At 31.5% G+C, this 119,301-nt stretch overlaps 1 protein-coding gene across 1 annotated transcript; it reads left to right on the top strand.

Moving 5' to 3' along the window:
• The first annotated feature begins 2,999 nt into the window (after positions 1-2,999).
• On the top strand, positions 3,000-104,506 carry LOC142330674 (WD repeat-containing protein on Y chromosome-like). The gene is given in 20 exon segments (XM_075376120.1): positions 3,000-3,040; positions 7,044-7,164; positions 18,011-18,124; positions 20,449-20,655; positions 37,161-37,275; positions 43,611-43,750; positions 45,377-45,568; positions 52,746-52,956; positions 54,836-55,041; positions 58,632-58,838; positions 63,388-63,632; positions 65,226-65,480; positions 70,037-70,159; positions 76,782-76,984; positions 81,019-81,243; positions 87,648-87,876; positions 92,475-92,649; positions 95,154-95,363; positions 98,094-98,191; positions 104,392-104,506. Coding segments are annotated over 20 exon segments (3,432 nt in total).
• Positions 104,507-119,301: the final 14,795 nt, after the last annotated feature.

The raw sequence follows: 119,301 nt of genomic DNA, 5'->3' as shown, positions 1-119,301 counted from the left end.
GTATTGCATCCTCAGTACCCTTTCCAGGATGTAACTTGTACTGATTATCCATTAGTAAACCACATGAGGTTAACCTCTCATTTTATATGAAGGTACAGGACCTTTTTAAAGACGTTACCAATAATCAACAGTAACGTCAGATGTCTAACAGCGGGATCCTTGTCACCACTCTTAAACAATTTCACAATCCCCTTCTTCCAACACACCGGGAAGTATCCTCCAAACAAGAATTTATTGAAAACCCTGGTGATAATTCTGACATTTACCCCTACCAAGTGAACAAGGATCTCCACTATTATCCCATCAAAGGCAGGTAGAGCCTTACCTCTACCTAGGCTACAGATAGCTCCCGATGAAACTAATAGTTTATTCGCATTTGATATGGCGTTCAATCAATGATTAAAAATATATCAATACAGTTTCTATAACGACCCATATTTTTATCAGAATCTGTATAACTAGAAAACCATACTAACTCTTGTTCCATATGTGGTTGCATAAAGTTGTAAAAATCATCAAACAACATGTCGACACCCACATGTTCTTTGTAAATTTAATTCGTATTTTCTGAGTAAAATTAGAAAATTACAGTTCTTTTGATATTTTAGAGTATGGTTTGCACCAAATAAAAACAAATGATATTGTTCTGGCAACACCTTACAAAATATTCACCAATACAGCCTTGTTTTTCTTTGATATGTCATCAAAAACCATTATTGACTGCAGATGGGCCTCTTCCAGGCAGAACTTCGTTTTCAGTATATTCATAATAAAGTACTGGATTTAACATCAGTTTTGAAAACGTTCTAAATAGTGGTTGATGTAATGATTTTGAAAGAATGTACAAATTTTTAAAGCTTAATCCATTTTGTTGAATTAAAGGTTAAAAACTATGTTCATCATACTGCTCTGAGTTTGTGAGATATAAGTTGCAAATAAGAAATATCTCATTGCTGATTGGAGACTAGCAAAATGAATTAAACATATCTTTTTTTATAATGAAATAAGGTATGCCTGAATAATTCTCGGGACAATTCCCCTGGAAATTATAATAATCAAGTATGTTATCACATCTCCCAGATAGTGCACTATGACATCTTTTGAATATTTATAACAGGGTATTTTCTGACCAGGTGTTTCCAGATTCTTGTTTAGAAGCAATGATTAATCCCATACTGAAACCTGATAAGTTATTGCCCTATCTGCTTAATCGGTACGCTGTACAAGGTGATGGAACGAATGGTAAACCATTGTCTAGTGTAGTACATTGAGAGAAACAACCTAATTGCCCCAGAACAGTGCAGTTTCCACCAGGATGGATCACCTATTGATCACATAGTTATGCTGGAAGCTGCTATTCAAAATGCTTTTTTATGTCGCCAACACCTGGTTACAGTATTTTTCGATTTACAAGGCATATGACACGGAATGAATCTCCTCGCATTTATCAGGGGTTTTCTCAGTAGTTTGAGTTGAAACAACACAATCTTAAAATTTCACACTGAAAAACGAATTACCCCAAGGAAGTGTCCTTAGTGTTATAAGGAAGTGTTATAGTGTTATGTCCTTTTGGTTGCTGTAGCCATAAATAGTATACAAATAAACTGCATGCGAAAACCAGTTGCGTTTTTTATTTGTAGATGATTTTTCTAATTACGTAGCATGTAAAACATTGGCTGCTTCAAAACACAATAACCCACTTAGGATCCTGGTGTAAATCTACTGGTTTCTTGTTTTCCCCAGAAAAAGCAAATACACTTTACTTTTCCCGGTTGAGGGGACATGTTAGCCGTTAACTATATTTACAGGTGAACCAGTTGAGGCATGCATGCAGTTTAGATTTCTAGGAATATGATTAGACCAATGACTAACATGGGTAACATATTTGAAGGAGCTGAAGGTAAAATGTCCAAAAATGATAGGCTTGCTGAGGGTTCTATCTGATACTGGTTGGGAAACAGATCGTATATGCATGTTCCGCTTCTGCCAAGCTCTAATCCGTTACTTTTATAAGGGGTTTGAATACTCGATTGTGGATACTGCTGCTGTTTGGTGGTTTGCTTTCAGTTAACCACATACATCTCGGGAACAGTCAACTCAAGACTGCACTTCATTTACATTCATGCATATCATCCTCAGTCATTCTCTGGAGTAACACCTTATGATGGTTCTAGAGGCTAAGCAATCGAAGCCAGTCCTGGTCTTCAACCAATGTGGTTTGAATGTGATATGTTTTGTATTGTGATAGTTCATGATGCTTAATCCTGTGCCTGATGAGCACTGCGCAGTACTTCCATGTGCTCTACTATCAGGATTAAAAAGAAATTAGTTTCTGTTCAGGCAAGATGACTTATTACCAAATGGTGGTTCTGGAGGCTAAAAAAAAAATATTTTTAAAACAACACGGGCAGCTGGAACACGAGTCTAAATTTATAAAACAATTTAAAAATTTTATTAATTCTCTTTTTTTTTAATTTTGTTTTTTGTGTAATTTTAATTTCATTACTTTTAAGCCAAACAAAAATATTTAATAATTGACAAACTACAATAGAAGGGGGAGAAAGAAGAACACTCAGATGATATGAAATAAAATTTTAGGTTAAACTGATATTTTGATTTTTATGTATATATGTATACGTTATCTTTTTTATTTATTATTATTTTGTTAAGGGTTATTGCCTGACTTTTTTATTTTGCATTTATTCTATGCAAATAAACATTTTTCAGATTATCCTGAAAAAAGTTTAGTTAATGAATTAATCAGGTTAAATGAACCATATTTTTTATTAAAATTTTTTAAGTTAAATTTAATCAATGTTATTTATTGGTTCATTCATAGTAAACTTTAAATTTAATTAATTTAGTTTTAATGTAATTTTGCATTTATTGTTAAATATAAATATATCACACATTTATATTTAATGCACTATTAAATCAAGAGGTGAAGTTGAATTTTCAAGTTGTAATTCTTGCCACAAATCAAATTATAAAGTATCAAAATGTATAGTGAACGTGATTCAACTGATGCTAGTGCTTTTAAGTGAGTCTTATAACTTGTTATTTTTATTAAGATAATTTATGTAAAATTATTATTTCATATTAATCGAATTAATAATTTTAAATAAATCAGTTCAACTAGTTGTAATTAATCCTGAAAAGTATTATGAACCTTTTTTGTTTAATTAATATTTGAAAAAATTTAACAAGTTCAAATTTTATAATAAAATTGTTGTAAACTTTTCTGGATTTTTTTTGTGCTTTTATAACTTAGAAAACTATATAAAAATTTAATTTACAATCAACTGATACATAATTTTATACCTAAATTTATTACAAAATGTAGGACATTTTTTTCTTTTTCTGTTTAGCCTCCAGAACCATTGTGTACCACTATAAATACTACTTAAGAAGATGAGTAAGGATGATATGTATGAATGTTAATGAAGTGTAGATTTGTACAGTCTCAGGTCAATTATTCCTGAGATGTGTGGTTAATTGAAACCCAACTACCAAAGAACACCGGTTTCCACAATCTAGTATTCAAATGCATATAAAATAATTGCTTTCACTAGGATTTGAACCTTAGAACTCTCGACTTCAAAATCAGTTGATCTACGATAACAAGTTAACCACTAGACCCACTAAGTGGGTACGCCTAAGTACCTGTGATTAAGATGCTGTACTAATAAGTCCTGATATGCAGCATTCCAAAAAAAAATAAAATTAGTTTGTAAATGACAAACTAAATTTGTTTTTTTCTGAATTATACCATCCTGATCTGCATGTTACGCCTGCAAAACCCAGCTCCCAAGGTTGACCCCCTCATTTGTTACACCTTAAGGTAATTCAGATCAGGAAGCCAAAATTACTAATACAATTTTTAGATTTAGTCATTAAAGTAAAAGTATAATTAATTTCATTAACAATTTTTAAAATTGTTTTTATATTTAATGTATGTAATGGCACAAAAAATTACCTTCATGAGCAGGAGTTTGATTATTCAACACTAGCTATATTTTAGTACCCACCGGGTTGGTCTGGTGGTGAACACGTCTTCCCAAATCAGGTGACTTGGAAGTCAAGAGTTCCAGCGTTCAATTCCTAGTAAAGTCAGTTATTTTTACATGGATTTGAATACTAGATTGTGGATATCTGTGTTCTTTGGTGATTAGATTTCAATTAACCACACATCTCAGGAATTGTTGAACTGAGTCTGTACAAGACTACAGTCATATATATCATCCTCTGAAGAATCTAAAAGGTAATTACAGAAGGCTAAAAAGGAAAATCAAAAAAGCTATATTTTAGTGGTGTTGTTCAATGATACATTCCTGATTACTAGTATGATACTGGTCTCATTAAAAACCCATCCTTGTCTGGTAATTAACCCATATGTAGCTGATGTTACTATAAAGCAGCATAATTTGTTTTGCTTTATTATTACATGAAATAATATTTTGCTGTTTTTAAGTAGCCTGTTTTAATAACAATTTTGCATATTATTAAATAATAGAAAAAACGTTTTTGTTGATAGTGTTATTGTTCACTAAATTTAATAATTTTTGCTTCTTCTGACCTATAAATAATTTATATAAGAAAACACTGTTGTAAAATATTAATTAACTGATAATTATGAAACTTCAGCAGCAATTAATATACATAAGGAAAGCCATGAGCTGCCAGCAGTGTAGAGATATAAAAAGAAATTTACAACTGGCTGACGATATGTTAATACTACAAATAAGTTCTCTAAAGTGCAGCCTTACATTGATCTTCTGAATTAAAACTTAGGCATGTACAGTCTTTTTGTAGATCAACCCGTAGGTCTAGTGGTTGGACAGATAACATACTTTGGTCATTCTTGTAAAATATTTATGAAAGGAAAACCTGTGCGCTTTGGCTACAAGGTGTGGTGTGTATTTTATGTTCTTCACAAGGATACCTTTTCAACTTTTCTCTTTATCGTGGAAAAGAAACAGATTCTAGTCTTGCATTAGTGCTTCAGTTGTCCAAAATTTATAGTGCAATGTAGACAATCCTGGAAAGCACAGCATTTATTTTGATAGATTTTTTAGCTCATATAAATTGTTAAATGTTCTGAAGAAGGAAGGCTATTACGCAACTGGAACAGTTAATGAAAATACAATTTAAAACTTTCCTTTGGAAGATTCACCTTCTTTGTGTAAGGAGCCTGTTGTGACACAATTATCAGTTAGATACCACCAATTCAATTTTTATTACAAATTGGAATGACAACTCTCTCGTTAGTGTAATTACAAATTTAATTCTCGTTAGTGTAATTACAAATATAATTCTCGTTAGTGTAATGTAAAAAAGATGAAAATTTCAATCCAACACAACAGCCAGATCTTGTCAAGTAATACAATTGCTATATGGGTGGGGTTTATTCAGTGGATAATGGTATCAGAAACTATCGAATAACAATTAAAGGAAAATAATGGTGGTTGCCTTTGTTTACAAATTTTCTTGATGTAGCTTTAGTAAATTTGTGGAAAAAACACGGAAGAAATTGCTATTCCACAAATGCAGAGACTTGGACAACCAACAGTGTTTTCAACTTGGCAACACTCAGTTGACTAGCATCTTCCTGAAAAAAAATGTAAATAATAGAAGAATCTGCTGCCAACATTGTAAAAGTACAATGCTATTTTCATGTAAAAAGTGTAAAGTTGAACTTAAGGCAAAAATTTTTATTGATTCCCATAAAACTTTATATAAATAAACATGATATATCATTAAGTGTTTTATATTTTAGTATTGTATACTGAAATAAAATGTAAACATTTCATTTATTTTGTATCCTAATTTCTGTTGTGTAATTTAGATTCGTAAAAATATTAAGCTGAATCAGTTTTTTTTTGTGTTAATTTAGACACCCTTTCCTGTTGAAGTTGCATTTTCACAGCAATTCATAAATTTGTAATTAAACATACCTGAGGGTCAAAAATCATATATATATATATATATATATAGGATTGAGAAGCATCAATAAACCTAATCATTTTATGACCAGTGCAGAAAAATATGGTTAAGAAATGTAACAGCTGCTTATACATCTCAACTCAAGATATCTGTCTATTAATTTAACACAGAATATGAAAATACAATTAACTTTATAGTATCTTGCTCTTCTTTACTACTTGGCTTCTAATTTATATACTCTGTTAAGTCAATAAGTTTTTTCAATTAAGAGTGTAAATTTATTTGGATTATTTCAGAATTTCTGCGAACAAATTTGTTTGGTGCAACAAATTATTTCAAATTTGTTTGGTGCAATATCTACATCGATTGCAATTATTGATGCTACAACAAAGTTTATTTTTGAAGTACTGTGATTGTCAATATTTTGCCTGATCATTGGCCCATCAATCAGGAAAAATATCAACTGGGTTCAGTTACTGTTTTACTGCAATTTAAGATACTGTTTCTTTGTTTGATGATGTTTCAGATCATAATATTTTATTTACTCGTTCAGAATTTTAATGTTATCAGTGATGTCAGTTTATTTTATATTTTTGATACAAAGATTTTTTATGTTTTTCATCAGAAATGAATAATACTACTTTCCAGTACCTTCTTAACACTGTATATGATAGTGAGAACATTATATTTTTCAATCTTAATTTCAAATATGTAACTTCATGTACACAAGTTTACATTATTTGTTAAGCAATATGACAGAAATGAAAACATTTTAAAAATCATTAAAATTTATCAGTGACTTGCTTCAAATTACATAAAATTATTCTTCTAAATTATCATAGCTGATTAAAAGACATATATCAATACCTGCGACATTTTGGATCATTTTAAGACAGGTACGTTAATAACAGTGGAACCAGTAATATCACAGAAAAAGATATTGCCAATCGGCAAGAAAAGGTCCTTTTGAAAAGCAAGTTTCATTTAAAAACAAGTCATTCATTTATAATAACTTGTGACTTACTGATTTTAACTTAAGTATTAAGTATTGTTTCTTGTTATTATATTTTATCATTTTTGCTTATATTTTTCCTGTTCAGTTTACAAGCCCGTTTGGAAGACATATTTGAGAATGAAGAAAAAATTTATTCTGAAAAGCCTACTAAACTTAGTCAGATATTAAATTTAGAAAATATAAGATATTGTGAAGAAAAATTCATGGTTAGTAAATTAATATTAGAGAAAGTATTCTAATCGTATCAAATTTTGCATATTGCAGATCTTGGAAGTTGCATGACCCCCTCTGACCAAAAATTACAATTTTAGCATTGAAAAATTCTGGAAGTATGTATGTTGACATTGGGTTTTGCTTGATATCTCCATACTTGAGTGAAATTTGGAACGATGAATGAGATAGCAATGATAATTGGTTTATAATTACAAATGTTCTTTGTTCCCTCCTTTGAAAATTGATATATCTGATGTTTTCAAAATTTGTGTTAATTTACTACCTCCCAACAAGCTCATATTTTATAGATATATCAGTATAACAACAAAATTGCTTATGCCTTTTATTATTTTTATTCCTACATTATCTATTCCCACAGTTCTTATTTTTCATAAATCAACTTTCTTTTATTTTAGATGATTAATCTGAATTTAAAATTCTTGTAATAATTTTTAAGTTTTATATTGTTTGATTGCATCTTCATTTTCTTATGCAGTATATCTCCTTTTAATTAGTAGAATTAGGAAATTGTAGGAATCTTACCGTCACCCATGGTTTTTTTGTAGGGGCATATTCACACTTAATTAGTAACAAATTCTTTTGCCAGATCCATATTTTTTATCAGAACATTAACAAAAGAATGAAAAGTTTTCTCAACATCTGATATTTGAAAAATATTATCCAGACTTAGATCATGAAGTTGTGCTTTAATTTTATTTTTATCAACATGTGAGCTCCGTGATTCTATTTTAGTCTTATCATTGAAAAGAAAATTATTTAGTGTTTAGTTAATTCGGATTATCTTTATACCATGTACTTTTAAATTTTATGTGGTCTGTACACAAACTGGAAGATTATCTAGGGCAGTCTGCCCAACCTTTTTAAGCATCTGAATGATCGCAAAGGTTGCATGGGCGCCAGGATTCATTTCAACTATCTCCACACCACTACTGCTACTAACAAAATCAATAGTAATTATAAATTATAATAATGATGAAAACATTTGAATCAAAAATAATTATATTTATTCACCACATAATTAATGTGAAATTTTACACTGCATGCTCGCTGCAAGTTGAGGAAGATCTGGTGTGTAGTTGGAACAAGCTGCTCTTAATACATCATCAATGTGCGAATTTGTCAGGCAGGATTGATATTTGCTTTTGGTGATGTTTATTGATGAAACTGCAACTTCATAAATATATGTAGAACCAAAGCATGAATGCATTTTCAGTACATCACTAAGAAAAATGGGGTATTTTTCTCCACCAGAGTCCATATATTGCTACACGTTGCATGTGAGGATTTCAAAGAAAGGTCTTAACGAAAATTAAAAATTTCCATTTCCAATTTTTACACTTTCCTAATATTTTACACACCCTATTTCCAAGTTCACTAACATCAAAGGAAGCAAATGGATTATTGACAAATATTATCACTGGTTCAAGTACTGAAAACTAGCTAAATTTATTGTCAATTTCAATCACAAGAGTTTAAAGATGCTTGGCATAAGAGAAAAGATCAGACTTCAGACTTCCTGTCATTTACTGTTTCTAGAATTGATTTGAAATTTGAAGAGTGTGAAAGGGAATTTCTGTATAAATCTGTAATCCATAACTTCATTTTCATTCAAATGCATTTATAACAATTATCATATCCAAAATATTATGATATTTCCCTTGTAATTCAAGATTTAACTCATTTAATTTTGAGGTGATATCTGCCAGGAAATAAACCCTAGTAGTCATAATATATCATCAAGTTCGTGGTAATATGGTCTAGAAGATGATTTCAAAAGATCTCTTTATTTCATCTAGCAGACAGCAGAATCGTACTTGTCTTTTGCTCCTACTAAGCCACCTTACATCTGCATGAAGAATTACACTATCATACTTAGTATCTGATATATTCAAGATATTTCAAAACAATAGATTACGTGTACAATAGATTACCACACAAGTTACAACTTTCATGACATGATCAAACTTTAAAACTTTTGCGCATAAAGCTTCCTGGTGGATATTTGGTTAGTTGGCATCTCTCCCACCACCACTCCATTCGGTCGCCCTAGAGGACAGACCAAATGTCCGTGCCAAGAAACGGCTACTGTGCCTCTAAAGAACGTTATAGCGACCTTGATCCTATATGCTCCTAATGAGCTACCTAACTGCATGAGCGGATTAAGCAGGGTGCCGTACAGCACCCGCTTAAGTGTCTCAACTGCTCACTTGTCAGCAATTTAAGCTGCCACGCCTCAGTCGCTGTATGCCAGCCAGTACCTGTCCACCATTAACAGCGCTTGGAGGTTATTTGGCTGGTGGCCAGCCATTGTCTCAAGAAAGGTTTCCCACAGCAGAGCTATAGGAGTCCGTATTATGTTACACTAACCCTTAAAGTTACCGATGACGGTTGAACATAGCAACCTCACAGTCCGACAATGCGGCTCTCGCCACACTGACTCACCGTTTGTGAGCGGCCAAGTTTCCCCCTGACCTCTAAGTTCCACGGTGGCTCGAACATCATATGCAAGTTCGACTGGACCTCTCCGCAGACAAACTTATCAGCCGCTAGGCGAAACCGAAACAGATATTGGTTCAGACTTACATGGTTGGTGAGCACCTGGGCACCCGACGCCCTTAAGAACGAACTCGAAGCATACCATCCCCCCAGATCCTGTATAAACCTATACAAGGATCTTCCCTTAGCCGTGGTGTGCCATTCAAGCTGCCATGCCTCCATCGCGAGGCTCCATAGCCTCTTCCGCAGACGGGAGACAGGCAACTGTACGAAATTTAGTTCCGGTGCATTGTGATCACCGTTCCGCTCCAGTTCTGGCCCGGCTCGAAACCGCATCCTAAATGCTTCGGCCTCCCGACCTCTTCGCAACTTCCACATGACTGCTCGAACTTTCACCACTAAATCGATTGGGAGAGCCTTTCCCAATACGGTAGTAGCCTCTTAGGAGGTTGTTTTAAAAACACCAGTGCATACTATCATGGCATGGCTCTGCGCTGGGCACTCCTTAAATTTTGAAGCAGTGCTCTATTTCTTTCCAACCTATGCGTCCAAACTGGCGCCGCGTATGCGATCATACTCTCGAAGACGCCTCTATATACCAAGTACATTTGGCGGCCCGACAACCCGTAATCCTTCCGAGCAATCCTTCTAAGCTTGTGCATCACAGAGGCAGCGTCCGCCGCAACTTGCTTAACGTGATTACTAAAAAGCAACTTATCATCAAACAAAACACCTAGGTACTTATGAATCCTTACTCGGCTGATTACACAGCCTTTATATTTAATATGGGGGTTTCGACTGCTTGATAATTTGTCTGCGCCCTTCAGAAGCATAAACTTCGTCTTGGGCACAGAAATCTTTAAATTTTGCATGTCCATCCAGCCCTCGGCGGTTGACAAAGACGCCTGCGCTCTACTTTCTAGCTGCGGTCGTGAATTGCCAAGAACTAAAAAGGAGACAATCATCGGCGAAAGCCTGGGCCGTGACTCCTTCTGGGAATGTCAACCCCAGAAATCCGTCGAACACCAGGTTCCACAGCAGGGGACCGAGCACGGAACCCTGCGGGCTTTCCCTGGTGAAGGACTTTCCCTGGTGACGGACTTTTCCACAACTAGGTGCGCATCCTTAAACAGAGCCGTAAAGTTAGACAAATAGTCTCTTACCACGGCCTACAGGGCTTCGGGAACATTGCGGCGTTCCAAAGCATAGAGGACAGAACTCCAACACAAGGAAGGAAATGATGCCTCTATACCAATAAAAATAGCCAAAACATATTTACAGTTGCGCTTTCCACCTCGGCAAGAGCATTTAACATGCAAACCTCGGTGCCAACCCCTTTCGTGAAGCCATATTGGCCTCGATTTAGAAAACAGTTCATATCAATGATTTCCCAGAGCTGTTCCGCAACCAGCTTTTCAAGAAGCTTGCCGAGAACCGGCAAGAGGCTGATTGCTCGATAACTGCCGACCTCACCAGGATCCTTTCCAGGTTTCAGGAGCACCTTCACCAAAGCCACCTTCCAGCAAGCCGGAAAGCAGCCCCAACTTAGGCATCCCGTGAACAGTCTGCCAAGCGGCTCTCTTATGACAGGCAGTAGATGGTGAGAAATATCCGGGTCAAGTTGGTCAATCCCCGGTGCCTTCTTCAATGTCATTCAAGAAACCACTCTGTCTATATCTTCGGTTTCCACGGTCCGAACGCCAGGGAATGGTGTTTCACCCGCCCTAACGCCGATTTCCGCTTCACCCTCCGGAGCATCTAGAAACAGAGTATCCAGGAACGCCCGGTAAGTCGCCACAGATGTTAATGTGTGGTCACGACCACCTAACCCGCACCAAACACTGGACAACACGTGCAATGGCTTCGACCTGTAACAAGTCTTTGCGAGCTGCCAAGGATCGCACTGCAACTGGAGCATGGAGTCCTTCCAAAACTTGAGTTTGGCTTCCTTGATGGCGTGAACATATTCATTACGGGCACGCCGGTAGATCCGAAGACGCTCAGCGCGCACGTGGTTGACGATGGTCCCCGTCAAGGGGCAGCGCTGGTACCTTATCCTCGCGGATCTCACTCTTGCGCGCAGCACACTAAGGTCAGAGGACCACCATTTCTTGCCGGGCTTCCGTCTGCGTTCCACAGACGCTCCCCCGGAAAATGGGGTCATGACGGCTCCAGGCACTCTAAGGTCAGCGGACTGGCTGTTTATGACGGGTCCGTCCATTGGCCTAGGCCGCGTAGGACCTCATCACAGCCAGTATTGATGGCCCGGCCGATTAGCTCCGCCATCAGTTCCACCTCCTCCCTACTCACCATGTGCCACTGCAATCCTTGTAAGGCAGCATCGCATACACGCCTCAGCCTGTGTCGATCCAGGCCCCTTAGGTTGTAGCGACCTGGATTTGGTGCCCTTAGACCGCCTCCGTAAGCAATATCATAGGTTATAAGCCTATGATCGCTCACACTGGCCTCTGGCCAGACAGTCCAACTACCTGTCTTCCGAAGCAAGTCGCCCGTCACCAAGGTGACGTCTATGTTACTCTCCCCCAGTTCATTGGAGAAAGTTGGCGGCTGCTCCGCCTCATTAATCAGGTAGAGGTTTCTGGCTTCTGCGAACTGTTCGAGACCAGCGCCTCTGGGGTCTGTGAGTGGTAACCCCAGACGGTATACTTGGCGTTTGCGTCCAGAGCAACCAACACTCTGGTGCCCGGAAGACCGTCCAGAATCCTACCCAACTTCGCCAGCAAGTTGTCGATACTCCATCCAAGCTGGAAGTATCCCGACACCAGTACGACATCGAGCGTACCCCTCCTGATCCGCACGACGGTGAATTGTTCGTCACTGGGGCATCCAGAATACACCCAAGAGTCGGAGCTTACCACGACCGCAGAGAGCGGCCGTCCCCCATGAGAATGAATAACTTTCACCCCTTGGACCACCCTATCCGCGACCGTGTACGGCTCCTGGACCAAGAGGACCTCGAGGTCGTATTCCTCAAGGAGCCTCATGGCCTCGCTCGTGGCTGCCCTGGAATGATGCAGATTTATCTGTCCCAGGCGCAGGCGTCCGAGTGGGCGGAGGTCGTCCTCAAAGGCTTCCTGCCGTTCAGGCGTCGCCATAAGCTGTGTTCTTAACAGCTTTAGCCCGAGCTATCTCGTATGCCCTACATTATGCCTGCTCCCGACCCGGTGTCCAGCATTGCTGCCTTTCACCTGGGCACAACAGGCGGCACACTTCGCGGGAGATGATTTGTGAGGGCAGTTGGCTGCCCCGAAGCGGCACAATGGCCACACATCTCCTTCTGCACCCGGCATCGGATAGCGGTGTGTCCAAAGCCCTGACACTCTTAAAACATTGGGCTACTTCTATATGGTCGACTACCCTACAGGCAGTCCACCCGAAAAACAACCTTCCACCAGCTACTAAGACCTGCCGGATCTTAGGCGAGGTCTCGAGAACCCAGTGACGTCTCGAGGTATCCTTCCTCCCCAGCTGCCGGACAACCTTGGCTTCCCTAAGGAAGTCCTCGACAGCCATATCTAATACTGGATTTTGGCTGTGAATCGCCTTGAGGATTTCGGGCTCCTCTACCCTCGTTGCCCTCGGCATATTGTAGACCAATATCTGCGGTCTACGCTAGGCTAGCAGCTGAGCCTTCAGCCCGTTCTTAGTAAGAACTGCGGCCTCCAGCAGTTGTTTAGCCTGCTGCTCGTTGATCACCTCCAGGACCACTCCATGATCCCTTGTTTTGGTGACCCGGGAAATCTGGAACTTTTCTTTCCTCGGGTCCAGGATCTTTTTGAGGGTTAGCTCCGTCATTACTGATGAAGCCCCCTGATCAGGCTTTATTGATACCACCTTAACAGTGGCCCGCTTAATTTTGTTTGCCGGCGCCTGGGCTGGCGGCAACTCTGAACGCGCCTGCCCCTAAGCGAGTTGGACCAACTCGCCTAGGCGCAGGCGCGGCCGTTACTGAGGCGAAGGAGATAGGCTTCTTAACCTTCTCCTCCACCCTGTTAATTTACTTTTGGAGTTCACCCAAAGCCTGACCGTTTACCGGTTTAAAGCTTCAGACTCCCTCCACCACCTGATCCACCTTGCCAGATAGTCGAGTGACAACCGAGTCTAATGCAAGGTTAGCGCCCTGGAGGCCCTCACATTTTATCGCCAGGTTCGATACCAGTAAGCCACACTCGCTTAAATACGAGTCCACGAGCTGCCTCAACTCGAGATCAACTCTCGACTCCTTCTTTGAGGAAATTTTGGCCCATTCAGCCCTCATTTCCTCAATTCGTCTCGCCTTCCGCTTCAGAGGTCACCTGCCCTAGAACAGGCTTTCTTTCCCCTAGAAGCATCCCGCACAGGAACCGAATCAGCGCTGCTGTTTTCCGCCTTTCCTGACTTCGAAGCGAGGCGTTCTTCAGACTTGGCGCCCCCTCCTGTATCGTGACCTCGCTGCACGGATCCGGCTTTCGCTTTCTCCGCACCGATCGAAACAGAGGTATCCCTCAGGATTTTTGTGCAAGCCGCATTACTCGGGTGCTCCACTACCCGAGGGGCTTCCGCGACTTCCTTATCGAAAGACCGAGGCCGCGGCGGCTACCTAACGATTGACCTCTTCGGCAAGAAGAGGTCACCGGAAACCAGGTCCTTGGCCAAACTGACCAAGTCCTCCAAACAACCTCCCCTGGGTTGCTCCATCGCTGGACAAATAGCACTACACCAGCTGTGTTGCCAGGCACTACAATCACAGCCTGTAAGAATCTAGCATCTGACACAAGACTAGGTGAGTGTTCAACTCTTTATCCTCGACCGGACCGTTTGTTCAGCAGCCCACTCAAGGAGTCAAAAAGCTAAAAGCTCCTTCCACCGGCTATGTCGGAGCGAAAATCGCTTCTCGAACCTGTCAGAGGATCTAAAAGTTTTTAGGCCTCACCAACTACGAACGGGGACATGATATTTCCAAGGAAACGTCCTTATTTTAGCCGACAGCGGCACTACTGCAACACACTACGTCGCCGCTTCGCTAGCACTCCACAGCAACGCAGGTTGACTAACCGCTGCTGATCGTTGTCAACCCCGAACACTAGAACGTAGAACGCTGAACTTGCTGAATTAAATTTAATAGCTCCAGTAGCAAAAACACAAGTTTTTCATCACGGGGCCAGAGGCCGAGAAGCGATCTTCCTGGTGGATAATTGAATGATAAACAAATTTTGGAAAGGATTCATCCTTAGCACAAAGAGATATCAGCCATAGAAGGCACTCCATCTCCCCATCTGTTGTTATAGCAACAAGCTTTGAAAGTGGAAAGTTACCATCTCTGACAAATTTAAGAAACTTATTAAATATGTCTACTCCCCTAGTTTATCCTTGAAGTGGCAACAGTTTGAAAAACTCTTTAGTGTGAAATCATAGAAAACAATTCTAATAAATACATACAACCTGGCAGTATCAGACGTGTCAGTACTTTCATCAAACTGGAGTGAAAAATATTCACATAATTGCAAATCCTGATGTAATTGAGATTCCAAATTATTAGAAATCAGTATCTAATTATCTTAGTGACCTTTGAGCAGAGCTTCAGCAGTACTGATTATTGCTTCTTTTACTACTTCCCCATCATTATGACTTTTTCCTTTTAGCTAGTACGTAACATGTTTTGTAAGAAGCTTCTGTCAAGTTACTGGTGTCCTGAACAAGTTTTGTAAACACAGATTGTTGCAATTGTAATTTAGATTTAAAGGTTCTTCACTTTGTGTTTTCTCAGTTCAGAATTCACAAAAAATTCATTATTAAACTGTTTGTGATTAGTCAAAAAATGTTGCTCTACATTACTTCTTTTACAAACGGACAAGCTAGTATTACACAATAAACAACAGGTTTTCCCCTATACTCAGTAAAACAATCAATACTGGTTCTCTCATTCACTGTTAAAGCTGTAAGTTTTTTGCCGTTTAGCCTTGTTAAGACTGCACGAGATATTATATTAAAATAATATCTAATAATTTAAAGATTTTCACTTTTAAAAACAGTGATAACATTTGACATGTATAACATGACAACATAATAAATTTACCAGCAGAATGTAGGCAGGCCTACTTCATTTCATTACTCCCAAGTTATACTGAAGTTAAAATACAAAAAGAATGGGATGGCACTCAAAAAAAATCAGAATTGTTAAAATGTGTCAAATTCATCTCCTTATTGGCTGAAGACTTAATTGAAAAGCAGAGCTCATTGGTTTTTCTAAATAACAGAAAATTCACTGGCCACACTCGCACACAAATTAATTCATAAACTTTCTCTCATGAGAAACATCTGTTTCTATTTTAGGAATGTCACGTTAAAATTTATTAAAATTGATGTTAGGAATTACAAATAAGTAAAGGAACTCAGTTTTACCAAAGAATAAAAAATTCACTGTCTTTTAAAACCGTAAGGTTTAAATCTATCAACAACTAACTGACCAGAAATGACCCTCATTAGTAAATTATGTATAGTTACATTATTCTTCAAAATATCTACATTTATATCAGCATAAATTGAACTGATGTAATCATCTGATTCATTATTGCTTAAGAATTATCAAGTACTTGTATATGAGGATAAATATTCTTTGAATACAAATTTTAATCTATAAATGCACATGTACCTATTACAATAAATACACAGTCATTTTTACGTTTTACTCTCTTACACTAATTATATTTCACAGTTTATACTAAATTCTTTCCCATAAATTATATCCACTACATCAAATTATATATTTTTTTTTTTATCTTCACAGATCTTAAGTAAATTAGATTAATTTACTTAAATCAGTTATTTGTTCACGTGTGATGATTGACTGACCTTCAGATTTCCTAACTTAAACTTTACCATAACTTATCCATACATATTTATATCCCTATTAAAGAACCTGGTTTTATAAAAAAACAAATGTGCAATTACATCTTAATAGTTAAAAAGTGCCAAGATAAAATTTACAATAATGTTATAAGTACCACTGAAGAAACTAATATAACAATTTTTTTAAATATTTTTTTATTGATTACTGTTTTTACAAAGTATTATTTAAAACTGAAGATCTAAATTGAAATATTAAAAAGTAAAGAGTTCATAAAAAACAAAAGTGAGAAATTGAAAAAGTTTTACAATAAAAATTGTATCAATGTTAGTAAAAGTTATAGTATTGAAATAAAACATAATTATCCAGTTTAAATGTTATAATCCATTTCACCATTTATCAGATTTATATAATACTGTTTATCTGAATTTTTTTACGTACAGCAGCATTTTCTCTAAATCAGTTAACTTTGCTGCAGATATACCTGAAGTAAAAATACTCAAAATTGTCTTGCCTTTTTTAAGAACGTTGCAGAATTTCCATATTTCAAATTCTTTCCTGTCAAACTTTTTTCCCCATGTAATTTCCTGAATGCTACTTCTGCTGCAGTTTGAGCTTGTATAATTGTGTAAACAAGGTTGCTATTCAATCAAATAAGTTTAATATTACTCTCTACATTATCTATCATTTTATTATGTATGTGTTATAACATTGTAATAAATTTATTATTAAACAAGTAGACATTGACAAACTATGAGGAAAAAAGTAAAAAAAAAAAGAAATTTAAAGAAAATGTAAAATGTTTATTTGCTGCAAAAACAACTCGTTACAAACAACAAAAAGTGGAACATATCACTTTACAGCAGAATATGATTGTCGCTAATGATTTACATATTGTATCATGTCAGTTGGTGCTGACTCATACATTTACATTTGTTTTTCTTTAAAATATCTTGTTACTTCATATTTCAATTGTTCCACTATCAGAACATTTGAGTAGGCACCCAACCTTATAGATTTACAGTAATTATGTAAATGATTTTCTTTCAAGATATAATGTAAGGATAAATAGTAAAACCAAGAAGGTTTTTGATAAAAAAAAATAATTTGAATATTAGTTATATGACCACCATTTCTGTTGCGACTTAAATTTTCACCTATTGAAGGCAATATTTCATGAACTACTTGATTAGCATGATGTATAATTTTAAAAATAAAAAAAATTATACATATATAAATTAAGTAGTAAATTAAATTAAGGTTATATACAAGAAAATATATATATTTTTTTTATATTTATATACATTTTTATAAATATGTTAAAATAAGTTAAAATAAAGTGAAGATCAATCGAAAAATGAACAAACTAGTAGTAGTGGTGGTTGTATAATCAATAAGACTCCAATCATTTAATTTTTTATTTGTCTATATAATTTATGTTTTTCATCAGTATTTTTTTATTTTCTAACCTTTAGAATGCCTTTGAAAGAACACTTACAAAAGCTGAATTTTTTAGACTTTTAGGGGATGTTGACTGCGAAAATTATATTTATTCTTCTGCTGAGGATTTTGAGACACTATTTAGAAAGGTAAATATAGAGATTTTTTTGTTTTTCATTAGCTAATATGACTTAAGTTCATTAATTAATTTTTGTTTGCTCTTGTAGTTTTATAAATTTCTAAAAGCTAATGTAGTTAAAAAGATTTACTTATCTTTCTTTCATAACTTGTGAGATGTTGAAATACAGTATGATCATTTAAATATTATGAACATTTTTTCTGAAAGAATTAAAACTAAAATTAGGTACGGCATGCCTACTGTTGTTAGGCTACCTGTAATAATATTGTAACATAATAGTAATAGATCATGTGTTATTTAAAACATGTAGAAATCTTGTTTTATTTAGATACTATTCCTGTAAATTGATTTCTAAAAAAATATGAATTTTTAATGCAATTTTTTAACATTGCTTGTTAGTTATTCATGGCCAGCCAGTATTGTATTATTCTTATAAAAAATATTTGTACCAGCTTTGTAGCTATTAGAGAGCTATTAGATTCACTTTTTATTTGATTTATTTAAATATATATATTATACAGAGTGGTCAGTCTATTTAAAATTCACAATTCACTTGAGAGTGATTGATTAACCTGTAAGAATTATTCTACTGTTTTCTGCTTCCATGAATTATATATGAGGTGGATTTAAAAAATAACGAGCATCTTTGATTTCTATGTTCTACCTCATTTTGACTTGGTTGTCTCCCAAGCAATGCCAGGCACTGCCAAGCACTGCCTATGATGTATATTTTCAGTGATATTAGACACTTAGTTAAAGTTTGGCTGTCAAGTAATTAGAATGTGTCTTTTTACAATGTTTTAAAATGTCAGAACAAAGGATTTGCATTAAAAATGGAATAAAATTCAGTGAATTGGTGAAGATGTTATGTTAACATAAGGACTTATATATAGTACTTACAATTTCAAGAAGGCTGTGAAGATGTTGAAGACAATGGAAAGTTGGACATCCTAACCTATTAACAACTGATGAAAATACTGACAAAATGAAGTTGCTGAACAGGTAGAAATCTATGATTAGTGAAACAATTTTGACTGACATTTTGCTTATGAAATAAATAGCAGTAAAGGTTGAATTTTCAACAGACGCAACATCACACAATAATTTCAATGCTGCCCCCCCCCCCCGAACTTCAAAAAGCTTTAAAATCTTTCAAAAAAAAAAAGAATTACAAAAGAACTACTTTAACCAGAAAAATGACTATAATTGAATAAAGACACTAATATTAATTAAGATTTACGGAAAATTGTTTTATTGAAAAACAAAATTTATATTTTTAACCCGCTAACAACAGTGAACTTAGAAATTAAAACTAGTGACTACTATTTTCAGAGATAATTTAAATATAATTTTAAAACTAATGATATTCTTGTACTAATAAATAGTCAACAATATTATTTTCTAGATTCAACTAATCAAAATATATTTCTGTGGGTTGTGTTTATTTTTTGCTCTAGTTCAGAGGGTTTTGCCACTCCTAAGTTTTGCCACCGTAGGCAGTCGCCTACCTTGCCCACCGCCTAGGGCCAGCCTTGTAGGTGATGAAATGTAGGTGTACAGTTATGATAATGAATATCCAGTCAACCCCGATGGAAACTTACTTAAAAACAAAGACCAATAAAAGCATGTCGAATTTACTTCTTTTTTTTTACTGTTTTCTATAATTATAATGGTATCACCTATTATAATAGGTGAGGTTCTTATAATAGGTGAGGTTATAAGATGAACAAGCAATTATGATCAACAAACAATATATTACTTAGCATTTTACATCGTATATGAGGCAATGCGAACAAAACCATCACAATTCTTGGATTTTGCAAGATAATAATGCCCCTGTTCCCACTAACTATTAATTTGTGATTATTTAGTAGAAAATAATACCATACCAATACCACAGATTTTGCATTCTCCAGACATGTGACTTTTTCTTGTTACTTCTGAGGACATTTAAAGGATAACAGTTTGCAACGATAGATGAAACAAAGAAAAAATCATTAAATGAGTTTAAGACAACAAAAAATTATTTTCACAAATGTTTTAAGGATGGAAGAAATACTGGCGTAAGTAGGTCACATCTCTGGGGAATTACTTTGAAAGGGACAATATCAGTAGAGAAGTATAAGTAAATTTTTTATATAAAAACTAAAATCATTTTTTTTAATCACACCTCATTTTAGATTTTAATAAATACAACAATAAAGTAATGGTTGTATAACAAAAAAAAAAAAAAATTAATTCATACACATTTATATGAGTATATTTAGATACACAACAATTAAATATTTTATGTAATTATGTACTGTTTATGTAATACTTTTATACATTTCACAGGTGGATGCCAATAAAGATAATAAAATTGAGTGGGATGAATTTATATCGTATTTATTGTTAGAATTTCATGAACAAGATATTTCATCTGATGGTTTTACTGCTGCAAAACAATTTTTGGAACTTCCCATTAGCACTCCAGTTAAATTAATAAGGTGTAATTATCATCATTCTATTGTACGAATCACATATTTTCCTGTTCTTAATAAAGTATGTATATATAACTCTTATGTATATATAACTCTTATGTATATATAACTCTTATATATATAACTCTAATTATTCTGCTTGCAAAATATTTTTAAGTAGTTTGTAGCAAGATTTATGCATTTTAAAGTTTTGTGATCCTTGTAATCTTGCGATCTGAGATTCTATGTAGACAGTTATGAGAAGTTTGGATTGTCCAAACTTCTCAAATTTTATTTCAAATTTTTACATATTTTATTTAGTTATGTATCAGAACGTGATAGTATTTTTCATTTATTATGTGTTACCTACCTGCTTGAGCTTTTTACAAAACCCTTGTGTATGCAATTTTCCTAGTGAAAAAGTAACTTTCTGTAATTTATTTGAAAATCTGAATTTAGTTTATTTCACAGATTCATTTTTTCTTTATAATATGATGGTTAAATATAATTCTACAGTTAATAATAAATATATCTGTAACATTTCTGTAAGATGCGTTAAGCAAGTGCAATACATAATATTCAGTCATTTTATTTATGCTATTATAAAAAAAATTATTATAAAAACACCTGATTAAATACATAGTTGTAAAAACAAATTATGCAAAAATGAGTATTATTAGCACCTTACCAAGTAAAGTAAATTTAGTTCAGCCTTAATGCCACAATTTAAGTTCAGTCTTTTGTTATCTCAAGAGTATATTCAATTAATAATATAATAAAAACCAAAAATAATAAACATTTATTATTTTTATATATCTTTAATTCGATAAAATACAAGTTACTAATTTTAGCTTTACTAAAAGATTTTTAAACTAAAACTAAGTAGTTTTTATCAGTATTAATAACATATTTTCAACATTTAAAACATTTATACAAAAAAGTGTAAAACATCTAGAACTAATACAGTCTCTAACAATGTTTTTTTAATCATTTAAAGAAATTGTATTTGATAAAATTTCTACATCTAAATAAGACAAACCAATAACACAAAAACATAAAAGTAGTAGTAATACTAGTTTTGTAAAAATGTATACGGTAAAATCAAAATTACTTCATTCATTTTAAAAGTATTTTTCAATTTAAAATATTAATAGAAATAATTATAAAATTGCCAGAATTAATAATATAATTTCGAGACATTAAAACTCATGTAAAATAATAAAATAAAACGAATTCAAATAATATGTCTTTAACCAAATAAATAAAATAAAATTTAATAAGTTATTAGTTTTATGTATTGAAAATCAAAATTATCTTATTAAAAAATCTGATGTGGACACAAATTATATATGGACATTTTTTTAAAACGAAAAACAAAAAATTTTATTTCACTAATAACTTCTGATTATTTCCATATATATATTTTTTTATTGTAATTATTGAAATATTATTTATAGTAATTTTTTTTTATAATTGGATATGAATAATTACACTTATAAACAAAAAAACGTTTTAATGTTTCTCAAAGTGCGACACCATTTCTTGAATTGCTTTTTTGCGTACATTACAGATCTGTAAATGCAATTTTTTATCACCCTTAGTTTTAAATAAATTGTGCTTAAAAAAAATTTAAGGGAAAATATATCTTATTTATTCGAGTAACCCCCGGTCACGTATAAGCCACGCACTTCGATCTAGTATGTACCAGTATTTTAGAGTGCAACAGATAAGATAAAAAAATACGTAAATATTCAGAAAGTAAAACATTTAATTCGTTCATTTAAATAACAATTAATATCACATTATAATTAATTACCGTACGTACTAGATTACTTCAGAATTAGCAGGCCAGTAAAACGAGAAGTACCATGTTGAAAAGGATCATTTGAATACAATTTTTAATATGGGATATTTTTTTAATTAATCACTGTCACTGTCAATGTCTGTAGAAGAGTTACCGGTAGTGTCCCACGTCGCTCTGCAAAAATTGACCATCTTCACTACCATCAAGTTCATTAGATATTCCGCATTTTTTAAAACTATTCCTTACTAAATCCGTATAAATACCACCAAGAGGCTTCCCATCATCATGTTAATTAAATACGTAGTTTTTCTGTTATGTTAATCTGAATACGAAATCAATAGTCTATTACATTACTCGTACGATTAACATCCAAATTAAAATAAAAGTAACTGAACGTACAGATTGAGTCTCACACTAAGTAGGATGGTTAAGAGTTTTTGATTAATGTCTAAAAGTAATGGAAGAAGCACCCACCACGTGACGACGACACTACCGTGACCATCGTTACTCTCGCCCCCGCTGTAGTCAGCGGTCGCCAAACAATAATAGATAGTTTATAATAACGATCTGAAGTATTTTAATATCTGGAAGTAAAAGACGATAGTATTGTTTTACTAATAATACACTAATCCCTAAGTAATTTTTTGCTCCGGTCTCATAGTGTGTAAAAATCAACCATCGAGAGGCATTCCATCATCATGTTAAATAATACGTAGTTTTTCTGTTAATTTAATCTGAATACGAAATCAGTAGTCTGTTACATTGCTCGTACGATTAACGTCTAAATTAAAATAAAAAAAACTGAACATAGAAATGAAGTCTCACACTAACAGGGCTGGTTAAGAGTTTCTGATTCTAGTGTAAATGTTATGATTAGCGACCAAACATAAATATATTATTTTTAATAAGGACGTTTTTATTTGTAGTATTATTTTAATGCCTGGAAGTAAATATGATAGTACTGGTTAATTAAATATAGATATAATTCCTAAGTAATCATTTCGTCCTGTCTCACAGTGGGTAAAAATCATTATCCAATAAGTGACCTAATCATGTTAAATAATACGAAGTTTTTCTGTTAAATTAATCTGAATATGAAATCAGTAGTCTGTTAAATTACTCGTACAATTAATGTCTAAATTAAAATAAATTAACTTAACAAATAGATAGTCTCACACTTACTACGCTGGTCGCCAAACATAAATAAATAGTTTATAATATAACGTTAAATTATTTGAAGTGAAGTAAGGAAGATTTACTTCCTGACAATTATTAATTGTCAGGAAGTAAAAACCTTAATATTGTTTTCATAATTATACACTAATTCCGAAGTAATCTTTTGGTTCTGTCTCGTAGTGGGTTAAAATATTATTCCACCTAAATAATACGTAGTTCTGTAAATCTGAAATCAGAATCAAGATTGTGTTAGAATACTCGTATAAAAGAATAAATTAAAATAAAAGTATTTTAATATACAGATTAAGTCTCACACTAACTAGGCTGGTTAAGAGTTTTTGAGTCATGTGTAAAAGTAATGGAAGAAGCACCCCACAAGTGACGATGACACTACTGTGTCTCCATCGTCACTCTCACCCCCGCTGTTTTCAGCGGTCGCCAAACAGAAATAGAGAATATTTAATTAAGACATATTTTATTTGAAATATTATTGTAATGCCTGAAAGTAAAGCCGATATTATTGTTCTACCAAATATACACCAGAGGCCTCGCAACAACATGTAATATAAATACGTAGTTTTTCTGATATATTAATCTGAATACGAAATCAATAGTCTGTTAGATTACTCGAACGATTAACGTCTAAATGAAAATAAAAGTAACTGAACATATAGATTAAATAATCTCACACTAGCTATACTGGTTAAGAATTTTATAATCATGTATAAAACTGATCGAAGAAACACCCACCACGTGACAATGACACTACCGTGTCCATCGTCACTCTCACCCCCGCTCCGTGGGGCGGTCGCCAAACATAAATAGATAGTTTATAATATAGTCTTAAGTATTATTTAATTTTCAAGAAGTAAAAACCATAATATTGTTTTCATAATTATACACTAATTCCTAAGTAATATTTGGTTCTGTTTCGGTTTGGGTTAATATATTTTCCCACCAAAAAAAATACGTCGTTTTTCTGAAAATCCGAAATCTGAAACAATATTGTGTTAAAACACTCGTATAAATGACTAAATTAACATAAAAGTATTTTAATATACAGAATAAGTCTCGCACTAACTAGGCTGGTTAAGGGTTTTTGATTCACGTGTAAAAGAAACTGAAGAAACACCCACCACGTGACAACGACACTACCGTGTCCATCGTCACTCTCACCCCCGCTGCATTCAGCGGTCGCCAAACGATAATCGATAGTTTATAATAACGACTTAGTTTAACTAAAGTTATATTCTTATATCTCGAAGTAAAAGACGGTAGTATTGTTTTACTAATTATACACTAATCCAAATAAACTTTGCTCCCGTCTCATATTGGAAAAATCATTATCAATCAAGCGGCCTCCCATCATCATGTTAAATAACACGTTTAAATTCAAATCAACCTAACTAAACATACAGTTTGTCTCTCTAACTAGGCTGGTTAAGAGTTTTTGAGTCATGCGTAAAAGTAATGGTAGAAGCACCCCGCACGTGACGATGACACTACGAAGAAACACCCACCACGTGACAATGACAGTACCGTGTCCATCGTCACTCTCACCCCCGCTGCTTTCAGCGGTCGCCAAACAAACAGATACTTAATAATAATGGTATAGTTTATTTGAAGTGTTGTTTTAATCTCTGGAAATTAATACGATAGCATTGTTTTTCTAATTATGCACTAATAAGTAATATATTGGTCCTGACCCATAGTGGGTGAAAATCATTAACCACCAAGAGGCCTCCCATCAACATGTTATATAAACGGGTACTTTTTCTGTTAAATTCATCTAAATATGAAATCGATATTCTGTTAGATTACTCGTATAAATAACGTCTAAATTAAACAAAAGTAACTGAACATATAGGTTTAGTCTCACACTAACTGGGCTGGTTAAGAGTTTTTGATTCATGTGTAAAAGTATTGGATAAAGCACCCAGCACGTGACGATGAAACTACTGTGGCTCTATCGTCACTCTCACCCCCGGTGCTTAGAGCGGTCGTCAAACATAAATAGATAGTTTATAATAACGAGACAAGTGTCCTCCATTCATCATGCTAAATAATAAGTAGTGTTACTGGTAAATTAACCTGAATTCGTAATAGGTCTGTTACATTGCTCGTGCGATTAATGTCTAAATTAAAAAAAAGTATCTGAACATAGAAATTTAGTCTTACACTAACTAGGCTGGTTAAGAGTTTTTGATTCATTTGTAAAAGTGACGGATGAAGCACCCACCACGTGACAATGACACTACCGTGTCCATCGTCACTCTCACCCCCGCTGCTTTCAGCGGTCGCCAAACATATATAGATAGATTATAAGGACGACTTTTTTATTTGTAATAATATTTTAATGCCTGAAACTAAATAGGAGAGTATTGTGTACTTAATTTATACTAAATCCTAAGTAATCTATTCTTCTTGTCTCATAGTGGGTAAAAATATTTATCCACCAAGAGGCCTCCTATCAACATCTTTAAAAAATACGTAGTGTTTCTTTTATATTAAACTTCAAAATTTCTTTTAAATTCGAAATCAATTTTCTTTTAGATAACTCGTATAAATAACGACTAAATTAAAATAAAAGTATTTTAATATACAGATTAAGTCTCGCACTAACTAGGCTGGTTAAGGGTTTTTGATTCACGTGTAAAAGGAACCGAAGAAACACCCACCACGTGACAATGACACTACCGTGTGTCCATCGTCACTCACCCCCGCTGCTTAGAGTGGTCGCCAAACATAAATAAATAATATTGATTTCATAATTATACACTAATTCCTAAGTAATCTTTTGGTTCTGTTTCGATTTGGGTTAAAATATTTTTCCACCAAAAAAAATACGTAGTTTTTCTGTAAATCCGAAATCTGAATCAATATTGTGTTAAAATACCCGTATAAATGACTAAATAATCATAAAAGTATTTTAATATACCGATTAAGTCTCGCACTAACTAGGCTGGTTAAGGGTTTTTGATTCACGTGTAAAAGAAACCGAAGAAACACCCACCACGTGACAACGACACTACCGTGTCCATCGTCACTCTCACCCCCGCTGCATTCAGCGGTCGCCAAACGATAATCGATAGTTTATAATAACGACTTAGTTTAACTAAAGTTATATTCTTATATCTCGAAGTAAAAGACGGTAGTATTGTTTTACTAATTATACACTAATCCAAATAAACTTTTGCTCCCGTCTCATATTGGAAAAATCATTATCAATCAAGCGGCCTCCCATCATCATGTTAAATAACACGTTTAAATTGAAATCAACCTAACTAAACATACAGTTTAAGTCTCTCTAACTAGGCTGGTTCAGAGTTTTTGAGTCATGCATAAAAGTAATGGAAGAAGCACCCCGCACGTGACCATGACACTACTGTGTCTCCATCGTCACTCTCACCCCCACTGTTTTCAGCGGTCGCCAAACAGAAATAGAGGATATTTAATTAACACGTAATTTATTCGAATTATTGTTGTTATGCCTGAAAGTAAAGACGATATTATTGTTGTACCAAATATAAACTACATGCACCCAAGAACATGTAATATAAATACGTAGTTTTTCTGATATATTAATCTGAATACGAAATCAATAGTCTATTAGATTACTCGAACGATTAACGTCTAAATGAAAATAAAAGTAACTGAACATATAGATTAAATAATCTCACACTAGCTATACCGGTTAAGAATTTTATAATCATGTGTAAAAATCGATGAATCACCCACCACGTGACAATGACACTACCGTGTCCATCGTCACTCTCACCCCCGCTGCTTTCAGCGGTCGCCAAACATAAATAGATAGATTATAAGGACGACTTTTTTATTTGTATTAATATTTTAATGCCTGGAAGTAAATAGGAGAGTATTGTTGTACTTAATTTATACTAACTCCTAAGTAATCTATTCTTCCTGTCTCGTAGTGGGTAAAAATCATTATCGACGAAGAAGCCTGACTGTCATGTTAATTAAATATGTGTAGTTTTGCTGCTATAAATCTAACTATTATAAATCTAACTCTAAATAAGCTAGTTTTTGATTCATTTTTAAATTTGACGGATGAACCACTCACCACGTGACGATGACAATACCGTGTCCATCGTCACTCTCACCCCCGCTGATTAGAGCGGTCGCCAAACATTAATAGATAGTTTATAATAAAAACGTTTTTATTTGAAGTATCGTGTTATTATGTCGTATAAATCATTTTAATATATGTTGAATAATTCTGAATACGTATTCATTATTCGGTTAGATTACTCGTACGATCAACGTCGAAATTAAAAGAAATATTATTGGGAATACATTTTTAAGTCCCACACTTGTTAGTCTGAGTTCGTGTAATGGATTCATCTTTATATGAATTTCTGATAACACTACAGTGTCCATCGACACTCTCACCCCCGCTGTTTTCAACGGTCGCCAATCATAAATAGATAGTTAATAATGATTAAATTTATTTTAATATTCGTTTATTATCTTCGAAGCATAAACTATAGTAACGTTTGTATTAATTATACACTAATCCCTAAGTAATTTTTTTTATATCCGGCCACATGGTGGTTAAAAATCCTCGTCAACCATGAGGCCATCTTGTCATCGTTGTATTATGTAGATTAAATAAGTAGATTATCTGTTAAATAAATCTGAATACGAAATCTTTTGTCGCTTAGCTTACTTGTACGATTAACCTCGAAATTAGAAAAAAATAGTAACTGTATATACAGTCTCACACTTGTTAGGCTGTTGATTCATGTTAGGAGGTTGATTCATGTGTCATAGAATTTGAACAAGCGCCCACCACGTGATGATGACACTACCATGTCTATCGTCACTCTCACTTCCGGTGCTTTCAGCGGTCACCAAACTTAAAAAGATAGTTTTTAATAAGAATTTTATTACATTCAATTATTTGTCGTTTATTTATTTTCATTTTTTCCTTGCCATTTTCAATTGCTGAATTTATATTTTAAAAGTGATTTTAGTTTAAAAACATAATATTACATGCTTCGTGTTTCGATGGTTATTTATCAACAGCAATTGTTGTACTGATGAGGGTAGTGTAGGATCGGTGGATTGATTTTTGTGTTATGTTTTTTTTTGTTCAAATTATACACAAATACCTATAAAGTAATAATTACTAATCATCATCCACAAAGACACCTTCATATCATCGTGTTATTATGTCGTATAAATAGATTTATTATCTGTTGAATAATTCTGAATACGTATTCATTATTCGGTTAGATTACTCGTACGATTAACGTCGAAATTAAAATACAGTTTTTGAGAATACGGTTTTTAGTCTCACACTCTTTAGGCTGTATTTCATGTAATGGATACATGTGTATATGAATTTGTAGAAGCGCCCACCACGTGACGATGACACTACCGTGTCCGTTAAATAGATAGTTTATAATAAGGATTTAATTTTTTTAAATTAATATTTGTTTAATGTCTTCGAAATATAAACGATAGTAACGTTATACTAATTAAGCATTAATCCCTAATTAATTTTTTTTGATCCGGCCACATGGTGGGTAAAAATCATCTACCACCAAGAGGCCACCATCCCATCATCGTGGGATTATGTCGATTAAATAAGTAGATTGTATGTTAAGTAAACCTGAATACGAATTCTTTAGTCGGTTATATTACTCGTACGATTAACGTCGAAATTAGAAATAACAGTAACTGAATGTACAGTTTTAAGTCTTAATAGTCTCAGTATATTTTTTCTAATTATACACAAATACGTAGGAAGTAATTCCTTTTGATCCGGCTACATTGTGGGTGAAAATCGTCATCCACCAAGACACCATCTTATCGTGTTATGTGTTATAAATAAGTTTATTATCTATTGAATAATTCTGAACACGAATTCTTTATTGGGTTAGATTACTCGTACGATTAAAGTCGGAAATAGAAATAACAAATACTGAATATACAGTTTTATTTTTTTTTCGTGAGCCATGTTCATTTGTTGAAGTTATATTACAAAAGTGATAATATACTTCGTGTGTCCATGGTTATATATCCACAGTAATTCTTATGATGAGAGTAGTGTAGGATCGCAGCATTCATTTTTGTGTTAAGTATTGTTGTCCTTATTTTACATAAATACATGGAATGTAACTCTTTGGATCCGGCCACATGGTTGGTGAAAATCGTCATCCACCAAGTGTCCATCCCATCATCGTGTTATTTTGTCAATTAATCTAAGTAGATAATCTGTTGAATAATTCTGAATACGTATTCTTTAATCGATTAGATTACTAGTGCGATTAACGTCGATATTAGAAAGAACAGTTATTGAAATTCAGTTTATCGTCTCGGACTTCTTAGCCTGAGTTACGAGTAATGGATACGTGTATAGAATTGTTCGAAGAAGTTCCCACCACGTGACGATTACACTGCTATGTACATCGCTACTCTCACCCTTGCTGTTTGCAGCAGTATGATATTGCAGAAGGTTATTCACTTTAATGCATTCACATAAACAACCTAACTTTTCTATTTTAAAATTAGTAAAACATTTTTTGCAATTTATTGAGAAATATATAATATTTACAGTATAAGTGACCACCAGTTAACAAAGTGCTAATATGAGTAAATGTTTGCGTTTGTTGTGCTATATACACTGCAGAAACAATGTATATCTTTTTGAAAGTTCAACCAACCACAAGGAGAATTGGTAAAATAAGCAATAAATTTAAATAAAATATTATGCTCGCCTACACTTATTTACTAATCATTTTATCCTTGCAATTTCTCTATCAGAATTTTATTAATCACAAAAATTGCTAATTCAATATAAAAAAAATCAAAATGATTAAAAACTTTTTACAATACATATAATTTAAAATTACAGTGTGATACAATTTTGGGGTAAATAGGTAAAGTAGTAACGTATATGGTAAGCAGCACATTGTTATAAGACTAAGGAGAGGATTAATTACTAAAATAATTGTAAATAAGTATTAAGTATTACTAAATAAAGTAAATAAGTATTTTATAAATAAGAATTTTCTTTAATGTCCTTGAAACACCTTAGTCAGAGAAATTTTATCAAATATTTCTCTCAAATTTTGTAGTATTTAGCATATTGACTTACATAAAATATTTTGTAAATATATCTCAATAAATAAGCATATTTACCTGCTCTACTTACTGTGATATACTTAAACTTTTAACAAAATTTTTGGTTTACCTTGAAGTTCAAAATGGAACATTTGTTACCTCCCCCTATTCAAGTTTAATCCCTATGGAGGTATTCTGCCTACAAGATCTGTTTTTTAAGATTTTTTACAAAATTAAAATAGAATGGTAATCTTGGATCTTTCATAATTTGGGAGATTGATGTATGTAGGCTTTGGTTTTGTTGAGTTGTGATGTTCTGTTGAAACTGAAAACATAATTCTTCTTTTACTACTTGTAAAATAAACCCGGTGAAGTTCAACAGAACTTCATCTGTTGAACTGCTTATTATTCTTTCCCTTTTTTACTGTCCCTATTCTAGTTTAATCCCTGTGGAGTTTTTCTGCCTACGAAGTCTTGATTTTCTAGATGTTTTACAAAATTATAAAAGAATGGTAATCTGGGATCTATTTAATAATTTGGGAGAGTGGTGTAGTCTTCGGTTTTCTTGAGATGTGATGTTCTGTTGAACCTGAAAATATAACTACTACTACTACTGCTACTAGTAAAATAACTACTACTAAAACTTTTACTACTACTCTAACTACTACTCTACTTTTACTACTTGTAAAATAAAACATTTTGCACTCACCATTAGCTGACTTCTATTAACCCTCCTTACATTTGATTCTGATTTTCTAGATGTGATCTGATTTTCTAGATGTTTTACAAAATTAGAAAACAATGGTAATCTGGGATCTATTTAATAATTTGGGAGAGTGGTGTAGTCTTCGATTTTGTAGAGATGTGATGTTCTGTTGAACCTGAAAATATAACTACTACTTGTAAAATAACTATTACAAAATTAGAAAAGAATGGTAATCTGGGATCTATTTAATAATTTGGGAGAGTGGTGTAGTCTTCGATTTTGTAGAGATGTGATGTTCTGTTGAACCTGAAAATATAACTACTACTTGTAAAATAACTACTACTAAACCTTTTACTACTACTCTACTTACTACTCTACTTATACTACTTGTAAAATAAACCATTTTGCACTCACCATCAGCTGACTTCTATTAACCCTCCATACATTTCATTCTGGAAGTAGCAACTGAAGAGTCTGACAACTGTTGATGAGTGATGTCTCTTATTTCTGATGCAAATAAAACGCTGGCTTCTGGATAATCAGAGTTTTCTATTGAGAATTACTTTGCAAATTTATTTATTTTTTTAACACATTTATATGCAACCACACACCACAAATTAAATTAATATTTTAAAATCCATAGTAATGCATTTTGGCTCCTGTAATGATATATTTGTACAACATGTACTATGCACTTATGGTCTTCCTTATTAACACATTCATATCCAATTACGCACTGCAAATTAGAGTTATTTTAACACAAACAATTTATAACACTCATGCTAATGTATTTCTATTCCTGTAATGATGTATTTGTATCGTCATATACTGTGCACCTTGTATAACTTCTTCTCATGTAAATAACTGACAAAGGATTATAATATTGACAGCATCCTGGTCAGTGGATCATTACAAATTATATAAAATAATTAGCAGTAAAATAAAAATTTTGTTTGTAGCTCAGACAGTTAGTGCATATACTAGACCATTTTTTATATACCGTACCATGAAACAAAATTAAAATAATTACTGTTAAACCGAACACGATTTATATTTTTAATTTAGTTTAATTTCTTTTTCCCAACCAAAATTTGTTTCCATGGTTTCTAAATTTTGTCCGTTAGTGTTAATATACAAAATTTTTTTTTTTAATACAAATTTAAAATAATAAATATTTTCTACCCTGTTATAATGAATTTGCTATTATAACAAAATATGATTAAACCATGAGTCATATTATATGATTTTGTATAATGAACTAGGAAATATATTTCATGTTTTACTTTTTATTTTATCTTTGTAAATATTTTTTTATGAATTTACAGTTCTTATAATTTTTGTTAAACTTATATTTGAAGTGTCTGATTAATTAATATACTTTTTAAGACTTTGGAGGCTGGCATCTTCACAGCCCTAGCCTCTGCAGCCTTTCTTCTTACTACACCCAGAGCTGCAGAACACTTTACACTGTACACATACATTACACCAAGAACACTACACAAATTACAACATATATCCTTACACAACTGCACAACAACATCCTCCTACATTTTCTTCTTACATTTACTTTCAATGGTGTTGCAACAGCTTACGAAACGCAACCACAACTCAAGGTGGAAAGCGATTGGTGAGTGGTTCTACATAATGAGTCTCGAACAATGTACTCTGGGTGAATCCAGTTGTATTTAGCTCTAGCTCCAGTACATGTGTGCCCTGCTGGAGTGGTCTATTACATCGCCAGCACTCGTGGAACCAAAATTTCAAATCTACAAATAAATCCTCTGATGGTTGGGAGTCCATCTGAAAAAGCACCAATTTTAGCTTAGTGAAAAGGCCTTGGTCCCCGCTTTGTCTGACGAGAATAATATTACTGCAGAAGAGAGTATATTGAATTCTAAAGAAGCAAATCTAAAATATAAGAATATTCGTTTTGTGGTTCTTCAAAATAATCAAGAGCGTGGCTCCCTCCAAAAGGTTTCGTCTTTCCTGATTAACAAATGTGTAACTGGTTCTACTGGTTCTCCAGAAAACATCAAAAAATTATGAGACGGAACTCTGAGAAACTTTTAATGATGAGCAGAGTCACTCCCTGATATGTCTCAACAATATGGATGGCGTAAACATAAGTACAATATGCCACAAGACAAAAATACCAGCTAGGGAGTAATTTTTTACCGCAACCGCCTGAAGGGATATAAATGAAATTGCTGATGAACTTTGTAACCAAGAAGTTGTGAAGCTGAAAAGAATAAAGAAACAACAGAACAGTGGAAGAACCTACACCTTCCCTTACATTAACTTTTAATCTTCCGGTACCACCAGTGAAGATTAAGGTGAGTTGCCTTTCAGTTCAGGTGCGACCTTTCATCCCCAACCCACGACGATGTTTCCAATGCCAAGGGTACAGCCATACTATAACTACTTGTTCCAAGACTGCAATTTGTGCTTGATGTGCAAAAGAAGGTCACACTGACACCAACTGCCAGGAAGAAGAAAGAAGTGCTAACTGTGGTGGAATACATTCAGCTCAATCTCAAGATTGCCAAACTTTTAAAGAAGAGAAGGTAATCCTAAAAATCTGTACCGAGCAAAAGATTTCTTTCCCAGCTGCTTGAGGAGAATATAAAAAGATACTTAGCTCTCGAAACCTTGTTATATCAGATGTCTCTTTCACCGCTTCAACATCAAATAAAGCTCCTGTAAATGAAGGCAACCAACAGTGCAGATCCTGCAGTGAGCTGAAAAAGCTTATTCAGGTGTTATCTGATTACATTACTTCAATTACTGCAACTATTTCTTAGTTAACGAAGATGAATAAGAAGTTATTAGTTAAAGCTAGTGAAACTAGTGGGATACCTCTGAAAGTTCCTGTCCCTAACGTTTTACCTTTACGGACAGGAGTAATTACAACTGGTGGTAAGCCACCAAATAAGCTCCTTGTTAAGTGAGTCCACACATTATACATTAATCCCTTAGTAATTTTTTATTCCGGCGACATGGTGGGTAAAAGTCAACCACTAAGAGGCCATTACACCATCTTAGAATTATGTCGACTAAATACGAAGATTATCTGTTAAATATATCTGAATACGAAATCTTTGTCGGTAAGATTACTGGTACGATTAACGTCGAAATTAGAAATCACAGTAACTGAATATACAGTTTTTAATCTCACACATGCTTGGCTGTGTTATGAGTTGTTGATTCATGTGTAAAATAATTCAAAGAAGCCCCAACCACGTGACGATGGCACTACCGTGTCCATAGTCACACTCACCCACACTGCATACAGAGGTCGCCAAAAATAAGTAGATAGTACTAATATTCTTTTATTGCCACGAAGTAAATACGATAGAAACTTTGTACTGATTATACACTAATCCCAATCAATTTTTTTCTTCCGATCACATGGTGGGTAAAAATCATCATCCACTAAGAGACTTTCCCATCGTCGTAGTATTATGTCGAATTAATAAGTAGATTAACTGTTAAAAATATCTGAATACGAAATCTTTAGTCGGATAGATTACTCCTACAATTAACGTCGAAATTAGAAATAACAGTAACTGAATATACAGTTTTAAGTCTCACACATGCTTGGCTGTGTTAAGTGTTGTTGATTCATATATAAAAGAATTTGAAGAAGCGCCCAATACGTGAAAATGACACTACGGTGACCATCGTCAATCTCACCCTCGCTGCTTCCAGCGGTCGCCAAACATATATTTATTTTATTTATTTACATAAATAGATAGTTTATAATAAGGATTTAATTAATTTGAAATAATATTCGTTTATTGCCTCGAAATAATACGATAGAAATTTTGTAATAATTATGTAATAATCCCTTTGTAATTTTATTTTTCCGATCACATGGTGGGTAAAAATCATCAACCACTAAGAGGCCTTTCCATCATCGTAGTATTATGTCGACTATATATCTGAATACGAAATCTTTTGTCGGTAAAATTACACGTACGATTAATGTCGAAACTAGAAATCAGAGTAACTGAATATACAGTTTTTAATCTCACAATGCTTGGCTGTGTTATGAGTTGTTGACTCATGTGTAAAATATTTCGAAGAAGCCCCAATCATGTCACGATGGCACTACCGTGTCCATCGTCAATCTCCCCCTCACTGCTTTCAGCGGTCGCCAAAAATAAATAGATAGTACTAATATTCATTTATTGTCACGAAGTAAACACGAAAGTAACGTTGTACTTATTATACACTAATCCCTAAATAACCTTTTTGTTCCGATCTCTTAGTGGGTAAAATCATCATCCTCCAATTCATTTTTGTATTACTTATTTTTGTTCTAATTATACACAAATACTTAGAAGGTAATTCTTTTTTAACCGGCTACATTGTAAGTGAAAATCATCATCCACCAATACACGAAATTAGAAATAACAGTAACTGAATATGCAGTTTTAAGTCTTACACAACTAGGCTGTGTTAAGAGTTGTTAATTTATTTTGAAAACGCTCAGTTTTTCATTTACTGTAAAAAAAACAGGTAGACTTCGTCCTTTTGTACTCATTTTAATGACGTAATTAAAATAAATAACCGTATTAAACTTTACAAAATGAAGTACACAGATAAAATGCACATAACCGTCCACATGTACAAACAGTTCAATGACTATCGCGAATAGACGACCATCGTCGTCTTGTCAACTGGTACTGTACAATTAACTGATACTGTAATTGTAGTGTCATTAGAACCGGATGCAGCCTATACAGAATGAATCAGTTTTATAAAATTAACGTAATTTCGTTCCTATCGATAATATTAACATGATGTATTCGGTATAAGATAAACCGGTATTGATAAACGAAAGCCTAAAGTAAATATATTTATGTGATTGAATTTAGGTACTTCTAAGAAAACGTTTACTTTACATAAATTATCCTGGCTAAAGGCTATGTTTCAAGTAAGCCGCGCACCCTTATTTTTTCTCTTCAATTCCAAGGAAAAACGTGTGGGGGGTATTGGAATAAATACGGTAGTTAAAATCTGTAAAATTTATCTTTTTGCATGCCATACCTGTGTTAAAATTATAAATTCGATGATGCTTTTCTTTTATAAATAGCCTCAGGCACATCCCGAATGAATGTCCAACAATAATTGGCTAGCATGTTCGTATTCCATTTCCCTTTATAGCGGCTTTCCATCACCGAAGTGTCTTTGTGGAAATGTTCACAGTGTTAGTCACTTACATCACCAAGATTGTCCAGGAAAAACTACAGATGTAAGTGGAGAAAATGAGTGAAGTAAGAAGTTGATTAACAAGATCGTGGTAATTGTCAGATTTTTGTTTGTCGAGAAAATGTTTGCAAATGTATTTCAATGAAGCACAAGTTGCACATTATTTAGCATTGAATTAAATACATCATCTTTGATCAACTCTCTTGTTTGAGGACCAACAAATATTCCTTCTTTAAATTTTCCTTCACTTACATTCGGAAATTTCTGCCTGATGTACAAAAATCTGGGACTGTTTTTCTTCAATGTGTTTACAAAATCTTTCATTAGTCCTAGCTTGATATGGTGAGGGGGTAAAAATATTTTTTTGGGTTCAACTTATATTTTTTTGGGTTCAAGAGCTCATGAATGATATTTTTTCCCACTTGGAGTTGTCTCGTGTCTTCCCCTCTTTGGTAACATAATGTTTATCCCTAGCTCTGAGTTTAAATATTTTTATTTAAAAAAAAAAAAAGAATAAAACTGAATTATTAGAAAAAGTAGAAGTTGTTTAATGCACATTTAGAATGTTTAAATTCATTATTTTATCTTTTTGGATTAGGAACGTAAAATTAATTACCATTGCGGTAAATATATAACTGCAAGTAAAGATGGCATAATTAATTATTGGTCAACAGATATGGTTCTAGAAAAAACTGTGATTTCAAAAATATGTAAGTCTTATAATATAATATTATTATTAGTTACATATAATATAATATTATAATAATAAATCCTTTTAAATATAATACAAATTACAACGTTTTAAAACGTCTTAAAACATCCTGTTTATAATAAATTTGAGTGAACATGATTAATATAAAATTAAAAGGAATTAATGGAAAATTATTAAAGGATTAAAGGAAATTACAAAAAGACTTTGAATTATTGAATCTGAATAGTGGTACATAAAACATAAAACTGTAGTTAATGTTTGATTAGTTTTTATTTTGAAAAAACTTAAAAATTACAATATACTCACTTTCAAATAATTTAATTGTGATATCTATATGATATACTTTCTACTGTGTAATTTTTGTGATATCTTGTTTTGTCATGCTCTTCAGTGGAAAAGATTAGAAATAAAATTGTCTAATAAAGAAATAAAGAAAATAAATTTGTCCAATTACCAGTATGCTTAAGCTGCATATTTTGTTAGGGATGTGATGTGCAGTACAAAACCAAAAACTTACCTTAACTTTAAATTTCTCAGAAATGTTTTACTGTATATACTTCTTCAAAGGCTCAATTAAAAATTATTATAACACTTAATTCTAATTCAGAAAATAAAATAATTAATGAATTTAAACTAAAATTTATCAGTCAGACTATGAAATCATTTTAAAAGTTAATAGTGTAACTTTATGTTAGTGTCTTTTACGCTCAGTCATTTCATTTTATTTTCAAACAGCTTATTAATGTAGTAGTTATAGGCTCATTCACCTTACCCTTATTAAAAATATTCTGAAGGCTAGACCTTTTGAACTAGAATTACATTTTTATCATGAAGCACCTAACAAAAATTTGTTTCACCTTTGTAAAAATCCAACCAATTGCTAATATCAAGTGTTACTATTTTTAAATGGTGAACTAATTTACAGTATCTAATTGTTTACCAATTATCCTGCCTGATAAGAGAAGTGGAATTAGACTTGGTTAGTGTATTTCCACAAATTATCACCTATGGAAATAATATATATTCATGTATACATTTTCCTACGGTTTTCTTTCAAATCCTGGACCACCAACTACCATTCCTGAAATGATCTATTTATTAATTATGTTCTTATTTGAATAAAGTAATTTATGTATTTATTTTTAACATTTAACAAAAAATTAATTTTTCAATTTAAACCGACAATATAATCCGGTTAAGTACTAGTATTTTTTGTATTTATATATTAGAAAAAAAAAAAAATATATATATATATATATATATATATATATATATATATATATATATATATATATATATCTTTTAATTTCAGTTAAAAAATCAGAGCAAATATATATTTTTTTAAATTAAGCATTCAAAGAATTTTTTACATAAATATTAATTATTTTTTATAATCATTTTTACTTTACTTAGTATAAGTTATACTGTACAGCTAGCTGTATAGTATAATATATTTAGGAAACTACGCTAATAGGATCAGATTTTGGATATCAGAACTCTTATTTTCTGCACTTTATTTTGGATATTAATGCTCTTGGCATTTCATGATCTTCTCTAACAAAAAAGCGCACAATTTTAACACTGAGAAATTCTGGAAGGATGTATATACATATATATGTTGATCTGACATTTTTCTGGATGAACCAATTTGGATGAAATTTTGCACAATGATTTCATTGATGCCAAGTAGTTGTCAATGGGTCCTGTATCTTAAAATTTTACTCAAAGGATAGGAAACTTGTTTTAGCATAATTTAAAGCCTGTTAGATAGCTAAGATACTTTCAGATGATTTTTGGTCTTATTCAAACTCCTCCCATAAAGGGGTTAGAGCTTTCTTATTTTTTGTTGTTTTGGACTCAAAAGTACATGAGTGGTAATTTAAGCATTTTTTTTTTCATCAGTCATTGTTTTGCTTGACATCTTCATACTGGATTTACATATTTTTATGAAATTTTGTAGGATGAATTCTAAATATTTTGGTTACAATTGGTCAAAGGACGTGAGGAGATACAATCATTATGAGTCCAATAAAATTTTACTTAAAGAGTAGAATAAATATTTTATATAATTTAATAATACCTCTTAGGAGATTTCAGTATAGATAGTAAATAAAGTACTACTCTTACTATTTCAGAGAATCATGAGATCTTAATAGAATAAATAGGGAATGTTATGAAACTCTTTGCTGGCTTTTTAAAATTGTTATGATACGTAGGTATTTCAAATCATTTTTTAGTTATTTTTCTGTTGCATTAATGACAGGTCAGCAAAAAAAAAAAAAATAATAATTTGGAACTGAGATAAAAGTAGGTGAATTTGAATGCATTTTTATGCTGAATCTTAAAATGAAATTAGTTTTTCTTCATCACCCTCAGATTTTTAGTTATGATCCTTTAAAATAATGAGAAACTTCTTAAATAATACAATACAAAAATAATAATTACAATTAAAATTCCTACCTTTATTTTGTAGAGATTTAAGTTTACCTTAATTTCTTTTTTCTCATTTCCCTTTTGTGTTCAATGAAGTCTTCTTTATTTATCATGCAACAGTAGTCACTCATCATAGATTCATCCCATCTGCCTTGTCAACATTGTTCCATCTGCAGTATACCTTGGTGGAACCTTTCTCCTTATTTGTCACTGGTGTCACCCAAGTTTAAAGGGAAAAAGTCCAAATGAGAATGTAAAAAGTGAATTTTCAATGACATTCTGCAGCCTAAATTTTTGTAGTTCGTAAGAGTTCATTTATGTGCTGATCATGATTTTCAGCTTTTTTGTTTTCGGGAATACCGGTAACGACATTTTTGAATGACTTCCATGCTGTTAGTTCTTTAGGATTCAGTTTAGTGTCAAATATATTTTCACAAATTAATTTTCCTATTTGTAGCCCAGAGAATATTCCCTCTTTTAATTTGGCTTCATTTAATTGTGAAAAAACCTCAGCTAAATATTTAAAGCAATTTCCATCTGTATCTAATGCTTTTACAAAATCCTTCTTTAGGCCTAGTTTTATGTGTAGAGGTGGTGAAATAATACGATCTGCTTCAACTAAGGGAATATTGCCAACATTTTCGTTACCTGGAGTAGACTGATTTTTTTATGATCAGTCTTTAACTGTGTAGTGTTTATCTGTAGCCTGACTCCCACAAACACAAGAAACACATATATTTTGTAATGCCATTCTAGAGATCGAGAAGAAGCCCAATAATTTTGAGGTCAGCAATGATTCGCCATGAGTGTGTTCATCATACTTAATAGAGTTTAAAATTTTTGACATACTTTCATTTGTTTCTTTCATTCCTACAGCATGTGCTGCTGGTATTCAAGAAATCTTATTCGAGTTATGCAACAACACTGCCTTAAGCTTCTTTTTAATGAATCTATAAATAAATGCTGATCATGAATAACACATTCAATGTCTCTAGTTCAGACATTAGCCCCCTAACATCGTAGCAGGGACAAATTAAACCATATATCTAAAATATTTCAGTAAATTTTAATTTTGATTTCTATACACTGAAATTTTAGTATACTTGTTTAATAAACTCCATTCTTTAAGAAGTGAACTAAGGAGTTCTGCATGTTGCTTCAACAAATACAAGACACAAATCAAGTCGTTCAGTTCTGTTTGTGTAATGAGGTGAGGTTCAGTATTTGATTCTTCTGGAATGTAATTAATATCTATTAAAGTTGAGGATTCACTGGTTGAGCTTTCTGGGGAATCAAAAATTTATTTCCAAGAAGTTGGAGCGATCAGAACTGGTAATTCAGCACCATGAAGTACTTACTTGTTTTATAGCTGACTGAACATTTGGGTATGCATTATACTTTTATTGTTTGAATTGAAACCAGTAAAATTTTTTAAGCAAAAATAACAGTTATCATAATGATTAGTAGGCTCTTACCAAATCATAGGTACGCCAAAAGGGAAATACTCTTTTTTTCAATTTAACCACTGGGTTAGTTCAACATAGCAGTTAGTGCATGATACATGTAGAGTCCAGGATCTATCTTATCTCCCAAGGGACAGTCAAAATAATGTTTGTAAGCAGTTTTCAGCAGATTCGATACTGGTTTTCATTGACTTTTCTTGATGGATTCTCCATAAATGTAACAAAAAATATTTGGAGAATTTTTACAAACCTAAGTTTTATTCATTGTAAGATTCAAAATGTTTTAATGAATGAAAGTAAACTGAAATATTACAGAAATACTTAGTTAATTATAAAAATAATTAAGTTTTAATTTATAAATACTTAATAAAATTGTTTCACCATGGAGTGTAATAAAACACAGCATGAAATAACACACATACGCACATGCATGCACACAACTTAACAGATCTTAATGTTCAAATAAAGTAATACCAGAAGTTGTTCTGTCATAAAAATCATTCGCTAAATTTATGGCATCACTTATGAAACAATCGTTATAATATACCACTACCACAACTAAAGAACACAGCAAGTCATACCAAGAGCTGAACTCATACTGAAGAAAATTTCATTACATTGAATTACTCATTACTTGACTCACTGACATGTCTATACATGTCTGGCTTGACATGAAATGCGCCATCACTTGACTGTTATGTATCAAATATAGGTCTACAGCATGCATCACAATATGTATCAGATGTGAATAAGCAACAATACATATACGCTAACTTATTTGTATTGTTTGTTCCACGAATGATGGAACAAATACATTTAAGGGGTTGTAACTTAAAAACAGTGTGATGAGTTGTTTCAGAATACATATTCAGATTCAGCATAAAAAATATTAAATAGAACACCTACTCCCTTTTCAGTTCCAAATTTTATAACCAGTGTGATTGATGTTTCTAATGTAATATTTTATCAAAATAATATGTAGAATTTAAAATTCAAAATTTTATGCATAGTATTCTTCATATTAAAAATAATACTGTCCAATTAACGCCCTATAAAATATTTGTACAAGCAGAAAGACATCATCAATATTTTAGATCACCTACAATTGTGAATGAACTGAGTTAAAAGAAAAGTATAACAACATAAAAAATATTAAATTTGTTATTTATAACAGAATTTAAGTATGGGAACCAATCATGTTCCACTATATGAGGAATGATCCACTATAATTGAGAAAAAACATGATTGGTTCCCATATTTAAATTCTGTTATAAATAATAAATTTAATATTTTTTATGTTGTTATACATTTCTTTTAACTCAGTTAATTCACAATTGCAAGCGATCTAAAATATTTATGATGTCTTTCTGCTTGTACAAATATTTTATAGGGCGTTAATTGGACAGTATTATTTTTAATATGAAGAATACTATGCATAAAATTTTTAATTTTACATTCCTTTACAAAATCATAAGATTTTTAAATGAGCTATGTATAGAAGAAATTTATACAACTGCTTACATAATATTAGTGTGTTTAGAGGGGTACAGTCAGTATATTACTAAAACTTCCCACTTTCTGCCAGGGTTATAAAAACAGCCTACAATGAGCAATTGACAGATATAAGCAGCATCTTGGTTAACAATTCTTCCACTAAACAAATAGAAATAATAATTTACATGGAGTAAAATATAAGTTTTTTATAAAAATAAGTTTTTTTTTTCTTAGCATATTAATACTTTCATGCTTTTGAAAGTGTATTTCCATCAACTCTGTTTTTGTGTGACAGGGACAGGCTGCTCTTATTGTTCAGCCTGTTAATTACTGAAGACTCAAATAAAAGTATAATAATAATAATTTTATCAAACACGGCCCCATTGGTATATGATTATACAATAACTAATTAAATTATAAAACCCACTTACCAACAATCTTTAATGCGTCCTAGCGCTTTCAGAAACAAATTCTATTTTCAGGAACTAAAACTCTGTCATCATGAGTAGAATTATTATGTAAAATGTGTAAAGGTGGTCGTCATGTGTTAAAATTGCGTCGATTTAATGTCCTGTCATAATGAATGTCTCCATTGTTATTACCATAATGGTACCAAAAAAAATGACAGGATGTTAAGTCAATGTAATTTTAACACATGATGACCACCTTTATTACATTTTACACACGTTACATAACAATTCTACTCATGACAAGAAAGTTTTAGTTAATAAAAAAAAAAATATTTTTTAAGCTCCTGAAGATGGAATTCGTTTCCAAAAATTATAGGACACATTAAAAGATTGTTGGTAAGTGGGTCTTATATTTTAATTATTTAAAAATATAATAATTGCAATAAAATTCCTTTATAAATTTTAAATACATAATTTAAGTGTTTTAAATCTTTTTTCTTAGTATTAATACATTATTCTTAATACTTACACAGCTGACAACTTAAAATACAGTAAAACATTGATCACAGATATTACATGCTTGCCAGATATTTGTATACTGTGTGTTAGTAATAATGAAGGACAACTTAGATTTTATGATACTGCAGCAATGAAGTTTGAGTTACGATTACAAGTAAGTTTTGTAATAACAGAAAAATTAGCATTTTTAATGTATACTATTATTATTATTACACATTTAATGTTTAAATAATTTAAAAAAAAATTTATTTTTATTTTTTAGTTATGAATATAGTAGTAAATTATGTATCTAAGTAAGTATTGCCATAGAAAAAGAATGACCTCAACCAAATATTAATTAAAAAATTCTCTATCTGTGTATAGGTGCGCATGCACGCGCGTGTACATGTAATTTTTTTTTTTGTTGTGTAGAAACAATCATCATACATTCAGAATTTTAATATGTATTATAGGGATTAATTATATTAAATTTGAAAAGATTGTTTAAGAAGTACAATATTTTGAAGAGATCAGAATTTATGGAAAACTCTCCTTGTATGTGTTTAGTTATTTAAAAAATAATATATCAGAAATATTATTGAAGATTATAAAAAAATTTACAAAAACTATAAAAACACTCCATTCAAGAAAGTGATTTCGTACAATTTTTGTAACAACTTTTTATTATTACAGATTATTGATTTCATCAAATCTTAAGATTATTTTCTTAAAAACGAGTCATTTTCAGAGTGGCACATTTTTTCAACTCTTTTACACTTCTTGGTTTTTTTTTAGAGTTGAAAAAAGAAGCTCTAAATCATTGATATGTTCACAGATTGCTATTAAAAAATAATTTTAAAATATGTATTTTTACTAAGAAAATATAATTTTTTTTTCTGGTTGAAGCAAAGAGAAAAATTGGCATAGAATTATTGCTTCAGATATCTACAATAACTTTATTGTTCGAAGTCGTATTAAAATAAATTTGAAATCATTCTATTAACAATAAAATATTCAAAACTTTATCTAAGGAACCATATTTATAGAGAGTAATGATATAAAAAATTGGCATAACTGCCATTTTGATATTTTAAAACACAAGTCACAGATACAGAGTCACAAGACACAAGTTACAGATATTATATCCCCTACTAAGTAGAGGCAGTGTGCACTTTTTTAGCTTTTAAATTAGGTTTCAGTTCTAATCTTAATAAAAATGTGTTTTTTATTATTTATATGCTTCTTATATATTATATGCATATTACTATTTACCTTTCTTCTGTATTTGCATTTGAGCAAATTGTTTCAAAGAGTAAAAATTAAATACTTTTTAACAATACTTTTAAATACTTTTAAAAATTAAAAACTTGAAAATACTTTTTAACTAAAATTGAGCACAGTGGTGGAATATTGGCTCCTCCCCTTTGACTAAACTGAAATCCATGATTTTATTTATTTTTTTTTTTTTTACAAAAGAGTTTTTTAAATTGAAGGATGGAATTTATATATTACTGCTTATTCCATCATAATTTCATTGAAGTATCCATTCTTGTAGGTAAAAATTAGCCATCTCAGGTAAAGAATAACAGGTGTTCAAAAGCCTTATAGATTAATTTCCTAAGGATTAAATTCATTCCTTCATAAATTGTAAATCAAAAGAGGTCATCCCTACTGAAAGAGCTAACTTGAAAGGAATTTAACCCATTCAAAAATCACTCTTATTATAATCATTAAAATAAAAATGAATTATCATTAATTATGACAATTTTTAAATGTATTTTAACTTTTGAATTTGAAACAGATTGTAAATTTTGCATATCCTATTTACTGCATGAGTTACTACTTCTGTAGAGATATAGAAGAAGATTCAAAATTGTTATTGGGTGATATGGGTGGGAATGTTCTTGTGATGTTAATTACTAACAGTTCCTTTGGTGGTCCTTTCAGTCCAAAAGCAGGAGTTGATATTTACTGTTATGATTTTGTTTTAAAGGTAAGTTTAGTATTTGAGCATTAGTTATAAAAAATATATTATTATGTAATAAATTATAATTTATTATTATAAATTATATTTTATTTTATAATAAATTTATTATGTAATTGTATAATTTACCTTTAATATGTGAATAAATAAAAATTAATTTAATTAGTATTTATTAATACTAAATAAATACTAAAATGTAAAAGAATGTAATTATATTTTTATTCCATTAATGTTTCCCGAGAGAGTATAAACAGACATCTTTCGTATACATAATATTATCAGAAATAATTCTCTTAACAGCCTTGCTTGATTTCACCAAGGTGTTTGATAAATAATAAACCTCTTTTTTTTATAAGTTATCAAAGAGACTGAGAGGTGTCTACTAGAACAAATGACTTTCTTTCTTATATTTTGTTTAAGCTCTAGAATGTTACCAGGCAGTAATTTAGCACATTATGTGCTGTAACCAGTTTTGGTCATAGGAGACCTAACCCTCATGTCATTCTCAAAAATGAAATAGCTGTTCTTAAGAATTACAAACTCCAGGCTTATGAGATAAAATAAGAACTATCCCTTCCTTACTAAACTGTACCGTATACTAGAAGAGTTATTGCTATCTTATTATTTATGATAATTGGCCAGTGTATTCTAAAATTGTTTTACAGGATAAAATTCTGGGTCAGGTGATCCAATTTAAATAATTGCGTTTAAACTTATTGTTTTCTGAAGATCAGGATATATAGAATAAATTAAATAAATTTAGTATGTTGTGAGGGACTATCAAATAAGAATAACTATAACAAAAAAGAGATGAGTTACGATTTTTAGTCTCATCTACTTCTCTAAGACCCTCTTTTAACATGAGTAAGCAAGGTATGATAACAAATAGAGAGGACTAGTCTCAAACTCAAGCAGCTAAAATGCACTTTTTTAAGACTTTTGAAGGAATTTTCTAGGAAAAACCATGTTGGAAATCGAAGTTATCCGGGTAAAACTAGATATAGATATCTGTCCTATTAAGACACCATCAAACAATGATTGAACATCTTTCATGAATTTTTCCATATTGTGTACCACAGACTTTTTATTATGCACCAAGAGGAAGAGGAGATGTAGGTCAAATGAGGAAAACCAGATGGTGGAACAGGCCAGCCTGGCCTAACGCATGACAAAATGTGTTATTTATAATCTATATTTGACATTAATGCTGATATTAGATTTTTCAAAATATTGATATTTATTGATGTTAAATTATTACAAATTAAATATAACTATAAACTATAAAGAATCTAAACTATAAAGAGATTGACATGACTGTCTATAATTAGAAAAATAAACATGAAGTTTAATAAGCCAATCTTACAGTTTTGGATGATGTATTGACAATAGTACCCGCTGACTGCTACTGTGGGTTTTTATACCAGCTGGCATGATCGTTACTTTTCTATAACGAAGCACTTATCCACTAGTAGATAATGGCTACCGTTTAATATACGTATTCTGTTTTCAAATTTCATCTTAACATTCCACATAAGTAACCATATCACATCATCATTATCTTGGTATCCATTATAATTGAATTTTATATCGGTGTTATCACCAACATAGCGTATCAACTCGCTCGGTGGAGGTGTTTCCAGTCCTGTCGAAATAATCAACTTTATAGCCGTATTTCTCATAACAGACCCAGTGAGTACCAGATCCTTTGGCAACGTTTAAGTTTACTGTAGCTACTTAATTTTTCCACGGCCTTTTCGGCAATCTGTCTCGCATAAAAATGTCTCGTGAGTGATTTTTAGTTTTTTAGCATAGTCTACAAACTCACAATTGTACAGCGATCGTATTAATATGGAATCTAGATTTTTTTTATTCACACAAACGCTACCACGTTTCAATTTCAATCGACTGCCTTTCATTAGTTGTAGTCGTCCACCCGATTTCTTCGTAGTAATAAGAAGAGAAGCCTCTTCTTCTTTTTGATTTAATTCGACCGTTCACCTTAATCTTCAGTTTTACCGCGTTAGTTATTGCCAACGCAAACTCTTTAAACTCGAGTCTGAAGCTGTTGATAGCCTAGTTTAAAACGACGCCGGATACGTTAGCCAATGAAAATATAATACCAGGACCAATTTTTCCTATTCTTCTTCACCTTTGCCATCTCTCAATACACAATAGGACAAATAACATCAATAGTCTATACAGTTACTGGGCTGAAGATTTTAATGCTCTAATTTCTCCTTTCAGTTTGTTTTTATCATGTTAACGAATTATTGGATTATAATTCATTATTGTTAAAATAAAATGTGTGTGTGTGTATATATATATATATATATATATATATATATATATATATATATATATATATATATATATACATTTTATTGTGTTTCATGAAATGTTTAATGTTATTTTATACGTATGTTGTAAGAGTAGCTTGCATGAGATCTTGGGTGACTTTTGTCACCCAAGACTTAAACGTAGCATGTTTTTTCTTATTCTTATCAGTTACTCGCGCTCAAGCTGGCCATGTATTCGGTAAATATATTTTTCACTCACAAGAAATTGATAGTATCATTCTCTTCTTTAGCATCAGCTGCAGTACACAATCATTTTCCTTTGATATCGTAATGACCGTTTGTGAGTTTAATGCAAACTCTTCTCCTGGTTGTCTTCGGCCACATTTTGAACGCTTTCGAGAATTACCACGTTGTCTACATAAGAAAAAACTAACATATCAAATCAATTAGTCATTGACGTTCGTCTTTGTTATCTATCGCAATGCGTCATATATTTGACGGACTGCATACCTTTCGTAAAAAAAAGTATTAGTCAAAGAAGCTGTTCGAACAGTGAAATGTTAGCGCTAACAGTCATCGATGTCGGTTACAAACGTGTCGAAACCAATCCGATACCGGCCTGTATTGAGTTCCCTTTCTTTCGATGACAAAAAAACCGTACGATCTATTCCACGCCTTTACATATGTTATTGAAATCGTCGAATGACATATTCTTTCTGACGTTATCGTTGTAAATGTGTCGCACATCTTTACCTGACTGTTCGATTAATATCAGAAAGTTACAATTGTTTGATCAATCGTCTCGGCGTTGCAAAATACGACAGCGTCATATAAAAACAATATACATATTTGTGTCTGCCCGTATTTCAATATGGGCAGACACTCAGACTTTTTTCACTCAATTATATCTTGATCCTGTCTAATAACATCACCGAATGTGGTCTAGCCTTTTGCGGTGTGATAACCAAATCGTTATCGGCATATCCAAGATAACCTCTCTACGGCACTTTTTTCATTAATTTTCCCACCAATATATATTCAACTGGTAAAACGATTTCGAGTATAGGTATAAGTTTTTATATCGTAACCCGTTAGCACCGAATAATAAACTAAACACAGCGTTAGTTTTACCGCAACTTGAACTGCCGCATACGAAAATCGTATTGTGTTATTTGACAACAACAAAGCTCCATGTCTATCCTTTTTCTTGTCGATACCAAAACGAACATTAAACGTATCTAAGTTTGGTATGTTTATCTTTTGGCTTTCGTTACTTCGTGTACATTTCCAGCCTACTATATATTCATAACCTAAGATTTGTCAATCCGTGAGTTATACGAGTCGTTCATACCTAGCTTCTTTCTATTTCCTGTTTAGCCTCAGGGAATTACCGTGTTCAGGTATTACTTCAGAGGATGATATGTATGAGTGTAAATGAAGTGTAGTCTTGTACAGTCTCATTTCGACCATTTCTGAGATGTGTGGTTAATTGAAACCCAACCACCAAAGAATACCGGTATCCACGATCTAGTATTCAAATCCGTATAAAAGTAACTGCCTTTACTAGGACTTGAACGCTGGAACTCTCGACTTCAAAATCAGCTGATATGGGAAGACGCGTTCACCACTAGACTAACCCGGATGGTTGTTCACACCTAGCTATTTGACACGTTATTACCCATGCGGTGTACACTCTTACTATCAGATTTTTGTCCAAGAATGTAGTCTTTGTTAATTCATGTTCATAAAACCTGCCCAATATTTGTTTACCCGATTAATCGATAAGATTATATATGACCGGCTGGTTATCTGTGTGTACAGCGTGTATTCTGAATATTTGAATGATCAAATTGGGTAAATATCTTTATCAAACACATGTTTATACTTCCTTATGCGCACGTGATTGTGCATAATTCATTATATCCATTTTCCAAAATCACCCTTTTCCTTGAGTTCAGCTTTTAGTTTGTTTATTCTGTTTCGATGTCGACTTTCCAATTCAAAATATTTACTTTTTAACACTCGCTCTCGTCGTTTTAATTCTAATTTTAACATTTTTATTTCATTGTTAAATTTTTATTTTCAGATCCCATATTATGAATTAACATTTGTACTACATTAGCATCCTTTAGCAGACATTGCAGTATTTTCCTTCGTACTATTGTTTGTTAGACCCGATAGCTGTTTGCAAATAGAGTGAATAATCTAAGAATTTTAAATCTATTATATTAGTTTAGTGGAAAAGGATAAAATCTTGTAGATTACTTTTCTTGATTTGAGGCAAAAAATCTAAAATTTATACAAATATGTATGAATATATCATAGAATGGAATAGTAAAAAAAATAATTAAAAATACAAATTCTATTTAAATTATTTTTTATTGTTATTTACATTTTTTATAATTTAATTTTTTTTAAATTGTATTCTGTTGGTTGTAATTTCAGTATTGTTGTTAGCTTCTCTAACTTCATATTTCTTTTTTGTACTTTATATCTGTTTACAGATTGTGTTGTTCTAATATTTCTAGTGCTGCCGTATGGGTCGCTAGTGTGGTATTTAATTTTCTAAAAGATTTGAAACCAGCACGTCCACTTATCGTGATCAAAATTTTCTTGTTTGTCGTAGCAATCATCGTTGAAGAATTGTTTTCAATTTCTTCTTTTTGATAGCCGTCTACCGAACAGTACTGAATAGTAATTATATGATTTATAGCGGCCATAATCTAAACAATAGGAATTTCCAATTCCATATAGGACGACACTATGCCAGCAGATCTATATTTTTTGGCCTCGCAAATCTTTTTCACTGCGGATTTAAACAACACTTTTCGTATCAATACTTTTTTCGTCTCTGAACAGTGGCAATATATAATTATATATTTTAAAATGGTGGCTGTAACTTATTTCGCATGTAGATAGCATCAAGTCTAATTGGACCAAAATCCTTAATACGTTTTGACGTATTGAATTCATTCATAATTTTACGTCCCCCTTAGTGATTTTAACTACTCAGTACGTTTTGCGACATCCCATCATATGCTACCCTCTAGCAAGGTTCTGGTAAACTATTTGACATTTTACTGCTTTTACCTGCATAGAGAATGAAACAAAGAATATTTTGCCCTATTTTTTTTCCGTATGCCAGTTATTATACCCGGTGGGGTATAATATATGGGGTATAAATATGATCGGTATTTTCATATTCAGGTGGCGTGACGACCGAATTGTCACACTGATTTCTACTTACCATAATATTGGAATGAAACAGCAAAATCAAATAAAACAATAATAAAGCCCTCAATAGTATTGCATTATAATACAAATATGGGAGGTTTGGGCCTACGTGACCAAATGCTCCAGTTACACAATAGAAAGAAACCGTGAGACCAAATGGAACATAAGTTTTTTAAAAGGTTAATAAACATAGCTGTGGTATATAATTTGTATATAATTTGGAAGCAAGCACATCCAAAAGTTGATCATTTGTCATTTAGATTAAACTAGTGAGTGAACTAATTCACAAGTTTAAAACTGAGGGCAGCAAACCAGTATACGTGTTATATACAAATTGCATGACAGATAAATAAATTTCTCTGTAGTATTATGAAAACAATAATAATATTAGTAAATTTCATTAACAAAATATTAATTATAAATTATAAAAATGTATAATAATAATAATAATAATAAACAAAACAATGTTGAAAAAAGTCATGCAGGCGCAAATAGTGAGTGATATGAATTATGTAGAATATGTGATACATTGAAGGGATAATCAACGCAAGATTTCTTTCTCATTTATATAGTTTACAAATATGTTGCTGAAAAGAACATTGTATGCAGTGCAGCTCACACCAGATTAGAACCAAATGCGGGTCAATTGAATTCTTCCAGTAGCGGTGTTATACATGTTAGGTACATATGTACTCAGCTAAATATTTATAAAAATTTATAAATTGTTGATTTTTAAAATTCCCTTCATTGTTGTCAATTTCTTTGGGAAGTTTTTTGACGATTTATAAATTTAGAGTATACTAGTAGGTCTAGGACAATCATGACTGTTTTTAAATGTTAACTATGATTTTTAAACTTTGACTTTAATGTCTTAATTTTTACTCCTGACGATGGCTTCCAAGTAAGCTGAAAGATCTAGAGAACATATCAACGTGCTGGTAAGGTGGATTATATTAGTTATTAATATATATATATATATATATATATATATATATATATTATTTTTTTGTATTCTTTGCTATAGGACTTTTAAAGCTAATCTAACTTTAAGGTTTAATGAAGAATTCAAAGAAATACATAATACTGATTGACTTACATAAAATGCTAATTTTTAAGAAGAAAATAGTCAAATTGAATTCCATAAAATTTAAAGTAAAATTTTGATATAGGCTTAATTCAAGCTATAATCAATATTTAAACAATTTAAAAAAGGGTTCTCAATTTTTTTTTTAAATATTGATTTGTTTTAATGTTTGTTAAAACATTACTCTTACTAATGAACTGATTTCAACAAATCTTTTTATATTCTGAGGAGAAAATTTCTTTTGAGGTACATAATAAGTTTCCAAATAACTTAAGTAAAAAGGTTTTAAATAAATAATTTCATGCTGTACATAGACAATTTGAAGATATATTTTCTTAGTATTAAATTGATATAGTTTAATGATACCTATAGAATGAAATCGTTTTTTACATGCAAGATATTTTAATATAAAACTTCAAGAAAATAAGTAAAAAAATAACACTATTTTAATCATAAATACTATTTTAAATATTTTGATAATTTATTTTTATCTGTTGTTACTAATATCAAACAATTAAGAGTTATAAATAATGTTTTTATTTATATGTCTAGCAAGTTTTTTTTTATTCAGGGAAGTGCACCTGGTTTAAAAATGGTTCCATTTTGTAATGTTCATCAAGATTGGGTTCTTCAAGTTGATTACTATCCAACTTTAAAATCATTCGTATCTTGTTCTGCAGTTTCTAAGGTTTCTATGATTATATGTGATATCGGGCAGACAAGATCACCTTATGTATTTAATGTTTCACCTTTTGGTATTACATGTTTTACTTTTGATGAAGGTAAATTTGGAATAGTTAAATACCATTCAGAAATAGTGTTAAGAACAAGTAAAGCCTCATTAAAGATTTACCTCTTTTAAGTTTCAATAGGTTGAAAAACATTGATTTTTAAAGAAATCTTATCAACCTCTGAAACAAAATTTTTCAAAGAATTATATTGATTGATATTTTCTGAGAATTACCCTAAATATATTTATAAATTTCACTTTTAGAAATTTAGAATGAGAGAGGCAAAAGATACCAATTCAGAAACATATTTTGTCTTTTAAACATTTTCACTGTTGATTACTAATAATAATTTAAAATAATGAAAAAATTGTTAAATTAATAATTTGGTAATAATATTTAATTTTAAAATAAAATAAAAGTACAAGAAAACTGAAAAAAAGAAAGAAAACAGTTTGTATTTGATTACTTTTGTATAAAGACATATAACTTTTTCTATTTTCAATTCCTTTTTTTGCATTACTATTATTTTAATATTATTTCTACAATAATAATTTAAAGTTCCTTTTATTTTTTAATTTAAATTATCCCTAGGAATCAAAAAGACCAAAAGACATCTTTCAGTAGGTGAGTTTTGTTTTACTTTGATACTCTTCATATGTTTGAAATCTTGATTTTTTTTTTTTACATGTAAAATTTGCATTTTATGTTTAATGCCAGTGTGCATGTCCTGTTCAATGAGCTGATGTGAAAAATTGTGTATATTGGTTATATGTGTTCTTTTCATCCAAATACAAAAAACATATACAGGCAGTGGTAATACACAAAATGAAATCATATTATGCAGATCATTTCTTAGAAATAGAATAATACATATACAAAAATGTTAATTACAATATTGAAATTTTACTGAAATAAGAATAATTCTACCAACATGTTATGAACAAATATATGAATATGTATGAACATACATTTTTATAATAGAAGATGTATCTTTCAAGTAGTTTACAACTTTTATAAATACATAAAATGTAATCACAATTAGTTATGTTAAAATTGTTTAAAGTTACATGAAAATTGTTAAAATGTAGCTGTCAGAGAAACAGAAATAATGATATTTAAAAAAAAAAATCACTTTGGTGATGTTTACACTTGAAAGGCACAGAAATTTAGTTATATTTAAATGCTACATAATACCAATCCCATATTTCTCCTATAAATTAAGATAGCTATTTTTAAAAAATGTTTCATTTAATAAAAAAAAAAATCATATATTCTAAGTACAGATCTTATTTATAAAAAAAAAGAAGATAAAGAAGATACATATAAGCAGCGTGTGCGTTTAAGTTAGTTTATTGAGATATTCCACTATTACTAAAACAGAACCCCAAGCTCTTTCTGTTTGGTGCCATCAGATTTCACTTTTTTTCAAGTTTCACAGTAGTAAAAAATGTTTTCAGACACAACAAATTTTGAAATAATATTAGTTTTCTACAGTGAACACTAAATAGATATAAAATGTCAGGTAAGAATGAAGTCTGAAGGCAGATACTATAGATTCCAATGAAAATGGAAAACTAGATATGAACAAAAATCTAGCTGATGTTTCCTGAAGTCATCATTCTTAACTGCTATACACACACATTCATCCACATGTGCATTCTTGAACAATCATCCATTTACCAAAACTTCTACACACATGCACGCATACAGATATGCATTTGGTTTTCAATTTTTATTGAATACTGTGAATTTATGTAGTTCAGTGATTCAAAGATTCCAAAAAAATGAAGATTTTTATGACAAAAGAATCTAATAAAAATAATTATTGGTTCACAGATGTAAATGCATGGTTTACAAAAGCTAAATTTCTTATAACAAAGTGTCACTGAGAGTGTTTTAAACTATTTACAATCTATATTTTTGTAAATAGGGTTACACGTGATTGTCACTGGTGGAATAGACTGGTTAGTTCGTATATGGAACCCTTTTGTACCTTCTAAAGAAATTGGTATATGCAGAGGTCATCATGCTCCCATTTCTTCAGTCATTATTCAAAAAGAAAATTATATGTTATATTCTGTGTCTAAAGATATGTGTATTAAAGTGTGGCATATTAATACCCATAGTTGTATACAGGTAGGTTAAACTTTTTTTTTTCTTATTAAGAATACATTACATTTTCATTATAGTTGCTTGATAATAAGAATTTTACACATCTTTAAATGCTTGAATAGCAAATTAATTCATTTCAAAAACTACAACTACTTTGAAAGTAAAGATTATTTTATCATAAATAGTTTTAATATTAAAGTATTATAATCAAACATTTTTTCCTAAAAAGAATGTTTGATTTTTAAGTGATACCAGTCGCTTAAACTATTGTGTAAATAATGATAACAGAATCTGTTAATGGAATCAACATTACAAAAAAAAAAAATAATAATATAATACTATTTTGGAAAAAACTTCTTACTTAATTTTATATTTTACTATTACAATTATGTTTTCTGTTCTTTATTATTATGAGGGTAAGCCAAAGAGTAAAGGGAAATTTTGATTCCCTCCCAATCACATGTATGGCAGCAATGATTGTTTGGCTATAACTCAACCTCTATCAGCTGTCATTGAAAGTGTCTTTTCATTGTTAGCAATTTGTGATTGTGTTTAACCATCTGTTTATAATGAGTGCTCCTTTGTCTGATTGCACCAAGGAAGAAATGCAAGCAGTGATAAGTTTCCTCAGTTCAGAAGGGGTGAGATTATTCGTCAAATGCAGCACATTATAAACCACTAGAGATTATTCGTCAAATGCAGCAGCAATATGGAGAGAGTTGTTTGAGTGGAATCAAGATCTACGAATGGATGGATCACTTTAAAAATGATAGGATTTCTCTCTGTGATTAACAGCAGCAAAGTAGGCCTTGCACTTCAAAGACTAACAACAATATTGAAGCAGTTAAACCAATGATTCTCGGTAATCGACAAATTAAAGCTGATGACATTGCAAGTGAGTTGAATATAAGCCATGGCTCAGCATTTTCAATCATCACTGATTCTTTAAACTTTTGAAAAGTCTGTGCTCACTGGGTTTCATGTCAATTGACCAGCATCCACAAAGAGAATCATTTGAAATTTCCCAGAAGCTTTTAAAACGTTATGAAGATGAAGGAGACTCATTTCTTAAGTAAATAATAACCGTTGATGAGACATGGGTCCATCACTTTGAACCTGAGAGTAAGCTACAAACTTTAGTGTGGAAGCATCCTTCACTTAAAAAATAATTTCGCCTGTTTATCAAAAACATGTCCTTGTGATTTATTTAAGGTTTGGCCTGCCAATAGTTTAAATAGCCGCAGTATCCCACAGCAAAAAAGTTCAGAACTCAGATGACTGGAGGAAAGGTAATGATGATATTCTGGGATATGGATGGTTCACGTTTGGTTTACTTCACAGCTGAAGGTTAATTAGTAAACAGTGATACTGTGAGCTACTGCATTTACTGAAGCAAAAAATCAAATCCAAAAGACATGGTAAACTTTCTAAAGGGGTGATTTTGCTTCAGGATAATGCTCGACCTCATACGGCCTGTATGAGGCAAAGGACTCATACAGTCCTTTGCCTTCAAGATATCGGTTTTGAGCTTCCAGACCACCCTCCATACAGTCCAGACCTGGCTCGAAGTAATTTTCATCTTTTTGACACATTAAAAGAAGAGTTACAAGATAATCATTCATTATCGATCTGATGAATAGGCCATAGAAGTGATGAAACATTTTCACAAGGGACCAATAACTTTCTTCCAGGAAGGAATTTAAAAGCTCGTTAAAAGATGGACTAAGCGCTTAGAAGTAGGAGGGGATTATGTTGAAAAATAATGCTTGTATCATTTATGTAAGTACAAATAAATATACTGATTTTTTTTAATTTCATTTTACTTTTTGACTTCCCCTCATACAATTATACTTTCTGTTTGAATATAAAAAGAATTTTGTACAGTTAGCCAAATAGTTATTCCTTTGTTGTAGGTAAATACTGTTGACTGACCAATAAGTGTGCGAGCGCGCGCGCGCACACACACACACGCGCGCGCACGCACACACACACACATACATAATGTAGCACGAAGCCGGAACTTTCATAACCTATTCTACTCGTGGGAATAAGTTCATATATGGAAAAAGTTCATATATAAACATGTTCTAAAATTCTTCGTTTGCGAGTTACGGTTAGTGATGAAAGACTTCGCTCGGATTTCAACTACCCCAACGAAATGAGGTCGTACTGAAATTTTTAGGACGTTAATTAAGGGGAAAAATTAATCATTTTTTATAGGTTTTGATCTGAAAAATCGAATAAAATAGTTTCTCGAACCACATCTGCAGTAGTTTTTGAGAAATCAAGAGTGAAACCAATAAATTGGGGTAAAAACGCTGTTTGACGTAACTTTGATAAATGAGCAATAAACACATAAAATCTCTAAAACAAACTTACAGAGATTTTAATTCTTATCAAAATTGTGAAAGATAAGTTAATAAAACAAAAAAAATACAAAAATTCAAATTTTAGGAACAGTAACTAGACCAAACTGCATTATAAACTGGTACGTATACACGTACTAGTTTGTAGTAAATGTTCAAAAGTGAGCCCGCCATTTTCAACACATTTCTTGGCACGCTTCTGTACTGCTTTTGTAGCTTTTTAATTGTTCAGAGCTGCCCTTAAATTGCTCCATAATTAAGTTACATCCATAATTAGGACAATTAATTTTTCAGGAAAATGTATTTTTGTTTTTTATACAATATTTTTCAACCATCCCCAAACGGAAAAATCAAAGTTATTAGATCAGACGATATTGGCACGACCGATTCATTTTTTCTAGGAATGATTTTAATGAGTGAAAACGACCCAAGAGAAGTAGGGAGACGCGCCATCGTGCTGGAAGTTTTCTTTGCATCTCAGCACTAGAGGAACATCTTCAAGCAGGTGCGGCAATTCTTCTTGAAGAAAGTGCAAGTAAACCTCGGCATTTAAGCGGCCAGGTAATATGAACGGTCCAGACAACTGACAGTGAGGAAGGCCGCACAATACATTGACGAGAAATCGGTGATGAAAATTGCCTTCAAACCGTTTCATGAGAATTTACTTCTGCCCATATAAGCTCATTGCGTAAATTGTTGACGCCATCGTCAAGTGAAATTTGCCTCGTCGGTATATAAAACATACTTATATGGTTGTCGATTTTTATTTTACCAATTGCATAACTCCAAGTGAAGCGGACGGTCTCCTTGGTATAGATGTTGAACTGATTGTTTATGATAAGGATAAAACTTGTTTTGTTTTATCCTTTATGAAGTGTCCTCCAAACCAGCGAATACAAAACTCCGATCCGCTTAGAAAGACGTGTACTTACACCTGGACTGAGCTGAACTGCATCAATAATAATTTCATCAATAACAGCGTCGTGTAGGACAGATCGTCGTGCGCGCGTGCGTGCGTGCGTGCGTGCGTGCGTGCGTGTGTGTGTGTGTGTGTGTGTGTGTGTGTGTGTGTGTGTGTGTGTGTGTGTGTGTGTGTGTGTGTGCAGATTGCCTCACAAAGTTATATACTTATCTTTTTCTAATTATCTTATTATCTTTTCTAATACAGAAAACTTTATGCTCTTATAGATTTGTGTGTGGTAGTATTAAGGGAAGTTTTTTCTTGGGTAATTATTTGGTTTTTTTCAGACCTTCTCAGGTGTAAGCAGCATTCTATCACCACTTCACAATTTTCCTCTTAAAACGTTTTATAATCCAGAAGCACATACTTTAATGATTGCAAACAAAAATGTTGCAATAGTTATTTGTGATAAAATTATCTCAGACACCGTTACTGATGGCTATACTCATATAAAAGCTGTTACCAAATCAATATATAATCCTCTTTATAAGTGTGTAAGTATTTTTTTTAAATAATTTTATAAAATTTTAAGCACGTTTCTCTACAGAAACTCTTTTATAGAACTATTCCTTTTAAGCTTATTTTTTATTTCTTCCTCTTAATCTCTTCCATCTATCTACTCGTATTTATTTTTACCACACAAAACTAAGAGTATTATCCATTTAATTTTTACAATTTTCAAGATTTTTTTACAGAATTGTATTATATATAATTAATTTTATAAATTTTTATTCTCAGTCTATCTATTGAATTATTTTCAACCCAGTTTTCACAAGAAATTTTGTACCATTAATGAATGGTCTTAGTAGAATATTAGCTAAGCCTCAATCAAAATAATGTAATTATTTAAACGTTTTATTTTACCATATTATTTAATACCTATCATCCATTATTATTGACATAATTATTAGCCCCTTATTATTATTTTTTATTTTTGTAGTTTTAGAGGTATCGACTACTGTGGTCTTTCCTCTCATTGCTGTTGTTAGCCTCTTTCCACAACAAACAAAAAAAAGAAAAGACAGGAGAAATCTCTCTTTTCCTAATGAAAAATACAAGTGACTTAATCAAAAGAAGACTTGTCAACTAGGTTATTCTGTAAAAAAACTATTCAAAGGATATTAAAACTTTGAAAGAAAACACAAGATGACAAGGGTGTGAAGGGCCCTTGCCACTTAAAAAACATAAAGCATTTCAAATAAAATGTTATCATATCTATCAAAGCAACTACAAAGTCATATACGAGTAATTATTTTCTATTGGCTTTGGATTATTTTATCGTAATGGTTAACTCAGTTTTTCGTTGATTATATGTTCGACCCTAATAGACAGAGTTGGTGGCAGTTGAGAATTAAGTCATCTTGTTTAAAAGGAGCTGCTGGAGCTGGAGCAACCTGTGTATAGGATTTTTTTTTTTAATTCATCAATTTCTGTGGCGTAACCTAACCTTTGGCGTTCTGCTATGCACAATTTTTCTCGCTTCAAAGTAGCTGACCTGAGGTAGTCTTTATCTCCTGTATCGCTACTTCTTTCCTATATTTCGGAAGTTTAGTGATATTGCACAGTGATGTCCATTACAATTAACATAAATCGGCAGGTCCCTACACGGATCATCCGGGTGCAACGGAGCGCCACAAAATAATTTGTTTTCTCGAGCATCTCGCTGCTGTATATCCGAATTTCTGACATCCAAAACATTACAGTGGTCTCGAAATGAACGGACGAACATATAGCCAACGAAATCCAGCCTTTATGGTTTTAGGACACTTAGGTTTCTTAAACGTCAAGACATGCAACGCAAAGGGTACAACTTCTCCATTTCGTGGTGTATTCAGTCACTGGCATGCAACAACTACCTGCCCATAGAGTTCTTCTACAGTTTCATCTTATGTAGTTCAACTAACTCCTGCATACAACTACTACTTTACAACTAATTAGAGTACTATGTCCAACGTCGACGTCGATGAGTACTAATCTTCTTCGCTTTGCGTAACCGAGACGGCTGTATGTCATCGACGGTTTCAACGAGCAATTCCATTGCAGTCTTCCTTGTTTCCTTAACAGGTCCTCCTGCAGCTTCTGTGAACTTTCGACCGATCATAAAAGAACTGATTTCGGAAAATCCCCTTCAGTTTTCTTAATCGTCAAATATTTTGGTATCGCTTCATTACGTTTTGGTCAAAATTTAGTGCGATCTTTCTTCTGTATGCCACTAAACTCCACGCTCTTTCTCCTATTCGCTTGCGAAGATAAATGCCCTCCAGGACGAGTGTTTTTACTTGGACTCTGTGGCACGGAAGTTGTAGAAGTAGAATGTTCCACATTCTATAATTTCGCCAGTCAATGTGTCGTAAGGTAAGCGCGAAGAGACGGTTGGGTAAGCCCCGGATCATCGATCCTGCCTGGGTTCCCTCATTCAGTCGTTTCCCACATATTTAACCCGGGCCGGGAAGTCAGGTACTGCCTGAATCACGATATCAACATCCCAGAGCTCGCGCGTAGCAGTAAAGTCTCCGATACCCATACTCATGAGACAATCTCTGCCAAGGGCTAAAGTGAACAAGCTCACAGCAACCCACCCTCAATCCGCCTCCAGCAAGAGGGATGTGGACTCCCCATCTGCACTCCGCCCAGCCTCGGCAAAAACAAATCACGGTCATTCCTCCTGCCCCCGCCGTAAACGGCGAAACCGAGAAACACAACCGCAACGAGCTCGGGAACGCCAATTACGTACTTCACAGGGAACTCCCAAGCAAAACCATTACCCCATTGGCTGACATAAGTGAAGGTACCTCGAAAAAAAAATTAAATCATTAATTTTAAATTAACCTCTTCACAAATTAAATGGGTTCTTTAGGTACCATGTCGTTTCCCGCCCCGAACGTGTGCGTAGATGTTATTGCACGAACATGGTGTTGGATTTGTCCGGGACATAATTATATAAATCAATTTCTATGGCAGAGTTGCTGCACTTCTACCTTTAAATTGCAGGGTTTAGGTTCGATTCCTGGAAAGACATTTTTTTCATACTACAAAATCTATTGTTCTCCATCATTAACTGTAATTGGATTGTTGCTGTATAAATAAATTATTGTGTCTTGTACTACAATTTGGATAAGTGTTTAACATTTTTGTACAACAGGCCAAGTTTTTTCTGTGAATTTAATAAGAAATAAAAGTTGACAGACTCGCTGTAACTCCAAGCTCCTATTTCTGTTCACAAGTTTTAACAAACTATCAAATATGTTTGATCGGTAACATGAATTAAAAACAGCAAACACAAGTGGCTTTTGAATGCAGAGTATATTAATATAAGCTAATGTGTATGGATGGCTTTACCCAAAACTCTTAAAACATGTTATAAAGTAATATTTCCTGTAAAGCAGCTCCTATTGTATTTTATTCTTATTTATTCATGCTATTTTCATAAAAATTAGATTACTGTAGTGACTCTTATTTAGCTACTAAAATTGGTCTATTCAGGGAATACACTAATTTTACTCATATTAATAATGTCATTAGTATTTTATATTCTCTCATTGTTTGATAAATTTGTATACACCATTATTTAATTATCAATATTTTTATTTTATTTTTAATTATTTTATTGATCATATTAAATTACAACTAATATTATTTTGTAATTTTATTATAAGTATGGAATTTCTTTTTTTCATTTTACTGATAATTTTTTTGTGTTCTTATATTTAGCCCAAATTTTATTATATTAATTTTTTTTAATTTAAATTTTAGATACCTTTTCGGAATCAGACAGCCAGTTGTTTTTAACTTAATACTTGTAAAATAGCTTGTTCTTGAATGCTTAATTAAGAATGGTTATAATTATAAATTATAAATATAATCCAACCAAACTTAACCTTCTTCTTCTTTTTCCTGTTTAACCTCCGGTAACTACCGTTTAGATAATACTTCAGAGGATGAATGAAGATGATATGTATGAGTGTAAATGAAGTGTAGTCTTGTACATTCTCAGTTCGACCATTCCTGAGATGTGTGGTTAATTGAAACCCAACCACCAAAGAACACCGGTATCCACGATCTAGTATTCAACTCCGTGTAAAAATAGCTGGCTTTACTAGGACTTGAACGCTGGAACTCTCGACTTCCAAATCAGTTGATTTGGGAAGACGCGTTCACCACTAGACCAACCCGGTGGGTTAACCAAACTTAACCTAAGCTCGCTAACTTTGACTTTGACTTTGAGCTTAGGTTAAGTTTGGTTAGCCTATAAGTTCTCTGCAAATGGTAAAATTTTTTAAAAGCTTAAAAAATGAAAATTACGTAAACATACTTTTAAAAAATTGAAATAAGTGGCTGCAGGATTCTGAAAAAGAACAAAATGTTATTATATTTATCCAAAATTAAATTGTAATTTTGTAAAATGGAGTTAAATATTTTAATGTTAAGTAGCCTAATAAATGTTAACTTTTTTCTTTTTTTTTTATCAAAATATGAATATAAAATGAAAATTGGACATGCTTCTGGTTTAAAATAATTTCAAAATATGCTTGAAAGAAGACCATACGCATTACATATTATCACGAGTTTTTTCTGAAAAAAGAAAATGAAAATAAACAGGAAATTTCTTATCCATAATTATTTTTAAGTATAATGGGTGAATTCTATTAAAAACAATCATCTGATCTGAACAAATGTATCTTGAATAATTGCCTGAAAATGTTAATGTCAATATGTTTCGTCAGGTACCTAGAATCTTCTCATTTTACCTCTGCTCTAACGTTTAATTTTTTTTATTGAATTTATAAAAAACCTAACACACTTCTCCATGTCTCACAAGCTGTACTAGTATCAAATCTCTAAAAATATGTATATAATAAATAAATAAAAAAACAAAATGGGAAAGTATAAAAATTATAGTGAGATTTAGCAGATCCACGTAAAACATAATTGAGTAATGATCTTATTCCAGATTTTATGAGTTACAATCATTTTGTACATTTACATTATATTATAGATAACAGCATTACAAAGTTCATTATTTGCATTTGTATTGTGTTTCAGCTTGTTACGGTTGGAATGGACTCTTGTATAATGACTTGGGATCCTTGGTCAGGAAAACGTATCTGTCTGGTGAAAGATGCTCATACACATGTAAAATATGGAGAGAGAGAAGTAGTAGAAATTACTGCTGGAACATTTGATCCTACATACATATTTTTAATAACTGGAGCAAGAGATGGAAGTATGAAAATATGGAACTTTATGAATGGAGATTGTATACGAAATCTGTCAATAGAAAGGAACTGGTATGTTAAGGAATTTTTGTAGTTTTGCTTAACTTAATTACACCAAATAATGACCCAGATGTTTGAACAAAATAAATATGCATGCTGTTGAAACATCATTCATTAACCAAATTTTTTCCTCAATAGATGTATTGCGGGTATATAACAAAATAATTCATTTTATTTCAATAGCTTAGCAAACAAGTATTTATATAAATATTTTTAAATTTTAATAAGTTTTTAGTAATAACAATAAAAATTTCAAAGAAGCAGAAATTTCTGTTAAAATGCTCAATGTAGACTATAGCAATAAAAAAAGAATAGAAAAAGCAAAGTAGAAAATCAGTTTTAAAAAAATAATTTAATAGAACATATGTCAGTACTGGAGCAAAGCTGTGCTTTAAACATCATTAAATACTGGGCTTATTTCAGAGATAAAAATGAAATGCTCTTTTCCATTTCCTAAATATCTATTTTCTAAAGATAAAAAATAAAAAACCCTTAATATGTATTAGACAAAAAATAAACCAAAATATTAAAAAACAGTTAGTTAAAATATGGCCAAACCCTTAAAATATATTATTTCACAATATAATTGTAATATAATCACCAGAAAATGTTATTTTAAGGAAATTATAATAAATGTACAGAATAAATACATTAAAAAGTATGTCTCATTAAGTAATTTCATGATAGTTGTATGTGTAAGAATAATTTAAAATGTAAACATAATTCCTTAACTTAACATACCAGTAATGCTTTGTGTTACATCTAACAAATAATTCCATCCTTACTTATTACAATTGTAAAATGAGAGGGTATACTGAATATTTTTGAACACAAATTATAGAGCAAAATTGGAACATGTTTTTAACCTGAAAATGTTTTTAATGGGTCCCAGAATGATATCTCTAATGATATGCTAATAAACAAGTAAATGTTACAGTGAAATTAATTCTGAGAAAATTTATGTAAGTGGGTAACTGAAAATAACTAAGAGAATTAAATCCTGGTTGTAAGGAATTTTAGTGATAGTAAACCCATCTAGCAAACACAGCTAACAAATAAATTATATTACAGAAGTGTTATTATAATGGATTAGCTAGCTATTTAAAGATTTTAAATTATGAAAAGATAAAATTTACTTTTCGAGATATCTACTTTCATGATTGATTATTTGCTTGTAATCTAAACCATGTTGTGTGTCTATGTCATGGAACAAGTATTCTTAAAAAAATAAAACAAAATCCTTATGAAAGCAAACACAAAGTCTTGAGACAATATCTTAAAGCAGCACTTATCTGATTCTCTTCCAACAGAAATAACTATTTAATTCATAAATTTAAAATTTATGTTGCAAGTAAATTGCAATTAAGTATTTGGTAAAGACAGAAAAAAACATTGCAATTTCAACATGTTTACATTTTCAAATTGTGTTGTATAAATATTTTTTTCTAAAAAAAAAAAATTATATAACACATATATTTTTTTTAATACAGATTCAAAATTTTTCACTTGCAATCTTGCTTTATAAATTTTCTTGCATTAATAATTTTACTCCGTTTATAAATAATTAAAATTAAAAATTATTAAAAACTATATAATTTTTTTTAGCCGGGTTTCTGAAATTATATGGTTACCAGAACGTGTATTAGCTGTAGGTTGGAATCGTCATGTTACTGAATTTGCTGTTAATGAGAAAGCATGGACTGAAAAATTTTGGGAATTAAGGCATAATGAAGATGTTACAGCTTGTTGTGTGTCATCCGAAGCACTGGTTACTGGATCATACAGCGGTGAATTAATATTTTGGAAACTTTTTACAGGACGCCCATATAAAAAGTGCCTGGTTTCTGATCCAGATAAAAAGTAAGTTGCAAAAAAGAAAAAAAAATGGTAATGTAAAAAATAATTAAACTGTTAATTTAGTTATAACTTCTATTTTTGCTGAAGAGAAATATTTTAATACTTGACACATAGGTGTAAAAATTTCTGTTTTTAAGTGGATAACTTGTGTGATCTGAAGGAACAATAGAATAATAATATATGCTTTTATTTCATTATTTTAAATAAAGTATTAAGTTTTGTAAATCTTTTACAACCTCCTTATGATCTCACTTCTGGAACAGGATGGCTAGTGGATGCGACAACGACAGCAGCTATTGGTTTTCCGGTGTCTGGGATCCCTATAATTAGCAGTGGCAGCAGTGACGGCTTTATATGGGCCGACCTCGGTGAAATCGTAGTATTTTCTTGCTACAATTCTCCAAATGCGGGAATAGATAATTTTGTAGTATTCCTAGAAAATCTTGCAGGAGAGGTTATGAGGCATAGAGGTCGTAAAGTCTTAATCGCTGGAGACTTTAACGCCAAAAGTCCCGAATTTGCGGGAACTGTAAACAGTCTAAGAGGGCGTCACCTGAGTGAGTATGTTAATACACTAGGGCTGACTTGTATAAACGGTGAAGATATGACGTTCCGTAGACGAATGTCGTGTTCGGCAATAGATTTAGCCTTTACAAGGAGTACTGATATTAACGACTTCTTTGATTGGAGGATTATTAATAAAGAGAGTTTATCGGACCATCTATTTATAGCATTCGAGTCCCGATCCAGGGAAATTCGTGTAATGTCGGGAAGGCTGATCGTCTCCAAAAAAGGATGCTTACGGTTTAGGGACAGAATAATCCTAAGACTTGCTGGCGATATGTCCCCCGAAGACTTTGTGGAACAAATTCAAGAGGAATGCGGAAAAGCGGGGGTCTTAGTTTATCCCCGGAGGCAGCAACATGCTTACTGGTGGTCGCCTGATTTGGAACAACTACGGAAGGCAGCATGGAAAGCAAGAAGAGCCTACCAAAGATCGGGTAGGCAGAATGCTAGATTAAGGGATGCTGCGCGTGAGGTATACGTGGAAGCAAGGAATGCATATAATGCATCAATTAAAAGGGCTAAAGCCAGTTGCTGGAAGCGACTGTGTCAAGATATAGATGCTGATCCATGGGGCAGGGGTTTTAAAATTGTTACCAACAAGTTAGAGAAGAGATTACCTGCCTTAACAGACGGTAAGATCCATCGTGTTGTTAAGGAATTATTTCCTCAGCAAGCGGATCCTGTTCGGGAAGAGATTGTGGATAATAGCTTTGAACTTCTTGACGCTAGTGAGCTATTAATGGCGGTGAAAAGACTGAAGCTACATAAGGGACTCGGGCCAGATGGCATTCCAGCCGAGATAATCAGAATATTAGCAGAGAGGATGCCTGCAGAGCTTCTTAATATCATGAATAAGATCCTGAGAGATGGTTGTATTCCAATGCAATGGAAAGAGTCCAGGTTGGCCCTTATCAAGAAACCGGGGACCGATGACTTACAAGTAGCATATAGACCTATATGCATGATTAATAACATCTGCAAACTCCTAGAGAGATTGTTGGAATTGCGGCTGAAAAATGCGATTGAAGAACATGGTGGCCTTTCTAACGCACAATTTGGTTTCCGTAAGGGGCGTTCTACGGTGGGTGCTGTTAAGACAGTTATGCGTCTGGTGGACGAAGCGGCATCGGGTACTTGGCGCACCAGGAAGATACCAATTGTGATATTGCTTGATGTGAGCAATGCTTTTAATTCGCTGAAATGGGATGCGATCCTACAAGCGTTGAGAGATAAGGATATTCCTGGATACCTAAGGAGAATTATCCAGAATTACCTGCAGGATAGGTTTGTTGTTTGTCACCAGGGTAGATCCTGCTTCCGCTTCAAAGTGACGTGTGGAGTGCCTCAAGGCTCTGTCTTGGGGCCACTCCTTTGGAATCTGGTCTATGACGGAATTCTAGGGCTGAGTTATCCTCTGGGTGTTTTCCCAGTGGCTTTTGCTGACGACCTGGCCTTGGTTGTTACTGGAAAAACTGAAGTAGAGGTATCGGAGAAGGCAAACGCAGCGATACGAATGGCAGAAGTCTGGATGTCTACTAAAGGCTTAAAACTTTCGCATGGTAAAACAAAATACGTAGTCATGACAGGTCGTAGGAGAATATCTGACATCCTAATTCGAGTAGGGGGTAATCTTGTCCAGCAACAGACTTCAGCCAAATATTTAGGGATCTGGCTTGACAAGAGGAGGAGTTTTACGGCACACGTGAATGAAGTACGTAAATGAGCTGAATGCACGGTCAAAAATCTTAGCAGATTACTCGGTAATATGACAGGATCCAGAACTGCGAAGCGTAAGATTTACGCTCACGTAGTTAATTCCATCTTACTTTACGGTATACAAGTCTGGGAAAGAGCTCTGCGTGCCGACAAGAACAGAAGAGCCCTTGAAGGAATTCAACGGCGCATGGGCTTAAGAGTGATATGCGCATATTCTTCAGTCTCCACCGAGGCAGTACTCGTAATTGCAGGAGTTCCTCCGCTTAAACAACTGGCGGAGATGCGAGTGAGTATAGCACGTGGACAACCTTCTAAAGAAGCATATGAAGAGATGCTGCGTAATTGGCAACATCGTTGGGATGTAGCCAACACGGGACGATGGACACATCGTTTGATACCTTTGATCCGACCATGGATAGAAAGGAAGTTCGGGGACATAAATTACTGGATAGCGCAATTTTTTACAGGGCATGGGTCGTTCAGGTCCTATTTATGTGCGAGACTAAGGGTAGATAACAACAACTGTCCTTACTGTGGAGCTTATGATTCCCCTGAACATGTAGTATTTGAATGTAACCGTTGGACTGAAAGCAGGCAATCCTGTGTAAGACGTATAGGGCCATTATCTGCGGAGAATGTGGTGGATAAAATGCTACTTAACGAGGATAACTTTAATGTGATCTCGTCGTTTATAACCGCAGTTATAAAGAAGAAAGATGAGGAAGCTCGTCAAGAAGAAACCGCTCGCTGATGACGGCTTGTCGTAGGTGGAATTTCCACCTACGAAATAAAAGAGCTAACCGGTGAACTGACCTGCCGCGTGCCGGACATACAGCCGACGGGCGGGGAGGCGAGCTAGAGTAAAGGACACTCCTCTGGCGCGAGTCAAACTTGATTGTAGATCCGTTCCAGAGGAGTAGGTGGAATAAAAAAAAAAAAAAAAGTGGATAACTTGTGTGATCTGAAGGAACAATAGAATAATATATGCTTTTATTTCATTATTTTAAATAAAGTATTAAGTTTTGTAAATCTTATTCTGATGTTGGCATGAAAAGCACTGATGTTTGTTACTATTCAATGACTAAGAGCAGTCCTAATGAAACAAATTCTGTATTTAGTACTGATCAAGGGGCAGAAAAGTTTTGGATGAGGTCACTATCAAGCTAATGATAAGTTTCCATTGTTTGGATAGTTGTTTTAACCTTGCTAGTTTATGTACAACTCTCTCTCTCTCTCTCTATATATATATATATATATATACTCGTGTGTGTGGTGTTTGTGTGTGTGTGTGTTAATTTCTTTAGATAACATTTTTTTTATAGTCCATTTTTTCTTTCTTTTTCCTCTGTATATTAAATATTTATATATAATATTTTTTCAGCCGTCGCAAAGTACAGAATTAGAGAACACTCTTACCTTTACTTTTTCATGTTCAAAATGTTTTCAGGCCCTAAGCCCATCTTCAATGATGTTTTTTTTTAATAATTATTATTTTTTTACATTTACACATTAAATTATAGCTTTTTACTTTTATTTTGTAAAAATTATTAATGTGCAGAAATAGGTCTTTTAAAATATCTTTTCAGGAATTAATTATAATTCTGCTGTTTCAATAAATCATTGTTGTAAATATGGCTGTCATAAAAATATCAGGAAATCCCATTAATGTGCATAATCAAATATATATTTAATATATTTTCATTTATTAAATGAAAATATAATTTTTGTAAAATTTAATGTGTTCATTAATTTCTCAAATTTTAACATGTTAAGATGTTTGCACGTATGTAATTTTGCATGTAGTGGTTAATTTCCTTACATATATGACTGACTGGTTTCTATGAAGAGACAATACCAAAGGTTGAATCTGATGTATCTTGTGCTTGCTGCTGTTCTTTGACCACTTTTCCCAGTGCAACATTTTATAAAGCTCAGCATTTTTTATGTCGGATTGAATAACTGTTAGAAACATGACAGAGAAAAGAAATAGAGGGCTGAGATTTGATAATTTTTGAAAATATCTGTTGATTAGCTGCTTACGTTTATTATGCACTGCCCATACCACTATGTGATGTATACATTTCAGTCATTTTTTTAAATAAATAGATCACATACAAAGTAAGAAAATATCCTGTAAAAATTAACCTTATAAAAATTTACTCTACATTGTTATTATACATCAATAAAATTCTGCTTAACAGTCATTACAGTCATTGCTTGGCAAGATTCAGTCAGAAGAATATTAATTATTTATTTTATTTTTGTTTTTTGTAAAGGTATAAAATTGAGTTCAATAAACTTTCTGAAAAGCAGAGTGATCTTAGTACTTCTTATACCTCAAAGATTTACTCATTAAGTGCTTCAAAATCGAATATCCAATCTTTAAGATCAACTGATGGGTAAGTACTCTATTCATGTATACTGCATTACTATAGATAGTTAACAACTGTTAACTATCAGGATACTGAATCTTATGTTTTTGTTTATGCTGACTGGTTATGATGTGGTAATGTCTCAATCAATTCCTGATTTGATGTATTTAGTGACAGAAATATTTTAGAAAAAAAACGAAATTGTTTAGCTTTTTGGGATACCATTCTAAGCTGTCAGCTGAACTGTGCCTGATTGAAATGAATGCTTAAGGACAAAAAACAGAAGATAGGCCATATAAAAAAATATTTTTTTTAATATAAAGATACGCTAACAAATAATTCTTTTAGATATCTAATATTTTATTGAATATTTTCAAAAATATGTTATTAAAAAAATTTTCATTAAAATAAGTTGACTAAACAAAAAGGAATAAGTTTTAAAATGCACATGGATTTCTGAACCTGTCAAGTTTTAAAAAAATTATATACCACCATATTGTTGTATACAGATTGAGGTATTCTATTATTGTTTAGTTTGCTGAGCTGCAACAGGAGAAACATAATTTTGGATATAATGATTTTCTTTTAGCTCTGCAATTCCAGAAAGGGAGTTGAATCTAAACCTATGAACCTAAATGTTTAAATAATATTGAGCAAATGATAATATGATAATGTACTAAAACATTTTGGTTTATGATATCAAAGTTGAATTAGCAGTAAAAAAAAATATTTTCTTGTCATTTTAATTTGTGTGATTTGTGATGTTTACTTGTGTAATGAAATTATGTGTAAATTTATTTTTAGTATCACTGTACCTTTTATATTTTAATTACCTAGATAAGAGTAATAACGTGATTGAAATCTGATTGCAGAAATTATGTTCTGAAATATACCAGCATTAATCAGGGTCATATCATAAAAGAAAGGTGGGGTTTAAATCTTGAATTAAATAAAAACAAAAATACTTACAATTTATATTTTTTATTTATCAAATCCTCAGCACAGCTTCAAATAGTTTTGTTACATAATCAAAAAAATGTCAAAATGCTCACTTTTCATATCTCAGCAAAAAATGTCCAATCTACATTCAGCTTCTGCCTATACATGATGTAAAAATATGTTCTATTATAGTTTTGATTGCTTCCTTAATTTTTTCCATGGACTGGTTCAAGCCATACAATTTTTGCAAGTAAATGATGTTTTTAAATTACATCCACAAGAAAAAATCTTAAGGAATTATGGTCTGGGCTTCTTGGAGGCCAGGATGTAGGTTCTTCTTGGCTTACCTATCAACAAATCTTCATTCATAGCCTGGCTAATGAACTCATTAAAATGTTTGGGAGTCTATCAACTTGTTGGGTATAAACTACGTATACTTTTTTGAATTTATCCAGATGAAGAAAGCAATAGTCATTTAAAATATCAGGATAATCAATTTCAGTTTTTCAATATTAAACAGTACTATTCTCAGCACTTTTTTCAACAAGGTTTTTCACCAAAAAAAAAAAGGCCCAATTGCATGATGTTTCATTAATCTTGCAATTTTTCAAGACACATCTCAGCAATAATGCAGAAGACTGCTGCAATGTTAAAATGGTTGTTATAGAAACTTTTTGGGTGGAGGTTTTCAATTCTACCAACATAATTTTTCAAAAGCCCCTAATGCCTTCATCTGAGCTAAGTGGAACCCACCATTCTTTTATGATGATCCTGTACAATTAGATATCAATAAAGTCACACAATGGATAAAAGTTTGTTTTGATAATTTTTTTTAAGAAACGGGAATATGACTTTTTCTCAACCAAAATTGCTCAAAACTTGATTGGAGTACTAGATGAAAACTTTAAAAATATGTTTTTTGGTTTTCATAATATTATTCTATGAGAATAAACAATTATCTAAATGATTAAATATTATCTTAGATTTTATTTTATAGATTTGTACAAAATATATATATATATAAGGAATTAAAAATAATGATGTGTCCTTTCACGGATATGTCCACAAAAGGTGTGACTGTCAAACTAAGGACAGAGAATATGAGGGTGTGGCTGTTTTCCTGAAGTAATAGCCATCTATGTTCCACTAGTGACAAACATCCCTACAATCTCTGTGGAGATATTGGCGCCGTTCAAAATGAATATTTCCGACTTATCTTCCTGCAAATTCTTTTTTTATTTTTTTTTTTACAAAGGGAAAGTTCTTTCCCTCCAAATTGTTATTATTTTTTTATTTATTTAGTATATGTATGTCCAAGTATATATTCAAATTACTTAAATACTTAAACTGATTTATACAAGGAACGGCTGAAATGTAAATCACACCGAAAGTAATGGGAGAACAAAATGTCACACAAAGCAACAGCTGCTTTTAGTTTCATTCTCCTATTACTAACATTCCAAAAGTCATTGACTCATATTCTCTCTCTGTCAGTTGCCTTTTGTTAGAGTCAAGTAATCTTGTTGTCAACTATCTAAAACAACATGCAGTGATTACATTTTTAATAGTGGAAAAAGTGAATTCTAGTGATATTCATCATCATCTAAAAATCATTTATGATGATGAAACTGTGAGTAGGTGAACAAAAGTTTGTGCAACTGAAGCTGATAAACTGAATATTAAGTATGAACCTCATAGTGATTGACCAGTTACTTTGACTGATGAGAAGCAAAAAAAAGGAGGTGCATGAATTTATGATTTACAGATTTTATGCATGAATTTATTCAAAATGTGTGCGGCATTGCCATGCTGATAGATATATCCTGAGAACAAGTAGGACACATTATTGCACAGTTGGACAACCATAAAATCTGTTCGCAATGGGTGCATGACTTTTCTTTTCTAAGAACAAAAGGAATATTATGAACACCTTCTGAAACATTATCATGCTGAGGAACATGAAACTTGGTGCATCATTCCAACACAGAAGAAAAATGGTAGAACATGGGATACCAGCACTATAGTTCGCCACAAAAAAAAACTTAAACACAACCCTTGCAAAAAAAACCCAAACATATGTACATGACTACCTGAAGCAAGACTAGCTGAAGTACCTGAAGCTGGGTTAACTGTAGATTTTGTACAATTCATAGAGAAGTTAAAACACTTTAGGATATGTGTGTGTCATTTTAAACAACAATCCATACAGCTGATAATGCTACAGTACAATAATGCTCAGTCATATACACATCGTGTGCAACATTTGAGACTCTTGTGAAATTGATATTTGAACCTGTTCCACACCCTCCATATTGCCAGATTTTGAGCCCTATTTTCACTTCTATCTGCAATTAGAGATATTAAAGGTATTCCTCTCATCACAGATGATGAACTGAATAATGCAGTGAGGTTGTCGATCAAGAAAACATTGCCAGAATTCTTCATTGATGAAACGGGAAAACTGCTTTTTAGGTTAAAAAACTGCAGAAATTTGTAACTGTGGAAAAATAGATTTTGCAAAATTAAATTGCTAAAAAAAAGTTACAAATAAAATTAGTTTTGTGCCATATTTGTTTCATTTTACTAACTTTTCATTTGCGAGTTATGAGCAACTGTGCATTACTTTTCAGCAAGACCACGTAATATTTTTAACTAAACTCCATCAAGCCATGGCTTTAGCCAGTCTGTTGTATTTTTGCTTTTTTTTTACCATTTTTATAAGAATAAATGGTAAATAAACAGAGTTATGTCTAATTATATCGAAAAAAATTAATTTTATATATTTTAAACTTGCTAATTAAAATTATTACTGAGGGTTTATTTTGTACACCTTTTATCATGTATAAAAAAACTTACTGAGATGGTTAATATATGCTACACCATCTATTGCAAATAATTAATTTTTGTTTACATATGCAATTAAAATGAATTCTATAACGTTAAATGAGTAAATATTTGAAAAAGGAATTCTTTTGCGGTTGTTATCCAATAAATTAGAATTAAAAATAGAAAAAATACTGATTAGAGTCCTTTTCACCAAAATATGTTAATGTCAAAAAAAAACAGAGAATGTGGGTAAGTAGATAACCACCAATGAAGAGAGGATTATACAAATAATCGTGGTTAGTGAAGTTAGTAAATTTATATATTACGTAAATCAGATATTAATTATTAAATTTATTTATTAAATGTGGGCTTATAGATTAAATAATACTAACTTGACATTTCTGTCTGCTAAAGTAAAAAATTTATAAAATTCTAATAATCATAGTAGTATAATTATATCTGTTGAAGAACACATACAATATTGAATCGATCTAAATGAACTGTGAGCTTTTATTACTGTGAGCTGGGTTTGAATGATTGTTATCAATCAAAACATCGTTCCCATCAAGATATGTTCTGCTGAAAAACAGCCGCGATGATGTGGTAGACGTAATACATCCAAACTTTTGTGACTTATAGATAAAGAATCCTGGTTACCAGGAGACGAACATTCATGCGACTGACTGTCTCGAAATCCAATGCAGTACTGAAATATTCGGAACGGAACGCAAAAGTGGCGGGAGTATCACAATTCTTCCTTCGAATCGCAGAGCCCGGACAGTGTCCCTTGCTGCTGTATGATTCTGTAATCGGGCGTGTTTCAAGGATTTATATTTAGTGTCGGTTATAAGTTTTGTTATATTTATGGACGGATTTGAGATTAGCGTTCCATATCAGTTTTGGACCAGCTGAAGAAGTCGCCCAAAGCTGCCAGCTTAAGTACCTAGATGCCAGACTTTAAAGGGAGCGGCAACTTTAGTTCTTTCATGTTCAACCGATTGTATGGGCACTATAACTAACGAATTGAACATATCTGTAATCGGGTTAGAGTTAATATATCATGCAAATAATATTTAAAGTATGTAGTCCATTTGACAATTTATTTTAGTAGTCGTACTTACCGCGGTTTTAACGGATTCGGTGTCAGTGCGGTCTATCAGTTATGATGGTATCAGTATTGCGGCAGCGGATGATCTAGCGGTGGATAGTGAGACTATTACACAACTTCCTGCAAACAACCGGGAGATAATATATAAATCTAACTTGGGTGACCTTGAATGTACTAACGATAAATTATTTGAATTATGCAGTCAACCTGTCAAATTCTTTTAGTAGTCCTCTATACTTGATTTAGTTTTAACAAAGTTTGTATCGACGCGGCTATCAATTTTGATGAAATCGGTGTTGTCAGCGAATGAACTAGCGTAGTTAATGAGACTACTCTAAGACTGCACAATTTCCTACAAACAACCGGAACATAATACAAATCATGCTAATATTATTTAAATCTAACGTTAACTCATTTAATTATCGACTATTTAACGAAACTTAGGTGTAGTAATTGTTAAGCAGGTATGAACGTACGTTTACATGGATTTGAATACTAGATCATGATGACCGGTGTTCTTTGGTGGTTGGTTTTCAATTAACCACACATCTCAGAAATGGTCGACCATTTCCACAAAAATATAAATTATATTTTGTGGGAAGCTTGTATAGACTACAATACCGTTTGAATTTTTTAAAACATGCTTCGTTAGATAGCTAATCTGTGCGAAACATGGATTTGTTTTATTTACGCATATATTACGTAAATATATTTATATTTTTATTTAGATGTTTGTATAATGGAATTGAAAAATTTGATAACAGATGCGAATAACATTATAGGATAATCAATTTGCATAATTATTATGCACGCACACATACTGAATTAATTTTTTTATTAATATTATTTGAATTTATAAATATGACATTTTTGTTTTAAGTGAATCTTCCTTCAGTCTTTGTAAGTTGTATATTATGTTTTAAGAAAATAATGTTGGTAAATTTTAGAGCGAGTATGGACTGTAGATGATGTTGATAATAAAAAAAACACAACTCCTTGTTGCCTTTGATGAATTGTTGCGTTTAATTTCTCTTTATTCAATATATAATTGAACATTATCAAGACTTCAACTTAACATATACTTGAACATTATGAAGAATATAACTTATGTAAGCGTCTATCCGGACGTGACCGCTCTGGTCGTGATTTTAACATCGAATGCTAGTACGAGCTTAACTTTCCAATGAGCTCTAGCACCCACTAGATCGCAGCACCGGATGACTCGACGTGGAACGGAACAAATGTGAACGAACACTTACCTTAATATGACGAACTTAGTGTGACTTACTCTCAATAAATTCAATGTAAGACTTAAGAAATCGTTTAAAGCCGATTTTTTATATAGATTTTATCATAAATGCTGGATTTATGTACGATAAACATGTTCAAACATAATGAACAAGGTTGACCGGATGCTTGTGGTAGATAATTCTTAGAAGTTACTGATAAACATGTACAAGGTCGACCGGATGGGCGTGGGAGATAACGTTTTGTGTGTGTGCTCAAAATGCGTATAACTGATAATTCTGTTTACGTGAACAGATATGTGTTGGGGATAAGCATGTTTAAACTGGTAGGATTATTAGATCGTTCGTAACCGTAGGCTTGATGCAAACTAATAAAATAATGTTCAAACCCAGCTCAAACAGTGGTAGAGGCTCACAGTTCATTTTGACCGATTCAATGACGTTTTTGTTTTTCAACCGGTATAATTATACTACTAATCATTATAAGTCTAAAATCATTATAAGTATTTAGTTTGTTTTATTTTTAAAGTTTTATTAAAGGTAGTGTCCATAAAGTTAACAGAATGAAGAGTAATATTAGTATGATGCAGATTTTAAACGATAAAAGCCATCAAGCTAGTGAAGTACTACATTACCCAAAACAGCTCATTTCTAGTTCGAATACGATGCTATCCCCGTGTAGCAGCAATCTTTCTCCTATTTCAAAAGTCTCCGGCAGTCTTTCTTCACCTGGTAACTGCAGAAATATTATTTTTTTTTATAATTATGATAGTCATTTCAGAAAATTTATATTAACTGAAATTGGTTGTATTTTATAATATATCCCACATACCAATGAATCTGCTATGTCTTTAATTCATTTTATTATTATGTAATAATTATAATAATAAAATGTTTTCATTAATAATATTTTTATAAAATATTCTATTTTAAATTATAATAGTTTAAAAATTAAAAATAAACAGTAATGTATTTGTAAGAAAAATAAAAACACAACTCTGCATACAATTCTCTTCATCATCAAACGATTAGAACCGTGATTCTCAACCTTTTTAGCGCCATGATCCCCAAAAAGAAAAAAAATATATAATGAATATTTCGCGACCCTCCAACCCAAACCCAGTGAAATGTAGTTGCGACAGGTACGAACATGCATGTCTGAAGTGTAAAAACATGACCATTTACAGGGTCCAACTTGATGTGTACGTGGTGCTTGTAATTTGATCTGCTTGCATAACATTTGCTGTGAGTGTCAAGTTCTAAAACTGCATATGATACATTTGAACACGTTAGGCTGTCAGCAGTATTAAAAGAGGCGTAAGGGATTGCAGAACGCTAGTTTACTTTTGAATGTGCAATGTGCGTCTAATGGAGTAGACGATTATGAATTTACCTCATTGGATGGAAAACCACAGTGCATAGTTTGCTTTCAAGCTCTCTCTGATGAAACCATGAAGCCATCAAAATTAATTCGACATTTGGAAGCAACATCCAGATTATAAAAGCAAACTCTTGGAATTTTTCGAAAGAAAATTACATACTTTGAGAAATCAACAAGCACTTCTGTTTGTAAATACATACTGATAAAACTACACTTGAAGTATCTTGTCTTGCAGCATTAAGAGTTGCTGGGATGTCCAAACTCCATACAATCACAGAAACCTCATATTCCCTGTTGCAGTTGATGTGGTCAGTGTTTTAATAGGCGTGGAAAAAGCAAAAGAATTGAAAAAAATCCCAGGACAATATCTTTTTGATGTTTTTTATGAAGTTACTAAAAATTATAACATAGATTGGACAAGATGTATTGCACTACGTAATGATTGTGCAAAGACGATAAGAGGAAAGAACAGTGGTTTCTACAAAAAAATTAAAAGATCATCTTATTCACAGGTCGGAATGGACGCTCTACTTCTTCACACACAGGCTCTTGCGAAAAAAAATATGCAAGATATTCTATGTAAAACTGTAAAAATGAATAATTTTATTAAAAGTCGACCATTACAGAATAAGTTGTTTGTTAATCTATGCGATGAAATGGGTGAAAAGGAAAAAATCTCGCTTTTCCATACAGAAGTCAGATGGTTATCGCAGGGGAAAGTGTTAACCCTGTTATTGGAACTGCAAGATGAATGAATAATAATCTTTCAGGAAAAACAAACGCCTTTCTCAATAAATACATTAGCTAATGTATTTATACGACTTCACTTGTAAATGTGAATTTACAAGTATGTGAAAAAAACATTTTATTAATGACAAACAATGTTCATTCTTTCATTAAGAAGCTTAATATATGAATTATTTCGTTTCCACTCACTTCCAATTATATTGAGAAAAAATATGGAAGAAGAAGACACTATTATTCACCACAGTTGGATTTCATGAAGATCCATTTGCTTTGACTAAAAATTCAATTGGCGGAATATTAACCAGAAGATAAAAATAATTTCTAGAAGAGACAGGTACTGAATCCATTTAGTGAAAACATTGTTAAAGCTAAATTACCGGCTGAAATTTACAACCAGCTCATCGAAATGTCTGCTGATAAACATTACAACTACAATTCACTCTGAAGAATAGATACGTTTATGCTTGCTCGTCGAAGTGAATATGGAGATTAGTCACAGAAGATTGAAAATATTAATCCCATTACATGTGTACTTATAAATGTAAGTAAAATATTTATAATAGATGATTTTTTTATTACAAATGATTTCATTGTTGTTTACGCATAAAATTGTAGGCTAATCTCATGACTCCACCCCCTTTCATATGACTGCGACTTGGTTGAGAAACAGTGCTTTAGAGGATTTGAAATTTTTTTAAATATAAATTAATTTAAATTATATATTTTTAGGTAGAGATCTAAAAATTACTGTACTCTTCTAAAATATTTTACATTTTTTCTATTCAAATTTCTTCCAGTGTGTTTCTGTTCTTAACTCCTTCTAGTGAGTTTTATCTTTCCAAGACGTAATTATATAAATATTAGCATGTTTGTCTGTTTGATTGTTTCACTCTCATAATTACTTTTACTACTTCATTTCATACCTACTCCTAGAAGAATGTAAATCAAATATTTTTGATCAGTAAACCGTTGGCTTTATGAATCAAATAACTGAATAATTTAAAATATATGTGCAGTAACTGAATTTATTAATTATTAGCAATATTCAAAACTGTGTATACAAAAAGAAGAATTGAATTCTATGTGTTAAAGAAACTACCTAAATGAGGCATTATATTGCATTATTTTTTTATTATTTTCCATGAAATTGTGAAATTAACTCATTTCAAACGGTTTAAGATTAATTTTTTTCAGATTGGATATTTTTCTTTCTGATTTCTTTCAGAAAGATACTTATACTTTACATTGATCACAAGAAATTGTTTGAATATACATTTAGCCTCTTACACATGTTTTACAAAGTTCCAAATTTCTTATGTATAGACTGAAAATTAAGTACTGTTTGTTCAAGTATACATCTTACTAAGGAATCTTTTATATTTACAGGTAAACCTGTTGCCATAGAATGAAATATAAGACTTTCATTAATCATCTGAAGCGCTTCTTTGTTCTTTTTTTTTATTTTCTTAAGAAAAAACTTTTCTTTTCTTCTTTTAAAAGTCTATTTTGTTCTTTTGGGCTGTTCTCATTTAATTGAAATATAGTCTGCATGTTAATTCGTGACATATTCATTGCAGGAATAACGTACCATTTAACTTCATTCAGAAACACAGGAAACATAAGATGGACAGGTTTAACCATTTGTGTCATCACTGTTTATGTAGCAATTTAATCCAAGATAATATTGGAATTGTTTGTGTTCTGAATGTTGCATCATAGAAAACAAATGGACTAACTGTAACGAAGAAACTTGAAAAATGTTGATTATTGTTTTTTGATAAATGACACTTTTATGTCCATCAGCAAGAAACTGAATATGTTAGAAAGATATGAAACAGAAAAAAATCAGTCTGTATCTAACATTCAGTTAAATACAGAGAGGAAAATTTGGGGATTTTACATTTGAAGGCCTAGGTTTATTAAAGACAGTAGATGATACACTGAAAAATTATGAATTTATCAGGATTCCCAGAAAAGGTTTTCACAGAACTCGGAAATCTTTTCTTCTAAGAGATGGGGAATGTTCTAACACCCTGACATACTACCAAAAAACTGAAAAAATGTTTTAAAACAAAATACTCCAGGGCCTAGGCAATTCCCTCATGATTCATTCAGAAATCTGTAGGCTACAGTAAAACATAATGACAAAAATTTATTTAATAAAACATTAGTAGATCCTTAATTACCTTATTATGTTATGTCGTATTTTAAAAGTATTGTATGGTTCCTTTATAATTAACAGAAGATTCTTACACAAAATAAATTTCACTTAATCTGTTCATGTGTATTAGACTAACACAACTCTTAATTGTTGTAAATTTTCTTTTAAATATCTAAGCCTTAAGATTAGTTATCAACAATCAGTTAGAACTTAATAAAAATATTAAATAATTGTTTTTTGTTTTCAATTTCATACTTAACTTATGACCAAATCTCTGAAATAATAATTAAAAACTTTCATAGTGGTTAAAAGTAAAACTTTCATAGTGTAAAAGTAACTGTTATTTAGTTGAACTTATCCTGAAATTAATTTCAATATACATATAACATTGATCTTAAAAATTACTCAGAATGCTGATAATTCATGGTTAAAAGCCCTAGAAATAATCATTCAATAAACAACCTATTGCTTTTTCAGTTTCAGAAGATGATTTTATTCCAGTTCATGCTTTATTAAGTCTTACAGCTCGACCATTTAAAAAATATTGGGGAACATTGTTAGCATCTATTGATACTGGTGTAATACAAGTATGGTCGCATCATAAAATGAGTAGATTGATAGCTAAGTTTAATGCATACTATGTGCCAGAAGATTATGTAATGGCTATGGCAAGTGATCTAAAGAATATGTATCTTTTTACTGGTAAGTTTTTTCTTTATTGTATCATTGGATTTCTGTTTAAAAAAAAGATTTATCCTTAATAAAAAGCAATGAATACATTTATTAACCAGAAAACAGGGCAAATTGATAATTATCTGGGGAAATATGAAGGAGACTTTGAGAAAGCCAGCTTTCCTAATGCACCTTTTGCTTATGTGCAGACAAAATTTTGAATTAAAAATTGTTGGAAATAGAATGAACAGAAATAAAAATGTAATTGTTTTTGTATTTGGTATTTTAGAGGAACTTGGGAATAATGCTTTAGTGACAATTAAACAGGCTTAACAAATACAAAATCTGAACTAAATCTATGGGTGAAATTTCTGAAACCTTTGAGCATAAAAATGGTGTCAGGCAAGAGTAGGACTTTCACCAGTCCTATTTAACTGTGTATTGGAAAAAGTGATTAGAGAATGGTAGAAGAGATTAGAAGAAAAAAGAACAGATGAAATTGAGATATAAAAATAAAAATCTTCAATCTAGAGATCAGTTCTTTGACAATTTCAGATGATTTGTGATTTTTTTTTCAGAAAATGTAGAAACAGCAACAGAAAATTAACTTACTAAAAGAAATATCAGGAAAAATTGACTTGCAATTTTTGAGAAAACCAAATCTATGATCAATATAAAAACCTTGTCAAAAATTTTAAACATGAAATATGGAAAGATCAGTGGAATATAAAAATTTAAATATGTATAAGAAGTAATACAGAAAAATGGACTGGACAAAGAAGCTAATAAAGCCAGTGCTAGAGAAATTGAACTATCCTTTCAATTAAAGGATATGTACAATAAAAAAAATCTACAAAAATAAAAATTAGCGATTACAATACAGTTATTAAACTGGAATGCCCATACGCAGCAGAACATTTATCCTTAACAATGAAAAGAGAAATAGAAGAGTTGGAAAAGAAAGAAAGGAAAATTCTGAGAAAGATCTTAGGACCTAAAAATGTGAAGAAGGGTATAGAAAAACAGGTAATAAAGAAATTTATTTGGAAAATGAAAAGCTAATACTGAATTAGAAAAAGAAGAATAATCTATAAACATTTACTGAAGATGAAGATGCATGAAGAAGATTAATTAAGAAAATATTTAACATTTTAATTCTAATCCCAAAGCAGTTAAGAAATGGGTAAAAGAAGTTAAAAAAAGACATAGAAGAAATGGATATTAAAAAGAAGAACATGAAAATGAAGTCTTTTAGATGAAAGAGTAAAAATTTAAGGGTTATCATGAGGTAGAAAAGTAAAAGACCAAGAACACCTGGTCAGAGAAAGGAAAGAAACAATTTAGTGATAAAGAATACTAGAGGAAAAAAGGAAGAGAAAAGAAATCACAAAGTTATTTCGCAAGATCCAAAGGTGGTCAAAATCAAAAATAGAAGAAAAAGCAATAAAGCCTATCTGTAATGATTAGCAATGCAGCATAGGTGAGCATTTAGGCACTCAATGGACATTCTTAAATCTCAAGAATTCAATTAATTAAACTACCAATGGTCAACTTTCATGGTCGAATGGTTAAGTCTTGGCCTTCATCCACAGGATCCCAGTTTAGACTGTTTGTACCACATTTGCACATAAGCTTCAAGCTTCTGCTCAAAATTAATTATCTCAGATGATAAAGTAAATTTTGCCCTATTGTGAATAATTTTTAGAAACTGATTTAAAAATACTCTTTATAATTACTGAGTTTATTAGAGACAACCAGATATACCTACTGTACTGACAAAATACTGCAGTCTGGCAAATGAAAAAATCCACCGCAACGTAGACTGTAATTAATATTTTTTTCAATAAACCTTCATAAAAAAATTCTAATACATCAAAGTAAAGCTTGTTCCTTCCTACATTTCTTTATAAAAAAAACTTGTGCAAACAATAATAAATGCAACACTACATTCTTGAGGAAAATGCCGGAAATACAATCTTTCCAGCCTTTTTATACACACACTACCTTTCCAACCTATACTTCAATAAAATTTTCTTTTAGCATGTGCAGTTTCCATATGTTAAAATGTGGACTCCTATCTTGACTCTCGTTAAATTTCGGTACATTTTGTCCAATAATTTGGCAATGTCAGGCCCTTAAATAAAACTGCTTTTATCCATATTCTGTTACAGTATACAGATGATTTTTTTTACAGCTATGAACAGTTTTACAACACAAATTGAAGTATAAGGTAGTTCTTGAAGGAAGAATCATATTTTTATAGTAAATGGAAAAGGTAAAATGATAATGTTTGTATAGATTGAAAGACTTGATTACATGTGGTAGAGAATTAAGCACTCTCTATCTCTGCGTTAACTGCAGCCTGCTACTGAATACTCATCAATATCATGCAACATCCTTATGGTTATGTCATAAAAATGTTTTAGAAACAACATTTTTTTATGTGCTTGTAATATAGTTGTAAAGACAAAAAATCAAATAACTAACAGTGTGTATACTAAGATTGAATTACGTTAAAGTATTGTTAACAACAAATGTTGTAATACATAACATATATTAGTTTCAATTTTCGTATTACTTTCTTAAATTTTTAAATCTTTTGATAAATCTTTCTACTTTTGATAAATTTTCTTTCTCCCAACTGAACAGAGAAATACAACTGTAATACAACAGTAGTATACTGTAATCACATTTGTTAATTTATTACACAAATATTTAATGAAAATGGTAAAACACATATATTATGAATTATACAAACTATTTCTTAACTATTCTAGACTATTTCTTAATAGAAATATATGAGATAAGTTTATTTTGTTATTGTTGCAATCAAATACTAATAAATTTGTTTGACCAGGTAATATATTACAATATAGTTAATTTATCATTAGCTGATGTAATATTCATGAAATTTAAGTTATATTTATAATATATAATGTGTTTTTTATTACAATTATACGTTTTCTTAAATAAATGCAATTTATACAATTTAGCATTTATATAAAACAGCTCTTGGCAATCTTATTATACTATGTGTAAGTTTGGCCTAAATAAAACAAACCTTTTTGTTGATCAAATAGGTTTAATAGGTTAAATTTAACCTTGAGCTATGAAATAATTAAAATTATCAATAATTCTATAATGAACTATACGAGGTGCTACTCAAAAGTTCGGGAAATTTTACCATAAAAATAAAATAGCATACCATAATTTCCACTGTCTCCTTCAAAGTAATCCCCTTGGGCATTGACACAGTGACCCCAGCGTTTTTCCCATGATACCATGCATCCAGGGATGCATGGAATCATGGGAAAAAACACCTGCAAACTGGAAGTTTGCAGGTGTAAGTGTTCGAAGCACGTTCTGCGTTTCTTCCTAAATCTCCTCAATTGTATTAAAACGACGGTCTTTCAATTGAAATTTTATTTTCAGAAAGAGAAAAAAGTCGCACGGGGCAAGGTCAGGCGAATAGGGGAGTGGGGAATCATTACCGTCTTTTTGGAAGCCAAGAAATTCCGAACGGCTAGCGATGTGTGCGCGGGCGCGTTTTCATGGTGCAGAACCCAGCTGTTGTTACCCCATAGATCTGAACGTTTGCGCCTAATGCTTTCACGTAACCGCTTCAAAACTTCACAATAGAACATCCCATTGACCAAGAGGAACAAATTGCTTATAGATAATGCTTTTGATGTCGAACAAACAATCATCATGAACTTCACGTTGCTGCGAACCTGGCGTGCTTTTTTTTGGCCGCGGTGAACTTGGCGACTTCCACTGCGACGGCTGCTGCTTAGTTTCAGGGTCATACCCGTACATCCATGTCTCATCACCGGTTATGATGTTGGAGATGAAGTTAGGGTCATCTCTTGCTGAATTTTTCAAATCACTACAGACAGCTACGCGATTTTGTTTCTGGTCGCTGTTCAACTGTCTCGGTACGAATTTTGCAGCAATGCTTCTCCTGTTCAAATTGTCCGACAAGATGCGTTGCACGGACCCATATGACATTTGTACGATTGTGCAAACATCATGAATTGTTTGTCTACGATCTGCAACAATAGCCTCTCGCACTTTCGCGATGTTTTCCGGTGTTGCCCTTGTTGATGGTCTTCCTGAACGCTCATCGTCATCGACTGTCGTTCGTCCATCTTTGAATCATTTGTACCACAAAAGAGTTTTACTTTTACTCATAGCATTGTCACCAAATGCTTCCACAAGCATGCGATGGCTTTCTGCACTAGTTTTCTAAGCATGAAGCAAAATTTGATGCAGGTTCTTTGCTCTTTAAAATCTGTCATTTAGAACTTCGCGGAAGCAGTAAAACATATCGTTACACAACCGCAGTGACTGTACCTTCCATGCAAGTAAGATGCACTCTTTCAAGGAAACAGGTCAGTAAAGGAAAGTTTTAAAGTGAATTTTGCTTTTAATTAATGTAACTCTTTCCTTTTAACATTCAGTCCAAATTTATGAAGATAAATTTTGAAATTCTGTTGTAAAATTGTTTATTAATGTGAAAAAATCATTTTCATACTGTAACATCATATGAAAATGAGGATTTTTTTTGAAAGGCGTACCCTTGCCAAAATATTGGACGAAGTGATCAGAAACTTGATGAGGGTCAAGACAGGGGTTCTATATTTTTAAATAATTTTATGTAAATTGCACATTCTACAAAATATTTTGTAAAAAAAATTTTTTTTTCTGCAAAACTTCTGGAGGTCAGAAATAGCATACTCAAAAAAAGCCTACAAAAATTACGTTCATTTGTTTTCTTCAAGAATGTTGTCAACCCAATTTATTGTTTTGTTCAATAAGTTCTTTATAAACTAATGCAGATAGGAACGAGCAATGGTTTGATATTGCTATTTTTAAAATGATTTATTGAGGTGCATTCTTTCATTATCCAAACTACAACCAGAATTTAATTAACTTAAGAGACATAGATTTTAGTTTTTTGTCAACATTTTCATTAAAAATCTGTTATTATAAGGCGCTGCCTTTCATCTGAATGGTTTTGAGTTCAAATTCTTATCATGCTTAACATTTCACTTGCTACAAAATTTGTTTATCTATCGTCATCACTGACTTTAATTGAACCTAATATAGTAGTTAACAACTTTATCTAATATATCTTAAATATTACATCAATTGTCATAGATAATTTTTTAAGTTTGGATGTGCTCTTCGAAATGAAATTAAAATAAATCTAATTTCATCTATGAAGATAAACACACAGTGAATGTGAATAATATGAAATAATGTGTGTATTTTTAAAAGAAATTTAAAAAGAATCACTTTTAAAATGCATGAAAATGTTTTCCAGTGGATCTTGTGAAATAAATTAACCACTCTTTTCCAAAATTGATCAGTAAAATATAATAGTGTAACTTTGAAACATATTTCTGAGTATTTCAAATACCATTTTAAAAATATAAAAAACTAATACACATCTTATAGCTGATATAATTAATTAGAAGTCCTAGTAACCTAATATTTCTAAAATATGGCACTGAAACAAAATAGATCTTATTTAATGGATTTAATAAGTGAAATGGATCAAATGGATTTATTAAAATGTGATCTTTCTATTACAACTTATTTTTTACTTTTGAGAGTATAAGTGAGCTAACCTTATGGTTGGAATTTTTAGATTTTTATATCATATAATGTTGATCAATGTTAAATACCTGCTCAAGTTGTTAATTTTTTTTTTAATTTAAGTCTATTTATCTCTTTATTTTAATAACATTAATATTTTACATTTATTTTAATTTCATCTATTACTTTTTATTTTATTGGCATATCTGAATTTATTTAGTTTAATGTATTATTACATGATTAATCTACTTAGAATAAGAAATTACATTTATAATGATTTATAACTAATACTATTTTATTTTTTGTGATTTATTGAGAAAGTATCATTTCCTAAATATGTTTTTGTTTTGACAAAAAGATTATCGTTGTTTCAACATACTCAACCAATATAATAAGTCATTTGACAGTGTGTGTATCTTTTTGTCCTTTGTTATATTCATACATTTCTACATTTCGCATAACATGATGTTAGTATGAAAAGGTCATTTACAGAAGCAAAGCCTTATGTAAGGAATGAAATGATTTTATAGAAAGAATAATAATAATAAGCTTTTTATCTGAAACTGAATCATCATAAGCAAATAAATTTAATCTTGAGATCCACATTCAACAGCAATTTTAAAAGCTCCAAATCTGATTATATTAAAACATATTTTTTCAAAAATAATTTAGTCACAGATATAATGGAACCTTCACTTATAAGGGATTTGGTTTACAGCTTGTCCATATGTGATGAACTTTGCTATAAATTTTACTTAAATCACAATGTAAGCTTAGTTTATAATAACTGAATGACTTAAGTTTTGCTCAAAAACTGTTTAAATGTATTACAGGTGATACTGGTGGATATATTAGAGTGTGGCTGATGACCAATTATGCAGTACCAGCTAATGAAATAATTCCAATTGACTTTGCTACTCTTGAGGAAACATTCTACTATTTACAAGTGTACAAAATAAATCGAGCTGCATTGACATATCCTATATTACTTTCACATTACCATGGCCATTCAGGAACTGTTACACATCTGGAATATTTAGATAGTATAAAAGTTCTTATAAGGTATAAAAAGTTTTTATCCAAAAACTACTTGCATAAATAATTGAAAACTCCAATGGTGGACAGGACTGTTATAAATTTCACTTGCATTTCTCTATTACTAATCAAAGAAAAGCACAGCTAAATGTAGAACTGCATTGTTGTATTCATTGTAACTCTCATGTTTTTTATAGTAATAATCAGAAAACTGTTCAAATTTATTAATTTTACCCTTAGTTAACATATTAATATTAGTAATTTTTTTTTCATAGTTTTAGTGGCATCAACTATACTGCAGTCATCCTCTTTCCACAACAGAAGAAGGAAAAAGGATATTTTTTCCTTCCTAATGAAAAACACAAACTACTTAGTCAAAAGACTAGTCTTGTCAACTAGATCATCCTGTAAAAGGATATTAAAACTTTGAAAGAAAACACAAGATGACAAAGGTGTGAAGGGCTCTTGCCTCTTAAAAAACATAAAGCATTTCAAACAAAATGTTGCCATATCTATCAAAGGAACTTCAAAGTCATATACAAATAATTATTAAAAACTCATTCTTTCAATAAATTGGTCATAATCTCTTAAAACTCATTAAATTCTTTATTCTTATTGCCTAGGTTTGCCCTTAGGCCATCCTTTTTTCTTTTTCTTTTTTCCATCTCCCTGAAGGCCTCAATGTAGAATTCAAAAGTATCTGAGGCCTCGGAGATGGAATCTTCTATTCCTCTACAATAAATTACAGAGGATGTCTTGCTGCCAGCATCTGATAACGGCTTCGATGGTGTGGTCAACAGTGCATCTGAGTCAAGACTCTTACCACTGGCATATAGCGGCATTTAATAACCTTCATGCTTTTGTAGCCTCCATCGTTGTTTTTTCAAAATCCTTTTCTTCTAGCATCTTTACTTCAGCCTTTACTGTTTCCTGAAAGAGAATTTTCTTACTTCAATTTTTACAATCTGTATATTTTGCTCAGATTTCTTCAGCAGTTTAGCTCCACACTCCTTCATCTTTTGGGTAATTGAAAGCTCATTCTAAGTTGTTTAACAGTCTTTGATTTGGAGTCATCTGGTTTCTGGACTACTTTCTCGTAATGGTTGACTCTTCGATTTTCCGTTGATTATACATTCAACCATACTAGCCACAGCTTGTGCCAATTGAGAAACTATGTAGTCTTTATAAAGGGAGCTGTCGAATCATGTGCATAGGACGTAAACTTGGCATTCTGCTGAGCACGATTTTCCTTGGCTGATAGTAGCAATCTTTTTTTAACCTCTTAAACAGCTACTTTTTGTTTATAAATAGGGTAATCTCTACCCTATTACCCTTCTTGTACATAGGGTAATCTCTGCACACCCCTCATCTGGATGTGCGTGTGCACCCGCATACACATACACACACACACACACACACACACACACACACATACACACATTTCTATATCAAGAAATCTGTTTCTTGATACATTGCACAGTGTGTCCAAATCTCTGACATCCAAAGCAATACAATTGAGTTTGGATAAATGGTCGTATGCCCAATCTAAGGAATCCACTTTTATCTTCTATATACAGTTTTGAAGATTAACACATGCGATGCAGAAGATCTAACTTCTCCATTGTGTCATGTGTTCACTCATCGACACGCTACAACATCTTATTCTTGAAGTTTCCCAATGATTTCTTTCTCAGTGCAGTTCAATAAGTCTTCTGCAAATTCCCACTTCTTTTGAGAAGTTTATTATTCAATGTGTGAAACATCAATGTTCAAGGCTTCAATATTCTGAGCATTCATTAGCTGTAGTGATTGTGAGTTAATAACAGTTTCTATAAATGATCCAGTAGTTCTTTTTCTGGACTTCTTTACAGGTCCTCCTGCAACATCAATGTTTCTAATCTTCCTACCTTCCTCTTGCACAAAATACTTCAGAATCAGTCCGATGCTCTTCAGTCGAAAATCCTTCTTTTCCTTGTCTCTACACTCTTCCTTATCACTACTATATGCTCTTCCTTTGTTTTGCTTCTGAAGTCAAAGAGTGCCTTGCCTGGACAAGGGTTTTTACCTGGATCCTCTGGCACGGACGTTGAGAAAGTAGAAATATGCATAACCTATAGAACCATCAGTCAATTTGTTGTAAAGTGCGGGTGAAGAGACATTTGGACATGTCCCTGGATCATTGATACTGCCTGGGTTCCCCAGTCAGCTCCACCCACAAATTTAATCCAGGCTGGGGAGTCAGGTACTGCCTGACTCATGATACCGACATTCCAGGGCTCACACATTGCAATAAGGGCTCTCTAATGTTTGTGAATGGCTTTGTTTCAAAATGATCAATACTATTGTTGTTTGAAATAAAAATACAATATTATTAAATTCCTCTGCCTCATGAATTGGTAATGAGGTAACAAACTTGAGTCCTTTTGTGCTTTTGATGAAGTTACCTGATAAACTTCATTCCCAAATTCATTCCCACTTTTGATAACTTCCCACACAAGTTTAGATTTATTAACATTTAAATTATCATAATATAATCTTTTAGTATCAGGAATTCTTGAGCATAAATCCCTTAGTAATTTTTCTAATAATTGTGGAAGCTATTAGACAAATTATATTTTTATATTTCAGGAAATCCATAGCGCAGAACTAGATTTTACAATTTGAAATACTTCACATGTTTGGTTTTTATGTTTTTTTCTTATATACTCGTATATGTTTAAACTGTTTCTTTTTTATTAAACGGTAAACTAGAAAAAAGCCTTCTGAAAAGCAATAAGAAAATTTTTAATGATAATATGATTTCCTGGAGTAAAATCCTTGGATAGAATCTCTGCTTCATGAAATGCAAAAGATAAAGAACCCCAGTGAGATCACACGATAGTCCAACCTCAAACAATGTTGCATAAGGACGGCAAAGTTTCTTGCATGGCTTCTCCAAGCAAAAGGACTTTACTGGACTTAGTAGCCCTTTGCCATCTTTATTTCTTTAACAGTCACTGCCAAGGTTTTCCTTTCCAATTCAGAATCAGAGCAAAACCACAACCAAATCTCACAAACTTGCATCAGTTGACAATAAGCATAACTTGGTCATGCTTTACATTCTCAAGTGAGCTGCAGAGATCTTCTCCTCAGGAGATCAAAGTCACTACATCAAGGTCAGTGGTGACTTTAGTGAAATGACCAAAGCTTCCTTTTAGCCAGAAACCAAGATCACAACACCTCCCCAAGAAAATCAGTACTCCATTTTAAAATGTACTCAATAACAAAACAGATTAAACATTAAATAATTTCTTAAGATTAGTCATGGAATAAAAATAATTACTCTAATAAAGTCTAAAAATTCTAACAGAATACAGTTAAGAAAAAGCACTGAAGCTATAAATCACTGAAGCACCAAAATCAAAACTAATTCACTGAAAAACTGTGAATATTTTACTACAAGTGATGATAGAAAAAGTAAAATAAAACAAAGAGCTTGAATAATATTAATAGTAATAATATTACTCTTAAAGTATTTAACTTGCAGATACATTTAATATTAATAAAGACATGAAACGAATATGAATGAGCTCAATGAAAATTGGGCCTCATGAAGAGATGAGGCCCATAGTCTGTACTATGTACTGTCTTCACAGTACATAGTCCAAATCACAACTGTTTTCATACAAAATGATTTCACATTAAAATCAAGAAAGAATGATCTTAGTGAAATAATATTGCAACATGGCAAAGAAAAATTAATTACCATGCCAGGAGAGACAATTTCTAAAAAAAAGAAAAAAATAACACAAAAGAATGATCTTAGTGAAATAATATTGCAACATGGCAAAGAAAAATTAATTACCATGCCAGGAGAGACAATTTCTAAAAAAAATAAAAAAATAACACAAAAAATGGTTAAATTTTTTTCTTTCAATCATATGTAAAAACTGAGAGAAAAAAGCTCACAATAAACTAAAGAATAAAAGGAAAGTTAGAAATATATAGAGGAAAAAATAAATAGAAAATCATAACAATAAATAAAGAAAGATTATTTATGAAAACATAATATAATTAGTTTATTTCAGTAGAACTGTTTATGTTAATGTGACACATTGAATTTATTACAAACATCTTCAACCAAAATTTAAAATAATCATTTTTTTAGTTTATTTTTTTAGAATAGTGGAAATTAAAAAAAATTGGAATTAAGAATTTGGATAACTGAAATGCAATGTAAATAAAACATCCTTATAAAGGAAATTACTGACTACAAGCAGTGCAAAAAAAAATGTTCATTAATTACAGCAATATCCATAAGATGTATTAAAATTTAATTTTCACTAATTAAAGTAATGCAAAATACACTCTAGTTGTTGCAACTGACCAACTTTTTAAAATAAATAATTAACCTTCGACCATTTCAATTGCCAAGCTCATACACATGTTAATTGAACACTGTGACTATACATTTAGCAACATTTTGTCTGTAAAATCAATGCTTTTTGAGCTTTGCAAACAGTGTAGCAAAATATTTTTTTTAATTAATGATAATCTACTATTAATATTTTTTTTTAAATTAAAATATAAATCTCATTATTATGTAATTGCATTTGAATTTTAAAACAAAGATATTTCAATTACAGTTGCAGTGTTGATAAAACAGTAAGATTCTGGACATTAGGAGGACAATATATAGGAACATTAGGTACTCAAACTTGGATCCCAGTTTCACCAGATCATATATTTACATCAGATTCTATGAAAGAATATCGTGTGCCTCCAGATATCAAAAGAATTGCTTCTGAGCAAACATTAAATGTAATAATAACTAACTATTATTTAATCTAGCAAAATCTTTATTTTTAATTACATTGAGATTAATAGCGATAAAAATTTATTTAGAGATTTTTAGTTTGTATAATAACAGGATATATAGTATATAATGTAATAGATCATAGTATCAGTTTTAATATAAAGAAAAATAATTATGAAAATTAAGAACAAATTTAATTTAACGTATTGTATTTTATGAGATTAAATTAAAAAAATCTCTTGAAACTTAAAAATAGGATTTATACGTACTCTATACTTAGTGCCCACCTTTCACTGTTATCTTTAACTAAGAGGGATTAGTTCTATAAAACTAAGCAGATATTACAAATCTTAGTTTGATATTTTATTTTTTAATGCAATGCATTTCTTTTTGGTTTCTTTACTTATATAAAAGTTATATGAGAGTTAATAACTCTCATATAATTATTTTTAACTCTAAATTTTATACTATTCTGTTGTTTTTTTTGGTTTTTTTTAATATAATAATAATTCCTTTAAGTTAATTCTTTTTGTTATTAACAAAAAATATATATATATAAAATATATTCATTACATTAGAAATTTAATTGATTAATCAATTTATTTTGGTTAATAATTTGAACTTATAGTTAACATTTAATCCATATCAGTTGAATTTTACAACTGTAATTTAACTTTGCTACACTTGCTCTTCCCACCTAGCCAGAGGACTCAGCCCCCCTACCCCCACTGTGTTCCTTATGGTTGTGAGAATAATACTGACATAACAATTAAGCCCGAAAAGTTCTCTTTCCTTCAGTGTTTTCCTCATTCTTGACGTAGAAACTCTGATATGTCCCTGCTGTAGACAAAGCTACTGTTCAAGTCTGGGTAGAGTACTCTTTGTCAGCAGCAGATTGAGAATCGTGCCCTTCAGCTGTTTCAGAGGACCAAAATTCAGGCATATATTTTTTTTAAATTTTGGCAAATAATATCAATAGTCAAATCTAAAACCTAAAAATCCATTAAATGTGCTTATTTAAGCTAATTAAAACAATAATTAATAATAAATTAATAAAATATTAAATATATAAATATTTTATAGATATTCAAGAAAAAAAATTCATCATTAGCAATATTGTTAATCTAACTGGATATAATGGCCCTAAGGTATAAATCTGCAGTTTTATTAAAATCCATTCAGTAGTTTTTGCATGATGCACACGTAGGTACAACCCTCATTATTTTATTATTGTGTAGATGTACTGCTTACTCATTTAATTTCTGCTGTACCATTTCCATGCTTTCCAGCCAATTGATGCTTACATTGAGAACTTAACTGGTCACAATTCAGTAAAGAAAAACATACCTATGTATTGTTTTTTTATTTTTTGTAAGATTTATTTGACTTGACTGATATGGTTTCTAGTATTAAATTAAATGTTTCTTCAAAGGTTTAAAGATTTTTCTTTAAATTCTTTTTTTTAATTAAATCTTAATAAACAGCAATTAATAAAGACATAATTCTTTCTATTTCGACTACCACATTCATGAAAGATATATTATACGTTACACCCTTTGTATTTGTTAAAACTTCTTCCAGGAAGAAACATTTCAATTTTTGAAATAATCATTTTCAGTCACAGTTAAAAATACATTTATGCTATTATCATTCCAACCATCAAAAACATTATTTTCTAATGGATCCAACATTATTTTTTTAACGTAATGGATGCATTACGTTAAAAAAAAAACAAATGCTTTCAGTTGTTTCTTTACTCTAGCAAATTTGTCTTTCTAGTTTTCCTACTTCTCTTATATTTGCACTACAAGTCCAATGCGCTGTAAATAAAATAATAATAATACTCATGATTATGTGTAAAAGTTTTTTGATACATGAAATGCCTGCCCGAGTAGAATTATTAAAATCCAAGACATTCCAATTGGAAGGCTGAGATAGTATCACAACACCACTGAAGTCAATCATTGTTATCTTTTCTGTCAGATTTTATTTTATTCTCTTTGTTTAATTTATATTAATTTTCAATTTGAATTTCTCTTTCACCTTTAGAACACACTCCTTATATTGATGTTTTTAACTTTCTTTTGTACTAATTTTTTTTTTTTTTCACTTTGGACTATTACTCTGTATGGTATTCAGTAAGCTACTGTTATGCAGTTAATTTTGCAATATCTTTGCTAACTGATAAGGAATTAATTTTTTTAAATCTCTAACTGTACTGTGTCCTATTAAACAATTTGAATTAATATATAGAGTCAATATTTTATTACAGCAATTCTATAATTAGAATTTAAAACATTTTTATTTATTTTGATTTCTATTCATGTAAACAGTGCAGTGGTTTATCATGTATTTTGTATATTTATCCCTATTGTTATTTGAACTAAATAATTTGATGATCTCATAAGATATTCAAAATCTGTAAATTAGTTATAATTTAATTTTATAATAGCAGTACAAAGTTTTATAATAAGTAGTGGTCAAAAATGATTTTTGTTATGTTCAACAGATTATTGGGCACACCTCTCGTGTCTATCAGTCAGATGATGATGATGATAGAAAGCACACAGTAGAGATGTCTTTACGTCATAAAAATATAAAACCATTAATTTATGGTAAACGTTTGAAAGAACCGTATTTAGGTCATCACTTCAAATTGCCATCGAGGGGACTAAGAATAAAGCATACGCCAAAAATTAACTTGAAGATTGGTCCTGTTGTAAGAACAACAATTATTTTTTATTTGTTATAAAATACTAGTAATTTACAAATGCTTTAGTTAAATGAAAAAGAAATTGATAAAAATTTATTTTTTCACTTAATGCCTTATTTGTTCTCCCTCCATTTTTGTACTTTGGCAGAGGTATCTGCATCATTAGAATCTGCATTTTCATTTTTTATGTCTATTAACCTCTCAGTTTTTAATTAATATTTTATGTTTTTAATTTAATTTCCACAAAAAATGTTTTAATGAACCACTCCGTAAAAATTCTAGATGTGAAGGAAAAAATAAATTTGTTTAAATAATTTTACATTGCCACTAGGTTGCAGTTTGCAAGTTTATTGTTAGTATTGAAGGAAAATAAAAGTGTATGTGTGTGTTTTATTAGCATTGCATAAATCTTTGTAAATGTTTCACTGAGGAAGATGGAGAATTCCTAATCAGGGATATAGATCACAGTAAGAAATTTTATGAGAAAAAGATAAATTTTTATAACCAGTAAAATATATATATAGGCTTAGTATTCAGAAATAAATTTTCCAAAGAAGATCCTCAATAGATATATGTTAGGAGTTAAACATATTACAGGTTTTCGATACATGATTAAACATATTCAGATTTCTGGAATGGATTACATTCCAAATAACTAAAAAAATAAAATGATGCAACTAAAATCATTAAAACAATGAAGAAAAAAAAGATTGGATTTTGTGGTACAATGTTAACCCAAATGATATGAAATGTTGGAGATGATGACATTTGAGAAAAGAAAAGTAAAATTAGAAGAGGGTCTTGTTAAAAAAAAAAACAATTCTTGAAGTTTGTACTTCATTTATCTTTACAACCACTCAGCTGTTCAGGTAAACAAAGTTAAATTTCATTTTAATATAGCATTATTACACTAAAATTTATACATAAAATGAACTTAAACATGATGAGGGTAATGCTCAAGTGAAATTATTGCCCTAATTATTCTTTACTGACAAACAAAATGACTTGATTTTATTTGAAATTTTACTAACTGAAATCAATTGTATGTTTAAAATGTGTTTGGTTTATATATGAATAGTGTTACTGTTTTAATGATGGCCATGTTAATGTTGAAGATGAAATTTGCAGTGGTCACCTCTGTACATCGAAAATTTAAGAAAAATGTGAATTGTGAAAGTGGAAATCAACACCATCTCAACAGAAATCTGAATTAGATAAGAGCAAAAAAAGGTTATACCAAAAGTTTTATTTTGTTTGCAAGAAATTGTTCACTATAAATTCATTCCTGATGGGTAGTCCGCAACCAAGGAAATAATCATCAATATCATTCATTGTTTACAGCAGTGCTAGTCAACCTGGTCCCTATCACCCACAAGTGAGCATTCCATCAATCATGGTGGGTGGCAGAGGATCTGTCTGATACTGTAGCAGTTTCCTTTTTTTTTTAATTTGACTTTTTTTAAAAATTATCATACCATTATTTAAACATTCTCATTAGGTTTTCATAAAATTACCCATGACAATTAAATTTCAGAAAATATACTTACTATTTGTATTGCCCATTCATAAGTTTAGTTCACATTACCTAAGTGAAAATAAATACTCGTATCATCTTCTGAAGTATTATCTGAAAGGTAATTACCGGAAGCTAAACAGGAAAAAGAAAAGAAAGTGAAAGTAAATAACACCATAGTGCAACCACAAACAAAAGAGCCTTGCCCCAGAATAGCTCATGCATCTGGTCAGTACGCAGTTAGATTTGTGAGAGTGAGCACGTGTTTACAGTTTCAAATGAAATATTGTGAGCTGTGCTTGTGAATATATGAATATATGAATATATACTTTAACTTGCTGTAACCTCTGCTTTATAAATTATATAAAGTAAAGTTACTTCCCTACTTTATAAATCACCATTACTGTGGAACCGGTGGACAGTTAGAAAATTTTACTACTAACAGAGACAAAAAAGTGGGCGGTAGGTATAAAATGGTTGACTACCATTGGATTTCAGGATGCAGTAAGAAGGAAACATCTTAAAAAACAAGAAACAAACAATTGGAATTCTTGCGTGGCAGTGCATCCAGCACATTGATCCATTCTTTTCAAAGAGTAGCTGATGTGATACAGTGTAACAACTCTGGAGCATAGTGTCACTATACTCTCCAAACTTGGCAACAGCTGATTTTTACTTGTTAACTCACCCCAAAAATGCTCTAAAGGAGAAAATATACAACACTAATTTTTTTAATAATATTTCATTGTAACAGCCAATGCAACAAAGCAACTGAGGATGATATCTCAAAACGGATTCCAGGAATGGAATCCAGTTATAGACATCAGCAAAAGTTGCAACTACCAAAGGAAATTACTATAAAGAAAATATACTGTAATACTTTTTCATAAAAGCAGTGTTTGAAATAAAAAAATATTTCTGGGAACTTTTTGAATGTATACTTTCTGTAGGTATATATAAATTTAATAAAAAATTAAGATCTACTGTCTTATTTTAAACTGAAAAAATATTGTTTTTCCTTGAACCACCAAGATGGTTCACTGATGACTGATGAGTTATTATCATAAATATACCACAAACAAAAGACTCCTAACAGTTTTTATACAAAAAAATTGTTCTTCAATTAAAAATTAGTTAGTATATTATATACATTGTGTATAATGGATACGTGCATGTGTGTATGTGTGCAAATGTGTTTAATGCATAATTTTCTTCTTTCACAGATCCAACTGTATGCAAATATGACATTACAAAAATTACAAGACATTAATGAAATCTCATTACCTCCTACAGTACCTATAACAGGAAAAGAAAAATCTAAGTAAGCATCAAACATTTTTTAAGAAAATAAATATTAATAAAAAACTGTTTACTTGAGGATAATATATATGAGCAAATAGATAAGATAATGGCAAATATATATTTGTTCATTTGTCTCTGTTTGTTTGTCCCATCCTATATAGAATAATTCCATTAATTTTTATAAAATAGTAATTGAACAATTCATCTTAATTCACACAAGTGACATAAGACAATTTAAGAAAATGAGATGGCAGGTATTGGAAACAGTTAATCGAAAGCTCATTAAGAATGTAAAAAAAGGCTTGAAAATCAGATCTTTTTAAGATTTATATTATTCCTCTGTACTGTTAAATTTAAATCCTTTAAATAAAAACAACCTTTACGTAAACAGAATTATTTCAGTCATGACTGTGGATGTGGTATCACACAAAAGTACTTTCATGAAAAATTATAGAAGATATGTATTACCTCAATATTCTGTACTAGGTGGTTTATTTAACAGAATTTAAATATATATACTTGTATTTAAATATATATATATATATATATATATATATATATATATTTAAGGTCCCAGTCAGGCTTGGCATTTTCAAATGCTACAAAAATTGTCAATCATCTTATCCTGTAAAGTAATACCCTAATGGTGGTCCTGGAAGTTAAAAAAAAACAAAAAAAAAACATGTGTGTGTATACACACACACACACACACACACACACGCACGAGGTCTGCAAATAAAGTAATGAGACTGGTTCAGAAAAACTTTTTATTTACAATCTAATTATAGATGGGTGCATGGATAAATACAATTATAAAGGATAAAGGATAAATAATTATAATAAAAAATAAATATAAAAAAAAAATTCATTAACTGAGAGTGCAGTGTGACAAGGTTCATTGTCATGATGTAGCAACCAGTTGTCTTTGATGGCTGGTCTCACATTGGCAACTCTTTTCCGCAGTCTTTCAAGAATTTCTCAGTTAATATATTGATTTACAGTCTGTCCTGTAGGCAAAAACTCCTTATGGATAACGCCATTACTATCAAAGAAACAAATTAATTTTTGATTTGCTCATTTTCGCTTTTTTGGGACATGGTGAGATTGAAGGGTGCCACTCCTTGCTCTGGCATTTTGTTTCTGGGTCGTATAATATCCAAGATTCATCACCAGTAATAACATTTTTTTAGAAAATCAGAACCAGTTTCAATTCGCCCTAGAAGATCATGGCACACTTCCACCGTGTTTTTTTTTCTGTTTAACAGTGAGGTTATTTTGGGACCAATTTTGCAAAAATTTTCATGTCTAATTTGTTTGTCAAAATTTGATGCACTGTGGTATAGTTAAAATTCAATTGTTCTGCAATCATTCTGACAGTTAATCACCGGTCGTACCATATCAAGTCTGTGATTTGCTTAACAGACTTCCAGAGCACGGATCACCCACAACTGATTGACGGCCATCTGAAAATGCCTTAAACCACCTAAAAAACTTGGCCTCATGACAGAGCATCATCTCCATAATACTCCCTTTTCATTTTTGAAAAAGTTTCAGTATCATTCTCACAAAATTTAACACAAAACTTGATTGCACAACGTTGTTGATAATTAGTATCACTCATTTTTGTAATGCACAACAAAAACTCATTTTATGAAAAGTTTGTTTATGTCTCACGTGGCAACAATAGACTAAAAATATTAATACCTAATATAAATCAGCTGTTCATATAACCATATGTTTACTAGTAATTTACAGTGTTGCCACTTCAGTTGCCAAAATAAACTAGTCTCATTACTTTATTTATAAACCTTGTGTATTTTTTTTTGTCTTAAGTCATTTGACTGGTTTGATGCAGCTCTCCAGATTCCCAACCTAGTGCTAGTCGTTTCATTTCAGTATACACCCTACATCCTACATCCCTAACAATTTGTTTTACATATTGCAAACGTTGCCTGCCTACACAATATATTCCTTCTACCTCCCCCTCCTAAGTGACTATTCTAGGATGTCTTAATATGTGGCCTATAAGTCTGTCTCTTCTTTTAGCTATATTTTTCCAAATGCTTCTTTCTTCACCAATTTGCCGCAACACCTCTCATTTGTCTCTTTATCCGCCCATGTGATTTTTAACAATCTCCTCCTGCACCACATTTCAAAAGCTTCTGATCTTTTCTTCTCAGGTACTCCGACCGTCCAAGTTTCACTTACATATACAGTTACGCTCTAAACATATACTATCAAAAATCTTTTCCTGACATTTAAATTAATTTTTGATGTAAAAAAATTAAATTTCTGACTGAAGGCTCATTTTGCCTGTGCTATTCGGCATTTTATATCGCTCCTGCTTTGTCCATCTTTAGTAATTCTATTTCCCAAATAACAAAATTCTTCTACTTCCAAAATCTTTTCTCTTAACTATTTTTATATTCAGTGGTTCATCTACATTTCATTACTTTCATTATGTTCTTAGTAGTTCTTGCATAGGACTTCATCCATGCCATTCATTGTTTCTTATAAATCTTTTTTACTCGGCTAGAATTACTATATTATCAGCAAATCGTAACATCTTTATTTTTTCACCTTGTACTGTTACTTCGGATTTAAATTGTTCTTTAACATCATTAACTGCTAATTCTATGTAAAGATCAAAAAGTAAAGGAAGTAAGGAACATCCTTGTTAGACTTCCTTTTTTATTTCGACTTCTTTCTTATGTTCTTCAATTATTAATGCCGCTGTTTGGTTACTGTAAATTTTAACAATTGTTCTCCTATATCTTTACTTGAACCCTAATTTTATTTTAAATGTTTAACATTTTATTCCAGTCTATGTTATCGAATGCCTTTTCTAGGTCTGTAAATGCCAAGTATGTTGGTTTGTTTTTCTTTAATCTTCCTTCTACTATTAATCTGAATGCTAAAATTGCTTCCCTTGTCCCTATACTTTTCCTGAAACCAAATTGATCTTCTAACACTTCTTCCACTCTTATCTCAATTCTTCTGTATAGAATTCTAGTTGATTTTTGATGCATGACTAGTTAAGCTAATTGTTCTGTATTCTTCACATTTATCTGCTACTGATTTCTTTGATATCAGTTACTAAATTATACTTCGTGCAAAACTCTATAAGTCGGTCACCACTTTCAATCATTTTCCCAGCCCGTATTCACCCACTATATTTCCTTCCTTGCCTTTTCCAATGCTTACATTCCAATCTCCAACCATTATTTTCATCCCCTTTTATGTGTTAAATTGCTTTGTCAATTTCTCCATATGCACACTCTACCTCATCATCATCATGGGCGCTTGTAGGCATATAAGCATTAACTTAGCGTTATAGTTGTCGGTTTAGGTTTTCATTTTATCCTTATTATAATGATTCTATCACTATGCATTTTGAAATATAATTTTTTCTGTTTAGCCTCCAGAACCACCGTAAGGTATTACTTCACAGGATAAATAACAAAAGGTTCACAGAAAGGGAAATACAAAACATCAAGAAACAAATCTCAAAAGAACTAAACACCCACATCACACAAGAAAGAAGAAGAAAGAACAGTTGATATGAATACCAAACACAAACACAGAACCAGCCTTTCCCAGCTCAAAATATTTAGCCCCCAAGATAACCAATCCACCAACCCAGTAGATAGGTGCAAACATAAGAATAGAAAACATGACTGATACAACTGCAATCACTGAAGGTAGTGTAAACAATGAAACAGAAAAAACATAATCAAGTGGAAGGGAATTGCCCAAGCCAGTAGGCTTCCACTACCAAAATTCATATACAAGAGAATCCTTTATCAACAATACAGTTGATAAATAATACAGTTTTTCCAATTGTTGTTTTACATAACCGGAAAAATACATAGATGATATAAGTACACTGGAAGACATACAACTTATGATATACACTGCTGCCAAAACAGTTATAAACTCAAAATAGACAGTTCATACAACACCAAACCAACCGCAAATGAAACAAAATGAAACCTAAATGGGAAATCAAGCTCGAAAACAAAATAAGCAATGTTAGAAAAGATATAGCAAGAATGAGCACATTATAGTAGAGGAAGTTGAACAACAAATATATTAAAACATGTAAGACATATCATAACAAGGAGAAACCCACAGAAGCACAAGACACTCTAAAACAAAACTAGCAGTGTATACAATGAGTTGAAAAGATACACTGAATCAAATAGAAGAGAGTCACAAAACATCCAGTTCAGCAGAAATGAAAAACAATTTCATAACAGCCTGGAAAAACAAGAAGAAATAAGAGTCATACCCACCAAACACAGATGAAATGAAGGCATTTTGGGAAAATGTATGGTCACAACCAAAACAATATTAAGTAATAGCCACATGGATTACAGAAGAACAGAATAATCATACAAATTACCATAGCAAACACATCACATAATTACAGCAAAAGAACTAACTGAAACTATTCAAAAAACTCACAATTGGAAAGCACCTGGAATTGATCACACACATAAATTCTGGTACAAGCAGTTCACTACACACACATTTAGCAACAGAAATCAATAGAATTGTTAAAGAGCCATGCTGCATGTTGTTTGCTGCATGTGTCATTTCCTAACACAAGGAAAAATATTCATCATACTGAAAAACCAAGAAACACAAAATCCAGCAAATTACAGACCATTTACATGCTTACCGACATTACATAAGCTAATTACATCCAAAATCACACATATGATAGACCAAAATTTTACTTAAAATAACATACTTGCTGAAGAACAAAAACGATGTCAAAAAAGTAGTCAAGAATGCAAAGAACAAATAATAATGGATAGTGTAATCATGAAACAAGCAGAGAAAGTGCAACGAAATAACTACATGTTACATAGATTACAAGAAAGCATTTGATTCGATTCTCCATAGCTGGCTACTGAAAATTTACAAAATTGATCCATATCTACAACACCTTTTACAAACAAAGTGCTTATAGTCTTTCACAATATTCTTCTTAGCATCTTACCTTAACTGGTAGAGCAGATTTAACTACCTATAAGTTTCTTAGACTGAACTTCTATAAGTTTTAAGTCTGGGACAAAATTTAAAAACTTATTCCAACCAGAATTTTCAATAGCAGTAATTATTTTTAATATCAGACAGTTGCTACATTACTGATTTAAGTAAGCATTATTAAAAAAAAAAATTGTTTGTTAAATTCATGTATGTAGGCCTACATATATTTAAAATCATACAATATACAAATCACCAAAACACAGAAGTTGAATTTACCATATTAACTCAAATAATTGATTTTCACGGGATCCTGCAAAGTTGATGACTTTCATCTTCAGTTGAAACTTCTTCTAATCTTCAGTTGTGACTGAAAATGCAGGATCCTGCAAAAATCTATTACTGGAATTAATATGATAATTTTAACTTATCTAATCCATGTGTTTTGATGGTATATTATGTATAATATTAAATATTATTAACACATGTTAATGAATTATTTGAATTTCCCCTAAAAAAATATATATGTGTTTAAATTCTATTAAATAAGCCATCACAAAATACTGATCAATAATTCTGTACTAGGTAGTTTATTAATAGAATTTAAATATAATTTAACAGTACAGAGGAATTATATGAATCTTAAAAAGATTAATTACAGTAAAATATATATATATATATATATAGGTTTCCCATGAAGAGAGGAAGAAACTTTCAGGACTTGTTCTACTGGTAAAAATAATGAAAAAATTTCACATTAACATAGGTCTGGAAACGCTTTGTTATCGAGTTGTTGCAGCTAGCAAAAGATGTCACCCGGATTTCAACTCTAATAATATAAAGAAGCCCTACTGTAATTTTTGGGACTTACGTTAATTATGGTAATTTTTTGGGTTTCTTATGTTATTTTTAGCTGGGAAATATGATAAAACAGGTTCCAGAACTGTAACTACAATAATTTTTAAGATATCCAATGTAAAACACAAAACTCAGGTGTTGAAAAACAAATTTTTTTTTTAGGTTTGTAATAAATACAATAGCTTTGCTATATGACTAATACATTTGAAAGGGAAAACATGTGCAGCATTTCCCATTCTTAAATAAAATTCAACTTTACTTTCTGTCTTTGAATGTCCTCTAATAGTCACTAAGAGTGTTTAAATAAGGGGTTCTAACCCTCTTACAATTAATAAATAATTTCATGTTGTTAATTTTTTTTTTCAGAAGGAAAGTGACTCTTTCAAATAGTTCAGTCACTAAATTTTCAGTAAGGTCTCAAACAATATTAAAAAGAAGTTCTGGTGAAGACAATGTTAGTAAAACACGTTTTAAACATTAGAAAGTAATTTTCCAAATTTATTTGTAAATTTTTAATATATAACTTTGAAAGGACTTGTAATTATTTGTATACATGTATCAATGTAAAAATTACCACTTTTTTAAGCAGGAAGACTTCATATGGAGAATTTTTGCCCTTATTCCATTATAAGCTTGGATGTAATATGATGTAGTCCTTGAGGTCAGGCTGTAAAAAAAGGTTTGGAAGAAGGTGTATACGCAAAACTAACTTAACTATAAGAACAATGATGTCCATAAGTTATCAAGCATATGTAGTGCTGGAATTAAAGGGGAAATATTTTTTATCTTATATAAAGATGTTACTTTTCTGATAATATATTTTTTAATAATTTAGTTTGATATACATAAAAAGATTATTTTATAAAAATGTATTGTACCACTCTTTTTCTAATGTACAGTAGTTTTTTGTTTTTTTAAATGATTCTTTAAATATACTTTTTGTATTATAATTTTATTTACTTGCATTATTAATAAATAAATTATACAAGCAAATAACACTGAATATGAGATTTAGTTTCACATATACCATGAACACAATTATATAAGTTATAATAAAAATAAAGATGATCTCAATATTTGTGATAAAGGAAAATTGGGGTTTTAATCAGCCTTCATGTACAAACAATAATTATCACTAGTCATCAAAAAAAATTTCTTCATACCTGTGTATATGGAATTGTACATGGTGATTTAAACTAATTTTGGGGTGCTAAATTCAAAACTGTTATCAGAATTTGTGTAATATGTCCAAGTTTTTTAGATACATACAAAAAAATTATTTACCAATAAATGCATAATCTCTGTGAAATCAATATTTAAAAAAATTATTATTTAAGAGTATTCATTTAAAATTTGTTAAAATCAACTAAATTTTTATTTATTCAAACATAGATAAATTGAAGGGCCTGACTGCAAAATTCACATTCTCCACCCCTTTTCTGAAAATGATAATTTAATGGATTCTTGTACTCTGTGATAAAATCTAAATTTCTTTAATGTCAATATAAAGCAAAACTATCACTATCCTAATTAAAAATAAATGTAAACTGGATTACAATCACAAAATTGCATTTTCTTTAATATCTGGCTGCAAAACTTATGTTCTCCTCGCCAGCCAATGAGAGGCTTAATAATGAACAACCCAGGAAAAGATTCCTTTTTCCAAAAAAATTTAATTCTTTCTTTTGACTGTCAAAAAATCAACCTCTTCCCCAACTATCCGACCAGTTTAGTTATTACAGAGACAACTTTACAACAACAACTGATGTCATGTGACCTTTCATGATGTCAAGTAGAACTGATGTCAAGTAGAAGACTCTCATTGGCTGGTGAGGAGAACATAAGTTTTGCAGCCAGACATTAAGAAGAATGTAAGCTTTGTGATGGTAACCCAGTTTTTACATTTATTTTTATATAAGATAGTGTTAGTTTTGCTTTACAATTTTGTTATTACAGTATATTTGAATAACTTTTGTGCCATTAAAGAGGACTCAAAATGTAAGCTTACAAATGAAAATTTAACAGCTTATCTTTGGACAGAAAATGAATACAGTAAAGGATGTAATGAGATCTCATCTTGCCTTTTTGATTGTTTGAATACCACTAATCTTGAATTTTACAGCATTATTTGCCTTATAAGTAAAGGGGTGTGGGGGACAAAATAAGAATTCTATTTTGACGACTATGATAGTTTATTGGTTCTACAATGCACCACCTTACTTCATATTGCAAAGGTGCAGATTGTATTTCCTACGGCATAGCTTCCTACATTCGGACCCAGTATTCAGAAATATCGAAAAAGAAATGAAAAGCCATGAAGTTGTAGTTAGCCCAGAAGAATACAACAACATATGATTAAAAACGTTGCCACAGTTAAACAGTTGGGAGAGGACATCATGAACAGAGACTGGAAAAAATCATCACTCGAAAAAATTAAAAAACCTGCTTCATGGCCCTTTGGAATCTAATCATCCAACAATGTAAACTTGATTAAAAACAAAGTTACTATTTTGGTTCAAGGTGAAACTAATTATAAAAATGATGAATTAATGAATGCAAGAAGCATTACAAAATAAAGAAGTAGTGTGGAAAATGTAGGTGCAGAAGTCATTCCTAACAGTAATAATGTAGCATAAATACAAAGAAAACAAGACGTAGACAGCCTTCTAAAAGAGAACTATGGAGAAGACTGGAGGGAGAATGAAACTATGTAGGTTTTCAAACATGTTTTGGATGGACCAGAACTTGAAGTTCCACTGAATGATGACGAAGAATCCAATGTTGCAGAAGCCCCTGCTTTTCAAATATAAACACATTCTTGTAAAAAAGCTCATGTAGTAGTAATCAATAAACAGTTTTCTTTATTAAAATTAATGATTTTTTTTTTATTTACAAAATTTAAATTATGTTTTTATAAATATTTCTATATAATTTGATCAATTTTTCTTATTTGGGAAGTTCAAGGCCACTTTTATCAAAATAACATTATCCAACTAATTACAACGCAAAATTTAATTCTCCAAACATTAAGAGCAAAACTCACGTTCTTCAATGTATAACATTCCTTTCTTCTTTCTGAAGGAAGTTTGTGTTTTTTATGTGTAGCTAAAGATTAATACAATCCACTCAATAAAGTTTTAAAAAGTTACAATATGTTCTTTTTTAAGATTTTAAATGTTTTTATATGTTTCCCTAAAATTTTAAAAAGTGGATTGCTAATATATTGAGGATGCCAATCATGGTCGCCTTCGGTCTAGAAAGCCACCTATCAAAACAGCAATTGCTACCACAGAGGACAGATTTGACCTAACTGACGCTGGCGTTGAGAATGAACCACAAAGCAGAATAACCAAATCCCGTGTATTACTCAAAGCCGCTGTGTTTTGACTTGCCACGTAAGACATTGTCAACGCTAAACAGAATACGGACTCAGCATGGTAGGTGCGCCTATTTCCTGTATAAATGGGGTAAACACAGACGCCAGACTGTAGTGAAAATCAAACTATGAGACACATCACAATGTGTCTGATCAAGTTTGCCCTAGAACAGCTTATGAAGGGAATCCTGAAGATTTCCTGATGGCAACTCCAGAATCGATAACATATATTAGTTTAAATCTTTGTTTATAATTTTGACAGTAATTGGTGTTATGTTTTAGTGCCATACGCTAAATAAATAAATTTAAAAAGTGGATAATGTGAGTTTTGCAGTTGGGTCTTCAGTTGAAATACATTAATACAATTTTAAAATAACAGTTTCTATAAGTCTAAACCATTGGAAATGTCTTTAAAATAACAGTTTTTAAAAGTTTAAATCATTGGAATTGTCTTCCCTTTAATTTTTTAAATATGTTGACAAACTTTTTCGCTTGTACTATGTTTGATCAGTTTCTGTAAACAAAAGCCAACAGTAGTCACTGATCACACAATCCCATCTTCCTTGGTGCCAATGCTCCATGGTCAGATATCCTGATGGAAACGCTCTCCTTGCTCATCGTTGACAGAGCCCAAATTTACAGGAAAAAAGTCTAGGTGGGAGTGCAGGAAATGAATTTTTAATGACATCTCACATCCTAAACATTTGTAGTTTCCTAACAGCTTGTTAACCAAAAGAACATAGTTTTCAACCATTCTGTTGACTAAAAAACTGCTACCAACATCTTTGAAGGACTTCTACACAGCTAGTTCATATTTGCTAAGTTTATCGTCAAAAGTTGAGTCCTTAAGCAGTTTCTTGATTTGCAGACTGATAAATATACCCTCCTTGAGTTAACCATCACTCAATTTAGGTAAACATTTTTTTAAATAATTAAATTCTGGTCCATGTTTGTCTAGTGTTTGAGTTAAAACACTACTGAGTTTGAGTTCGAACACTACTGAGTTTGAGTTTTATGTGAAGCAATATAACTTCACAACTCTCAATTAATGATAAATGCTTTACATTTTTTCACCCGCCACAAAGTTCTGCCGCAATGATCAGTTCTTTATTTGGTAATGACTTTTTGTATCACAACTACCCCAAATCAAAGAAAACAACAATATTTCATAAACCCACCTTGTAAACCAAGAAGTAATGCAACAACTTTTAGATCACTGCAAACTTGGCACATATGCTCTTTGTATTTTTTTGCTTCTAATATTGATGTTTCATTCATTTTTCATGTCAACTGCATGAGCTAATGGAATGGATGACTGTTTGTTGCCATTAGGCAATAAAACTGCTTTTATGCTAACTTTAGAAGAGTCAATAAAAAGACACCATCTTTCAGGAATATGCTAAATTCCAAGCTTTTTCATTAGACCATACAAACATACAATGAATTTTTCAGAGTAAAATAAGTTGATAGAGTTTTATTTTGTGTTTTAAATGTAGTAACTTTTTTTATTTCCATTAAAAGATCCACTGTTGCAGTCTTGACCCCAAAGTGTTCAACTTGTTGCTTTGGTAACTTAGATTCATGCCAAACCATTGGTACAGCAAATGGCATGGCTCATCATTTCCAATTCACAATCTCATCATTCACAGTTCACAATTCATGGCTCTCATTCACAATCAAAATAAATTTATAAGCTGTTTTTATCAATTCAGAAATATTTTCTTGAGATTTAGGCATAAATTTACCACAGACATAACAAAAATTGTCTGGATGATTTGAACATCCAAGAAATTTTGCAGAAGCTATGTTGTAGCAAATAAAAACGAGATAGATCACTTTTGTATTATAAAGAATCAATGAAAATATCAAAACATTAATAACTCTGTGAGACGCAACACTCAGTACAGACAGGTGAAGCTAGACTGAATAAGATTTTAAGCTCTGTAGTAGTCAACAACAGATGTCTGTACAATGTCATGATACAGAATGTTTGTATGTGTCTACTTCTCATGATACAGTGTATGTATATTTATTTACCTTTATTAAGCATGTATGTATATTGCTTAAAAGTAAAAATAAAGTAACTATTCTAAATTGTAATCAGCAGTTGATCAAAATGAGTTTATTTTAAAAAACTTTACAAATTTATGATTTAATTAAAACATGTGATTTAATTAAAACATGTATGTGGTAACACAATTTCAATAGTATATTTGAAATCAGCACCCAAATCACGTGAGATAAGTTGTGTAACATATTAGACAAATTTTGTTTTAACTAGTGTTATTTCTATATCCAAACTTCTTTGTTGGTTTTAGTTGTACAATTGCCTAAGTTTCAGATTTTTATGTTAATGGTTTTGGAAGCAATTTTATAAACTCTTACAACTTCATTTAATAAAGGCTATACTAAATAAAACCATTTCTCTGTACACGGAACTAAATTCGGGGAGTAGCAGCTTGGCAGCTCATGATTTACTTAATTTTGGCAAACATTAAGTAAATTTCTTTATAAATTACCATAATATCAGAAAATTGCACAACCACAGTTTCAGGAATAAGAATCATAGTACATCAAGCTTACTAGAGAAATTAAGAAGTGATAAAGTTTAATGATACCTTTTTCAGTCAATCAATTATACTGTTAACAGCTTATTAGCAGTTGATAATAATTAGTTCAGAAGTAAAACTATCATTGCTCACTACAGTGACTAGTTTTTTATTAACAGCGTTAGCATCATAGAAAAAGGATGTCACATCCCTCTTCTTCAAGAAAGGAAGAATAGTCACAAATATGTAAAAAAAAACATAATGCCAGCCCTTTCATTTTGTTAAGATCTATTCTTGCACATTACAACAGCATTGCAATTGAGATCAAGAAAATAATTTGGTTCATCTCAAAAGAGTATCACATCTGAGACACTTTGGTAGATAAATGGATTAAACCATAAAGAGACAACTCTTTGTTGTTTGTTAGAGACAAATAAGAATAGTCTCTTATTTAACAAAGACAGTTTATTGTTTCAGACATGTATGAGTATATAAACTGATGCATATGTGTCAGTATTAGTTATTCTTCGATGATTCTACCTTACCACATAGAATGGTAAAATGATACCATACCACATAATTATGTGGTATGTGGTATGGTACAGGTCTCTTGTGGTATAGGTCAGATTTTTCAAGTAGGAACAGACATTCCTATTTGAAAAGGTTTTAAAATCAATTACATCATACTTACGGTTAAAGTTACCAAAATGTTATCTGAATTTGAGGTATGTTTTTTAACAGTTAGTTACTTCACTTCACAAAAAAATGCATACCTATACTTCACAAAACAAAAAGCCTACTTGTGTGGGCTAATCCCTCTTGATCGTTCAATAAAAATCGGCCAGCATATTAGGATTCTGTTTGCCTTGATACCTCTTTTCCATAGCTGAAATCTGACAAAAGTGTTGCCAGTGCTCATCGCTCACTGCGCCAAGGTTTTCCGGGAAGAAATCTAGGTGAAAGTGCAGGAAGTGTACTTTTTAAGGACATATTATAACACAAATTTTTATAAGATCGTTGACATATCACGGTAATTTTCCGCCTTTCAATTTCCCAAAAAACTCTTTAGTAACATCTCTGAATGCTTGCCAAGCTCCTTTCTGCAATGGATTCAATAGTTCCTCCAACTTTTCATCATGCATTAGTGATCGTATTTGTGGATCCACAAATATTCCTTATTTAATTTTTGCATACTTATGTTTATAGTACACGAAACCAGTTGTATTGTCCATGGCCTTGACGAAATTCTTCATTAATCCTAGTTTAATATGAAACGGAGGTGTACATTTTAGAATTACACAACGGTCATGTTTCACATTTTTCTGTTCAGGAATGAACGACTCGCGTTTAGATCATTATTTTTTCTGCCCCAACTATCCCATTCACACAAAACAACAGTACTTTGTGTAACCAAGCTGCTGACCAAGAATAAGTGCAATTACCTTCAAATCACCACAAATATTCCATTCATACACTGCATATTGAAGCTTTTCCAATATAAATTTAAAGTTTTAACATGTTTCTTTCATACTAGCAGAGTGAGCCACAGGTACTGATGAGAATTTATTGCCATTATGCAGAAGCACAGCTTGCACTAACTTTAGAAAATTCAATGAACAAACGCCATTTTATGTTCATTACAGTGTCTCCATAAGAGAAGAAATGTCATTACAAAACAATAAGCCATTTTCTTCAGAAAAATAGTCTTTAAATTCAGAATTACGATTACAATAAGTACATGTCTTTGTATTTTTTTGAAGAAGATTCCAGCCTTTTAGCTGGGTAGCAAGCATTTCAAACTGTTTTTTGGATAACTTTCAATCTTGTATGAGGTCATTAAGATTTTCTTGAATCAGTAAATGAGGCTCAGATGAACTGATTTGTTCAAAAGTTGTATCACCAGAATCTGTTTCTTTTTCTTCCTTACATCCATCAGACTTTGAGCTGTCTTCATTTGATGTCACATGTTCTGGAGGCTTTTTGTATGGGCAATTCTTAGCAGCGTGGAACTATCTCATTGCAGATTGCAAGTTAGAGTACACAACTGTATTTTTTGATTTAAACGTAAGCAGAGAACTTTGGGTTCCCTCCAAATCATAGGGATAGCAAATGGCATGTGCCATCTTTCCATGCAGTGAGAAGCCTAGAATAACAGATATGTGGGGCCAAGGCCCTTGTTTGATCCCCAACTTTACACCCAAAATAAATTTCATATTACTATTTTATTAATGGGGTAAGGTTTCGCCTTTGGGACTTGAGTGTCACTCCATCATACACAACAAAAATCAAAAATTGTTAGGATGATTTAAACAAATTCTAGGTATTTTGTAACAAACAACTAAAAGAAATAAATTTGTAAATATGTAATACACAATAATTCAGACACATAAAACACTCACAATGATGTCTTTCCTGGTTCAATCTCATAACTGGCATCAGTCTGATTAACGTGTGCTGCAGTAGATCATGTTTGTAAACATCTGAACCTGCACAACAGTAGCAAAACTACCCTTTAAGTTACCTCATTTGGTTCCATCATATTTACAATCCTATAGAAGTTTTTACTTGGCAATGGTTGAAAAAACATTTTAAAATATTAAAATAACAAAAAACTGTGGGTGTTGGAGAAATTCCAAATACATATTGAAAACGGGTAAAAAACTGCATTAAGTACTACTATTGGTATTCATGAGACAAAATCATCTGGTGAGATCTATTTTAACTATTACACATTATTTTTGTTTACACGAACAATTATTGGTATGAGAAAATACACGAGGGAGTACCTACAAATAACTGTAATCTGTATCTGTTGCATAAACTTGATATAGTTATGAATTGCGCGACTTGATGTAGCAAACTATTTCTGTGGCGGTCTGCCAAATGCCATCATTGTGTATAGTTTATAAGGCAATCTGAGTCGGTTATTCTTGGTACTTGTTTAACATGTTTAATGATTTTTGTAATGGGCAATTGGTAAAGAGCAGAGCAACTGTATTAAATTTTGTTTCCTCTTAAAACAGCTGCTAGTAGAGATCTATCAAAATACTTTTAAGGAGAAAGCTTTAAGGTAAAACACAGGTTTAGGCAAGTGGTTATCGTGCATGGTTTTCAAGCATGAGAAAGTGTCACTCAAACATCAACCAAGATCTGGCCAATCTTCCACATGAAAAAGTCAAAGATCACTGAAAAAATTTGCAATACAATCTATGAAGATCATCATCAGATTATTGAAGAGATTCAGAATTGACTTGTACATCTTGGAGTTCTTCCTGACAAATTTTAATGGACAATTTGACATGAAATGCATTACTATAAAATTTATCCATTGGTTTGCTCACAGATCAGATAACCAGTCATGTTACGAGTGCCATGATTTTAAGGCAGACTTCAAAATGAACCACACACCTTCTTTCTAAATTTATGACAGGTGATGAGAGTTGGTGCTACAGTTATGACCTGTAAATGAAACCAGCGGAAATCACAAGAGATCGTAAAAAGCATGGCAAGTTAGATCTAATGTGAAAACAATGTTGATTTGTTTTTTTATCTAGACAGGATTTCTCAAAGAGAATCTGCCCTCCTAGAGAGACACTAAATCAGAATTTTTCCTAGACACGTTGAGAAAACTGCACAGGTATAAGATGAAAACACCTGGTGGAGGGAGAGTGTGGATTGGTATCCTTCACTTTCTTTTCCTGTTTAGCCTCCGGTAACTACTGTTCGGATAATATTTCAGAGGATGATATGTATGAGTGTAGTCTTGTACATTCTCAGTTCGACCATTCCTGAGATGTGTGGTTAATTGAAACCCAACCACCAAAGAACACCGGTATCTATGATCTAGTATTCAAATCCGTGTAAAAATAGCTGGCTTTACTAGGACTTGAACGCTGGAACTCTCAACTTCCAAATCAGCTGATTTGGGAAGACACGTTCACCATTAGACCAACCTGGTGGGTTTGTGGATTGCTATCTGCATACAACATACCCAACCACTGCATCAAGGGGCAGTTTTTGTCAAAAAACAAGATTACCACTTTCATTGGTACAAATTACATATGCCCTAAAAAAAAATTTAATAATTTTTCTAAAAATATTAAAACAATTTCAGACATTTCCACCTATTTTTGGGGGTACCCCTCATATGTACTTACAAGATAATTTTGTTTAATCAAAATTAACTATCATTTAGAAATAGTATCAAACAAATTGTTTTTTCAGTACAGTTTCCAAACATGAAGGATAGGATTTATTCTCCTAATTTGCTGATTGTAATCTATTCAACTAGTGAACAATAAGCAACCCCATGTGCCCACCACAGCCCAATGAGATGAGGATGATATGTAAATGAGGTGAAGCCTTGCAAAGACTCAGGCTGATCATTCTTGAGACATGTCATTATTAATCGAATTCTAACCACCAAAATACACCGATATCCAATGTCTAGTATTCAAATCCAAATAAAGTACTAACTTTTACTATGATTTGAACCTCAGAACCTTTGAATTCAAAAATCAGCTGTTAAACAACTAATTTACAAGTTAACCATTAGACCAACCTGGTGGGCCACACATCATTTGCAGTAAATTGGTATCTTTTTTATCTCTTTATATTTTCTTATAAAATTATGAATAAAACATGCACAACAGCTATATAAAACAAACTTTTCAAATATGTAAAATATAAAAACAGACAACCCATATGTTGTTTATGAAAAACAACATATCATACCATACATTTATAATGTGTAGTTTACAAACTTGAAAGGTTATTATTTTTAATGTAACCACTAACTTAGTATAACCGTAATTAGTTTTGGTTCCCAGATTAAATAATGATTTAATCATCGGCCCAAGTAATGCAACGTAAACACTAATCTTTATTATGATAAATTTAAATTATATAACAATCTTATTATAAAATAAGCTGTTGTGCAGTACCCACTTTTGTTTGATAATATTATACATTTTCTGGGAACAATTATCAAAAAGAACTATATGCATTTATCAAAAATTCTATACTGATTTGAAGATAGACTGTATTTCTTTACAAACATAATTTGATAATTTTTAGTATAACTGATAAAAAAAAATCCATAACTGAATGTTTTATAAATAACTGTTTTTTTTCTTATTATGGTTTTTATTGAAATTAAATAAAATTTCCTTATAAGGTTTTATATTAATTTATTTTTGTTGTTAAAATGGTTTAAAAGTAGTGTGTAATATCTGATGTTTTACAAAGATAAAAAAAAGTTGAAATCAACATTACGGCAACTTTTCTTCCAAACTTTATTACAGCATAGATTTATAAATAAATTTGATATTTTTTATAATTTTTGGATGGATGCCAGCTGAATGCAGAAAATGATAATAAATTAATTTAAAGCAGAAAATAACCTATGAAAGACACAGCATGAGCTACTTCACAAATGTTTAGAGTTCACACATTAAAAGGTTTGTGTAAGAATGAAGAGCTGTTACACTTCTATGATTATTTAATTAAACATTACCAGACAATATGAACGAAGTTAACATATTTCCACATTCTTTGATTTTTAGAAAAATATAAAAATAAAAAAGAAATAAATAAATAAAAAATTCATTACTATTAACAAAAAAGTTATAAACATTATCATAAACAATGCCATTATTAATTGAAACCCAACCACCAAAGTACACCGATTTCAATTGTCTAGTATTCAAATCCATACAAAGCACCAACTTTTACTAGGATTTGAACCTCAGAACCTTTGAATTCAAAAATCAGCTGTTAAAAACTTTTTTCTTCTTTTTCCTGTTTAGCCTCTGCTAATTACTGTTCAGATAATACTTTAGAGGATGAATGATAATATGTATGAGTGTAAATGAAGTGTAGTATTGTACAGTCTCAGTTCGACCATTCCTGAAATGTGTGGTTAATTGAAACCCAACCACTAAAGACCAGTATCCACAATATAGAATTCAAATCCATGTAAAAATAACCGATTTTACTGTTAAACAACTCTCTCTTTTTTTTCCTGTTTAGCCTCCGGTAACAACTGTTTAGATAATTCTTCAGACGATGAATGAGGATGATATGTATGCGAGTGTAAATGAAGTGTAGTCTTGTACATTCTCAGTTCGACCATTCCTGAGATGTGTGGTTAATTGAAACCCAACCACCAAAGAACACCGGTATCCCCGATCTAGTATTCAAGTCCGTGTAAAAATAAATGGCTTTACTAGGACTTGAACGCTGGAACTCTCGGCTTCCAAATCAGCTGATTTGGAAAGACGCATTCACCACTAGACCAACCCGGTGGGTACTGTTAAACAACTAATTTGCAACAAGTTAACCATTAGACCAACCTGGTGATTATTTAAAAAAAAAACCAGCCTGGTGGTGAATTATTTTCAAAAATGTCATTTACTTTATTCAACTTCGCCCAATTAAGAGCACTTGTTTTACCATGGAGCTCTTCATGAAGAAATAAGTTGAGAGAAAGTTATCTGCAATTTGCGAATAGGACACACTAGGCTCACTCATGGATATCTGATGACTGAAATAGATGCACCAGTTTGTGCTCACTGCGACTGCCAACTAACAGTGCACCAGATCCTTGTGGAGTGTATCTGTTATGTGGCATTGTATTGCAGGTTTAAACAGAAGCTAATATGCAAACTACTCCAGGGGATAATGAAATCTTTTTTCCTTCTGTTTTAAAACTTCTTAAAGCTGTCAATTTATATTTAAGTATATAAATTACTGTAGTGTGTTCCAAATATTCATCCCACTTTCTGTAAAGCAGATGGTGATTTTATTGTTTTGAGATATATAATATGATATGTATTTGTGTTTCTTTTTTCTCTTTTAGCATACGTTACAGGCTTTTTACTTAGGTATTTTTGCGTTTCTCGGTTTTTAATTTATAATTGTCCAAGTTTTTGACATTTATTTTGTACAACAAATACAAATACATCGGTCAAATGTCCGAGCGATAACACGAAAGTGTGAAAATTAATACCATTCTGTAGGATCAAAATTTATTTTAATGTTAATTAATTAAGAACTTTTAATCTAAACATGTGAGACCAAACTATAAATTACATTTTTCACATCCTACATTTTCACAACTGAATATCTTATATATTATTTTCTGAAAAATAAAACTGCAATATAAGATGGAAATTCCAATACTGTTATCATTTGTGATTAAAGACTAGAACAAATTAAGTCACAAATATAAAAAGATTAAAAACAGAATAACCTTACTGGTGTTTTAATCTAACTACTGTTAATCACTTACTGAAACTTTGAAATATAAGGAAAAAGTTCAATTTAATAAAATACATTGCTGTTTACTATAAGATACCAAAAACCAATATTTAGCATAAAACCTGTAAAAGTATACACTACTCCAGTTAAAATTGTATAATTTATTGAAATAAATTTATTTTAATAAATATGAATTCATATGGTTGCTATAATACAGTGGAAATCTATTAATTTTCTCTAATAATAAATAGAAAAAGAAACATTACAATTACATTACATTACAAATCAGATGTGCAAAATCTGTGTGAGGAGGAGCAATCATAAAAAACACAATTAATTAATTATTATTTTTTAAATACTACCTGAAGTTAGTTTTGTGTGAAGGCTTAGGTTTTTCTTTCATTAAACCTATAAGTGGTTATATCTGGAGTAAATTATTTTCTCACTACTTAGCATAATTTTTAAAGGGAGGCAATATATTTCTCCCCCATTCTCTGCTAATTATCCTATTAACCTTTTCACTGTTGGTAAGTAAGCAATGAACATGATTTATTATACCATTGAAAAGTATACTACTGAAAATACCATTATACCATTTTTAATCATTTTGACTAAAAATACACAGCTGTGTAAGCCACTACGGAAATATATACACTATAAACTCTTTCAAAAAATTAAAATTGAACGACAAATTAATAATTTATTTAATCTGAAAATATTTTCATTCAACACTACAAACTCTCAAAAAATTAAAATTGAACGACAAATTAATAATTTATTTAATCTGAAAATATTTTCATTCAACACCAAAACTAAAGCAAACATTAAATTTTACTGCGATTACATTCAGATAACTTTTAATCATTTTTAAACACTACTCAATCTGTTCTGAAAAACAGATATACAAATTAACATTTGTTTTAGAAAAGTTATTTTAGATTTATATAGTAGCAGCAGGGAATGGCCATCATTCAAAATCGCACATGTTTCAAGCTTGTATGGTGAATTAATCATTAAAAAAAAATTAAAAATTTTGGGTAGCATATTGTGAAGTAGTAAGATTAATTCATTGGCTATAAATGGTTCAATAGAAAAAAATCAAAACAATACAATAACAATATAACTGATAACAACTTAAAAACAACTCTTCCCAAAGCAATTTTATATAAGTGCAGGTGACCTAAACAAAAAGAAAAACAGGCTTTTTATTATATTTTGATGAAATACATAATAATTATTATAATACTTACATTTATTTCTTAATAATTACAATCACAACAATAACAATTATTCTGTTTATAAAATAATTGTATAATAATAAATAATAACTATGACTTTAAACAACCATAGAAATCTATCTCGTGACAAAAAAATTATATACATATAAACACACAAATAACATGTTGTATTTAAACAACTTTTACTTGTTTCAGGACAAAAAAAGTTAACTTTCATTAATTTGTACTCTTCCATAATCAACCATAGCAGAGATTAAGTTATACTCGTATATGTAAAAACTGATTGAACAAGACAATATTTATATTAATATGTAGTTCTTTTTAATGAACGAGAATTTAACTAAATATATATTAACTACTAAATAATAATGCTATGATTAATATTTGTTATGATATATTTTTTCTTAAAATGATATGATAATGCAGTGCATGTAGTCAATGAAACTAAAGTAAGTCAATTACTTTCCAACAATTAAGGATAATTCACTTAATTAACCTTATACACAATATAAAACAATCACGTCAATATTTTAATTTAAATTAATATGTTTACTAACATACAATTTTGGAAATTTACCCAGGCTTTATGATATATTTTATTTGCTTTTCAGTAAGTATATAAAATACAACTTCTGAGATAAACTAACACGAACGCAAGTACTGCAAAACAGAAGTTGTCAGAAAATAAATATTAATATACTAAATTATATATATCGTATAAAAAATGATTAAAATTTTCTTTAACTTGTACAGGACTAATTTTTTTGTTTCATCAAAATAATTTTTCAAGAATTCAGAAAAATTTACATATATATATTTTTTTAAATTATAACAAAAAGATTTGATCTTTGCT

Source organism: Lycorma delicatula, chromosome 9 (genome assembly GCF_047948215.1).
Source record: "Lycorma delicatula isolate Av1 chromosome 9, ASM4794821v1, whole genome shotgun sequence".
Lineage (NCBI taxonomy): Eukaryota > Metazoa > Arthropoda > Insecta > Hemiptera > Fulgoridae > Lycorma > Lycorma delicatula.
The sequence above is the reverse complement of the archived record's forward strand: the minus strand, read 5'-3'. Positions and strand labels throughout refer to the sequence as shown.